At 35.2% G+C, this 138,242-nt stretch overlaps 6 protein-coding genes across 10 annotated transcripts; 2 read left to right on the forward strand and 4 right to left on the reverse strand.

Moving 5' to 3' along the window:
• Nucleotides 1-10,678: 10,678 nt before the first annotated feature.
• LOC147069084 (histone-lysine N-methyltransferase SETMAR) lies at nucleotides 10,679-14,549 on the forward strand. The gene has a single exon (XM_085951177.1). The coding sequence runs from the start codon at nucleotides 10,955-10,957 to the stop codon at nucleotides 11,822-11,824; it is 870 nt and encodes a 289-aa protein (XP_085807303.1). The 5' UTR covers nucleotides 10,679-10,954; the 3' UTR covers nucleotides 11,825-14,549.
• Nucleotides 14,550-19,435: 4,886 nt separating this feature from the next.
• Serinc (serine incorporator TMS1) lies at nucleotides 19,436-39,075 on the reverse strand. 2 transcript variants are annotated; one of them, XM_085951289.1, is made up of 12 exons: nucleotides 38,929-39,075; nucleotides 37,284-37,448; nucleotides 35,569-35,669; nucleotides 31,500-31,595; nucleotides 30,826-31,004; nucleotides 29,016-29,131; nucleotides 27,637-27,817; nucleotides 26,392-26,456; nucleotides 25,953-26,088; nucleotides 24,669-24,701; nucleotides 21,873-22,026; nucleotides 19,809-21,288 (listed from the first exon to the last, which is right to left on the reverse strand). In XM_085951289.1, exons 1-12 carry the CDS (start codon nucleotides 38,962-38,964, stop codon nucleotides 21,150-21,152), a joined length of 1,401 nt encoding a protein of 466 aa, XP_085807415.1. In that variant the 5' UTR covers nucleotides 38,965-39,075; the 3' UTR covers nucleotides 19,809-21,149. The 2 variants fall into 2 exon arrangements, with proteins under 2 accessions (XP_085807416.1, XP_085807415.1); XM_085951290.1 differs by lacking the exon at nucleotides 24,669-24,701 and having other exon boundaries at nucleotides 19,436-21,288.
• A 263-nt stretch (nucleotides 39,076-39,338) lies between these two features.
• On the forward strand, nucleotides 39,339-64,313 carry Csp (Cysteine string protein). 3 transcript variants are annotated; one of them, XR_015071249.1, is made up of 3 exons: nucleotides 39,339-40,090; nucleotides 56,801-56,881; nucleotides 62,553-64,313. XR_015071249.1 is itself a non-coding variant. In XM_085951291.1 (2 exons), exons 1-2 carry the CDS (start codon nucleotides 39,505-39,507, stop codon nucleotides 62,573-62,575), a joined length of 609 nt encoding a protein of 202 aa, XP_085807417.1. In that variant the 5' UTR covers nucleotides 39,339-39,504; the 3' UTR covers nucleotides 62,576-64,313. The 3 variants fall into 3 exon arrangements, 1 of the variants encoding a protein (XP_085807417.1); XR_015071250.1 differs by having other exon boundaries at nucleotides 56,801-56,873; XM_085951291.1 differs by lacking the exon at nucleotides 56,801-56,881.
• A 17,022-nt stretch (nucleotides 64,314-81,335) lies between these two features.
• On the reverse strand, nucleotides 81,336-87,863 carry LOC147069087 (uncharacterized). The gene has a single exon (XM_085951123.1). It carries the CDS (start codon nucleotides 85,163-85,165, stop codon nucleotides 83,420-83,422), a length of 1,746 nt encoding a protein of 581 aa, XP_085807249.1. The 5' UTR covers nucleotides 85,166-87,863; the 3' UTR covers nucleotides 81,336-83,419.
• LOC147069088 (uncharacterized) lies at nucleotides 86,059-87,567 on the reverse strand. The gene has a single exon (XM_085951603.1). It carries the CDS (start codon nucleotides 87,565-87,567, stop codon nucleotides 86,059-86,061), a length of 1,509 nt encoding a protein of 502 aa, XP_085807729.1.
• Nucleotides 87,864-90,890: 3,027 nt separating the features above from the next.
• On the reverse strand, nucleotides 90,891-134,069 carry LOC147069089 (MFS-type transporter SLC18B1-like). 2 transcript variants are annotated; one of them, XM_085951494.1, is made up of 13 exons: nucleotides 133,585-134,069; nucleotides 114,840-115,705; nucleotides 113,385-113,625; nucleotides 106,347-106,420; nucleotides 105,201-105,417; nucleotides 104,642-104,732; nucleotides 103,612-103,846; nucleotides 102,693-102,791; nucleotides 101,054-101,149; nucleotides 99,686-99,857; nucleotides 98,297-98,561; nucleotides 94,893-95,503; nucleotides 90,891-92,174 (listed from the first exon to the last, which is right to left on the reverse strand). In XM_085951494.1, exons 2-13 carry the CDS (start codon nucleotides 115,397-115,399, stop codon nucleotides 92,094-92,096), a joined length of 2,742 nt encoding a protein of 913 aa, XP_085807620.1. In that variant the 5' UTR covers nucleotides 115,400-115,705; nucleotides 133,585-134,069; the 3' UTR covers nucleotides 90,891-92,093. The 2 variants fall into 2 exon arrangements, with proteins under 2 accessions (XP_085807620.1, XP_085807621.1); XM_085951495.1 differs by lacking the exon at nucleotides 90,891-92,174 and adding an exon at nucleotides 97,536-97,586 and having other exon boundaries at nucleotides 95,452-95,503.
• Between the last annotated feature and the right edge of the window lie 4,173 nt (nucleotides 134,070-138,242).

Below are 138,242 nucleotides of genomic sequence, written 5' to 3' on the forward strand. Positions count from 1 at the left end.
AAATACTATAATTTTGAGAAATCGGAAAAAAGGTTGCCAATAGAAAAAAAACAACGCCAAAATAATCTGTGAGAAGCAAAAAAAAAATAATCCCCATGTCTAAAAAAGATGACGTTATTTACTTAAGACATCGATTTTCAAATTGGGAGGCGCGGAGTGTTGCAAAGGGAGGCGCGAAAAGTTTTACCAGTGTTGCCAACCGTACTATAATTATAGTATTTGTACTATATTTTTCGTCTGCGTACTATGTACGATATAAAACAGGTATAGTACGTCCAAAATACTATAATTTTGAGAAATCTGAAAAAAAAGTTGCCAATAGAAGAAAAACAACGTCAAAATAATACGTGACAAGCAAAATAAAAATAATCCGCATGTCTAAAAAAGGTGACGATAATTACTTAACACAGCGATTTCTAAACTGGGAGGCGCTAAAAGTTTACCACAATTAATGTTGCCACAGGTTTGCAGTTTGCAAATGCAGTTTATAAAACGGCCGCTAGTTATAAACTATACAAAAAACAGTCCTATAAAAGGTTGTTTGCAAACCTTTCTGCAAAAATGGAGACTAATTTTATAATCCCTCACTTCTATACTGTTGTGAAGCGCAATGACTATCTAGTAAAAAAAATGAAATAAAAGGGTCAAATTAATCAAAATGTTGAAATTTGAGGCAAATTTGTTTAGGAACGATAATTTTGTTAAACTTGTCTATTTGGTTGAAATTAAAAAAAATGAATGAATAAATCAATCCAAAGACCACTAATGCATTCACTGATTTAAAACGACAAAGTGAAAGCATTAAAAAAAATGGAGCTTAGGAAATCAAAATGACAAAAAAAGGTCGCCGTGTCTCCACTTTTAAATGATTTCTATGCCAAATATATTGAAGCAAATAAAAATCTATTTACTGAGTTCTTGGTTAGTTTGCTAATGCACTTTTCACATTATTTTATTAATACCAAAAAAAAGTCGCCGGCGGCGCTGCTTCATTTCGGAACTATCAAATATTTTAACTATGTGGTTGAAAAATCCCGGGGGTCCACTTCAGGATGTGGGGTCCATGATAGAATCCATTTATCAATGAACGAAGAGGAATTTGGATTGACTACTATTGAAATTGATTGAGCTAATAAATAAACACATTCGTCGAAAATTAATGTAATATAAGTAGTAAAACCTTGTTTATTTTTTTTTTCATTTTTGTGTTCGTAAGAAGTTACATTGTTTTTTTAAAAAGGTGTCAGTATTATTTATTGAAATAAGGGGGGGAAGAGCCTAGATTAGATTTTTTTTAAAGGGAGGCGTAATAACATACAGTTTGGAAACCACTGACTTAACATTTGAATTTTGTCTAAATAAAAAAACAAGACGTTAATTACCCCACGTAAAATTTTTTGAAAATGCAGAAAATTATTGGTCACTCAACGCGTACTATATTTTTTGCCGAAATACTATAATTTTGAAGGCACTGTACTATAATTCCACTTTCAAAATATGGCAACACTGAGTTTAACAGAATTTATGTAGCCACAGGTTTGCAGTTTGCAAATGCATAGTTTATAAAACGGCTGCTAGTTATAAACTACACAAAAAAACAGTCCTATAAAAGGTTGTATGCAAACCTTAATGCAAATATGGAGACTAATTTTACAATCCCTCACTTTTATACTATTGTGCAACGCAATGGGTATCTCGTAAAAAATGAAATAAAAGGGTCAAATTAATCAAAATGTTGAAATTCGAGGCAAATTTGTTTAAGAACGATAGTTTTGTTGTTAAACTTGTTTATTTGGTTGAAATTAAAAAAAAATGAGTAAATAAATCAATCCAAAGACCACTAATGCATTCACTGATTTAAAACGACAAAGTGAAGGCATTCATAAAAAAAATTGGAGCTTAGGAAATCAAAATGACAAAAAAAAAATAGTTCGCCATGTCTCCACTTTTAAATGATTTCTACGCCAGATATATTGAAGCAAACAAAAATCTATTTACTGAGTTCTTGGCTAGTTTGCTAATGCAATGTTCACATCATTATTTTATAAATAGCAAAAAAAGTCGCCTACGGGGCTGCTTTGTTTCGGAGCTAATAAATATTTAAAAAAATGTGGTTGAAAAATCCTTACCCGGGGGGTCCGCTTCGGGATGTGGGGTCCATGATAGAATCCATTATTGTGAATGAACGAAGGTGCATTTGGATTGACTACTATTGAATTTGATTGTGCTAATAAACAAGCACATTCGTCAAAAAATAATGTAATATAAGTAGTAAAACCTTGTTTTTTTTTTCATTTCATTTTTGTATTCAGAAGTAGGTACATTGTTTATTTAAAAAGGTGTCTGTATTATTTAATGAAATAAAGGGAGGAGAGGCGCCTAGATTAGATTTTTTTAAAAGGGAGGCGTAGTAACATACATTTTGGAAACCACTGACTTAACATTTGAATTTTGTCTAAGAAAACAAGACGTTATTTACTTACCCCACGTTTAATTTATTGAAAATGCAGAAAATTATTGGTCACTCAACGCGTACTATACTTTTTGCCGAAATACTATAATTTTGAAGGCACTGTACTATAATTCCACTTTCAAAATATGGCAACACTGTGCCGTAATAAAATGTATAGTACTAGCCTGGCATCGTGTCCTTCCCACCCACGTTTCTTCCTATACTGCGCGCGTATCTCGTTCGCCACGAACGACAAATTCAGTTCACCGGGCAGCGTATCCTTCGCACCCACGTTTCTTCCTATACTGCGCGCGCACTCTCGCGTATCTCGTTCGCCGCGAACGACAAATTCAGTTCGCCGGGCAGCGTATCCTTCGCACCCACGTTTCTTCCTATACTGCGCGCGCACTCTCGCGTATCTCGTTCGCCGCGAACGACAAATTCAGTTCGCCGGGCAGCGTATCCTTCGCACCCACGTTTCTTCCTATACTGCGCGTGCACTCTCGCAAATCTCGTTCGCCTCGAACGACAAAAGCGCCAGGTGACACGGGACCGATTTGTTCGCTGGTTATAGATTAGTTTTAAAAGATACGTTCGTTCAAGAACGACGCATGTCTAGCTCAAGATGTGGGCGTCACTTGCCGACTGCGGACTGACACTCGCCGAGTGAACATCACCTTCACCACCCTCCTGTCTGCTGCTATACCAACCCGAAGACTTCACTGCCTCGCCGCTATCATCGCCGTATCAGAAGACTCTTGGCAGAAATCCACCATCGTTGATAAATATTTATCAAGATAATTGAAGACGGCCGACTACCCCAGGAATCCACTGCAAGCCAGTGCTTGAAATGGAAAATTTCACGAACAGGAACGCTCTATAATTTTCCGAAAAAACGGTATGCTTAATTTTTTTTCTTTACATACGTACGTACGTTGGATGTATAAATGCAACAATAAACTTTGAACTTCTTACGTGGATGTACGAGGGTGGGTCAATAATTCCTTAGAAAAAAGCATTAAAACAGTTTTGATTTTTGTATTTTTTTTTTATTTCTCAACATAATCTCCTTGGAGCTCAATACACTTAGTTAGACGTTTCTCAATTTTTTTTAAACCGTCAGAAAAATAAGTTTTCGGAAGGTCCTCAAAATAAGCATTTGTCCGATCGATGACTTCTTCATTTGAAAAAAAACGTTGTCCACTTAGCCGTTTTTTTAAGTTTGGGAAAAGGAAAAAGTCACTGGGGGCTAAATCTGGCGAATACGGTGGGTGGTCGACCAATTCGAACTTCAATTCTTCAATTTTAGCCATTGATCGTAAACATGTGTGAACACGGGCATTGTCCTGATGAAAGAGGATTTTTTTCCTGTTTAAATGAGGCCGTTTTTCTTCAATTTTGTTTTTTAGCTGGTCCAATAAAGATGCATAATAATCCCCTGTTATTGTTTTTCCTTTTTCCAAATAGTCAACGAAAATAATTTCACGTGCATCCCAAAATACAGTAGCCACAACCTTACCAGCTGATTTTACGGTTTTCGCCTTCTTTGGACATGGTTTGCCTTCGCAATCCACTGCTTTGACTGTTCTTTCGTCTCGGGAGTATAGTGGTGTATCCATGTTTCATCTACAGTCACAAAGCGACGAAAAAATTTATCCGGATTGCGTTGCATGAGCGACAACAGGGCTTTAGAGGCCACCACCCTATTGCGTTTATTGTCGACTGTGAGCAAACGCGGCACCCATCTTGCAGAAATATTTTTCATGCCCAATTTGTCATGTAAAATAGAAATGACGATACCTTTTGAGATCCCTGTAACCTCAATTATCTCACTCAACTTTAATCTTCGGTCACTTAACACCATATCGTGGATTTTATTGATCATTTCTGGTGTAGTCACCTCTACAGGACGTCCTGAGCGTGGTTCATCCTTTGTTGATGTACGACCACGTTTAAATTCATTTAACCAGTTATAAATAGTTGCAAGTGAAGGAGCAGATGTGCCGTGAACTAAATCCAACTCATTTTTTATTTCCTTTGCTGTTAACCCTTTTATATTAAAATGTTTAATAACAGCTCTAAACTCAATTTTCTCCATTTTCCATTTTTCCATTTTCCACAAGCAAAATTTTTTTTAAATGTACGAGAAACACACAACAACCCGACCAATCTGATTGAAACTTCGCAGCATACTGAATCGGTAGTGCCGCTGCATGAAAACAAACCGCTTACAGTACTAGTCGCGCCACCTGTCGGCTTTTCTAAGGACTTATTGACCCACCCTCGTATATTGAGCAAGTGGGCAAGGATTGTCAGCGCCGCAGGCGAAAGAACCTCGTCTCAACAAAGTATACCGTCAAGAATTGTATTATTCTTTACTCTTACTTTATTTACCACCCATAATTAGCAGGCATGTTACTTCTACCACCACTCGACACTGCTTATAACTTATATTACTGTCTCATTTGGGATAGTTCAGTTTGTTAATTAATTAAACTTAAAAAACAACATATCCACATACCTACCATAAAGATTCAAATTAAAAATTAATTTACATATAACAAATTTTACAGATTATAGATTCAAGACGAGCACAGAATATTTTTCAAAAAATCAAAGAAATAGTATTAAAATAGTGTTTAAAAATAAAGAAATAGATGCAGCAACTATTAGAAAAAATAGTAAGTACCTATACAGAGACGAGTAAATACAAAATTTATACAGTACATATCTGTACACCGATAGAGCTAACTACGTCATTTAATTATTTAAGACGTTATAAAACAAAGAATTTATAAATCGTTCACATAAACTCGTTCTCGCGCAAGAGGAATATACCAATATCCGACGCGATTTGGTTGAACACAGTGTGTAAGCGTTCTTAAGATAAATCAATCGGATAAAGCCATGGATGGCATCCACACAGCTTCAAACAAAGGATCCTCAAAGATTTCTTTTGTACCTTCTCCACCATAAGGGCCATTAGGCCATACCTACTTCTAAGAAAAGCTTCAAGCCATCATCACCAAACTACGTAATTATAGCATTTTAAATTACCAATGGTGTATCATTAATTATTGGCTTTTGAACTTTGAGAATCGATGTCTCCGCCGAATCTTAGGGGTACATTGGTACGAACGCGTTACAAATACCCGAGTTCGTGAGCACAGCAGCCTTCGGTGATTGAAGTTATCACGAAGAGACGATTTACGTGGCTGGGACACGTATTTCGGATCCGATAGAGCTAACTACGTCATTTAATTATTTAAGACGTTATAAAACAAAGAATTTATAAATCGTTCACATAAACTCGTTCTCGCGCAAGAGGAATATACCAATATCCGACGCGATTTGGTTGAACACAGTGTGTAAGCGTTCTTAAGATAAATCAATCGGATAAAGCCATGGATGGCATCCACACAGCTTCAAACAAAGGATCCTCAAAGATTTCTTTTGTACCTTCTCCACCATAAGGGCCATTAGGCCATACCTACTTCTAAGAAAAGCTTCAAGCCATCATCACCAAACTACGTAATTATAGCATTTTAAATTACCAATGGTGTATCATTAATTATTGGCTTTTGAACTTTGAGAATCGATGTCTCCGCCGAATCTTAGGGGTACATTGGTACGAACGCGTTACAAATACCCGAGTTCGTGAGCACAGCAGCCTTCGGTGATTGAAGTTATCACGAAGAGACGATTTACGTGGCTGGGACACGTATTTCGGATGCCGCCAAAGAGTGCGGCACTTCGTACCCTTGTGGCACAGCCTCAAGGGTTCCATCGCCGTGGCCGCCTCTCCCTCACCCTGCAGCGGTGCTACAAAAGCGACCTATTTGCTGCAGGTCTGACATGGCGGGAGGCGCATGGCGATGGACCGAGGGAAGTGGCGCCAATGCTTGCCCTATGCCCCAATATTAGGACATGACAGGGTAGAAGAAGAAGTATCATTAATTATATAAGATAAAACATGACGGAAGGTGCAACTCGAGTTGCTAAACACGATTCCTATAGAATAATATAAAATTGTCATTAATCAGTAGGTACCTACCTATATTCAACATTATAAGGACTAATATTGTAGTGTATGTATATACCTATACCATAGGCCCCACATCGTGAAGCTGGCCCCCAGGCTAGGATCTTTGGTGGGGCCCCCTTCTTATCGCTAAGAATAAAGGCAGTATGTACGGGGTAACAATAATCTGTATATTTAGTGTTTTATTGTATATTTTAAAACATCCATACGAATTATGGAGATGTCGAGTATTGATAAACAATTAAGAATTGTTTCGTATAACCACATAACTATAAATAATAGTATTGTAAGAAAATTCTTTTTTTTACTATTAAAGCAAATTTGTGATGTGTGTTTATCTCACTTATCTGGTCGATTCGCCTCGCCGGGCTCCTCCTGAGCACGGGCTCCCAGGCTAGAGCCCTTTCAGCCCTTCGTTGTGGAGACCATGACCTATATGTTACAATGATGATGCTTTGGTTACCATTATTGTAATATACGTACACTTACCACCTCAGATTAAAGAACTTACCACCGTATTTATTTAATCTATGACTACCATCTAAAATTATTTGTTGTCCGCACTGAACACGTACCTACCTAATTTGTGAGTGTATTTTAAACTAAACGATTCAATTTGTGATGTTTGTCCTTACCTAGTCTCATTATAGTCATTATTATTGCCACGGTGATGAATAATGATAATACAGAACAATAATTTATTATTATGATAGTAATAAAATTTTATTGGACGATATTCCTTTTTTTTAAACAAATTTACAAACAAAAATTAACTAAAAGTTCTCTACATAGTAGGTATCTATTATTTCTATTATTTTTAAAGTAGCAAGTTAAAACGTATGTAATTATAACACAATAGAAACGTCCCTTAAAAATAAACTAATTACGGTAGGCTATTCAATAGTTTCATACCAAAAACATTTTTGTAGGAAAATGGCATAATGGTGCATTTATTTATTATTCATTGTAAAAATAAGGGTTTACGACACGTCATAAATATTTTTTAACACGTCGAGTCAATTGTCGAAATGACATTGAATCAGAAAACTCTGTTTCAACTGTATTGTCGATCTTAAATGCTTATCGGAGTAAATTCTTAATTTTTTAGCAGATTTACACGAAGTACCTACTACTTAATTAAACCTTCATAAAATTTATAAATATCCACTCATATTTATCATTTTCAAAACGAAAAAATTCTGCTTGTGGCCACTGGTCAACAGCATTATATTATGTTAAATCAGTTTGGATACCGACGACAAAAAATATACTTATATGTAATATATAGAAAGGTATCGCCTGCTGAGATGTTTAACCAAATTTTAAGAGAACAAATTTAAATAATACAAAATGTTTTAAAAAAACAATCGATTATCACTAATAAGTAGATTTTAGCGGAATTGTACGATTTAAATTACCAAACTTTATCATATTAATTTTACCACCGAAAATTTTGCCCGCAAAAATAGACGTGGGTATAAAATTAACACGGCGATTAGATGGCGATGAAAATAAATAAGTTTTATCACTCACAATAAAATATAAGTAATAAATTAGTAGGTAAGTAAATTCGCAATGCATACCAGTCAAAGGTAAAAGCGAGACTGTACTGAGATATTTCATACTTTAGAAATTATTATACAAATATGTAGGTGCCGACTTTATTTTTTATTGAATTTAAGTTATTTAAGTACAAAAGGTTTTCAAACAATGTCAGCAAAGGCACAATTCTTTTGTAGCTTGCAGCTGTAGTTACTTTTTTATGTAAGTATGCAATTATTTGGAGTGTTTAGACAATGCATTTAGACACGGATGTATCGACACAAAAAAGAAAATTGAAAGAAATTTAGGGATGTCATAAATTTTATTTTTAACCCTTGCACGCCCGGCATGACATAACTTCGTTAATTTTTAATTTTGAGAAAAACTTTAAAAGATACATTCACACATAAATATCTCAATCTAACGAACCGCAACGCAATTTTAAATGAATCCACGAGCCGGAACGGTATATTTGTAACGGCGCTCCGGTGCGTTCCTGTCCATTTCGAGCGCTGCTGCAAGCCATCATAGCGGAGACGCCTGCCAACACCAAAATCAACCAAAATGAGCAAAATACCATCGCTCGCTGGTTTATTGGTACCGGAGTGCCACAAGCAAGTAGACGACAATATCAAAGTGGACCTGCTGAATCTCCATGGACTCAAGAGGAAGCTGAGGGCGGCGGACTTCGCCTATATCTACGGCTTCCTCACGCTAGCCTATGGAATTCAGCCCCACGAGACCCTCCCAGACCTACAGCGACAAAGAGATACTCAGGACAAGAAGAGAAAGAACAAGAACATATCCAATTATCAAAGGGTCCTGGACGAGATCAATGCAATAGACTCAGGACTCAAGCCTACCTCAGAGGAGAAAGACGACGAAGAGTACGAGGACTTAGATTTTGACGACTCGGACTACTTTCTTGACGACGATTCCGACGATGCCGATAATATCAACGGCAAACCATCACAATCCAAGAAAGCTGCCAAACCCGCCCAGGCTCCCGCCGCGGTCACTGTCAAGGCTCCTGCCGCGGCCATAGCCATGGTACCGGCCTTGAGCGGCAAGCCAGCTTCCACCGCCCAGTACGAACAGATGGACACCACTCCGGCGGCTACATCTGTACCGTCAAAACCAGATCACCGCGCAGCCGCACCGGAGAAGCCCGCTTTAACCGGCAAGCCTGATCCCTGCGCCGTCGCGACCGAAAAACCTGCCATAACCAATAAGCGCCGCGTCGGAGAAACCCGCCACTTCCGGCAAGCCAGACCCCCGTGCTACCGCACCGAAGAAACCTGCTGTAGAAAGCAGACCCCCCCCTGAAGTCGTACGCAGCTGCAGCCAAGTCCTTGACTGGAAAGGATGAAGCGTACGCTGGAACGAAAGCAGGAAAAAAGGCGACAAAACGGCAAGCATCCGACCAAAACGCAGCCAAGAAACCTGCCACGGTTGCGCCTAAAAAGCCAGACATGCCACTCATTGACGAGCTGGCACAAGCAAAGAAGACCATCCCACAAAAACACTACAAACGATATCCAACACGTAACTAAACCCGTTACATGGAGCAGATTTCCACCAAACGACAAAATTCAGATGAAAGGGATATGGGGCAGAGGCCCGGGACCCTATAAGCCAACCATACCACATCATCAGATATGGGCGTTTGGAATAAGCGAGTGTACTTGTTCACCCGACGTAGGGGTACCGTGGTTTTAATGCGGTTCAGTGTTGCCAACCGTACTATAATTATAGTATTTGTACTATAATTTTCGTCTGCGTCGGTGTTGCCAACCGTACTATAATTATAGTATGTATACTATAATTTTGGTCCGCCGTACGTCCGCGTACTATGTACGATATAAAACAGGTATAGTACGCCCAAAATACTATAATTTTGAATACCGGAAAAAATATGTAAAAAGTACTAAAATTTCGATATTTCCGTTCAATAAATTGGTGCAAAGTACTAGAATTTTGCAATATAAGAAGATTTGGAGAACTTGGAAAAAATAGCTCCAAAAACGTAAAAAAATCCCTTGACTTTGTTTAAAATAAAATTTCTTGAATTCTTCGGTAAGCATTTTTAGTCGGAAGAGGTACCGTTATTTTTTTCTGAGAAACAAAAAACCTATACATTTTCAACAACTGATGACAACGCGTACTATATTTTTTCCCCAAATACTATAATTTTGGAGGCTATGTACTATAATTCCACTTTGAAAAGATGGCAACACTGGCAGGTTCCCAAATTTTTCGTCGCGGGCCGCAGGTTCCCAAATTTTCACGGTCGGCTTGTTTTTTTTAGGAAAAATATTTCGTCGCGGGCCGCAAGTTCCCGATTTTTCGTGGTCGGCTTGTTTTTTTTGGGAAAAATTTCGCCGCGGGCCGCAGATTTCCAAATTTTCGAAGACCACTCGATTGCGAAATGGCAAATGCAGAATTATAGTACTTTTATATAAAATTATAGTACGATTTTCAAAATTATAGTATTTTGGGCGTACTATACCTATTTTATATCGTACATAGTACGCGGACCAAAATTATAGTACAAATACTATAATTATAGTACGGTTGGCAACACTTGAACCTGCGGCCCGCGACGAAATATTTTTCCTAAAAAAAACGAGCCGACCATGAAAATTTGGGAACCTGCGGCCCGCGGCGAAATATTTTTCCTAATAAAAACGAGCCGACTATGAAAAATTGGGAAAATTTTCATTTTCAACAGATGACAACGCGTACTATATTTTATCTCCAAATACTATAATTTTGGAGGCTCTGTACTATAATTCCACTTTTAAAATATGGCAACACTGTATTGGTTTGACATTTCATTTGACATTTGACAGTTCTCATACAAAATACTGTCGCTGTTCGACGCGTTAACAGTCTGGTAATTCTTTTTATTTGAAAGAATGGACTTCAACGATGATTATTGTCACTTAGATCCGAATATTTACTATATCTGCGAAAATATTCCGAGCGAATTCCGACCCGAGGACTCAGATAGTGTCTTTATATCAAATGAATATAATTCCCAGCAAACGTTACATTGTCGATGTACAGTGAACACTAGCAACACTGGCTTGTGCGAAACCAACTTGTGCGAATGCATTTCAAAATCGAATTCGAACAACTATTTTAAAAATCGTGATTCAATTGTTTTAGCCCTTCCAGATACAATAACAAGTGACAAGCCGATATTCGAATGTAACAGTCAATGCTCTTGCAGTGACAAATGTCAAAACAGACTGGTACAATTTGGCCCCAGAAAACATCTAACAATCGTGAATTATGACAATAAAAACTCTTCTGAACATAATAATTCGAAAACCAAAGGAATGGGCCTGAAGACAGATGCAACTATACCTAAAGGCGGATTTATATGTGAATATGCAGGAGAAATAATCACAAAATCACAGGCTATCGAACGTAATCTTTACAATGAATCAAAAAAATTAATGAATTATATCATCTGTTTAAATGAATTTTCGAATTGTGGCAATACCCAAACTTTTATAGATCCGAGTAAATTTGGTAACATCGGTAGATATTTGAATCACAGCTGTGAACCGAACTGTATTATGCTTCCTATAAGGATTGATTGTCCCATCCCGAAGCTGTGTTTATTTGCCTTGCATGATATCAGCGAAGGATCCGAACTGACTTTCGATTATGGTGCCGTAAAGAATAAAAATCAAAGTTTTAATTTAAAAAATAGAATAGAATGTTTATGTTTTACCGCCAAATGTACAAAATTTTTGCCTTGTTTTGAATATGGATAGCGCAATACTTAGAAGTTAAGAATAGCATGGCAAAAGGTACGCATTCCAGAGACACAATTGTATAAGAAAAAACACACCCCGGTAATTGAGACTGACGACAGTGAATCAAATTGACCAGATGGAGAGGGTGATCAAAAAAGATTTCGAAGCCATTTGCATCAAAAGGAATAGCGAGATAACGCGACAGACAACTACACAGCCGTCCCAATGATGACAAACTAGAAAATCTACTCTCAAATAGCGGTGGCTTTAGGTACTTGGAGGTCTGAAATGCTGACTAGTTTAGAGGCCCCCTTATGATTTTTTAAAACTAAGATGCCGGATGAAGTGACCATATCTCCGCTTCATGGAAAACAGCCAGTGCTTTGAAAAGTTGGAATGATCATATTCATTTGCCGACCTTTATAATTTGCTGCCCCTAAGCAATGCATGACCTGCCTGCCATCACAGGACATCACTGCTCGCAATGTTTCTCGTCAATGATATTAAGTTTTTCATTTGTAACGAGTTCATGCCCTTCCCTGTGTTTTTTTTTAGTACAATCATGTGTGTACTGCATTAATAAAGGCGCAAGGCTGTTATGGTTAAGCCGTAGCACTAAATTAGGTTTTCTTGATGGTAGTGCTGGTCATTGCTTAACTTTGAATGCAATGTGGTAACATGTTCGCAGTAAATGAAAATTTTCCATTACATATTTCATTTATAATTGTTATTAATTTTTTTTTCAATTTGAAAGAATCATTACTAGGGCCTGGATTTATATGCTAGTGCATGTTTTGTTATGGTGTATGCAGAGCTATGAGAGTTGCACAGAAATCCATTTTGAAAGACGCAGAATCCAAAAATAAAATTTTATTGTACATATAAATGCATATTTGAGACGTTAGAGCATATTTGAGATATTAGTCATATTTCATAAATAAATGCATATTTTAGCGCTTTGCATTCATAATTTTATATAATATTACTAAATTAAGTAGGTAGATAGTTTAGATGCACTTGCATTTTTAATGGCATCCCCGAGCTGTGGATTTATCAGAAAAAGTCAACTAGGGCACCTTTATTTAAATTTTGCGCAATCACCTCTGTGGACGTTGTGAGGTCGTTTTCCGCATATAAATAAAATACTGACAGATATGCGGAAAATTTTAATGCCAAAGCACAATATTGAAAAAAATCTTGTAACTTTTTTTCGGACAAAAAAACAGCACTTAAATAATAGTATTTAGGAATAGTTAAGTGTGGCGTTTTTGTTTTTTAAAGTTGTGTATAGTTTATATTGCATTTCTTATTCAATTATTGGTACTTGTAAACAAAATATTTGGAAATTGTAATTGATTAACTTTATATTGATTATTTGCGGTTTTTTGTTACATATTGTATTATATTGATTTAGATTATTAATTTGTTAATCGAATTTTTATCGGTAATATTGGGTGAAACGGGTATCTACAATTTTTTTCCATAAAAATGAAAATTTTTAACTGCATATGTCTTTGGTTTTAGTACATATTTTAATGATTTTAAGTGCATATGTGCATGCATATAATCATGTTTTTTGTTGCATATAAATCTGCTCCCTAATCATTTCATACAAAGTTATGTGCTACAGCCTGAAGGCAGAGGCCATCTAAAAGAAACTATTTTATAAATATACTAAAAAAATATTGAATACTTAATTATTTTGCAAAAAAATGGAGGTTTTGTTTTTTTATAGCAGGATTAACGTCCCCAACCTCATACTTATATATTATTATATACTATTAGATAATTGCCAAATCTTATTAAATAAATACATATTGAAAATCAGTCTGTTTTTATGTAAGTATCCCTTTTTTTACGTCCAATTCTAAGATCATAATATGGGCCTCCACAGAGTGAAGGTTTGTTTGAAAAACAACGCCGCCAATTAGTTAATTAGTGGAATAAATAACGTAAGAATTGGTGTAATAAACGTAAGTATTGGTGTAATTAACATAAGAATTGGTGTAATTATGGCCACATAAACACGTTTTCGGCAAGTAAACTGTAAACAGATTTCTGTTTTTACGAGAAATGGATGTTAGCCACATACTTAACCTATTTGATTCATAATCCCGACTCCAAACACACATTGAAAAATAATGTGTATTTGCCAGACCCAGGATTTGAACCTGGGACCCATATAAGCCGACGCATTAGCCGCTCGGCTATCGTGAGCATCCCTCCTATGGTGTCCCACACCGACAGTAAAATGTGCACCAAAAATACAATTAACAATATTCGGTAGGTATAATTTTGACTATAGCAATAGTTACCGGTACCTACTTAAAGATTGAGCAGCCTTAACTTATCCACCCTATTTAACAGTTACTACTGGTATTGTATCGGTCAATATTTGCAAGTATTGGTTACTTCTCTTCTTTGACCATCGCCACCCCTCAGTTGGAGTATGTAAACACCACACGCCACCTCCAAGAATTCCTGTTGTCCACCAGTCTTGTGTTTTCATTATTGTAGTCTCCACTAATACATTTTTCATAATAAAAAAAAAACTTCGCTTTTGCTGGTGGCATCTTACCAGTTTTAAAATGTTCATTTAGTTTACCTTCAAGACGTTATGAATTACTGCTATCTGAGCTGTCTTATCGGAAAGAGGTGGCCGTATACCATTGAGATCAAAAAATCACAAATTACGTGGAGCATTGCATTGCAGACAGAATGTTCTAATTTTATTGAATTCAATAAAAACATCAATTGATAGTGATTAGTATCAAATATCTGATAATAATGTCATACTTATGAGCAAGATCCTATTATAATTTGAATATTATAATGTATTAAAATTAAATTAGAATGTAAATAAAATTATACTATAATATAGTATTTCTTTTTTTGTCTTTCCCTTATATTCTGGTGATTTTTAAACGTATTTTGTTGGTGTTTTAGACATGAATTTGATGTCAATATTATATGGCCATCTATTTCTGACACAGCTTCTCACCTGTGCTACGGCCAACTGCATATGTACAAATTTCCGGACACGCAGGAATTAGACAGCGCAAATATAATTATTGTTATGGTTTCCATTCCATCATTGAATATACAGTCGAACTTGGTTATTACGAGGAAGATGGGACCGACTGAATTTGCTCGTTATAAGCATTACTCGTTATATCAGAGAATGGGTATTTGTCAATGAGCGGTCACAACACAAAAAGTCGCAATTCAAACAAAAATACACAATTAGAATTTTTCCCCAAAACAAGCATGGCATTCATAAACTACAAAAGAAGTTGTTTATTGTAATATTTGCTCGGTGTATCCGATAAGTAGCTCGTTATTAAAGTGAATAAATGTTTGGAGAAAATCATAAACTAAAATGTCAACGAATGTTTTTTAAATCCGAGATCTCGCTATGTCCGTGATCGTAATAACCGAGTTCAACTGTACTTATTGTATTGTATTGCATTGCTTTCTTTTACTACCGTAACCATTGAACTTCACAATAATGTGTTATTTGTATGTTTAAAATTTGATTGAAATTTACTGGTAGGTATAAAATGTTATATAATTTTTAATTTTCTGATTTTTATCGAACATTGTCAGTCGGTACTTTGTGTAATTTTAATATGACGGATTTAATTTTCCATCAACCCTTCGCAGTGGTATAAGACCGCTGTAGATCCCTAGAGGCAACCCTCGATAAACGTAATTTGTTTTCACTCATTGAGTTAATTGTTAAGGTTGTACCTCAGTTGAGGCACGGTCTAAAAAGATCGTGGCTAGGCGATGCGCGGATTGCGGGTCGCGGGTGCAAATGACGCAATTCAAACGAAATATAATTTGTCATATAAATCCAACATACGTCCATTTTATGTTCTGTTTATTGTTTTATTAGTAACAATAATAATATATTCATTGACATGTTGTCTTTTTAAAGTAAATGGGTAACGTTTTTAGTCATCTTTACACGATTTAAGAATTAACACGCCTGTCGCCATCACGAAACAAAGTGACGTGTTTCCAGCTCGACGTTCTCACTCAGAATGCGAGCGAGTCCAAAATTTCGTCGCGCCTATGGTTGAAAATTATTTGCCGTTTCACTGATGTATCACCTTAACACTAGCATTATAAACAAGAGTGAAATAATTGCCAATGTACATTAAATCAGTGACGAAGGGTGGAGGTAGGCTATTAAGATCCGCTATAAATAGTGCACACTACGCTTTGTCAGTCATAAATACTTGTTTTCATTGAAATAAGACTATAATTATTTACAGACGGTGTTGGTTAGTTTTTAAAATTCAATTAAACCCTGCAAACCAAGCCATAATAAATGATAGTCAAAAAATACTTGTCTATCTATAAAATATCTAAAATTATGCAATTTATTAAATCATACATAACTTTGGATATTTTATAGATAGAATAATATTTTTTATCTATTATAGTTTGGTTTAGACATCAATGAATTATTTAAAAAAATGAACCAACAAGTCCAACATGACGTGTAATAGGTATTCTTAATCCAACGAAAACAAATAAGTATGAATGAAAAAATGTGTACAATTTTTTCATATCGCCCAATGTATACCTACCAAAACTATTATGGTTTGGTTAGGTAGGTTTTAATAGATTTTTAAAAACTATCTAAGACTATCTATAAATAATAATTGTAGTCTTAGTTCAAGTTCTAAGTTCAATACTCCAAAGTGCGAACGAATTGACGTTGAGAAGCTCCGACGCCGAAGAATTCGGACCGACTTCGAAACTGCTGTACGAGATAGTGTAGATCGTATCTACGAGCGGCACAAATCTGAATCCGACCTCATTGAGGCGGACTGGAGCCTCATAAAGAGTGCGATTGTGTCGTCGGCTCGTACCGTCCTTGGTACCAGAAGGAGTGAGCAGCCAAAGTGGATGTCTGACGAAACGTGGGTTGAAATTGGTGAACGAGCCAGGCTGAAAGCCCTGAGAGACGAGGAGAGAGACCCCGACCGAACCGAGGACCGCCGGACTGACTACCAGACCCAAGACAGGGTAGTCAAACGATCCGTGCGGTTGGACAAGCGCAATTTTATGAACCGGCAAATTGAAGCGGCAGAGGAGGCAGCAAGCAGAAATGACACCAGGAAACTCTTCCGAATCACCCGTGAAGTCTGCGGCAGGCGACCACCGACTCCCGGAGCCATTCGTGGTCCCAGTGGAGCAATAGAGTCTGACGCAGAATGCGTCAAGAAGATTTGGAAGAATCATTTCTGCGGAGTGCTGAACCGCCCACCCCCCTTGGATCCCTTTGACATATCTGCGGAAGCTTTACTTTTGGACATTCCCCGAGCAACCGACATTTCCGATTGCCCGCCCACGCACACCGAGATAAAATCGGCTGTGAAAAGGCTCAAGAACGGAAAGGCACCGGGGGGAGACGGGATTCATCCTGAATTCCTCAAGTACAGCTTGAGCGCAATCCTGCACCCTATGTTTCATCTGATGACAAAGGTGTGGGAAGAAGAGCGCTGCCCAAGGGACTGGGTGAACGGTGAAATCATCACACTTCTTAAAAAAGGTGACCCTCTAAGCTGCGACAATTACCGAGGCATTACGCTACTCAGTGTTCCGGAGAAGATTTTGGCAAACATCATTTTGATGAGAATAAGGGACCCAATAATGCACGTCCTCAGGAAAAACCAAGCCGGGTTTCTACCTGGTCGAGCGTGTGCAGACCAAATCCACAACCTTCGATGTCTTCTCCAGCAGAGCCATGAGTTGAACAGTCCGATGGCCTGCTGTTTTGTGGATTATGAGAAGGCTTTCGACAGTCCGCACCGCCCCTCCCTCTGGATGATACTGGGAGCATACGGGATCCCTCCCAAGATCATTGCCATAATCAAAAGCCTGCACGAGAATAGCGAATGCTGTGTCAGAATTGGAGACACTGTCACGGAATGGTTCGGGGTCACGACCGGAGTCAGACAGGGTTGTGTCCTTGCACCGTTTCTCTTTATCATTCTCTTTGACTTCATACTACGGAAGTCAATACCACCCGACCGAGGCATACCTGTTACCCCCACGGTGAAGCTATGCGACCTGGAATACGCCGATGATGCTGTCCTATTCGACAACTCAATCGAGGGCATTCAAGAGACAATCGACAGGTTGCATAACAACTCCTCTCGCGTTGGTTTGAAAATCAACGCGAAGAAAACCAACGTCTTGTGCAATAGCACCTGTCCTGATCCAGATTTCCCTCTGATTAGCGATGGACAGAGCATCGAGAGCGTCGACAGCTTCAAGTACCTGGGGGTACACATCACGGGAGATGGCATTTTGCAGAAAGAGCTCGCTATCCGAATGGGAATGGCTGGAGCAACATTCAACTCGATGCGAAATGTCTGAGACTCACGATTGTACTTGGTCAAAACCAAATGCCGCCTATTCGACGCTTGCATTCTGACGGTGCTGCTTTACGGTAGCGAATCATGGCACCTTACGAAGGCTCAGAGCAACCGTATACTGAGCTTCGAAAACAGATGTTTGCGACGAATACTGGGTGTGCGGTGGTATGACTTTAGGAGCAACGAGGAGATAAGAGAACGTACCAAGCAGCCTCTCATCACGCTGAAAGTGAAGAGGCGACGTTGGACCTGGCTCGGCCACGTGCTGCGGATGCCAGAAGAGAACTTTAACCTGGCTTGCCTGTTCTTCAAGCCGACCGGATTCCGGCGTCCTGGAAGGCCGCTAAATACAATCTACAGAGTGTATACGGCGGAGCTACGGGATGCTGGTTTGACCTGGAACGAAGCAAGAAGACTGGCGAGCGACAGGGATTCTTGGAGGCGCCGCGTGGTGTCCATATGCTCCAGTTAAGGGGCGGATATGGGCAAAGAGAAGAAGAAGATCAAAGTTTATTGTGCATTATTTATGACGGATCTTATAACAGCCTACCTCCACCCTTCGCAACTACATTACATTGATAACTTACTTCCTTCCTCCGACAATGTAAACTTCCACCAGTGGGTTAGTATTTTGTTTTGTCAATTCTGTAACCACAATTACTCGACTTAATTATATCACTCACCAATAGACTTTTGCTAGTAACAATATCCAAAATCTGTCCAAAGTATTTTTCAAATGGCACCATGTTGGAAATACCTGTTGAGAAGCTGAAATTGGTCAATTTAAAAGATTACTCTCAAAAGAATTTGGACTCGAGATAGGAGTCTTATATGCATTACATATTAGGATTCTATGTGTGGTTGTATAATTGGTAACGAGGTCATTGGCAGCCCTGAAAACAAATTGGTGGCCTGCTTTGTTTACATTTCTGTGTTTTACATAATTCATCTTAAAAACAATGGTGAATGTATTGGTTTTGACTGACTACGTAAAATTGACAAGTATGGTGTTTTATGCCTGAGGGCGTCAAACAAATGTCATAATAGTGTGAAGTTCTCTTTAAATGAATCTGCAATGCCAAGACACGAGAGGTCCCTTTTTTGCTTCAATTTCATACATTTAGACTCAATATTTATAAAAAAAGATTTTTCAACATCTTTGGTGACTATTATAGGATTTTTACAGGAAAGATATTACATAGATGGTGTAAAGATTAAATAAAAAATCACACAGAATTCTTTCAAGGTAAATATTTATTTTGCAAGTAACAACCAGAAAATTGATAACAGATACAGAAAATTTATTTAATATGTATTATGAGCGCAATGCACAATCCATAGTTGCGAACCTTATCTTAAGTAACAGAAAAGGATACCATAAACATAGACAAAGTAAAACAGATTTGTGATGTGTTTATCTCACTTATCTAGTTGACTCGCCACGCCGGGCCCCTCCTGAGCCCAGGCCCACAGGCTAGAGCCCTGTCAGCCCCCCCTTGTGGGGGCCATGATCCCGGCATTCTAATTTAAATACATGGTAAGCTATCCACAATCTCTACGGCGCTGCTCCACGGTAATCAGTCGAAATAAAACAAACTTGTTTTTTTACTTAATATTTATTTAACACATTTAAATACATGGGGTAAAAGAAATTGATAAATACATTATTAATGGCTTCCAAGCCAAGGTCTACAGCAACACAGCAGACCATACTATTTCATTGGCCGCCCACCACAATTCAATTCAGTCACAAAATCAATAAAATGTAGCAAAGAGTAGGTGTACATGATATATGTATTGTTTTGATTTACAAGCAAAAGTACATACATAAGCACATAGGCAAATCTAATATTAGCAATCAAATGACACACTCTTCCGGGATTTTTTAAAACACATTTTTACTTAAAATTTTCAAATAACCACACGAAATAAAAAATTCGATATGTAAGAGAAAAAAATATCATTTACATGACGTTTAACAACCTGGTTTCATTTCTGAAATACAATATGTAAAGTTACTCCGTCTTCAAGGAATAGACAACGAAGTAACAAGAAATTCTATGAATCAGCGGCGTAGAGTGGAGTAGGCTGTGGAGATCTGACATAAATAGTGCACACTAAAGTTATGTATGATTGAATGGCATAATTTTAGATATTTTATTGATAAATAATTTTATCCATTATCTTTTATGGGTTGATTTAGGCAGGTTTTAATTGAATTTTAAAAATTAACCAACACCATTTGCAATTTGTATTCTTAGTTCAATGAAAACAAATAAGTACATCTGACAAAGTGTGCACTATTTTTGCCGCATCTCCATCCTTCGCCACCGCTATGAAGATATGAATTCCACAATCTGGAGGGACGAGGAGGTCTTTTTACGAGGATTACTTCAACGTCATTCATCCGACGACCGTAGGAGTAAGACATGGAAGGTCATCGAAAAGAATCACAAACACCCAATGTTCTGGATCAATGCACTTAATATGCACATAGATAAAATTAAACAATACAGTAAAACCTCGTTAATATGAATTCCACGGGACCAAAAATCTAAATTTTTCGTGAAAATTTCTAATTACGGCGAATTTCGAATTATCTGTGTTCTTATTAATGAGGTTTTGCTGTAATAATTATGGCTAAAAACACAAAGTTTTATTAATTCTACAGCTATTTCAGGCTAAGGACGCATCATCAGAACATAATATGCAAGTTTATTTCTCACCACTATGATCACATTTAAACGCCAGTTCGATCAATATACAAATAAAGAGGTAGTATTTTTGATCTGGTTGGGATTCAAACCCATGACTGACACGCAACTACTCAGCTACTGCAGCCAACATCAAGTAAATGCTACGAGAATTAATACATAGATAAGTAATAGGAATTTTACTACTAGCGATGTATAGTAAGTATATTAAAATTATTACAAGATATTGGTAATTCAATTAAAGACGCGATCGGGCAGTATGATGGGGGCCACGAGGGTCCAGATGTAGATAGCGCTGCACAGCCACGAGGAGATGATCTTCACCCACATGGATGCCACGTTTGCGTTCAACGTTTGCAGAGTAGAGTTAGGCCTGAAACAAGACATTGAAATTTTTAATAAGATAAAGCTATCATCATTGAGATGCGGCTGTATAAATAGATGTATCCTGAAAAATCCTTGGACTAAAAGGGTGACAAATGTTTAGGTACTCAAAAGAATGGGAAGGGACTGAAATTTCTGTGTAGTATCAAAACCAGAAAACTAAATACCTCGGTTACATTATGAGAGGACGAGATTACGGTATTCTCTCGACCATGTCCGATCCTAATACGATATGTGCCTCCACAGAGTGGAGGTTTATATTAACAGATTTTTTGTTTTTACGAGAAATGGATGTCAGTTGTTTCATAAACTGAGAGATTCCAGTCTTGCCATGAGCGAACCCCTATTGAAATACATTAGCTAGATACTGGCTGGAATTTTAGTTTCAGTATCGCCTTTTTTGAGTATTCTCATGAGCGGAAGGCCGTATGGTTCATTCATATAATAGTTTTTAATGAATTTTAGCAAATGTTTCAATTTATGACGAATTTTGAATTAACCGTGTTCATATTAACAAGGTTTCACTCTATAAATAAAATAATAAATTGAGATTGATAATGGTTCTGTACTCACTTGTACCAGTTGGTGAGCGTCATCATGACGTAGAGTGTGGAAAGGGCGAAGATGGCATGGAAAAAGGACCACGAATAAGCCACCGTCTCCTCCTCATTGTCCCACACCTTTCCACTGTTGCCGCCTGATTCTCTGCCATCCACGCTAGCGGCCTCTGCACACCCACAACAATTTATTATACAGTCCACTATCGATAATCAATAAAAATAATCAGCCGGCCTTGGATATTATTTATATGCCATTAATCACTTAGCAACACTTAATGTTTTTATTAGGTTTTGGTTGAGTTAATAAGAAAACACCTCTGCATACACCTAAATATCACAGCAAGTAGTATGCATGTGCCCGGCTAATTGTTCTTACATTATGAACTGATGCAAGTGTGGTCTCTGTATGTAGCAGTCATCAAGGTCTAAAAGCTACCTTTGCACAATAGATCTACACAAAAACACTACACGACAACATCAGAATCAGGTTTTCTGACATTTATATATACCTGATCGTCACAGCGTTAGTTTTAAATGATGTTTGACCGAATTGCTAAACATTTTAACTTGTTGACCGCGGAGCATTTAATTACTACATTTAGATAACATGCTAATTGTATCGAATGGCCAAGTAATGAGGGCACAACAGGTGTGCCGTTCGCGTTGAAAGTATTAATCTTCATAACATAGAGTCTGTAAAGCTACCTGTCGACCTTTTTTTACTATATTAAAAATAACATAATATTTCAATAGGATAATATTATATCAAAGCATGCACACTACAAAATGAATATATGGGTACCCTGCACAGTGAAACATCGGTGATTTTTATTAGTAACAAATTACGAATTATGTATTTATAGCGCCTGTACAAGTGCATGGATTTATTTGCAGCAATAGTGAGTATTTTAAACAATCGTGAGAATAACTGTTTACATGTCAAAGTGCTGACTGTCTCTTCAATCTCATTCTTCAAGAGTAAGCGAGACATTGTATGGTACAGTTTGACAGGTCGTAAAAATCGGTTAACCCCAAAATGAGTCTCTACTAGTAGTTCAATTTTTTTGCCGGCAGGTTCGCCACTATCGTTCTAATGCGCAGGCGCAGATCGTAAAAGTCCCAACTGTCGTATGAAAATTCAGAAGCTTCCGAACTTTTTTGAATCATGCACGCAATCGTGTTTACATTACGTTTGCAATACGTGTTTACATGTGCATTTTCTTATTATGGCCGCGACAGTACGTATTATCAGCAGGAAATCCATGCACGTGTAAACGGGGTATTAAAGCGGTCTAGGTATGCATGAAAACAAAATGAGTGATGCAATGCGAAAGCAAAATAAAATCGATCCACGGAGGAACTGCATTACTAAGACAACTGATTCATAGCAAAAACAAAACTGAATACCATCAAACATACAATGAAATCAAAATTTGATAAGAGTAAAACATTAAATTCAAACTTTCAAATTGTTTTTCTATTGTATTGTTACCAAAGCGGTTTGATTCCAGTGAAAAATCAAATACGGTTCGACACTTACCTATTTGGTCATAAGTGTATTATGATTATTTTATTTTAATATCAAAACTCAAAATTTAAGTGTCTATACTAGTTTTTCAAGATATCCCGACCAGATGGAGCATATGGACACCGCAATTTGTAGGTATTTGGAATAACTGGCTCCAGCTGGGAACAAAAAAAAACGGAAAGTGGATGGCCTTCTGGATGAGGCTGTAAGAAGTTTTAATCCGAAAGTGTGGGGAAATATGGGATAAGCTCAAGTATGCGTCAAAGAATATGTTATTTTCAATAGTTACATCTGTATCATAATATGCATTGTCATGTAAACGAAACGCGAATTCAATATTGATAATATTTGAGGATACTCAGTGCGGTTTGTGTTTCTTGCGTTTTATGGCATGAGGGTCAGAAAATAATAAACTGAATCCTGCGTCAAAGCCTTGGTCTATGGCGATTGGCTTTCACATTAATATCTTATTAACCTGTTCTGCGGATTCCAGGATGTAATTGATGACCGAAAATGATATCACCGGAATCATGTAAATTTTAAGGGGTTCCGTTTGGGGTTTTAAGATTCGGAATCAAGGGTTCCGGCTGAAAAAAAAATAAAGAAGGGGTTCTCAGGGTTCCAATTCCATTTCTGGATGTTATTGAATTATTGAAAAGAATAGGTGACTACTAGTCATAATCTCTAATCAAACTCAACTATCTCGAGCACCATATTTTTAAACACTGGAACAGACCACAAGGCAACCAATTACAGTAGTAAAACCCATCGCAGAAACACACTAACTTGTGACCTCACCGGGAATCGAACCCGGAACCTTCAGTATAAGTAGACAAAGCCCTATGCATTGGATTACGAGGGTCGAATAATATATTTTTTCTTAAAAAATTGTTTAACAAGACAATAAAGTTTGTTTACAGGATGTATATTATATAATACTCAGTATAGTTACGAGAAATACTTACTATAAACATGACCCAAAACCATTACTTTTTTATGTCAAAAAAAAAACAATATGAAAATTATGAATTAAAAATTAGTATGCGTTTCAATGACTTAAAACAAGTTATGATTTAAATGTAAATGCAGTTCTATTGAAAGTACTGTATAATTCTCCTGACGCATGTAAAAAGGGGTGCAGTTTCTGACAAGGTGTCCAAAAAGCCAAGCAAGTTTAGTCACAGATAGTATGAATGATGGCAAAAACAATTAAGCGAGTCAGGAATAAGATGGAAGTCTAGCGAGATATTGCGATTCTGTTTCCGTTTGTAGTGTGCATACCTTCATTATCGACCAACCCACCGGATCCGCGCACTGGGGAGTTCCCATTTCGGATCGGCACATCAATTTCATTGGTCAATTGGTTGTCCAATCAATGGAGGTACATAAAAAATAATTGATAAAATTGTTAGTACCTATTAATAAGTATTAGATTATTGGTGGAAATCGATTAAACAATCTGTCACGAGTCTGCAAGTAGACGTCGCGTATCCTGATCATTATAAGATTATGTGTATCAAATACCACTTACATATCGACAGAGATCCGTGTCTAGAAATTTGTACCTATGCAGTTGGTCGTGAACTGTTGTATCGAAAATAGATGCATAGTATTGAGATCGAATTCATGTCTAAATAAAACGCTTAAAAAATATGTTAATAAAAATCAGAATACAAGGAAAAGACAAGAAAGTAAATTAGAAATACGATCATATTGTATATATTTATGTAAAATTCTGCATGACTCAAAAATATCAATTAATAATGACAGCGTTATCAACAGACGCTTGATACCAATCAATATCAAATTAATGTTCTTATTGAATCTAATAACAATACTGCCTGCAATGCTCCACGAACAATGTGTCATTTTTTGATCTCAATACTATACGGCCATCTCTTTCCGGTACGACAGCTCACGGTGAACTGTGGTATGGCATAGTGTTATATGTACAATTTACATGACATCATCACCAATGTCGGCTAACTTGGATTTTAACAAAACAGTATTTTTAACGCCATCTGATAGAATAGCTAGCTACATTAAGTGTGGCGTTTATTCATAATTTTGTGTCAACGATGATAATTTAACATCCCGTGACAAGTCCCACACTCATCCTGTTTTATTATTTTTATTTTCATCTCTATGTCTATTGTCTTTCTCTTATTTATATCACTCTTACTAGCCATTTTGGTAATAAAATAATTAATTATGTACAAAGTAGAACTCCAAATTTTACCCGCGAGTAAACCACCCTCCACAAGCGCAAACAAAGGGTGACTAACTGTACATTCTTTAAAAAAATTATAGATGACGCAATCGATTGCATTACGCCAGCAGCGAACGCGGGGTGACAAAAACGGATTCTTTACAATTTTTCTGTTCATCGTAAGTGCGAATGGTCGTAAGTCGAGGTGGTCGTAAATCAAGAACTAACGTTGCCGCTGTTAGTCTGTTACCGATATAATATAATAACTATACCTAGCTTCATCATTAGTGGTGATTAACATTTAGTGTCAATTGGTTTAGTATGGCAGGTGTTTGAGTAGATAGCGATTGAATTACCGGCTCCCGTATCCTTGACGAGCACGTGATCCGATCCTGACATCTTGGAGCTACTGGAGGCGGTCTTGAGAGTGGAGTAAAGCATGCAACATATCCAGATGATCAAGCCGATGATCGACTCCTTGTCGAAAGACACCTGCAAAAAAATCTTGTTATAGAAGTAAAATTATTTTACAATTATACTGTATTGCATCGATTATAAGACACGTGTCTTATTCTACTGTAGTGTCTCTGTATTTTTACGGTTTACGGTTTTCATGATTTATTTTATTATAAGTATTTAAAAATAAGGTTTCGTCTTTTTATTGGGGCCGCCTAATAATCAATAAAATACGGAATGTTTTTTTTATTTTCAATATTTTTTTCAATTTACTATTGAGTAGTTGGCGACTTCCCTGGGTTGGAAACCTGTGAATGAGTATTGTAGTTATTATCTCACCTGGCTCTGCGTCTTCACGTCGTTCCTGTTGATCTCTCCGAGGAAGTTAGTATTGCATTCGCTTCCTATAACAAAATTCAATCAAAATTAATTGGAAACTTCAGAAAAGCAAATATGTAATGGGAATGGGAAGATTCAGCGGTGACGTCTAGCCATATGTGTACCCAATGTGAAAACATACCATCGACACGAGTACGCAACTACCATAAACATTGCTACATTAAAGATAGATATTTTATTTTACATGCATGTCCAACTTCAAAACTGACAGTGATATGCCACATTTGTGTGGCTGAACTGGTAGCCATGGAATAATTGATATTTTGTATGTTGGTACACTGAAAATTGGCAGCTGCAAATCGTTTACAGTAAAACCTCGTTAGTAAGAACACGGATAATTCGAAATCTGTCGTAAATCGAAATTTTCCTGATATAAAAACATTCAATAAATTGTAATAAATATTATTCATGAGCCAGTCATTGAAAATTATGACAGACTTTTTTAAAACATCATAAATTGCTTATTTTATGAAGGTAATAAAAATAATCCTAACATTTTATGACCCATTAACACATCAGTGGCACAGCTTTACTGCACTCCACTCGGAGGAAAAACAATAACTCACATGTTTTAGGGCTGTAGGTACTTAATTGTTGATTGTTTATTGGATTTTAACAAAGTTTTACTAGAGTACCAATGCCAAACAATTGTGTTTAAGAATAAAAAATATTTTGTATTTTTTTATAATTCTAGCTCGACACATGGTGGTAAATACCTCCCGTACATTATTACTTCATGGTGGTAACTTCAATTAATGGATTAATGACGCATGGTATTTGCACAGATTTTAATTTGAAAGAATTGTATCGGGAATTTGGTAGGCACATCTATGGAGCGTAAACAAAATTAATGAAAATCAAAAAAAAAAAAAAAATTTCCCCCCGCCCCCATATATTTCAAATTTCGTAATTCGAATTTTTTTTCGACTTTCGGTCCCGTGGAATTCGTATTAACGAGGTTCTACTATAATAGGACTTGTTAGTTCTCGATTTTGAGAAAATCCGCAATGCAAAGGGATAAAGTAGTGCTGTCTTATCCATAAAGTTTAAAGTATGTATAGTACATGGAACCTACATCTACATACAGCCCCCAGTAAAACCCTCTCCACATACTTCAACTGATGCAGGACCCAAACAATCGATCAACTCTCTGCTTCGCACTAAGGGATTATAAAGAAATCTTACCGGAATTGGTGAGTGATGACCACGTAAGGTAGACAATGTAGAGGCTGACCACGGATGACTGCAGCAGGCCGCTGCGGCCTTGGTTTTCCTGTACAGACGGCAAGATGGAGATGCCGCTCAGGATGACACACATTATCAGGTTAATTGAAATGAAGAATTTGCTCAGATCGCATCCATCAGACTGTAAACAAAATATTATTTTTATATAAAACTTACATTTAGGTACTTAGTGCTCGTGGTGTTAGACTTTCGCGTTATTTACATTTGTTCACAGTGCTTCACGCCTACTTCTACTGGAGCAGTGAATGATACATCGTTTGAAAGCTGAAGGATCTGCTGACACGCTTGAACGCAAAATGATGGTTATGTCTAAATCAACTTTCTTTCACCCTTCTCTCACTCAAGCAGCAACCGGAGCAAAAAAAATGCCCACCATTCAACTTGTTGGCATGAGGTTAAACATAAAATTTGCAGTTCAATCGTAGTTTGAACTTTGGTATCATGTTCTACTGTCACCCAAATAGTCCTTATAAAATGTATTACCGAAATCACTGAATGGCACTTCTTTAAAAAATTCAGTATAGGTATGTAGTAGATTTGTTAGAGAAAACTTAATATTTGAAAATTTACGTCTGTATTTTCATTTTTTGATACGGATGACATACGTGTGCATTAATTTTTGTTTCACTATTTAGAACACCTGCAGAACGATTCCTACATAACCCTTAACTCTCGATTAGGATAAAATGCTACGACATATTCCAAGACTTACATATCTCAAGACATTAAATGTAAACAGCTTTTCTTATGACGACATTAATCTAGATAAGTTCGCGAGCTGTCGTTTTATGCAAAATATTTCTTCTTTATCTTTAATCACATCCACTCATTAGTTAGAGCATATGTTGCCTCGAAGAATCCCTGTCGGTCACCATTCTTCTTGCCTCTTCCCAGGTTATGCCAGCATTTCGTAGCTCCATCGTATACACTCTGTGGAAAGGTCTTCCAGGACGCCGGAAACTGGTTGTCTTGAAGAACAAGCAAGAATGGTTGAAATTCTCTTGAGGCATCTGCAGTATGTGTCTGAGACAGATCTTTACTCTCGGTGTGATGCGACGCTGCTTGGTCCGTTCTCTTATTTCATCGTTACTCCTAAAGTCATAACATCGAGTATCTGCTGCAAACATCTGTTCTCAAAGCTCAGAATATGGTTACTCGGAGGCTTCATAAGGTGCCTCGACGGTTACCGTAAAGCATCACTGTTAGAATGCAAGCGTCGAATAAACAAACTGCCATCTCCCATGAATTACGCTACTAGATGTTGATTCCTAAGGCGCTAAGACCGGATTTGTACACTTCCAAATCACAAGAAAACTTACCCTTGTGAAGTAGACAAAGAGTAGAACAACCCCTGTGATGGATAGAGCATAGTTGATAAAAGTGGCGGAGAGAAGGGCGCAATACCAGCCTCTGGACTCTGTATCTTCGTAATTACCTGCAACAACAAATATTATGACAAACGTTTCAACACTATTATGTACAGTCACCGTCGTAAAGAATTACACGAAATGAACATTACAAAATATAAGTTTGCTACATTCACAGCAAGACAGCCTCACCATAGATATGAGATAATTTAGGTGATCAATTTTACTCTTAATTGTCTACAAAGAATTTGGTTTCTATAAAGAAGGATTCCATATTAGGAATTTCAAAGGCAGTTCAATTTTTGAATCTAACGATTATACGTGTGGTTGTATTGGTGGCAAGTTCATTATTATCTTCTTCTATAGGCAGCCCCAAAAACAAAGTTCTGATTTGAAATCTGTTGTTTTATTTACATAACCTATGTACACATTTCTCGGTATTTTACGTATCAATGTATTGCTTTTGGCTGTGTAGGAAGTATTGGTCCACAGGTATTTCTATATTATAGCTAAATTTTATATTCAAATGTTTGCTTTAACACGACAATCATCAAATTTAAGTCAAATTAAATCATACACTAACCGATCCTATGAATTTAAAGATTCATGGCTTATTTTGGCAATACATATCTCCAAATAGAATCATGTATGTCAGTGTTTCCCAAAGTGTGGTACGCGTACCCCCTGGGGTACGGGAAGAGTTTGGTGGGAGTACGCGCAAGCATTAATACAACATCCATACTAGAAGGTTTATCGCATGCGGAAGAAGAGCAATTGTTGGAATTAACATCAGATGGATTCTTGATGAATAAATATAAGGAATGTACTTTAACATCATTCTGGTTGCAAATGCAACATGAGTATCCAGTTTTAACAGAAAAAAGTCCTGAAATACATCTTGCCTTTTCCAACTTCATATCTATGTGAAGTTGCTTTTTCAGCATTTGTAGACATTAAGTCAAGAAAAGGAACAGGCTTTTGGATGTGGAACCGCATCTCAGATTAAAATTAATAACCAGGGAACCAAATTACGATGATCTGTCGTCTCAACATAAACAATCTCATCCTTCTCATTAATTATAATCAATGTTATTTATAATATAACTTTCATTTCTTTTATTTATATTTTATTATGAATGAGTTTTATTTTTCGTTTATTATTATTTTGTTTATGTAGATAACTACTAAAAAAGGAAAAAAAATATAATATTTTGATTGTTATTAAAGTATATGCAACTTTTTTTTGACGAGGGGTACTCAGTGTTACGAAAATTATAGAAGGGGTACACAGATGTCGAAATTTTGGGAAACACTATATTATATACATTGTATGTAATTAACTGAATGGGTGAATTTGAAATTATAGTGGAATGTCATAGTACAGGTGTAAAGTTCTCTTCAAATGAACCTGAACTTCGTTACTTGTAGCTAACTAAAATCAGTCGACCAGGGGTTTTGGAGAGTTGGATTGGGCAGGGTTTAATTGAATTTTAAAAACTAACAAACTCTATCTACACATTGTAGACTTAGTTCAATGAAAACAAATATGTTTGACTAACAAAGTTTAGTGTGCACTATTTATGTCGGATCTTAATAGCCAACCCCCACCCTTCGCTACTGTTATCAAGAGATATAATACCAGCCGTCTATATGATCCGTCCGAAAAACATGAACTACAGGACCGGATTGACTACAAAAAAAATTGCTCAAGATCAATTTGATCGGTCTGAAGCGGGCATGGTGAAAACTAAAAAGATCTTACCAATCCAAGCTTCTGCCCAGGAGTGCGCAAAGTCAATGATGAGCACCAGCTGAATGATGATGAAAAGGAAGCCACCAATCATACCGAAGTACATCCAAGTGACGCCAAACTCGCCCTCCGGGATGAAGAAGGCTCCGATCACACCCCCAATTACGATCAAGTATTTGATACCCCAAAATCTACAGAGTAAATCATAGCAGTTAAAAGCAAGCATTATTATATAAAAGTCCATATATGTAGGTAATGAATTTATGACTACATTAAATCTAGATCAGGGGTTTCCAATTGGTTTTTTTATCAAAAGCACATTTATAATCGGAGTAGCAGGCTGATCTTTTTAATTTTTTAAAAAAAGTCGTGTCACAATTATTTTCAATGATTGCCTAATGAAATAGTGTACTTTATTACGATTTATTCAGGACTATGAAATCATTTCGTATTACGAAATTCGAATTAAAGGTATGGTTTTATATGAAAATAATATTCGAGGAACTATTTTTTCGATTTACGGTGAATTTCGAATTATCCGTGTTCTTATTAACGAGGTTTTACTGTAATTATAAACGTTTAGGCAATTAATTTTTAATACTTTTCACTTTCAAATATTAAGGCTATCTAGTAAATATGGTTTTATTCAATGTTTATAGAAAGATCAGGAGTCAGTGCATAATTACCCGTTCTGAATAGCCGCTCTGGGATCCTTGGACGTCCTCACTCCTATAGTTATCAACGCCATCAGACAGAAGAAGAGAAACAGGATCAGGTAGATTCTGAAAACAACCAAAAGAATAAAGTACACGTTGATAAACATATAATTTGAAAAAGTTCTATATACCCCGGACATCTGATCTACTAAAAATGGCATTCTTCTCAATGGACATTACAAATTATAAGTTTAAGACGTACACAACATGACATGAAACATTATTATAAAGAAGGAAGAAAAACAAAAGTAATAAAAGGGATAAAAATTAAAATATAAAAAGAGAACTTAACACTTTACGGTCCGGGAACGCCACATTGGCGTCCTTATCGAGCCGAACGTTACGATCCGGGGACGCCAACGTGGTGTTTTGACTTACGCATATCTTTACTGTGAAAAATAAATATGAAATTTAATATTTGGTTGCAAGATCTATCGACAGATGGTTGAATGACATGTGCAAGAAGTAAAATCACGATGGAAAAAAAAATATTTCGGGGTTTTTACAGAGATGGCGGACGTAATACCATTCAGTATTTTTTTGTACCTATACCATTTTTTTAATTAGTTACAAGCCCGTTTCTAGGCGGGTGAATCACGAGACATAAACAAAAAAGGTAATAAACACTCAATGTTATATTCCAGTGTCGTCACTTCAACTTCGAAATTTAATTGTGGACCCTTTTCAGTGGCAGTCAACCATTTATGAACCTGCATTCTTTTTTTAAAAAATGAACGCGATTTTTAGCTATGAAATTGCGTGCTATTTGATATTTTGTCTTTAATGGTTTACTACCCATGAAACGTCCACCATGCTTCATCATCCATGATAGAAATTTTAACTTGAAAATGAGAACAGTTATAAATGTGAACTTGTATCGCGTTGTCATTTTCGTTCGCTTTTTTCGGGAGATTATTGCTTGTGTAACAGCATAAATAATAGCTATTATTATTTATATTTGTTGCACTAATTTCATTGAAAAAATAATTAACCTAAGTATATTTTAGTTAGGATATATATTTTTTATTAGTTTTATCTCCAAAAAAACTTTTTAAAATGGAGGACCAATCGTTTTTAGAGGAAAACTATGCGGATTGTATGTCAGATATTCCTAGTGACTGTGAAGATATCGGAGATTTTAGTGATATTGAAACAGACTCATGTGCTCCTTTGAGAACACGCACACGTACAACATATTTCGCGAGTGATTCTGAGGATTCAGAAACTGAGGCCGACAATGATGGAACGATGATGATCCGCCGAGAGAGAACAAGCCATTTGAAGGATTATCAGGAGTAACATTTGACACTGATAATTTAAGTCCAGAAGCTAAATCTAAAAAATGAGTGGACATAACCATGTCGGAGTTAAAAAAGTGGTTCGGTTTGTTGATAATAATGGGCATTGTCAGAAAAGCGACTCAGTCTTATTGATCGACAAATCCAATTATTCCACGTAAGCGGTTTTTCAAATATTGCGTTATTTACATTTCACTAATAATGAAAAATGAAATTTCACGATTTTTTGTTGAACATAAAGTTTGGATCGAGGATATACAGACATCTGAATCAATTGATGTTGCGGAAACGCATGCACCTTCTACATCTTCTGATACAGATTCAACCCATAAAACCAGTTCACCTACTTCATTACAAAGACTCTCTGGCAGTATAAAACAACATCAAATATCTCCGCAATTTTCAGTCACAATCAAATATTTCCGGGGATTTCCGCAACTAATAAACGTTTAAGAAGAAAGTGTAAAGTGTGTTCCTCACATAAACTTCGAAAAGAACCTATTTACATGTCCAAAGAGTGTAAAGTACCTCTACATCTACATATTGGTAATTGCTTTTCTTATCATTTAAAAAAGTGTATTAGTTGTTAGTTCATTTTACATTCATAGTTTTATAAACTATTTCAAATAATTTTAGTTTTAGTGTTTAATTTGTTTTAAATCTACTCGTACACTATATTATTATGTGCCAATAATTATTTCGTGCCTAGCCAGTTATCTAAAGGTATTATCCATAAGATTGAGTGTTCATTCAAATATTTTTGTGGAATATAAGTAGATGTTTGTTTTACAATTTATTGCTCATAGATTTTGTTATATGATTTTTTTACGCATGCCTCTGCACTGTTATTGGATTGTCTCGATTCTTACAAAAATACCAAATTGTAATAAGCGGTGGGAATGTATATGCGTGCATTTTATTTAATTGAATTTACTCGAAAATATGCACGCCACTGCACTGCCTCTATCGGCTAGGCCTCAGCCATAAAACTCATAAAACCAATAAATCAGTCATTAGTGTTCTTTCGGGAATGAATGTGCATTTATTTTTAAACACTTCACAGTTTGTGTGAAGTCTTTGTTATTTTATTATATTTGATAATCAGAGATATGAGTAGCTAGCGCTAAAAATGAATTGATACGTATTCTATAGCGGTGTAAAACATTTTGTATTTGAATATTTTATTACATTTTTTAATTAAAAACTAATATATTGTGATTGCTTTATATCAATAGGCTGTTTCCTTTACATTATATTTAACAAATTGAACTAATCTAATAACATATAATAAACAATTTACGAAAATTTACAAATTATATACTTTACCTTTATGGAACGCGGGCCAGAGGTTGACAAGTGTTGAATAAATGACACAATTTGATGCATTGATATATTTTAAGTATTTTCTGAAAATTTTATTGAAATATATCAATAGGTTCAAAAGTTATATAATTTTTAACTTCGCGATCGAAATTTGTTGATTTTCATTTAAAAATACCGGATATTGGTGCAGGTATGTCGCGAAAATTCGCGGATTGTATAGTGTTAATATAAACACACGACAGCATTGAAAATACAATTATACATATATGAGTAGTTTAGTGTCAAAGTGGGACATAAGCCATTTACAAAATTTTACAGGAGACTCACAAACATGTGTGAAAAGTGTCCGTTTTTCATATAACATACCAACTTTAAACTCAAAAATCTCTATGAAAACTACCGTTTTCGATACTTTTGGTGGATTTTTTTGAAAAGAGCATCACTTGCACTACCATAAGCAATTAAAACATGAATTTAGTTCGAGGTGGCGTTTGTCCCACTTTGATACCAAGGTACTTTTATATAAGTTCAAAGAAAAACACCGAGTGTACTAAGGTGACCCTATATTAAGAATTTATAAAATAGCGTCCACCTAAGCACACTCTCACGCAAGTGGAATATATCAAGTCATATTCTTATATTGTATTAAAATATTAGCTGAAGTGCCTACTCGGCATTGCACGAGGTCAAGTCATTGTTCGATATACATTTATTTATATTACTTAACAAAATAATAATAATTAAGTACATTTTTAAATACTAAACTATCTGTATCTAGGCATACAATACATCAAAATGAAAATAATTCCGACAGCCAAATCAAACGAAGAAAATTAAAATCGAATCCAAAATATGTAAACTTTATATTCATCTGTGGTGAAAATTTTATATTGGAATTGACAGAAAAGGTAATTTGAACAAGCATATTTTGACTTTTATATTATATAGATAGATGTACGTATCGCTGCAGTATGCTCCGGCAATAAGTTTCTGGTTGTTGTTTACGTGAATACTCACAAGTCGTAACTGACACAACATGTCACCTACCACTAGTCCGATGCAGACATTCTTACATCCCCTTATATTTTTTTCTTCGCTATCCGTTAAACAACCGATAAACGGCAAAATAGCATTCATGACATTCCATGCATCTTGGCCTAAAAGATTAATAACAGCACATCATTTTTGGGTTGCTACAACATTTTTTTTCCATGTTGCAAACCTACATTAATAATTCAATTTTATTCAATAACTTCATTCTGCTTGAATTCAAATTGATGACGTTCTGCTGTCAAAAATAGGAAACTGTTTGCAGCGACACCTTGATTATGGAAGATTTAAAAATCTTCTACGTAGCAATATCCATATATTTTTACTTCGAATTACAGTTTCATAATGCGATGATGATTTATGGTCACCTGTACACCGCCAAGTATCCGACGGCATCTTGACAGTTGAACGTAACCGCGTTGGGAACGAGAGCGGATATAGATTTTGTAGAATTGGTACAGAACGGCAACTGAAACAAAAAAATATAAGTTTATTACTAGGTTTTTATAATTATGATATTGTTGTTCTTACAAAATAACCTCCAGGATAGGATGCGTGAGCTTGCAAATTAGAGCTGGGAAGTATGTCTATGGACCTTTGACCAAAAAGAGATCCTGATTGAAGGTATTCAAAACGAACAGATCAACAAGTATGTCTATTTCGGGCAATAGATGACTATTGACGGAGGATGTATGACTAGATTGCTCGTAGAACCAAACTGGCATGGAGCGCATACGGATGTCTGAATAGTATCTTTAAAAGTGAATTCTCATTACGCCTAAAACGTAAATTGTTCATCCAATGTGTGCTACTAGTGTTGACGTATGTTGAATATTCTCAAATATGCCAGCATTATTTGGAGTCTTCACAGGCCCGTCCGCATAATGAAGTTGGATTGAGTCCGCAATAGATTCAGTTCGATTTTTTCACTTAAGAACATACGGATTCTTTCTTTATGATAACGATAATCAAAAAAATTTTCTTCTGGGTATGGTATCAATGCAATCCCTCTCCACTTGAAGAGTGATTGTTCTTTTAACTCTTTTTAATTCCTCGTGGGTTCATTTACAATCCGTCTACACTGGCAAGTATTAATTTTCTTATTCCCACTGTCTGTTATCATTTGTAATTCTGTGATCTTATCATGGTAGCCCATCGTAGGACGAATGTGATATTTCATGATGCCGTGTATCGTGTGATTAGCCTATTCAATGGCACCATAAAGGTTGATATATTTTATAATTAATTAAATGATTAATTACTTTTTTTATTCACAAGATTTAAGAATGCAACATTCTAATTATTAAACATACTTACATAATTTTGAAAAAATACATTATAACCAATATAAAAAAGAAATTTGAAAAAAGTAAGACCCCGCAGGATCGAACCTGTATCTCTCGGATTTCACGCCCACGCACATAGACCACTATGTTAAAGGTACCATACTTAATTATGACAAATTTTAACTAATGTCTCTTAAGCCTCAATTACATTGAGCTTCTTTACGAGCTGTTTATTGGCGAATTTAAAAGCGGGCAATTCAGCTACTGCGATTTGATGATTACACACAAAACTTTCCATTCACTGAGAAGCCACAAGCCAGTGACTATTTTGACAGAACCAAGTTCGTTTTTTTACCGGGAGGTTGGTACTGCACTCTACTGCGCAGACGCAGTAGGCCCACACGCCGGCGTGTAGCGTGTAAAGTTGACCGGCTTTCAACTTTTCTCGGTAGAGTGTTTACAACCTGCTTATTAGCTTATTCGATGATTACACTGGGCGACTTTACGGGCAGATTGTAAATTCGCCAATAAACAGCTCGTAAAGGAGCTCAATGTAATTGAGGCTTTATAGTACTCTCTGAAGTGCTTTCTAATTTGAGCTACTATTGGCTATCGGCTTTTGTATTTTAAATCAATGTAGGTATTACTTTAATTACTAACCGACGTCACGGATCACTCCAAGATATTTTAGTGTTGTAGCTTCCTTTGGTTAGTGGGCATTGGCCAATATCTCAAATGCCATAATAATTGCGAATAATGTGAGCAATCATAAAACATAATCTCCCACGGGTGCTTACCTTGTGTAGAGTGTCTTGCAGGCCGGGTGAGAGGGTGACGCAGGCGACGGCCGTGGCGATCAGCAGCATAATGGCGTACATGAGGCGGGACGACGTGGAGTTGCGGCAGGAGGGGCACGCCTGGCAGCATAGTGAGCATGCCGCGCTGCCACAGCAGCACGCCAGCTAAACAATACATCCCGATAAAATTAGATAACGATACGCGTTGGGATTTTATATTGTTCATTAGTTGCAAAAAGATCCATAAGGCCAGGCCTATGCTGGCACGCAGTTCAAGCAGCGTAGGGCTGCTTGTTGTACTGCCGGCACAGTTTGATGCGCGACGCGTGCACATTTACATGATATTTTTATTTCCATTGCCACGCATGGCATCTAATGTGCTACTGTGATGCGCAGAGATTTAACCTTTTCTATGCCTCACGATATTACCATGGCATATCTGACAGGCCACAGATTTTTAATGACACTATACGTTGAATGTAGAGCAAAGCTCTTACTAAAATTGATTTAATACCGATAATTTGTGGCTTAGTATTTCATAATTATTCAAACAGATGTCACTGTGTGTTTAAGTTTTTAGACTATGCAAATCAATCGACGGTGTCACGTAATTCAAGTTTAAAGTCGGACGAGATAACTCGCGAAATTTGTATGTACGGCCTGTCGATCACGGCCTCATAGAGCAAGAAAACTCGCTGAAGGCATAGAACTGGAACTTAAACAATTCAGTGCATTAGTCTGAAAATATGCATGAATGGTAATGTGTCCTCTTATGAAGTTATATATTTCAGGTTCGAATCTCGGGACTGGTAAATTCACATGTTGTTCTTCAATGTGTGTTTGGAGCCAGAGCATGAACTTAGTAGGTTGAGCAAGTGGGTAAAATCTATTTCTCGCAAAAATAAACTGTTAAGAAACCTCTTCGTGAGGCAGCCAAGATCTACATTGAATTGTTGAACCAAAGAAAAAGAGTGAAAAATGTGATGTACCTAAGTATTAATGTAGTGAACGTCTTTGCAATGATTTTTTGACAGATCCAATGCAAGGATCCGGAAAAGTATTAAGTTGCATAGAAAAGTCGATTTTCAAAATGCAATAGGTATCTTTGAGTGTCGCCATCTATATTTCTAATTACCTAACCGAAAGATCTTGTGGGTGTGAATATAACGAAGTGAAAGTGTAGACAATCATGAAAAGTGGTGGCTACGCGTTACATCTGTGCAATAGAATTAAGATGTACAATTGAATGCAGCTCAATAGTTGAAGCCATACGAATATGTCATCGTCATAGATTACGGATGTTTCTTTACGCATTGCATTAGTGTCCATTGAATATAATGTAAGCTCGTGCCATTTTTATTCAATTTAGATTTTATCAAAAATTAATTCTGGCGTCCTTCAAAACATTTTCTTTCAAGAGTCGCAACTATTTGTAAAACATGAATAGTAGTCATATGACGCATTTATGCATGCGAATATATTCTGTCGATTGGCAAAATGAATCATTTTAGTCGAACTCCTACCGATAATAAATAGAAAAGTCGATAATAATGGCGTGAGTCACGCATCTGCAATATGACAGAAGGGGTAAACAAAGGTTTAATAATTTGATCAGAACGTGCTGAAAATATGTTGATATAATTACCTGTGCAGCCGAACATACGCCTAGGACTGCTCCCATTGTTTTGTCGGTATTTTTATGACAATGGAATACGCAATTATTCTAGAATATGAACCGAGATGTCAAAATAGATAGACAAGACGTACTCGACAGTAGACAATGGCGGCCATTAAATTATTTATTGACAAAAATGACAAGGAAAAATATCAGTACTGCCAATCTATCAGAAATATATTATTGTCTATTAAAATTGGTGTAAATTTGGACAAGCATCCGATTTTCGGTCAATAGTCTTTTGGGAATCGTGATTTTTTAATAATTTCTTGTTTATATTTGAATATTTTGTATATAAGAATGTTTTGAACGAATCTTGAAAGCCATACAATTTTTTTAGTGCCGTTACGTTGGCATTTATAGCGACGTACAAACGATATTTTGCGAACAACTTCAGTTATTTCAGTTCGCTGTTTCGATATTGCTTTTTTCGAAGAAACTGTGTCGTCTTTCGTTACGCCCGCACTAACGGGCCGTTAACGATACCATATTTTTCGCTGATAATCCGAGTCACGCCCAAAAAAGCCGCCGTCGCCGTATCCGGAGATGGATAAAAGAAAACTATCGACCGCGGGCGACAGCCTGTATCAGATTTTGGCCCTACCGAAGACGGCGAATCAGGACGACGTCAAAAAGACATATAGGAAACTGGCATTGAAATATCATCCCGACAAGAACCCAAATAACCCGGAGGCGGCCGATAAGTTCAAAGATATCAACAGAGCTCACACGATCCTGAGCGATCCCACGAAGCGCAATATCTACGATAATTACGGGTCCTTGGGGCTGTACATCGCAGAACAGTTTGGCGAAGAAAATGTAAACGCCTATTTCGTGGTGACATCGACCTGGTGCAAGGCCTTGTTTATATGCTGCGGCATAATAACAGGTTGCTATTTCTGCTGCTGTCTGTGCTGCTGTTTCAACTGCTGTTGCGGAAAGTGCAAGCCGCGCACGCCCGAGGACTCGGGAGACTACCACACTCTGGAGAGAGACGATTCCGACGGACTGGCCGTCACCTCACAGCCCGGAGGAGAGGGCAGGCCCGCGCCGCCGCCCGGCTCCGCCGTGAACGCCCCCATCGCCATGCCGCCGCCGGCCGCGGCCTCAGAGAACTCCAACCTCAACACAGGTGGGGTCAACTATGGTATATCTCAGTAATTCGGCGGCTCCCCCATCGATATACATAAGTAATTCTCCCTTAGCTTGTTTCACTTTTTAATAATACCCCTCAATGTGGACAGACATTTCGTTATTTGGCCCCTGTTTACATTTGAGTGACACATTTTTAAAAGTGATTGTGCGTTACTGTTTCTAGTTAAGGAACCTTTTAGCTATTTCCTGTTGGCTGTTTGCAATGATTAGAAAAAAATAAGGGGATAAGAACATTAGTTGTCATGGTAACTTGACCGGTTTATTTAGTTTAAATATTGTCCAAAAATGGCCAGTGAATAAATATACTGGTGCGGCAACAAGTTTTACAAATTACTCATATCTTATCTCTACGTATGACATATGACTCATTTTGTTTACAACACTTCATAGTATCCTCCTATTTTGTTCAATCATTGAGTATATAAGCGAATGATTATATTATTGTATATTTAGACTTCCATTTCTACTTATGCCCTCTGCCGGCCTATTCTCCGTTAACTGTTAATACTAGAAACAACACTTTCGCACATACAATATTAACATGTTTACGTATAATAAGTACTTAACGTTGGCATTTGCCAAACACAGAAAAGTGACACATGCATCTCAATATCTATTTTTCTGTGAGAATTTTATATCATAAGACAAAATATAAGACAGAGAGAGAAAGTAAAACTATTTAAGTATGTATGTAGGTAATGATGCTGTTTTATTAAAACACATAGCCGTGGTGAAGACTCCTCGTTTTAAATAAATTTCAGTATTACCTAAGTACCTACCCACTAACAAATTTTCCACGAATTGCGCAAATTGATCCATCTGTAAAAGTAATGAAATTACAACGTGAGAATCTACCGCCACCTTTATGTAATTGACATGTTGCAATCTGTATAGTTTGGATGTGCACCGCAATATTACAGTATTAACATTATTTGTCAGCAGGTTTCTGTTGTATCGGTTGAGTTGACAAACAATTTCAACACTGCCATCTCACAATGTATATCCAAAGTATACAAATGGCATAATGTCAATTACATTTTATTTTCGTTCAGATGTCACTCCAAATACTATGAAATTATTGCATCCGTAATTGTAACTAGTTCCATTTTGGATAAATCAGATACCTAGATTAGTAGAAACTGAAATATAAATTTTATATGGAAATATTAAAATGAACTGAATATAATCCATTATTTCTGAAATTTTCTAGTTAACCTGGTTTTTAGACCATATCCGCCCCCTAGTTGTTGCATACGGACACCGTAAGGCGCCATGATTCCATGTCGCCTTACGGTGATCCCAGACATACCCCATTATGTTAAATGTTGCTCCATCCATTCCCATTCGGATAGTAAGCTTCCTTTAGACCTGTAGCAAAAGGGTGTTCCTCAGCGAAGGAATACGCACAAGTATACCCCAAAAGTGCAGAGTGTTCCAGCCGCATGAAACATCTCTTTGTGATGACACCTATCACCTAGGACTGATCTGTTACTTCACGAACTCGTGCGTTATTAACTTAGACTAGTCATCCATACTACAATTTTTCAAACTGGCAATGTGCATGCATAATTTACTACAAAAGCAGAGGGCGAAAGATGAAATGGTTCTCGGTTAAGTTAGGTTAGGCTCTCGGTGAGGTGATGCGGCAGAGATAAGCCATTTGATCTATGTGTAATTACACTTAATAATTTTATTCTAAAACCCACCAAAATTATACGCATAAAACTATTGATTATTTAAAACAATACAAATTTATGTCGATATTTCCAATTTTTCTTTATTTGTATTCATTGGAAAAAAAGTGTTTATTGGCTAATAAAAATAGGAATATTGTTCTAATTTAAAACTACAATACGATGAAAACAAGAAACTGATGTTAAAACTAACCTTGTTACACTTGACACACGAAAACGTCTTTTACTGGAGATTTTGAATTGTGGATATGTGACAATTGAAAATATACACCTCATATTTCTATGAGGAATGGTGACCAAGTAGATACGGTGCCATTACTTTGCCTCCGCTTCTCGCCGCGTTTCTAACCTGCAAAAAACAAGTCTTTTAGCTTACGAACAATGTATAAATTATTATTAGTGTTAGGCATTCTTATTAATAACTATTATGCATTTGAAAATATTCAACACGGCACGTGACGCACTGTTGTAGGTGTGAAGTTGTATTTTTTATCCTAAAGTTGTATTTTAATTTTAAAAGCTTTAATAATATACTTCCTTTACTATTGTGAATGATTTTTATAATTATTAAGTATTATTACAGTATAATAGATTTATATTTAAAGCCAACTGTTGTCTGCATAATCCAGGAGCGTATTAACCTATTGGTTGCGACCTAACAATATTTAATAATCGATTTAGTACATTTCCTGAAGAATTTACAAACGCTATTTAATTTTGAAGTAAATGACTTACTTGCGTGGAGATTTTCTCAATATTAATAATTTATTAATTATAATTAAATTTTAATCACGAATCTGACTGCAGCCTGAAGTCAAAATATGTTTGTTCAAATTACTTTCCTGCCAATTCCAATTTTGAATCTTCAGGTCAGGATAAAATTTGCATAATATTTTGGATTCGATTTTAATTTGTTATTCTTTTGTTTAACTTAGCTGTCAGAATTATTTTCATTCTGACGTGTTGTATGCCTAGGTGTAGATATTTTAATATTGAACAATGTAATTATTTTTGTTTTGTTAAGTTAAGATAAATGTATATCGATCAATGAAGCGACCTCAAGTTCTTCATCTGGTAATAAATAATACATAATATAACACCAATATTTGCTTTAAAAACTTCATAATTGAAAGCCAAGGGTCACGGTCACGTAAATATTAGTGATATAGATAGGAATATAACCACATACTTATGTACATAGTTTTGTATTATTAAAATGCATTTAAAATTTGTTGTTATCTGCTTGTGTTATTGGGTCGCGGCTCAAGAAGGTTAAGAAACCCTGGTACAATCAAACATCCGTATGATGGCAGGGGCTGTGGAACATTTTTGTTATTTAAAAAATTGTTTAGCAGTCAAAACAAATATATTCTTAAGTATATTATGTGCCCGTCATGGTGACAAGGTTGCCAATTTTAAAGACAGATCTTTACATAATGATTCATCTCATCTATAATGTTGGTTATCTTTTTTTTTTAATTACACTCCATAAATATTTTTTTTGTTACAATTAATTAAATTATAATTAAATAACTATTACAAATGTCCACTCGCTTGTGACAACTTTCTTTCAAATTTAATTATTCAAACAAGTCATAACAGTCTCTGTATTGGATTTGTCATCAGCTGGTAAAAAATAATGCTATTCCTGCATAGGCGTTTCAATTGTTCTATTATGTTTTAATCCACCTCTATGCGGCGCCTCCAAGAATCAAAGTTACCTGCCAGTCTTACCGTCATCTACCTTAAACACACAGGATGGCATTTAAACCTTTCAGAATCTGGTTAACTAGAAAAAAGGCAGGCGAAGCTGAGACTGTTTTTTGGCATACATACCATGTGGATTATCTCCTCATTTCTGATACTCAGTATTCCATCATAGTGTACGTGAATTAGCAACATCAAATGAAAACGTTAAGCGGGCGGCATTTAATTCAGACTAAAATGTTCTGTATTTGAGTTTAATGCTGTCCCAGCCACTTCTTTTCGGATAATGAGCTCTCTTTGCGTAACGCCATCACCCATGATATGCAGCGCCAGGTAACTATCAAATCCTCGGCCTCATATAAAATGTGAATCAAAAATTTGTCAGATTAACATAATTTTTTGTAAACAATTGTCAAAGATATATATTATATTTATATATATTACGTATTATTAGTGTACGGTCAGTATGACTGTGTGACCTAATGAAAAACCATCATTATGACGTGTTCATGTGATATGTCTGCAGATGTGACACATGGGGATTTTGGCAGCTTTTTTTGTCCATTTGGATGCACCCAAAAGAATGAGCTATGAATGACTCTAATTATGTGAGCAGACTCAATGACGCACCGAACATCATGTGCAATCGCCAATCTTAAGGTCCTTTTAGATGTCAGTTCTGTTGTCCGTTCAGTCGAGGTGTCCATTTTGCTATGTTAAGTTTTGAAACGGCGGTGTATTTATACTTTCAGTTTAGTTATCCGTTCAGTCTTAGTTGATGGTTCAGCTGGGAAATGGCTATGTATATTTACATATTTTTTATCCACTAAAAATGAACATTATCTAATAACTTTCTAAAAATATTGGTTGGTATAGTGCAGTACCTATATTTGAAGAAATAATAATATCGAGGGTATACTGACAGAAAGCATTAACTCATTAAAACAAGTTCTGAGATAATCGCAAAAAGGACTTTAATTTTTTTTTCAAAGCGTTCTCCCACGCAGATTTTTTTATGATTTAAAAACATTTTTTCTACATTATAAAGACTAACCTTTATGGCAAACACAATATACGACATGTTACAAGTCCTGTATTTTGTATACGCAGAACGCATTAAGTCATTATTATGCTTTCTATCAGAATAAAAAAATAACAATATGATTTAATAATGTTTCTATTTTCTCACCATTATATCCTATGCCTTTGTGCGTTTTACCAGGACGTAGAGCGTAAAATTGTATACATTTTGGCATTTAAAACAGAAAAACAGCAAAAACTGAATTAATGCGTTCTGTCAGTATACCCTTGATATTTCAATCGAAATTAGAAAAGTAGTATGAAAAATACGGCAACATTGTAATTTACACGTCTATTTAACTGGCAATTCTAAAAACAGATACGATAAATAATAGTCGGCAGCTTCAGTTTTGCATTTACACGTCAGTTTAACTGACAGCTCAAACGATCGGATAGCAAAACTGATAGTTTAAAAGCATCTTTAAATAACAATTACACGTGAGTCAGGTACCAATTTGATCGTCCTGATGAATGTTTTGATTGGTTCCTAACAATATTATATTGCTAATGATAAAAATTATAAGTAAACCAAAATATAACCATTGGTCAGCTTGATGTCTGCATTACGTCAGTTTTCCTCATATTTTCCACTTCATATGTCAGCGCAAACTATCAAATATTGTATTCGGATGTTATAGTTGTTGATTAAAATTTACATACTAGTATAGGTACTATTTTCATTTTATATTGCAAGTTAAGGCGACTATAATTATTGTAAAACCAAACGTCAACCCGATGAGAGGATGTAGAACCTAACGCCTTTGAGCTAAACTATGACCACAATTGTCAATTGAATAGCGCTAAAATAAATGTTTTCGGTCACGATTCAGCGAAATAATTCAAAATGACATTTGTCAGTTGATGGGAGTTAGCTAGTCTGCTTCTGTAATTTGGGTATTAGAAAAATCAATCAAATCGACAAACAATTTTACTTTGAGAGAATGTTCTGCCGAGTGTCATATTTCTTTAAAGAGTCTTAAGTCTAAAATAAAAAGTCTCAAGTCTCTGTTAAATTAATTTACACTTTGTGGTGGTCTATATGCTCTGCGTTAGAGCGTAAATGATGATTTACCATTCTAACTATTCTATTCATTTACTTATATATATAAATATATATGGTAAAAAAAACACTTCAAAGTTTACAATATTGGATCCATTCTTTGGATCAGAAATAAAAAAAACAACATATTATGATTAAAACTGGCCGCATTATTCGAATTCCCTTTGGTGACAGGTGTTCTGCCACTACTCCTCTGCGGGTGCACTTAAATCTGACTATAATCCCAAAGTGAAATGAGAGTGATTCATTATTGACGATTTTTTATCATTCGCCTTCCGTTACCACAGGCCGCGCCTGAGGTAATGGTATCTATGAAATTGGTGACGATCACTAACAATAATTATTTATTGTTGTGTATAGGCCATGCCGCTCTTGTAGTTTTTGTTGGGTCATTAAAACCCTCATTCACTTTTTGATACTAAGCATAGATGAACTCAATAAAATATCTGGATTCTGCAATGAGATGTTTAAATTGTTCGTTTTGTTAATTTGTTAGTATTATTTTCTTGTATAATGATATTATTTTTATTATTTATTTAATTATCCCATTTATAATATTTTTTTATTTTTTTTATATGTCTGTAATACCGATGAATTGTTTAAATTAAAATTACAAAACTTCATTTGAAATTCATTTTCTTTTTATTCCTCCGCCCCATAACACTTATTTATTATTTTCACCTCATCCCTGCTGCCAGCCAGAGCATACGGCAAACCACACTTTAAATGTATCCTCAAAGATATTTATTTATACATACGCAACACCGCACCATACAGCGATACCATTAGGGACTATTTTCCGGGAAGTTTATTTCAAAATGATCGTATCGATATCTGATTTGTCAAGTCAAAACATCCCAAAATTTCTTCTATGTTTCTTGAGATGTAGCATTTCAACATTAAGCCGGGTCACACATTTAAACTCGTCTCGACTGTAACACATTGAATATGTCAATATGATTTTAAAATTCATAAAACACATGTAACTTATGTATGCACACACCTTGCATACGACATATTAGTTTGAATAAAAACAGCTGGAGTCGCAAGCAACAAATTTTACATGACACGTGCAGGAGTTGCTTTTTCATTAATTTCTGCTAGCCGCGGTCATCACTGTCCTGGCATGGCCGTTTGCACATGGAAGTTGCAATGTTGCGCGCAGTGACTACATCCCATACGAGACGATTACCAATGCGCGACCGGGCTAAATGAAATTCGTTTCAGTATCACGTAATTAAATTTCATGTCGTAATACTGAAGGTGTATTTCTAGATAACATGATAAAAGTGTAAAATTTCAATACTCATACGATGAAATTTGATTCAGTTTCATATTATCATGGAATTTCGTGTGCGTAGCCTTTTTAAAATGTAGACCAACAGACAATGTTTAAGGTAGTGGGTAAAAACCGAAATTCAATTAACTACGGCTGTACTTAAATGTAACGCGAGGTCAATTCGATAAAATGGTGGGTCGCAACATTCTTAATTATTAATTCATTGGTCATATTTTATTTCAAATCAAACTATGATTTCCTCTTGGTGACAGGATTAAATTAAGATTTTTTTTGTTTGCGTTTTGGCAAAACTCCAATAAGCATTATTCCACATATTATGTGTAAGTACTTACATATGCAAAATGCATGCTTATTTAAATATGTAGATATATTATTAATCTATAACGAAGTATGTCCTGTTATTTTAACGAAATAAATGTACTAGAAAAGAATACATACAAATGATTGTAGTTATTGTTATTAAAATATACAAAAATAAATCTTCTAAAATGTAACATCTCTTCCATATTATGTAATCATCTAACTTTATATAGTATAATGTATTATATTTATATATATATGTATTAAAACTATTTTAAAATCCAATTAAAATAATTGTTTCATATACAAATTGGATAAAATTGGAACATTATGTGTTTATAGATGGAAGGAGATATCCGAAGAGAATACAATTAATAACAACAGCCAATAATATTGATTCATTGATAGAGTTTTAAAATAAGTGCCATTGCTGGGATTGGCTACATACATTTATTATAATTACAGTAAGAGGTAATTTTCAAAAACTCTGCGAGTACTTGACAATATGTAATCTTCAGAACTCACCGAATTCAACTAACTTTCGATATTTCGACAAATACAGCAGGTTTATTTTCAAACGGCATAAAAATCATTTCAACCAATTACATCATTGCAAAGTCAGATGCCAATTATTGCTGAATGCCAGAAGGAGGATTGAAACACTCTGTCAAAAAGTGGATTTGACCAAGTTTCAAAACTACCTCCTGATATATGATCTCGGCTTGTTGTTTTATCAGTTTTTTTTTATACAAACCCCCCTCTTCATTCTCACATTGGCCACAAATTTTTACCCCATGTCTACATTACTACATTACTTAAAATTTTGAACTGCCCATTGCGTTAAAAAATTAATGTCATCTCAGAATATTTTATTCTAAAAATGTCACATTTTCTACAAGCCTCCCCCCTCTACAACCTTTGTTGCAAATCACGTTATATCAGACATTCAATATGACATGACAATGTCATATATGGCTTTCCCTTAAATGTCTATTCTCGGTAAGGAGATTAAATTAAATGATTATTCCACATGGAACGATCGGGGCCGGTTTCATTCCTGTCAATAAGACATTCTCAACTGATACGTGAATGAATCTTATACCTAGTCCAGACCAAGAATATCTGTATGTGAACAATGTTTTCCATTCGCAGCAAAACACTTTTTTTTAGGTGTTCGTAGTTTGAACAATTTATATACTATGTCCATTCATTCATGCACATATTATGTATCTTGGTTTGAACAAAGCATAAGTTAAGACAAGACTTTTTATGCGTTTATCTCGGTTTCATGGAAATGTTGGTAGATCTGTAAGCACATAACGTCTTCCAGTTGGTCTTGGTTGGTTGTATTTTTTTTTTTGAAAAATTTCTTCTCCAAATGATATATTTATACTATAACAATATGTAATTATACAAGTAAGTATGTTTATATTATAATAATACGTATAGTAAATGATTTTTAGCACATTCACATTTATAAAATCAAAAAAAAAAACCTTATCTATATGGACAGAAACTATGAAAATGAAACTGAAAAAAAATGTTGATGGTTAAATTAGCTTTATTTATCAAGTCAAATTATCTAAGTATCTGACGGTTACGCACTACATGCGTTATTTAGACATAAGAACTGTACAACTAGTAAATGACATTCAATACAATATTAACTTGATTTCTGTTTACATAGCAGTGGCAAACGGTATAAGTAGGCTGTGGAGATCCGACAAAAATAGTGCACACTAAACTTTGTCGGTCATACTTATTTGTTTTCATTGAACTAAGAATACAAATTTCAGATGGGGTTGGTTAGTTATTAGTTCAATGAAAATAATGATACGAAGTACGACTGACAATGTTTAGTGTGCACTATTTTTGTTGGATTTCTACTGCTTACCTCCGCCCTTTGCCACTGTTACATAGCATTTTAGTTTGACAGCAGCTGTCACTTTTGATTCAGTTTCATCATCTGCGGAGCCACTCGTTTGACTCATTATATGCCAGAGAATCGGCTACATTACGCATAAGACTACGTATTTATAGTATGATGACCATAAGACATAAAAACTCCACAATATTAATAACAGTACATATATATATTAGATTATAAATTGATTTGTTATGGCCAGAGATGTTAAAGAAAATGTTTTCTATGTAGACGGAGCCTAAATATATGAATCTGAACTTAGAACAAGGTTTACTAATACTCCCACTGTAGTCGAGTTATTAGAGCGGCTGTCTATGGAACCGTGGGTCGCTTATTCGATCTTGTGCCTGGTTAAAAAAATGTATTTGATCCAGTGAAAGGACCCAATGGATTGGACGAATGGCTAACTGCCTAAATTTCTTTTAATATAACCTTCACTGTGGGGGCTTGTATCCTCCGCTTAGGAGTGGAAATAGTAATTTACTTTTTTTAAATTCTAATAATTTAATTGGCTGCAACTCATTTCGCATTGCATATTCAATTGTAGCAAACTTTACACTGCACTCACCTGCATCTGTGAAAAACTGCAATTATTTTAACACGATTTATTATGTATTATTAAATGTACAAATTTTGCCAAGATACACCCTGAAAAATGAACGCTCGAGTCCCACAGCATCCTTGAATTTATCAGATCATTGTGTATCGGTTGACTCTCAATATATTTGCTGTCTGAGTCTATCCAAATCACGGTTTTCTGACTATGTGGCCAAGGGAACTCTTTCGGTGACAGATTTTAGAGAGCAAGTCTTTCACGTTTATTTCTTGAAGAATGGAGATATTCATTTCTTTGCCTTTCATTGAATTTTTAACATGCACCACCAAGGCAATATTTAGTCAGGCCGCAGTGCAACCACGCCATCAAACAAAACCATTGATTTACAAATGTCTCCTCGAACGTTCTATCGATCCTTGGGAGAAAACGGTCAATGATTTGAACGGCTTGGGACACATTAGCGAGTGGTTGCGGGTAAACCATCAAGTCTTATAATACAAAAGGTTGATATCCTATATATCCTTCTAGTTATAGTTTGAGCTTCTTGGTCTTAGATATCGACAGTGTTCAGGAAAAAGGACGTAACCCTCACTGAACAAAGTTTATAGGAGAGGCAAAAAACTTTTTTGAGAGTTTTTTGTTTAATAATTTAAAAAAAAAAATAGACACAGACTTGGGTGCATGATGATTGATGATTTGGTTTAATATATTTTCGATCTAATAATAATTAAAGAAGTTATTACAGAAAAATCATTAAAATTGAGGATAAATACTTTTTTCCATAAATTAAAAATTAATTAATCTCAATTAAAACCTAAATTTAGATAATAATTCGGCATTTGTGGCTTACTTCCTTTTCATAGAATGTGTATTTAGTTGTATACATTGTTAATACCTAATAAAAGCACTTTTCGAAAAATCGAGGGTTACGCCCTTTTTCCTAAACACTAAACACAAACATATGTTGATGTATAATACAGTCTAGTCATCTAGTCATAGGCTACTGATATAATATAATATTTAATTTAAAATCTTCTCTGCCAGATGGAGTCTGAATATATGAAAATGAAGCTGATAAAGTACTCATTAATAACGTTTTACTTAGCTGCAAGTCACTTCATATTGCGGACACATTTATAGCAAAAATTACACTATTCCTGCCGTATGTGGCTTTTGTTGGGAATAGATATTACTGTTTTATTAATTGTTACATCTGTGTATCATTTCGAATACTGAATACATTTGACTCGTACCGGAATTAAATCATTCACATTATAAAACAATTGTAGCTTTGTGAAAGGACTGACCGTGTCAATTATTGTACATAGATAAGCAGGGAAATATACCGAATCATCAATATTTAAATTAACAATCATAATATGTCATACGTTCCAAACATAGACTGCCGCCGATGCATAATACGTCAAGATTCACAGTTTTTTTTTCTATTCAATTTCCCAATTCAACCACACTTAACTTTTATTAAAAACTTATAAGGCTCCCTCTAACATAGTCCAAACTCTTTGTTTCAATGTATATGATTAATATTATTAACAGTGTTCCAGAAAACAAAATTTACTATTGTATAATGTTAAAATGAAAGCAAATAAATATTGTGTTGAAATACTGATTTTTTTATCTTATTGACATATTTTTTTTTTTTTTTTTGAAAATAATTTATTTTTATGGCAATTTTTAGTTATTTTTCAATATTGCTTTGTACATAATGGATAACATATATGTATTAAGTATATGAATATTATATTTCACGCTAAACGCTATGGATGTCATTTCAAAATCTGCTAAAATTATCTAAATATACAAAAATTCAAGACGTTTTAAATATGCTCGTTTTAAAAATTTGCAACCGGTTCTATGCTTTTAGCGAATTATGAGGCCATGATCGACAGGCCGCACATACAAATTTCACAAGTTATCTCGTCCGACTTTCAACTCAAATTACTAGCCACTGTCGATTGATTTGCATAATCTAAAATATTAATCACACAGTGACATCTGTTTGAATAATTGTGAAATACTAAGCCACAAATTATCGGTATTACACCGATTTTAGTAAGAGCTTTGCTCTACATTCAACGTGTGCCGTTACAAATCTGCGGCCTGTCAGTTACAGCCATAGTAATACCGTGAGGCATAGAAAAGGTTAAATGGTCTTATGCATGAAAGACATGTTAAAAATTTGTATTTCAAAATGACATTCATACTAAATATAAAATGAACAATTTCACACATTGTTAGTGAATGTCAATGATTTGATGGAATCTCATATACAGATTGTTTTAGATATTTTATAATTATAATAGCAATGAGGTGCTTAATTTCAAAATCTGCTAAAATTATCATATTATACAATGTCAAGAAAGGCATGAAAAACCCTATCAAAAAATCATGTTTTAAACCGGTATTGAATAGAATAAAAATAAACATTATTCAACAACATTGTGATCTAGAGTGGAATTAGAAACTCGCATATTGATCATTTTAGCAGATTTTGAAAAGATGTAAATTTTTTGAACAGGTGATTTCTTTGGATGTAGTTAGTTACGCCAACGATCGCGTAATATGAGTATTCGATAAATATATGATTTTAGGTAATAAACATCGGGCAATTACGGGCAAAACTGGTCTAGATAACGATACACAAAATTATTTGTATATATTATGTTAATTTGTTGAAATATGTCTTGCTATATGAATGGTTTTTGTAAGCATTGACCGTAATCGGCCAATATTATCATAAAAATATTCACCTCCGGAAACTTGTACGTATGCAGTTCGTCATATCACACGCCATATGTTGTATCGGAAATATATGGCCGTATATTAAAAGACCGTCCAACCTCTTTGGGTCGTATAGTACTGACATAAAATTCATGTCTAAATAAAACACGGTTCTTGTCGGTGGTTTACACTTTACAAGAAGCCAGCAGCAAAGAAATTTTGAAAATAGCTGTTATACTGGATTATTTGTTAGGTTAGGTTTTCATTTTTGAATTTATGAATTTTGCCAAAATCAGCTATGAAAATTGAATTAATGTTCATATTGAATCTAATAAAATTGGAGACCGTATGGTATACAGTCATCTCTTTCCGATAAGAAAGCTCACGGCGAAATGTTTTACGTACAATTTACATGTAACCAAAAAATAGATAGTCTAAGCAAAATATGCAATTATAAATCAGTCTGTTGTGCAATGCGGTTTTACTTGCGAGAATGATCACTTCTATATCAAATTGTCCAATCTCGGATTATAATATGGACATTTTCAACTACATTTTTGCGTTTTTTTCCACGTTAATTTATATATTATATTCTATATTGTTGATACTTACTGCAATAGGTTGTATATAAAAAAGAAATAATTAAGTATAATATATTATTTAGCATATTGTCTCAAAGGGTTATAATTGTTATGTCAGTTTATAGTTTGAACACAGCAAAACATCTTATATTCGACATATATTTGAAACTGACCTATACAACGGATATTAATTCAAGTTGTCGTATGTCATACGTCAAAATACAAAGTGCAATCGTGTCGGTGCTTATGAGCATTTTAAGATGTTATGAATATAATACAGGGTAAGTTGTAACTTTTTTCTTACTAATTTATCAACTTTTCAATATTTATAACTGAGGATTTAATGAAAACAAGTGCGCAGGTGACGACGTTGAAAAGTCAAGTATGCAAGTGTAAATGTCGACATTCTGTAAATAAGTACTTGTAGACTAGCCAAGATTGGACCCATATTCGTCGTCCAAGGTAAAGAACTGAAATTTTAAAAAATTTTAAAAATAATTATGAAAATTTATTGTGTTTTTTAATTACTTTTAGAATTTTTTGTAGAAAAAAGAAATATTCTGTATGTGTCATTCTTTCCTATTTGAAAAATTCTAAAGTTAAATTTAAAATATCAATTTATATTACAAAAAAGATTAGACTTAGCTTTGATAGATACTTATTTGTTAGTAGGTAGATTCTTATTTGTTCTTATTGGTATACTGTTAATCTACTTCTACTACCTTAATATTCAATGAAATCATTCTACATTTCAGTAGAAGGTGATGGAAAGTCCATATTATTCTAGGCGAGCCCATGATCTGATATACACCCCGTACAATCAAATAATTGGAGATGCTGCAGACTCCCAAGAGATGAATGCAACGGAAGAAGAAATACTGCTCTTAATAATAATACACAAAAGCTAAAGATCAGATGCGCGAAGAAAGCTCAGACTCCGATTATTTACCGTTGGATGCTAGCATTTTAGAAGAAGTTGAAGATCTTCATCCAGATATTACAATGAAGTTCTGTGTCTGAAAATGTATCTGAAACGTCCAATGATACAAATAGAAGTCAAGGTGTACAAAAAAATCTTTCCGAAAATACAATGTCAAAAATTAAACATAAAAAGTCAAAATTGTTATGAAACGACCGCGGATCAAAATTATTAAGCTTTTCACTACGAGGTGATACTGTGGCGTAACCAGCTCAGGCAGCCCGCTGCAGGCCTCGGCACCAACAACACGCAAACTTCCAAATCATACAAAGTTGTCCTGCATTGTTGCTTACGTGTATTCAAAGATTTGACTTCAACTGATATATTGTGATAACTTCTCCATCTGCAATACTACAATAACCTTTATTGTTTGCTTTAATTTGTATTTATATTATACCTATACATATTATTATATATTTTTATTGACTCAACACAGTGTTTAATTTCAGATAGTTATTATTCATCATGTCATTTTTGTCCTGAAGTGTGAACTAATAATAATTATATTTTAAGAAATCACAAATAACCAGCTATAAAACAATCGGTTGTATTTAGCAAATTAGTGACAACTGTAACTATTTGTAATCCATAAAATATCGAAAATAATTATTCTGATTGGTAAAAAATGATTTAATATTACAGTGTTTGTGTTCTTCTTAAAATTTTTATGTTTCTTGGCAATACAACTTATTACAGTACACCAACAATATGTTATAAAATGATTGAATACAATTCATACAATGATATTTTAAGGTCAATTTAGTAGTATTTCAGTGTCAGTGATGGTTTGTTGACGTGTGTCAGTAACGCACTGACAATGACTGAAGGTAAATTACCATTTCTGCTTGAAGCTGCAGCAGAATGGTTGTTAATCATTCAAACCCGCGACCCACAAACTTTTAGGCAGGTTTTCTGTTCACTCTTACACAGTAGCTGCGATAGTACAGAATAGTAAAGTATGTTATATATTCATATCAGTAGCGAAGGATCGAGGTAGGCTGTTAAGATCCACCATAAATAGTGTACGTTAAACTTTGTTAGTATTTTTGTATTTGTTTTTATTGAACTAAGACTAAGGTGTTGGTTAGTTTTTAAAAATTAATTTAACACCTAAACCGAACCATAATAGTTTTTCATTCATATTTGTTTGTTTACACATATTGGCTAATTTTTTTTAATTCATTTTAAAATATCCAAAGCTATGTATGATTTAATTGCATAATTTTAGATATATTATAGACAGACGAGTATTTTTTTTAATATTATCTATTATGGCTTGGTTTTCGCAGTGTTTAATTGAATTTTAAAAAACTAACCAGCACCATCCGTAAATCGTAGTCTTATTTCAATGAAAACAAATACGTATGACTGACAAAGTTTAGTGTGCACTAATTATGGCAGATCTTAGCAGCCTACCTCCACCCTTCGCCACTGATTCATATACATATTATATTATGCATAACACTACAATATTGTAACCTCACTGGTAATCTAACCCATAGACCCATAGCCCCTGGCGACTCTCGTGGTGCAGTGGGTAAGGCGCTCGCCTTCCACCCGAGAGTTCCTGGGTTCGATTCCCGGTCATGACAAAAACCTTTATGTGTTTTTCTCAAAGCCTGGGTGTTTGTGATTGTTCAAAATTACTAACAACCACCTTGTACGAAAAAGCAAGGACATGGTTATTAATAATTCTAAAAAAAAAAAAAAACCCATAGCCCCTGGATGAAAGGCCAGTGCCCTATGCGCTGGACTACAAGGGGCCCTGTTAAATTCAAGTGTATTGGCTCCACAAAGCTAAAATTGATTAAATATGACTTGCTACATCCCTCTCTTCCAACCTTTTAATAAGGTTTATATATTATATTATGAATCATAAAATTAACAATAAAATACATGGATGTCTTATTTTTATTTATTTTTTCTTTTATGGCCAAAATCTCTCTTATTGGCATTGTTTTCGTGCATGATGTGTATACTGAAAAAAAATTATCATAATGACGTGTGAAAAGGGGGAATATTTATATGCCTAATTTCCATATAAATAGGGATGCGTTGAACGTAATAGTGTATTGTGACTTTTTATGTGTAAATAAATTGTCAATTAGTGATTTATGCAAACAAGCTTCGCTTTGCGTAATGTTAATTAATGTCTCGGTGCCGCAATCGAACTGCGTTATGTATCAACAGATCAAGTGATAAACAAATGGAAAATGAAATATGAATAACGCAGAATAATCCATTGTTGAAGGTTGCTTGAGTGTTATAATTTTGTAACATGGAAGTTTTTTTATAACGTAATTGTTGTATTTTAACTGTACAGTCAGTTAAACACCTCGGAAGAGAAGTAATTAAATATTGAATTTAATTGAATAAATTATTACAGACATCTGTTGTATTTTCAAAATTCTCTTTAGTATTTATAACTGGTTATTGATATCTAGTGTATCAATAGGTGGCACTGTATGTATTTAATTTTGTTATCAATATAAACATAATATATATTAATTTAATACGCACATGTGAAGCCTTCAATTTAAACAAAAATGAATTATAAAAATATAAATCCATGTTCCTTTGGGAAAGTTTTGAATTAACTGGCATTGCACAAATTTCATGTATATTATGCAAAGTGTTAATGTCGCTTGATCTAATAAATACTTAACGTTGTCCGATTTGTCTGTGGAAGGGTGGCAATATGTTATACGCTATACGACCTATATCACATATATATATGCTTCATGCACATGTTTGTCTGTTATAGGTCGGGCATGAAGGGAAATATAATCAAACATATTTATCAACACATTCACGCTTCACATCTCGGGGTTAACTAAGTACGCAAGTGAGCTTATGTCATTATTTTTTATTTCACCGCTCTATTTTCCCCTATCTCACCTAAAATATTTCAATATTCGGAGTGCAGAACTGATATGTCCGTTTAATCTCACGCGTCTTTAACAGAATTCGTATAATACAAACTAAATTATTGAAGCTGTAAAGAACACGGAAAAGCGTGTTACAACCGCTGACGAACCTGTAAATTATGGATTGACTGTTTTTTTGAACAAAAAATGGAAAAGGTGTAATTTGACAGCATCGACACTTCACCGTATAAATTGTCTGTCACTTTGACATTCCTAGTCACCTGAAAGCGGTCTGAACCGATCATGCGTAGTTTCCTACTGTCGGGCTGGCAGCAACAGAGCTTAAACAAAAGTAGTAACTTTAAAACTAGCTGGAAAAAACCTTATATAATATGACTCGGTTTCTTCACTGTTTATAGCTAAAAGAAGAACAGATTTGTGTTTCATCTCCGTCTCCGGTCATTCAATTAAACATATTTATCGTAAACATCAAAATGGACATATCAATATTGCACTCTTAAGGGATCATACATCCGTGTTACCTGAGCTAAGCATGATATATTATTTTATTTTTCTATTCTTACTATGGCTGTTGGACCGAGATACGCATTTATAAGTGTGGGAACAAACTATACTTTATATCCATATTGCTTGATAGATTTTTTAACTAAGCACAATTATTGTGTCACTTTCATGAATGTTTTAAGATAAAACCAAACTTTTCAGTTTTTTCAGATTTTTTACAACGGCATCTTACCTATAAATGCATAACGCAGTCCATTGTGATCATCAAAATAATAAACAGTATAATGAGACAGATATAAAATGTTTTATACGTAGGTTCAAAGTGATTTGAATTGAGTATATTATCGAGTGGGTGTACATAATCTATTGCAGTTTAGAACGGATATAGAAAATTGTAATATTCTCTTTGTAGAGAAAGAGCCTAGCGTTTTTTCAACATTCGATTGTTGTTTCAAATCTATTAAATGAAATATCGATTTTGGATTCTAAATTTGCACATCTTATTATTACTAAATATAAACACTTCAAAAAATATACAAGGAATACACAATTTTTTTAGAATCCAAACCAATGTTATTGCGCCATCTCAGAAACATATTAATAGGAAAAATCCTCAAATTGAGTAAGGTTCAAACATGTCTCTTGCTTGCCGGGCTCACCCACTGATAGGGAATATTTTGCATGTAACTAAGAGGCCATCCATAGACTGAAACCGTATGCGGTTTAGAACCGTGTGCCATACTGAACTTGTGATTTTTGTTCATGAAAATATATTTTCACTAAGTGTGTAAGTGTATGGTATAAACGGATACAATCAGTTGCTTATAATATACTTTGTGAAAATATATTTCTATAATCAGAAATCATTAGTCAATATGGCACACGGTTCTAAACCGCATATGATTTCAGTCTACGGATGGCCTGCTAATCACACTGCATTAAAACAACTTCAATTACATTCGCTTCAAACAGTACATTGTTTTATAAAATTCTAATTTATGTTCAAACTAACTTTTGAATTAATGGAAATTTCTATTCATCAATAAGGCATTACTTAATGCTCTAACCCAGGGGTAGTCATCCTTTTTATACCTACCGCCCACCGGTTCCACAGTAATGGTGATTTATAAAGTAGGGAAGTAACTTTACTTAACCACTAAGCCACCAACTCGAATATCTTTCTTGCAGACATTTCCTAATTTCCACGATTTAAAAATTAAATTAAATTCTGTCGACAGAAGACCACCGAGCTAAAAAGGCGTAGTCACAAATTTTGGTGCGTTTTTTTACATATTTTTCCTAATAGCTGAGGTGTATCTAAGTTAGTTATTAGGTATTCCTATATATAATTTTTCTGTTATGATTTGCATGACCATCATTTCGTAGAGATAACATTGTTCATGTACGTATTCACCGTGTATGCGATTTGTGACTGTACTTGTGTCATGTGTATGCTTAAATGTGTGTGATTTTATCCTAATATTTTTATCATAAGAATTTTAAAATGAATAGATGAATTAAGTAGACATCAACATTGTCAGGCATCTTGTTAGCCTTTTTTACAGGTAATGGTTGTCAGCTGCTCACCAAACTTGTTGGGTCGATTGGATACATTAATACAGCAATATATAAATTTGACAAAATCAATTGTCCTACTACGAAATTGCCTAGGTCAAAATTGAGTCCCTCGATGAAAAACTAGCATTGTCCTGAATTTATCATTTTGAAATAATAGCGCTTAAACATGATGTGCCAGTTCAAAATTCATGTGATTTGTGTGTCACATATCTCGAGATTATTAATGTTATCTGCTGTCGAGTAAAGAATGATTTTTGACTAATATTGTGCGTATAATATAAGAGCAAGCTTTAAAAATCATAAGTCTAATTTTCATTGAATAAAATCGTTGATTTTTGTACATCAGTCCACTGATTTTTTTAAATTTCATTTGGCAACACTATAGTTAGATACCATAGACTAATCTTTGTGTAAAAGACAATGTCATGTTATTACCTTTTTTAAAAGATATTTTATAAAATAATATGTTTGTCAATGATTTTTTATAGTCTTAATAACTACCCACAAGTCTTTTACTATCTGTTATTTAAATAAATCAAATTATTCACAGATTCCTACACAAAAAAAGTCTTTATAGAGCAGTTTTTTGTCTTTTATTTAAATTTTATCATATACAATGTTTTACAGCTCAACAATGATTTGTACCTAATTGCACAGTCTCACTTATCGATTTTTGTCATTCAACTGCCTGTTGAATTGTATTAATTCAAGTTGAATCAAAAGTTCTAATCAAGATAGCGTTAGTTTGTGTGTCTTCGTAAATTTTGATAGTTTATGTGACGAAGTAATGAAAATATTGCTAAAAGGGCATTCAAAAAACGTCATTTATAAACTGAACTGCCGTCAAACAATCTGTGCAAGTCGAGACGAGTTTGACGTGCCGATGCGATTTGTTATCACCTTGGTTAACTCGCCTAAGCAACGACTTAAAGTAGAATATTTCGTTCAATTCATTCCCATTTATCAATTAATTGATGATCAACTCTCAAAAAATCGCCACGTGAGAACACTGGTATAAAACATATAGACGTTCAATTGTCATTCAACATACTATTGAACAACAAAAATCGCCACGTGAAAACTCAGCATACGGGAGAGTTAGCTGGATAAAAAATTGGATAGTATTCCTACCGCCTCAAGTATTTGTTACAGTGCTTATTATGGGTGATTGGGTTTTCTACACTTTCTTTTAGTGTACCTATCTTTGTTCTTCCCTTTTGACATTAATTATTGATTCTTTGTTGTAAATCATTGTTAAATGCGAATGCCTTTCATTATCATATATATATTTATAGATCCACCACTTACTAATGAAGATATGTAGAAATCACTCGGTTTGTATACTCATCGTTGGAAGCAGAGCTAGCTGGTGTTGTCATTGCCAAAGTTCGTTTTACATTTCACACATTAATTGGATCCAGTTTGACCGCATGCGTGAATCGAACGCATTTTTTTATATGTAAATTAATATGAATGATTCGTGTTTTACCAAAACACACGAAAATACGTTAATTTGATATCGTTTACACTGACACTCATTTCTGTGTTATCTCATATCACATCCAATCGATATCACACAACTATTACAATTGGTCGTTGAATTTAAGTGTTCAAAATAATCGAATTCATGTCCTATTACGCAGAACAAATTTGTCTATCAGAACACACAAATTTCAACAATAAAATTTGCCTGTCCGCATTTTAAATCATAAAAACAACCTTTTAGCGTTTTCTTCTTCTTTGGCACCACAGCCTGGGATGGACCTTGGCGACCTCGAGCAGATTCTTCGCTCTCCTTCTCCAATCGATTGCAAGAGATAAGAAAATGAGACGTCTTGGGTTTTGAAGGGAAAAAATTCTTCTTTCAAAAAGACTACCCATCTTTACAAGTATTTTTTGATTTCACTCAGACATTCCTGCGTTGAATTGAATGGTTGATTAATCCCAGAAAGAGTTATTCAAATTTACGCTAAACCTTTAAGGGGGGACATGCTCGTCGAAGGTCAAAATTGAGTTTTTATTGTATTTTCAAACCATGATCCTGGACACTCCTTAAACGTTGTAGATAATCTATTTATACAATTTTGAAGCCTTATTATCCTTTATAGTTATTTTAAACATTTGATGACTGCATGAAGTATTTTTGTTACATAAAATAGTATTCTTTTAAACCTCTCGCTCTAATGTTTTAGAATATAGTCATATTTCGGTACATAACTGTGCAATGTTGTTAAGATTTTTTACATTTATTAATTTTTAAACGCATTTATAAAACCATTAGCATAATTTATTACGAGATAATTTTTGTAAAATATTCACGATAAAAAATTATATTGATAATCTCTGTGATCCCAAATTTGACAAGAATTAGGCATTTTATTATTCAAAAAATCGGCAAGATTAACACATTTGAAGATGATTCTAAAGATATTTATTATAAGCTATGTCTTTGACCATTCAAGTGTGATAAACTACTTATGAATAATGATTTCTTTATAATAATTATTGACCTAAGAATAAGGTAGTGTTTTTTTGAAATACGCCATTTCTTTTGTCATTCCCCAGTGGTTAAGCTATAACATACGGCCGTAGCCATAAATTGACAAACTATAATTGAAGTAGGGAGTCAAATGATATTGACGCGCGTGTTTGAACATGTACCGCTTAAAAAAAAATTAAAAAAAATTCAGTTAGGTACATGTTCAAACACACGCGTTAACATAATTTTACTCCCTACTTTAATTATAGTTTGTCAATTTATGGCTACGGCCTTATGTTGTAGCTTAACTACTAGGGAATGACAAAAGAAATGGCGTATTTCAAAAAAACACTACCTTATTCTTAGGTCAATAATTATTATAAAGCAATCATTATTCATAAGATGTTTATCACACTTGAATGGTCAAAGACATAGCTTATAATAAGTATCTTTAGAATCATCTTCAAATGTGTTAATATTGCCGATTTTTTGAATAATAAAATGTCTAATTCTTGTCAAATTTGGGATCACAGAGATTATCAATATAATTTTTTATCGTGAATATTTTACAAAAATTATCTCGTAATAAATTATGCTAATGGTTTTATAAATGCGTTTAAAAATTAATAAATGTAAAAAATCTTAACACCACTGCACAGTTATGTACTGAAATATGACTATATTCTAAAACATTAGAGCGAGAGGTTTAAAAGAATACTATTTTATGTAACAAAAATACTTTATGCAGTCATCAAATGTTTAAAATAACTATAAAGGATAATAAGGCTTCAAAATTATATAAATAGATAATCTACAACGTTTAAGGAGTGTCCAGGATCATGGTTTGAAAATACAATAAAAACTCAATTTTGACCTTCGACGAGCACGTCCCCCCTTAAGCTTTGAGTTTTTTCTAAGAAGAACTAAGGTATCGAATTATCATACAAATATGATAAATTTTCAGGACAGACTGGCAACACAGTTCAAATATTATGTTATTCCATTGAATATTCTGACTTCTTTTATTTCTTTTATTTGTTTATCTTTTATTTCTGTTTTGTTTCCAGGAGGGGGCCTAAAGTACACATAACAACAATGCTAGGTTATAACGAAAACATAATTCAAATCAAGTTTATTCAACTAAGATTTATGATAGGTTGTAAGTAATTAATTGTATTATTATATAATAACATCCGAGCACGGTGTGAACATATTGAAAATTGTCAAAGTTCTGGATTATTAGTACATTATTTAAGACTCGTGTTTAAATCATGTTTGTTATTTTATTAGTACAACGGCTGTATTTCATCAAATATAAGACGCATGTTTTTTCCTATTTCGTTGGCGTCTTACGTTTGCTGTCGACCAACCAAAGCGCCGACTGATTGCCACCCATTCCATCTGAAGAATCAAACATTGAAAAACAAATACTTTAATAGCAACACCGGCATGGATTTGAACTACGAGAAGACCAGTAGCGAAGGGTGGAGGTAGGCTGTTAAGATCTGACATAAATAGTGCATACTAAAATTTGTCAGTCAAACGCACTTTGTTTTCATTGAACGAAAACTATAATATGTACATAGTGTTTGTTAGTTTTTAAAATTCAATTAAACCCTACCCAATCCAAACACCATCTGTAATAATATGTATTCTTAATTCAACGAAAACAAATAAGTATTACTTGAAAAGTGTGCACTATTTTGTCGGAATGCCCATAGCATACCTAAACTATTATGATTTGGTTTCGGCAGGGTTTGATTGAATTTTAAAAACTAACCAGCAACATCAGTAAATTGTATTCTTCGTTCAATGAAAACAAATAATTATGACTAACAAAGTTTAGTGTGCAGTAGTTATGTCGAATCTTAACAGTTTACCTCCGCCCCTCGCCCTTGGAAGGTACTATTCAATTGAAAGCAGGAAACTTCAGTTTTAACAGATACCAACCACTTTTGCGTCTCATAATTCATGGAATACGATATATACATGTTAAAATATCTAATTTATCATTTCACCATGTCGCATTGTGAATTTCAATGAATTGAATCAATAATGAAACTCGGTGTATGTTATCTTAAGGAGGATCATCCGATTTGTTCGCTGTCTTGATGAAAACATGTATTTTTGTAATACTTGATAAACGGTAAGTACTCTTTTCTTAAGAGGACTTGTATTTTTAATTTACGAATTTGCCCAAACCCATTTTATTAAAGTCAGCGTAGATTGACTATGTTTGAATGATTTTTTTTATTCGTGCTTGTAAGATACATGTTATTGTCAAGACAGTGAATAAATTACATGATCCCTTAAAGAATGAAGATTGCCGATCTTTGACCGCCGTGCACGATATTAGCCAGTGATATTTAGTTTTATCTCATGAGTCGATTAATTTATGTGATAGTTTGCAGTCTGCCGATTGTGTGTTATCGATTCAATTACGGTGTGATGTTTCACACGCAGGTATTTTCCATTAGTTATTGTTAGAATCTATCCGATTGAAGTTATTATATCGGGGCTAAGAATGACACAGAGGCGACACTGTTGAGAAACACTGGACAACACGTCAAGCACTCCAAGACGACAACGTTTTACAATTCGATGCTTCAATAATACAAGGTTATGTGCAGTGTTTTTTTTTCTGGGGATATTCCGTATCCCCACCTTTTTTGTGGCAAATAAAATTTTAGTCTAGTCAACTATTTAAATATTTTACGATTGATGCTAAATAATATATAAACATATATATTTTTAAAAAAGCAGGATATTGTCTTCTCGAAAAAAAGCGTTGTTTAATAAAGGTGTCCCTTTCCAATTACCGATATTTCCAAAATTCAATAATACGCAGGTATTTTCCATTAGTTATTGTTAGAATCTATCCGATTGAAGTTATTATATCGGGGCTAAGAATGACACAGAGGCGACACTGTTGAGAAACACTGGACAACACGTCAAGCACTCCAAGACGACAACGTTTTACAATTCGATGCTTCAATAATACAAGGTTATGTGCAGTGTTTTTTTTTCTGGGGATATTCCGTATCCCCACCTTTTTTGTGGCAAATAAAATTTTAGTCTAGTCAACTATTTAAATATTTTACGATTGATGCTAAATAATATATAAACATATATATTTTTAAAAAAGCAGGATATTGTCTTCTCGAAAAAAAGCGTTGTTTAATAAAGGTGTCCCTTTCCAATTACCGATATTTCCAAAATTCAATAATAATTGTTGCTTTTTAATTAACTAATTTTTTTATTGAACGAATGATTCACAAGATTTAAGAGTGTAACATTCTAATTATTGAACATACAATATCGTTTAGAAAACACTTCTGAGAAAATATATTACAACCAATAGAAAAAATCTTTTTGAAGAATTATTAGCAAGTTCAAGTAAGTTACAACAAAAAATTTTGGAGTGATCCGTGACATCGGTTAGTAATTAAAGTAATACCTACTTTGATTTAAAATACAAAAGCCGATCGCCAATAGTAGCTCAATTCGGAAAACGCTACAGAGAGTATTAAAAGCCATTAGTTAAAATCTGTCGCAATTAAGTAAGGTGCCTATGGCATAGTCGTCTATGTGCATGGGTGCTAAAGCCGAGAGATGCAGGTTCGATTCCTGCTGGGTGTCTTACTTTTTTCAAAAAGATTTTAGTGTTAAAATTGTTTATGTTCAATAATTGTTGCAGTCAAAATTTTTGGTTTTCAAGGTTAAATGATTGGTTTTAATGTGAGTTTCTTTTTTGCCATCATAATATTATATCTTCAAATTAAACAATATGCCAATTTTTTTAGGGGTTACCTCTTAATTCCATTAAACATAAGCAAAATAAAATTGGACGTAACGCGTTTTATTTGTATCTTTTTAATTTATCAGTTTCTGTAAGTTATTAAATGTATGCAAACATATTTTTTCATATGCAATTGGCAGGTGTTGGAAGTTATAGGTAATATCATGTAAAATTACATCTAATTCTCTGAATACCTTTCCATCATATGTATATCCGTAAACTATACAATCCACCTTCAATTGTTAGTACTTAATGTAATAGTATTAAACCGTAGTCTGATATTCGGTTATATCTATCAGCCACCTTCTTTATATTTTTCGACCAACATGGTTTTTGATTAATTTTAATAACTTTTCGGTTATTAAACCTTGCTATTTACTTTTTTCAATTATTTACTATATTCAATTATAATATATTTTGCAATTATCTCAAAATGACTGAATATAGTAGTAACCAACTTTGAAACCAATAGCCCTCATACCGAGTTCTGTTTTTGGAAATAGACATTTAATTATCTAACATTTTTTTTAGATTACAGGTATTGTGTATTAATTATCAGTGGCAAGGGGTGGGGGTAGGCTGTTAAGATTCAATAGAAATAGTGCACACTAAACTTTGTCAGCCATACCTATCTGTCTTCATTGAACTAAGAATACAATTTGCAGATGGTGCTGGTTAGTTTTTAAAACTCAACTCCTGCCTAAACCAAACCATAATGGTTAAAGTATGCTATGGGCGATCTGACAATAATAGTGCACACTTTTTCAGTCATACTTATTTGTTTTCGTTGAATTAAGAATACATATTTACAGATGGTGATGGTTAGTTTTTTGAAATTCATTAAGCTAAGGGTGGAGGTGGACTGTAATGATCTGACATGAATTGTGCAAGCTAAATTGATCAGTCATACGTATTTGGTTTCATTGAACTAACACTTCAAATTGCTGATAGTTTTTAAAATTCAATTGAACCCTGCATTAACCAAGCCATAATAGATAATAGTCAAAAAATATTCATCTATATCTAAAATTATGCCATCAAATCATAGTACTTACATCTATTATGGCTTGGTTTAGTCAGGACTTAATGAATTTAAAAAAAAGCTCACCAACACCATCTGTAATATGTATTCTTAATTCAACGAAAAGAAATGTGTATAACCGATAAAGTTTAGTGTGCAGTATTTATGTCGGATCTTAACAACCTATGTCCAACCCTCGCTACTGGGTGTCACATATGCTTGAGACTTTATTACTAATTCAAAAATTTTCAATATTTTAAAAGATAAAAGTTGTAACCTTGTAATATTAGTGAATAAACTTAAATTACATTAGGGAGACGTTTATTTTACCGATATTGGTTTCAGACATGTCTTAAATTCATGTTCCGCCATGTTAAAATTGCACGGTGGATATCTTCGCCTCTCAACAGTGTTTCTCTTTCTGATAATCAATGGTATGACATTAATATTTTACATGACATGTATAGTATCGTACCATGAAATTTAGAATTATAAAATGTTGCTAAAAAGAAATTTAGCATAATAAAATGTTGCTAAAATGAAATTTAGCATAATAAAATATGTTGCTAAAGAGTATCAATAATGATTCTTTTTGTATTTAATTAGTATGTATTGGATTCTACATAAATATTGTTAAATAATAACCTAATATCGAGCCATATAATTGAGCTGCGCTATGCATTTACAGACCAAACGAGCATTATTTTTTTTAACCATGCCCGATCGAAACACCAGTTGAAATGAACATACCTAAAAATATAGCTATAAATCAGTGACAGCAGCTTATATTAGCCGCATTTGGTCAACCTAATGGGTTTTGGTTTCAAAAACACATTGAAAAACAACATGTGAATTTTTCAGACACAGAACTCAAACGTGAAACGCATATGACTTCGTAAACCAGAAAAAATCTAGGTCCTAAAAGGATTTTTAGTTATTCGCACGCCAGGCAAGTGATTTACGTCAAAACTACAATTTGGAGATATCCTGACAGCATCTTTTTAACAGTGTTTTTACAAATTATGGCTACCATTATTGATGGAATTTGAAAACACTTTCGTTAAAGAGTTGTGAAATATCATAGCTTGTGTTCTTGTGTCGGCAGCTTATTTTGGGTGATCCACTCGCCTGGCATGCAATAGATATGGGTTCAAATCCCACTTGGTTTTTGATTATTCTAATAGGAATATCGTGTCTGACCCTATTCCAATGTGTCTATTTAAGTTATCAAGAATGTTACATTCTTAAGCCGCATTTAGACCAAGCGAACGAATGTTTGTTCTTCCCCCACTACAGCTAAATTCTCACGCATTTTGTTAAGAATTTCCCTGGAGTGGGGGAAGAACAAACATTCGCCCGCTTGGTCTAAATGCGGCTTTAAATGTTGTACAAGTAATTGTGCTACTTTCGTTGTTAAAATGTTGTTTGGTTTATAAATGCATACCACCGTCCAATTATTAATATACCATAAACAATAAATGATGAAAAATAATTATTTGGTGTTGCCATGATTATGTTTTATTTAATGTAGAGGCAGCCTTATTCTTTCAATGCATTGAGTGATACATGAATATTAAAACATATTAAATTATTTTTTAAGTGAATATGTGAGAATTTCTGTTGAATGAATTGCCATAATATAATGTTGTATTAGAAAGTTAATTTGATTTTTTTGTGTCTTAAACTAGTCTAAATTTGTAATACATTATTTCACATGAAGTGTTGTATGTGTTTGTGTGAAAATATACAATAATAATTAATACTGTCGATCCGCATTAACGATTAAAGAAAATTCGAGGATATCGACTTTTTAAAATCAAAACCACACGAGTGATTATTACTATGTATTATATTTCTCAATGCAAACATTTTTCAATGTATTGATTTGTCCAGCTATAATGGGGTACCGTTGTTACGCAAGTCAGACGACTTAGAACGATACTAAGCTAAATTAAAAACCATGACTGCCAAACTAGGCCATCATGATAGCGTACTGTAAAGCAGAGGTCAGCAAGATTTCCACGTGGAATACGTCTCTTGTATGACTTGCATATCAATGGATCAGAGGGGAAAAGTGTGATACAAAAAATCACTTGGCAAAAGATGGCAACCTGTCATTCTCATTTTACATTTATAATCTAGTCTAGTCCAGGCTATCTGGTACATGAATAAAGTTCTTCATTCACATCGGAATACAAAAATACATGGACATTTCGTGAGCCTAATACTACAGGTTCTAAGTGTTTAATTTTGACAAAACAAACCTTAAATGAAGTAGTATTATAAGCTGCCTCGTTCTTACTTTTGTTTCTCCAAAAATAAACACATAGAACCTTGTAGTTCTGCACTCGCGATTTGTATCAGAACACTTAGAAACAGTTTCGAAACAACTTTCGAACATTTGTACACAACGTTCATCACTTAAGAAAAGCAAATATATCGTTGTCTGAACTGGACATGATCCACGTGATTATAAAGTTAATACAATAGTAACCATGGTGACTGTTTCTGTTGTTAAACCTCTTATTTTTTCTAATCGTTGACAGACAACAAAAAAAATACAATTTTGTGATTTATATTATATCGTACAATATTAGTGTGTTCTTAATACATACTATCGTTGTTTCAAACGTAAAACTCGCTAAGTGACATCATGAAGTAATATAGTTCTATTATTATCTTTAGTTTTACAAAAAATATTGATGAGTACATCATTCTAGTCACAAATAACAGTGCATATAGGTACCGCAAGACAATCATTTTTTGTTGTACTGTTTAAAGCCTGTTGTTTTGTTTACATTACCTATGTCCCATTTTCCGGCGTTTTACGTGATTATTCAGTTTAAAAATAATGGACAATATGTTGCTTTTAGATATACAAAGTTAATGAGGATATGTCTTTCCACAGATATTTGCAGCTAAATTGTATGATCAAATGATATGGCAATATGTTATATGCATGACATATCAAATTGAAGTCGAATTTGATTATACCTACTCTCTCCAATCCTGGTATTCAAGGATTGTTTTGGCAAAATCTGCACATAGATTCATGTATTTTGTTATCTAATTGGGTGAATCTGAAATTATAGTGCAATGTCATAGTAGAAGTGTGAAGTTCTCTTCAAATGAACCTTTAATTCGAAGTCAATAATTGCGGCTAAATTAATCGGTAGACTAGAGTTCTTTTTGTTCATTTCTATAGAAGGTTTTTTTGACATCTTTAATATTGTAGGTAGTGTGTTTTACTTTTGAAACAATGATATCACACACTGGTAAATGTAAGGCCATCTTCATCATTCTTTCTTCTCATCATTTCTTTTCATCAGTCTTTTGACGGCTATATAACCTGATCTCTAGATCACTTCCATGTGGGTAAAATAAACAGTTAGCGCCATATGAATTTATATGTATTATGGAACAATTTACAACTATAAGGCCACATCTGCAATGCGTGGTATACCTAATAATTGAAATTAATCTGAATGGGGCGTGGTCGTTTTCTTAAACGATTGCAATTAATAGCCATTCGATAAAAAATCATAATTTTTTTTAATTCACGTTTTACCGTCAAATGACGATTTCTCCTAATATAGAAACTTGCAGTTCCGGCCCTATAGTCATCAATATATGAGTGATTTTAATGTTTGCTATGTTGAATTAAATTATATTACATACTATGTTTTTGTTTTTATTAAGACGGCAACATTACAGCTGTGTAAATCGGACCACGATATGCGATTATAGATCAAGGGACATATTAAAAATATTGTTTTAATGACCAAGCGTTACAAATTATAAGTTTTACACATTCAATACAGAATGACAGAAACGTACAAAGTAAAACAAGTGACATCATTAAACCACAATTGATGGAAAATTATGTAATTAATAGTACAAAGAAGTATTGAGAATTTATAATATAAAATCTACAATTTTATTGAAGACAGTTATTACCCTCCCAGTTGGCAACACCAATGGCTAGTCCAGACCAAGAACATCTGTATATGAACTATTTTCCATCCGCATCAGAAAACAAAAAATACATGAGAAAGTTGTATCAGAATATAATGTTAGGAAACAGTTCGTATACAACGTTTGAACCAATGTATCTTGGTTTTGACCTGGCATGTGATGTTATCAGAGAGACTGATCAACACTAATAATTTTTTGTGATTGCTCATTTAAATATAAACTTTACTTCTGGTGAAATGTGAATGTACCTTACATAATATTATGTATTAATAAAACAATTTGTGTTGAAATGCTTGTGGTTTTTGATAGTATAGAGTGATAATAGTGTGAAGCTTGCTACAGATGGATGAATCTTTAATGCAAATGACTTGCAGCTAATTTAATCATATACCATTCACTTACATAATACATTACTTGGGCTCCGTCTATGTAGTGAAGGTTTTTTTCAACATCTTTAGATTAGTTGCGTAATAAAATCATCATATCTGCGAAAGTGTTTGATCCATAAATGCATAACGAGATCTGATTGAAATATTGTAATGTGTGTGTTTACCTTAGCCTCTATCGAGTTTTTAACTATAGCAACGTTTAAATAATGAATTGTAATATTTATGTAAATCTTATATGTAAGTTTTTCAAATGTTATAATATTTTTAATAATAATGTTGTTTAGAACTCCGGTATTGCTTTTTATTTTACTTTCCTCCATATTATAATAATGATTCGGGTAACAATCAGGGACGGCTCTAGTAAAGGAGCAAAGTGTGCAGTGCACTCCCGTCATAGATTAAATAAAAATATATAGGTAATATAAAACCCCCATGTATTCAGAAAAATGCGATATCGAAAACTTATGCGAAATCACTCATTTTAAATTCCGCGCGTTTTCGAACAATGGTGACGCAAGCGTTTCAACACTTCGCCTCAGCCACCCATACACACAAATGTCAAAAAAACAATGTCGATGAGACGCGACCAATACACACGTAATAATTCCATCGATGCAGGAGCATTATTCGAAGTGTTCCTTGAATTTACGTACATTTTTCACGCATACATTTATAGCGGACAACCACAGCGACAAAAGAAATGAAGCTTGTAGAATCAAAATCACCAAAGTTCTATAAGACTACATGAGTCTTCGTTGGAAACGATGTTTTTCATATTCTTTTCATTTCAAGTACAGTGCACCGGCCGAAAGCACACACACATAAGCTAGTCATTTGGACTTTATACACAAACCTCACAAACCAATATGAATATTCCTACATATAACTCAGGCGACGCGTCGAGGTACAGTTGGAAGCCTAATTATTATAATGAAATGACGAACTTCATGTCGATGCATATTGTGTCAAAAATATAATCATATTCACGACTGTTAGTTTGGTTGATATAGTCTATGGGTTGATTGTTTGACAGTTGGGTTTATAATATAGATTTAATAGTATTTACAATGAGTACCGTGTATTCAGTTGCATATATTAAGGACAATCGTCACGATTTTTCCAAACGAATTGATATTAAAGTGGCAGGCCGTCCTTTGCCATGTATAAATTTAATTCAAAAGTGTACAGTGAAATCGAAGATTGTTAATCGGAAATTTAATGTGCAAATGTACTCAAAAACACAATGGCTTTGCGGATGTAATATTCTTAATACCCTATTTTGTTTTCCGTGTCTGTTGTTCGGCGGAGATGTTAACTGGACGGTCCATGGGATTCAAGACTTGGTCCACCTGTCAGTAAAAATCAAAAAACACAGTGGTTCAGAAAAACATATTTTAAATGAAATGCAACTTGCAGTCTTGGGAGAAATAGATATACGTTCACAATTGGATGCAGGGTACCGTTTATCTGTGAAACAATTTAACGAACGTGTTGACAAAAATCGTTATATTTTATCCAGATTGATTGACTGTGTGAAGTTCTGTGGTGCATTTGAATTAGCTCTTAGAGGACATGATGAATCTGCAGATTCAAATAATCCAGGTGTTTACCGAGGGCTTATTGACTTTGTCTCGGAAATTGACATAGCCATGAAACAGCATTTGGAGAGCAATAGTGTTTTTAAGGGTACGTCAAAAACGATTCAAAATGACATTTTAGATTCGATTCTAGAGGTGTGCCGTAACGAAATTAAAAATGAAATATCACAAAGCAAGTTTGTAGCTATACAAGCAGATGAAACAACGGACATATCTACTACAGAACAACTTGTTTTGGTCATAAGGTATGAACTACGCGGACAGATACATGAACGATTCTGGAAATTTATGACGCCGAAAAACCACACTGCGGCAGGTATTGCATCTGAAATTTTGAAAGAACTAGAAGTTCTCGACATTAAACAAGCACAACTAATTGGCCAGAGTTATGACGGCGCATCCGTGATGAGTGGCCGATTAGGTGGTGTACAGGCTTTGATAAAAGCTTCGTATCCACACGCACACTTCATACATTGTTATGCACACCAATTGAATTTGATAATGGAAAGAAGTGTTTCAGCTAACACCATAGTCCGAAACTTTTTTGGTAATTTACGAGCGTTTCCAATTTTTTTTTCGAGGTCTGCGAAGCGAACTGATATCTTGAAAGAAATAGTTCATAGAAAAATACCAGCAGCACCAACAACGAGGTGGAATTTCAATATAAGAACAGTTACTGTTGTGCATACTTATCGCGATCAGTTAAAAGAGTGCATGGAACACATTTTAGAATCTGAAAATTTAGATGCCGATACCATTAATCAAGCTGGAATGTTGTTACGGTATTTAAACGAAGACAATTTTAACTATTGGTTAGATTTCTTTGCCAAAATTATGCCAAACTGTGATATACTTTTTAAACAACTTCAATCGAGGTCAAAGGACGTGTTGGAGATAAATATGGACATTGAACACTTTACGCGTGCTATACAATGTATTCGTCAAAATAATCATATGTCACAAATTCAACCATCGAAAAAACGTCGTCCCAATGATTTACCTCATTCTGTAATATGCAATGAAGTATGCGACATTATAGTGAACCAAGCGAAAGATCGTTTCGAATATAAAGGTCATTTAGTAATAGCCAAATTGTTTTTTAGTGAAAAGTTCCGGGATTATCATACAAATTTTCCAACTACAGATTTTAATACGGTAACCACATTATACGACATTATTGACAAATTTAAACTTAAAAATGAACTAATAGTCTTATACAGTAGAGAAGATTTCTACGTTACTGATGGAGCATTGTCGATACTTCAACTTTTCACTAATAATAATTTACTGGAAGTATTTAGTGAAAGTGTTACCCTATTAAAAATAATTTGTACAATTCCGATGACTTCAGTGGAAAGTGAGCGTTGTTTCTCAACTTTAAAGAGGGTTAAGTCATTTTTGAGAAATACCATGTCTCAAGGCAGGCTAAATGCTCTTGCGATGCTTAGTATAGAAAAACAATTGATATCGTCAATACCAGACTTTAATATTCGTGTTATTGACGTGTTTTCAAAATCCAAGGATCGGAGGATGGACTTCTTGCATAAATAGGTGAGTCTTTTTTGCACTCCCTCATATTCTTGTCACCGGCCGCCACTGGTAACAATACTGTTCTAAATAGTGAATAATATAATTGTCAGCCGTTTCACTGCTGGTTGAAAGCCTCCGCTAGATCATTTCACTCTACTCGGCAGGCCCGCCTTAACCATAAGGCAATGCCAAGGGCCTACAAACCTATCAGGGGCTTAAAATATTTCACCGGAAAATAAAACTAAAATATAAAATAGGTAAGTAGATGAAGGAGAGATTCTTTTGGCATTTCAGTATAAATAAAACACGTATATAAAAATGTAGATGTTGTCATGTAAAAGGATTTAATGGGGGTTAAGGAAGGATGGGATCAGGAACGGGATATAGGATAGGGATAGGTTTGGGGATATAGGAATAAGCATGAGACTCGGGGAAATGGGATGCAGGGTCGTGGGTGGTTTGACTTATTACCTCTAAGACCTCAGTTACCTGTCCGGTTACTATACTCATTCGTGTAGGTTCCTAGATTAATAAAAGGCATAATGAATATGGAATAAATATAAATATCTCGGATTTGAGCGCCACTCTATGATGATGCATAGAGACAATAGTGAAGGATAATTAAATGAAAAGCAAGTAGAGAAATTGCAACAATTGTATATTAATAAATAAGATAACTTGCGGGCTACAGTGTATAAAAATGTATAATTACTTAAGTGAATCACGAGCACCTAAAGCGATACAATATTTAGATAAATTAGAACAAAAACCCAAAAGCTAATTCGGTCGGTGGACCGTAACATAAAATGACAATAAATACCGATTACACAAAAGGCTCTCCAGCCTTTTCGCTGCCCTCGATTCCTTCCAGGACGGAATCGAGGAGTGCGTCTTCAAACGTGTGGGGAACGTGGAGTTCCTCCGATCTCCTGGCGTGGGGGGGACGTCCTTCAGATGGCCATCGTCCACGTCTCCAAAACGTCAGGAAATCGAAAGCCCTGTGCCCAGGGTCCGAGGCGCGGAACTGGCCAAGACGTCTGCTTCCTTCGAACGATCAGGACTGAGAGATCGACTCCTGCTTCGCCTTCGTGTAAAAAGCCCGCTAGCTCCGATAGCGCCGGAAATAGTGTCACGAACTCCGTACAAACTATCCCGTGCGCAGGCGCGATCCGGTCGTACTTTTGCGTAGTGTTGCCCTCGTAAAGACTTCCTTGACTTAGTGTGTTATGTTATAAAATAACATGACATTACCTCCAACCTCGGTAAGAGAAGGACAAGCCATAGCGAGGACTTCGACTGTCAACTTCTCGGGGGGGGTCTTCTGATAGCATCAATCCTCCCAGGGGTTGGGCATCATGGACGGCATGCTTAGAGATAGCGCGGCTACAGGCGAAGCGAAGGAGACATATAGATGAAATTTCCACTCTGTTATTTGGTGACAGAGGGAGAGGCTTATGAAGAATCCAAAAAACGAAGAAGATTATTTGCTGAAGAGTGAAGAGCTGGGAGAGGTCTCGTAGATTTACCCTACCTAACCGGTCCACCAATAATTTATAAATTTTGAAAAAGATCTAATAAATATAAAAACACCTAAGCTCGTGTATATAGAAATATATAAAATATTATAATTTATCACAGATAATTCACATCAAAACAAATAGTGGGGATTCAACCCAGCAGTGTAAAACTGCAATATTTAGAATATATAAAAATTGATTTAGATAAAGCTTCCAAAAAGATAGGAAGAGTTGTATAATAATTATTAGTTTGAAAAGATTTGATATCAGTATAAAAAATTGAAATAATAGCCAAAAAATTTACATAAATGCACCTCAGATAATAATAATATATGAAATGGTATAATAAATTAATATATTGTATATAAATGAATTAATATTTTGGTTCAAGAAATTTAATTCAATTCATTAAATTGGTAAAGTTGCAGAGATAGTATAATATAATAAAGTAATTAATAGAAATTAAAATTGCTTCCATAATTTGAGTAATAATATAAGCATTGAGTAATTAAGTTGAAAATAATAATAGATCAATGAATGATTTAGTAAATTGATTTCAAATGATATTAAGTTATTGAAAAAAAGATGAACCTTTAATAGTTGGCAAAAGTTATAAAGTGCACAAAGCAAAAAATATAAATTCTCAATCGTATATGCCGTGGTTTTTGGCAAGTATACATAATAAAAAATAATAATAAATACAATAAATTCACCAACTTGGTTCGAACAAATAACATATTAATTAATAAACAATGAGTGCCAGTTTGCTTTTGCGTGAGGGCGTATCTGTCGGAAAGTAATAAATACTGTGCGTCAAGCACCGTCCGAATATTTAAAAAGAGCATTACTAAAATATACTACTTTCAGATGTCTAATCTGAATAAAAATAACAGTGTGGCTAACAACCAACAGCTGTGATGTGGATTCTCTGTTAAGCCTGAAAGAACAAATGACGTGTGATGGAATTCCAAGCCACGGTCCGGATTCCAAGCAGCGCTCCAACAAATAAAATGACGCGAACAAGGAGAAAACTAAGCTAGAAAGAAATTCCTAGTACAAAATGTAAAAATTAATTAAATAAATTAATTCATTAAATATTAATCGACGACTTTAGTATACTAATTTAAGATCTACAATTGCTTTGCGAGACGTCGCAAACCCCAACAAACAAGGTTCGTACTTCGAGACTACCCTAGGATGATGAACTAACCTAACCACACCCTAAATGCTAGAATCCGCTAAACCCCGCAAAGCAAGAGACCTCCGGTGACGTACGTTCCTTTCCGGTTGCAAATGTTCCAGCCCCAGGCTTTGCGAACTCTGAGTCCGGAACCCATCAGAAACGGACCTCCCAGATACAGAAAAAAACAAAACAATTCTACGGAGCACCACAAGAAAGCGAACAAAGGCAAAGAACCCATGATCACATCGGAAGCTAAATGTAATTAAAGAACAACATGGTTCGCAACTGGTCCGACATTCAAGTTGGGGCTGCAAAAATAAAAAATGAAAGGCTAAAGAGATCGTATAATAACGTCCACTTTCTTCCCTCAAGGAATTTTGATAAGTAGGTTGATTTCCTTCATACAGTCCAGGCCGCTGCACAACATCATCAGTGTTGACAGACGATCGCTTCTATTATTTGCATCACGCCTGCCAACTCACCACCATAAACATCAGAGTGCGGTGGAATCCACACAATCAGCGGCAGATTCCAACGCCAAAAAGAGAGGGGACTAACGGGACCGTCTTCAGCACCGATAGTTCAACCCAAATACCAAGAGGGTTGACTGCTAGAGAAAAAAAATCAGACGCGTCCGAGGAACATCTTCGGCACCCCGGATCACTAAAACACACCGGACAGTAGTGAGACACCTTCAGTTCCCACGACTTCCAAGGAGCTAGCAGCCAACAAATAATAATAAAATCTCCCCGCAACCTGTACCGACAAAGATACATTGAACAGAACAAGTATAACCAATCACTACAATCAATAAAAAAAAAATATGAAAAATAGCAAACAAAACCGTCACGCAAAAACAAGTACAAAGGCAACTGGTATAAATAAAGATCACACGATCACCAGCGCGATGTACTTAATTAGACAATTGTAGGTAATTTTAAATATAGGTATTTTATCACTAGGTAGCTAAACTGACAGGCCCTTCGAAACGCTAAGACAGCGGTTGCGTCTTCCGGGAACACCATAACTCTCATCCTGGCACTATGGTAGTATTTAGAACTATGCTTGTTTACCAAAAGTTGGTCCAGATGCTGTTTGTGTGGTATGAGTTGAGTAGGCCTCCTTCCCGAAAGGTCTGCAACCACCACCTTTGCGATGGACGTTCACCGGAACAAGGGTGTATTGCCATGTGCAGGAAAGAAGTCAGTAACTGAAATAGTTTACCATAGGTGAGTAAAAATTCACAAAGAAATTGAAATAAAGAAATATAGAATTTTATAATAGAAAATATTACTCAATGACATAATATATGTATAAAATTTGCGATAATTAATTCGATAAAAAGAAAATCAATCCAAAAAAGAAGCTTGTAAAAGAGCAAAAATAATAATTATAATTTATAAATATCTGAGGTGTGTAATAGACAAAAGACAAAACAGTACAAAATTCCTTCACGACAAAATTGAATATTAATAAATAGGCATTATTAAAATGCGGCCCTGACAAAATTCAAAATAATTGGTTGAGTGTCATTAGCACGGAAACACACCTTTCCATAATAATAAAAGAAAAAATATTTGACAGAGTGTGTGTCATAATGAATGAAGGTTTGATAACTCCTAAAGGTTTCAAACATAGTTGATAATAAATTAAATATCAGCATTGTAAAATATTGCCCAGTGAAATAAGCATGCTAAACAAGCAAAAAAAAAAAAAATAATCAATTATTAAATTCAAGTTAAATTGAAAGAAAAAATAATTTAGTTATTTCAAATGGAAATGTAGTTAAATATCAAATTCCAGATTGTATTTGAAAGAAAAATATTTTAATACTCAAAGAAAATTTTTAAATCTCATTGAAAGAGAATATTCAAAATTAAAATGTACTCTAAATGCATATAAAGAAGTTTTAAATAATAATTATTTATTTATATAAAAAAATTGCAAAATCAAAAAGAATGTAATTAATAATTTTAGTGAAAGTAAATTGAATGTTTATGAATAATAAATAGCGGATGCTAGGATTTGAAAAGAGAAAAAAAGAATTTAAAAATATTAATTAATGTTAGCTTATATGCTTTTAAAAAAATTAGGAGAGGACGGAAAGTTGCATATAGTTGAGTGAAAGCATCTAGAATGAAATCAAAAAGCTTTAAAAAAAATATGTCTTTAAATTAGAAAGGATTGACAGGAGAGAAAAAATTAAATTGATTCAAAAAAATATGTAGACGGAAGTTTTTATATAGGAATTAAGAAGGAAAATTTTATTAAAAATATTCACCTGTAAAAATAATTATTTATGTATAATAAATAATCATTCTTACGAAAGAACAGAATCTTGAAATTAAATATTTCAAATAAATTCTACGAAGGTGTCATCTATCGACTGCAAATGTAAGCGCGCTTGACGTTTAAAGTTTTACCCAGAAATCAATTTGGAATATGAATAATTGAATAGGAATTAAAAATGACTAAATTTATTTCAATGAACGAAAGGTTATTTCAATTTTATCAATAATGGACGCGAAATTAATAATTTCAATTGTCTACATTATAAAAAGAACAGATTTGAAAAAACTAATATCGAACTGTCAAACAAGTAAGAAAAAACAATGTAAAAACATATTATCCGAAATAAATGTATTCTACCGACGCAAATAATTAATTGTAATAGCAAAATAAAATGAATAGAAAGTTAATAATTAAGAAGAAATGAATTCAGAATAATTTAGTGTCAAATTTTAACAAGAATGAAAATAAATCACTCAAATAATCGATGACAGCGCGACTGCCGACTAAAATGAAAGACCCGATAATGATTTTATTCGAGGTATAGAAATTATTAATTATTCACAATATAGAAATGGAACGAAAGGACCTTTTGTAAACTCCATTCCATAATAAGGTTCATCCAGCTGTCCAATTGATTTGATGTTACATCCACATAGTATGTTTCAATCCAATGGTTCTATCAAATTTGAGGTTAATAATTCATGTCATCCAGTAGGTATATAAATGTTCATGTCGATATCGTCCTAGTTTAACATCCTTCCTTCTCCTTTGGAACTTTATTAAATCACTTATAGCACCATACTAAACATTAAACAAACTTTTTGCTGAAACAATCAATGGTTAACACAAATTCCGATGCCCAAATATTGACATTTCCATACCAATAATGTGGGTATCACATAAATTATAGAAGAAGTATGTATTGATGATAAATGTGCAAATTGTATTTCAAAATTAGGTGTAAACCATATATAACACTCTTAATATTAATTTGCGAAGGAATAATTGTAACTTACAACACAAAATTAAATAAATTCCACAAGGACAATGATAAAATTGACGTATTGATCTCTATCATTTAGATCGCCATTCTGCGCATACCGCATAGACTAGTCCGACGTCTCTTGCAAGTACCGCGTAAGTCAATAAAAGACTATATAAATATATGAAAAATATAACACACATAGTTACGACCACCGAACCAGAAAAATTTAAGAAAAATATAACGCAAATAATACGTTTTAATTTGTCATTAATTAATTTACAAGTTATAAGAAATAGAATAATTATCAAAGTGCGTCTAAAATCACGCCCGATACGGATTCGTTTGCAACTCCACGACGGTAAACCAAAAAATTCCAAAAGTGAGCCGGCAAAAATCAGTGTAATTAGAACTAATGACTCTGAAAACAAAATACCGTTACGGTAACAATTATTGTATGAAATCGTGATTAGCAAAATTTAAAGTTTTATTAACGGAACAAATAAAATTTAGAATATTAGGACAAAATAACGAACGAGTTCACAATCCGAAACAAATAACTGTAGTCTTTGGGAGGTAAGTCATCGTGTTTTGGAAAAGAAATATTCAAAAAGAAACACGATGCTTGTTGGGTGCCAATGGCATGGAAAAGGATTTAATGGGGGTTAAGGAAGGATGGGATCAGGAACGGGATATAGGATAGGGATAGGTTTGGGGATATAGGAATAAGCATGAGACTCGGGGAAATGGGATGCAGGGTCGTGGGTGGTTTGACTTATTACCTCTAAGACCTCAGTTACCTGTCCGGTTACTATACTCATTCGTGTAGGTTCCTAGATTAATAAAAGGCATAATGAATATGGAATAAATATAAATATCTCGGATTTGAGCGCCACTCTATGATGATGCATAGAGACAATAGTGAAGGATAATTAAATGAAAAGCAAGTAGAGAAATTGCAACAATTGTATATTAATAAATAAGATAACTTGCGGGCTACAGTGTATAAAAATGTATAATTACTTAAGTGAATCACGAGCACCTAAAGCGATACAATATTTAGATAAATTAGAACAAAAACCCAAAAGCTAATTCGGTCGGTGGACCGTAACATAAAATGACAATAAATACCGATTACACAAAAGGCTCTCCAGCCTTTTCGCTGCCCTCGATTCCTTCCAGGACGGAATCGAGGAGTGCGTCTTCAAACGTGTGGGGAACGTGGAGTTCCTCCGATCTCCTGGCGTGGGGGGGACGTCCTTCAGATGGCCATCGTCCACGTCTCCAAAACGTCAGGAAATCGAAAGCCCTGTGCCCAGGGTCCGAGGCGCGGAACTGGCCAAGACGTCTGCTTCCTTCGAACGATCAGGACTGAGAGATCGACTCCTGCTTCGCCTTCGTGTAAAAAGCCCGCTAGCTCCGATAGCGCCGGAAATAGTGTCACGAACTCCGTACAAACTATCCCGTGCGCAGGCGCGATCCGGTCGTACTTTTGCGTAGTGTTGCCCTCGTAAAGACTTCCTTGACTTAGTGTGTTATGTTATAAAATAACATGACAATGTTGAATAATTTATTTAAACATTATTACATATTAATTATGTCTATTTTCTATACAGTACTCTCTCAGTATTCCGCCACCCCAAAAACCAGACTAGTGTCCAATTAGTGAAAGCGGCGGATTATAGTGCATACATACAAAATATGGTTAAAATTGAAACAGGTATTTCATAAAAATAGTTTTTTTTTTGAGAAATTTGTACTAGCAAATTACAGTTTGATTTATAATCAAAATCAAGTATTTACTAAATTATACATATTTATAAACTTAAGTTTATTACTAAATATAAATAAACAGTAAATCACTTGACACAACCAGTTGTTCAGTGAGGCAATTCTTGAATGGCTTAGAATTCTTGGCTTTCCCTATGACTAAAAGCTTCAGTTTGTGTGTCCCGGTAGCATTGGAGCACAACATAATTGTGATGCGGTCCTTGGGCACTTTCCTCCCAGGTACATTACTTTCTTCGTGATGAACGTACGTGTTACGAAGGAGAAGTTTCCAAAATAAACCCGTCTCATCTGCGTTGTATACTTGTACGTGGCGGACTACTGAATTTGACAATCGAATACCGGCAAATTATAGAGCTTGATTTTGTGTTTTCAACTAGTAAAGATAACGGCGGATTATAGTAGTTGTCCGATAATCGAGCGGCGGATTACTGAGAGTATAAGAAAAATATTATTCTTTGTCTAATGCAGATTGAAGATAGGCCACTCCTCCCGGTCTTGTACTGCCATCTCTCTCGGCAAAAATCCGAAAAATAATCTAAACTCATCCACCCATCTTATAGATTTCCACTTCATCACAGGGCTGGCCCACCATATCGCCTGCCATCCTTGCGATGTGGTATTGACACCGGCATTTCTTTGTCTAAGAGAATGGTGAAGGCCGTATCACTAACAGGCCAAGAAGCGGGGTGGAATAGAAACGCACGTTGTAGCTTAGCAGGTGTTTATTATATGTTGAAAGTTATTTATTTGCAGGGTATTTTAGTATTCGAGCCATAGGTAATGGCGTTTTGGCGGGCTGCAGACGCGGTGTGGCTGGCTGGAGGTAATGGCGGTGTGGTTTTCTGGTACCCACGCAGGAGGTCGTCTCTGACTTTTTAGACGAGGGAGATGTTAGCGGTTCGACGTCCGAGGCGAGAAGGAAAAAATGGCGCGCAAATAAAAGTGTGGCCTACGCAGCGTCACTCAGCGAATGTCTGCGCTACTTGCTGCGGAGACATCCTTTCGGGGCGGCAGTCGGCCGTCGGGATGAGAAGGAAAAAACGGTAATGGCAGCTGCTTGGTTTTCTGGTGTCGGTCTATGGGTAGCGACCTCTCTGTTTTCCTGTCGGGTCTCGTGGCGGCGCTATCTCGAGCGGCCGTTTTCGGCAGTTTCGCGTCTGTGTATGTCTGAATTTTGGCGGGGAACGCGAACGAATTTAAAAGATTGAAAAATTTCTGTTGGCAGAGGGTTGCGAAGGATGGACGCAAGCTGCGGTGCTTCCAACTTTCCGGGTAGAAGTAGGCTGTGATGCTTTTGACAAGTAGGCTGTGGTGCAAAATTAAAGTGGAAATAGACTGTTATTATGCAAGTGTGCAGAAGTAGGCTGTGGGTTCTGGGGAAGTTGATGGTTCGGTCCGCCACTTGAGGTGGTCTCCTGTGGGAGACCTTCATCTGGTATCAATGTGAAGTTGCTTTTTCAGCATTTGTAGACATTAAGTCACAAAAAAGGAACAATATGCTTTTGGATGTGGAACCGCATCACAGATTAAAATTAACAACCAGGGAACCAAATTATGATGATCTGTCTCAACATAAACAATTTCAACCTTCTCATTAGTTATAATGAATGTTATTTAAAATATAACTTTTATTAAATTTATATTTTATTATGATTGAATTTTATTTTTCGTTTATTATTATTTTGTTTATGTACTAAAAATGGAAAAAATAAATATATTTTGATTTGTAATAAAGTATATGCTATTTTTTTTTTTGACGAGGGGTACTCACTGTTACGAAAATTATGGAAGTGGTACACAGATGTCGAAAGTTTGGGAAACACTGCACTATAGGTATTCAATATTGCACATTGTTACCTATCTGCCACTCCCGCAAATAGTCTGGTTTCGTAGCTGATGCCAACGTCGAAGTATGATGAACGGAAGAGGCGACCTATCACAAACCGATTCATCTGCATCTATACAAACAGGAGTTCTTCCATCAGTAAAGTGCTCTCGAACGTAGTTAGCACCGGAAGCTTCTATCTCGTTAGACATCTCCCGGAAGCATCCGCAAGTCCACGGATTTCCCCTGAGATCCATAGTTAACTTGGAAAGATTTACGGCGAACGTATCGGACGGCAATGAGTTAATATAATTGCATTGTAAATAAAGTGTAGTTAAACTTGGATAACGGAATATGTCAGATGAAACGGTCTCGATGAGGTTGAAAGACAAATCGAGACTTTCAATATAAGGCAATGGACCAAAGGCGATAGTGTTCAAACTGTTGTGAGCCAGATTCAACGAACGTAGTTCTTGCGGAAAAGTAGAAGAATTGAGTTCTGGTAAGCGATTACTAGAAAGGTCTATTAACTGCATAGATGTCAATTGGCTTTGTGAAGAGATGTCTCCAGATAATACCGTCAATAAATTGTGAGAAAGATCTAAATCATTTAACTTTATATTTTTGGAGAAAATACTGACAGATAAAGCCGATATGCGATTATTTGAAAGATTTATATACGTTAACTCTATGTTTTTTGAGAAAGTGTTGTCAGATAAAGCTGACAATAGATTGTTTGAAAGAAATAGTTCATTTAAGATTTTGTTATTGAAGAAAGAATCGCCAGGTAAACTTGTCAGTCGATTATATGGAAGACTAATGCATTTTAATTTTATGTTATTGGAGAAAGTGTTCACTGCTAATGTGTCCAAATAATTATGGCCTGCATAAATTTCCTCCAAAACAATATTTGAATGGAAGAAGTCTTCTGAAAAATGTGTTAATTTATTATGTGACAAATTTATTTCACGTAGATTAGTTGCGCAGGAAAAAGCAGCTTTCGAAATATATCTCAAATTGTTATTCAAAATATATAATGACGCAGTGTCGGGACACACTTCACATGTGAGGTCCGAAGCTGCACTGGACTCGTTGGGCATATACAGATTTGTACTTATTACTGAGAAACTCCGGGCGCAAGGCAAACTATTGAGCCTGACGGCCATATTGACATTCAAATATATTAATTGAAATTTTGTGCCATTGAAATGTTGTTTTAAATTTGTTCCAGACTTTTCATTTAAATTCAAAAAGTTGTTTTGTAAATATAACGTCAAAGGGTAGTCCGTATTTCCTTGATAAACCCCCCTAAACGATGTCAACATATTGTTAGATAAATCTAAACGATTTATCAATGTGGAAATATTTGAAAAAGAAAAATAACGGAGATTGTTTCCGGAAAGATCCAAACTCGTAATGGACGTTAGAGGTGAAAATGCATCTTCTTCGATACCATGCAGCCTGCAGTTGGAGGCAGTGAGACTTGTTATAGATTCTAAATTTGATATGTCGAGAAGGTTCTCCGTTGTAAACGTATTATACCCCTCCTTTATGTTGGTCTTGCACACCAGTGCTGTACTTGTCCAGGTGTAACCTTTATCACGCACACACGTGATTTCAGCTGAGAGGTCAGGCAGAATTAGTGCCGTTATAAGAAACGCTTGAAAAACTATACAAAAACAAGACATTTCAATAACTCTCTGTTCACTTGTTAAAGGTAATTTAGACGTGTTCTTCGACCAACCGATTGTCTTGAAACTGGAATTATTTTTATTCATATTATGTAATCATTTCTTGTGATAAGAAATACTCCATGGATAGACACTCCGCAAAACACTGCATTTTATTATTATATTTAAGTAATAATTATCGCGTAGCGTAGTTCAGAGGTCAGCAACGATTTGATTTTTAAATGGCAGCTATACTTATGAGTTAGATCTCTATCTAAATGCCAGTGCGCATGTCCAAAAATAGCACTCCGGGAAACGCCATTTATGATTTTTCAATCACACGATGTCCGCTTTTTGGAGTAACGGATATCGGGTTTTTTATTAACATTTTTCATTGATTATGTATGAAAAGGCTTCTTACAAAAAGACCAAAAATAATCCTCAATAAATAGACGACACCCAAAGACTTTCTAGCCCACACACTGAAATTGGTTTGGAGCTCGGAGGTTCATTTTGAAAAAAAAAACCATGGTATTTTTATTGATTTTAATTTCTGACGAATTTAACTAGGTACCTATATTATATTTATTTGGTAAACTATGTCATAATTTTTGCTATAAGTACTATATTTTATTTTTTTTTGTTTGGGGCTTGGGGCGGAAATTTTGAGCTGGAATTCGGGTGGCAACCACCCAGCGCGGCCTAGTTGAATCTCTTGAGAAAAGAAACAATAATAATTGATGCTTTCAATTTTTTAGATAGTTGGAAACGTCAAACAGGTGCAGAATAGCAAGAATTTTAGGGTTTAATATATAAATATACTCATTAACAGGCCTAGATACCCAATGACAGTAGTGTATTTAGTAATAGAAGTGAAACAATCATAAACACCCGGGCTTTGAGAAAATCACATAAATATATTGTGTCCTCACCGGGTCGAACCCGGAGCTACCGGATGAAAGGCCAGCGCATTACGCACTGCACCACTGGTATATTGTTGCCTATCTGCCACTCCCGCAAATAGTTCGGTTTAGTAGCTGATGCCAACGTCGAAATATGACGAAAGGAAGAGGCGACCTATCACATATCAATTCATCTGTCACTATACAAACCGGAGTTCTTCCGTCAGTAAAGTGCTCTCGAACGTAGTTGGCACCGGAAGCTTCTACTTCGTTGGACATCTCCCGGAAGCATCCGCAAGTCCACGGATTTCCTCTGAGATCCATATTTAACTTGGTAAGATTTGCAACGAACGTGTCAGGTGGCAATGAGCTTAGAGAATTGCATTGTAAATAAAGTCTGGTTAGACTTGGAAAGCGGAATATGTCAGATGAAATGCTCTCAAAAATGTTGAAAGACAAATCGAGGTGTTCAATTAAAGGCAATGGACTGAGGACGATAGTGTTCAAACGGTTGTAAGACAAATCCAAAAGCTGCAATGATTGCGGGAATATAGAATAATGAAGATGTTCCAGGTGGTTATTGGAAAGGTATAGCTTTGTTAACATTGTCATTCCAGAAAAGATGGTACTTTGCAATCCCGGAATAGAATTGTTCGCTAAAGATAAACTCTCCAACTGAGTTTGTGCGGAAAACGTTTCGGCAAATAAACCCGACAGTCGATTTTGCGTAAGATATAAGAAATGTAAACGTATATTAGTGGAGAATGTGTTGGCATGTAAAGCTAACAGTCGATTTTTTGAGAGACTTAAGAAACGTAAGTGCACATTACTGGAGAATGTGTTGGCAGGTAACACCGACAGTTGATTGCTACCAAGATCTATCACTGTTAAGTTTACGTTATTGGAGAATAAATTGGCAGATACAGCCGACAATCGATTGTTTGAAAGATCTAGGTTGCGTAAGTATATGTTCTGGGAGAAAATGTTCGCTGTTAATGACTCCAAATGATTATTTCTTGCAACAATTGTTTCCAAAAAAGTATGTGAATGGAAGAACTTTTCTGAAAATTGTGATAGTTTATTGTTTGACAGATTTATTTGTTTTAGACGACTGGCGCACGAAAAAGCGGTATTAGAAATGAATCCAAGATTACATTCCGAAATATCCAATTCTTCAGTATCAGCACACACTTCGCATGTTCGGTCCAAAGATGCACCGATCTCATTTGATAAATAGAGATTTGTACCGGATACAAACACTTTCCGAGAGCTAGGCCAACCATTCAATCTCACGAGAATATTTTCGGACAGATATAAACGTTTAAGTGTTATATTATTGAAATATTCTTTAAAATTTATTTCAGACTTATCAATATATTCAAAAACGTTGTTGTGTAAAAATATCGACAGCGTATAATTCGTTTTTGTTTTTAATGTTCCCTTAATTGATATTAGCAAGTTTGAAGATAAATTTAAAACCAATATCGACGCGGGAAGATTTGAAAATGAGAAAACTCGAAGATAATTTTTTGAAAGATCCAAAACACTAAGGGAGGTCAGAGTTTCAAAGGCGCCTATACACCTTGCAGTATGAGGCGTTAAGTACATCAACGGATTCTAAATCAGATAATCCAAGAAGGCTCTCTGCTTTAAACATATTATATTCCTTTGGCATGTTGGTCGTGCACACAACAGTTCTCCAGTTTCTAACCATTTCATTGACACAGGTTATTTCAGCGGACATAAAGCACGTTAAATCAGACAGCATTAATGCTGCCATGAGAAGCGTTTGAAGAACTGCACATAAACGAGACATTTCGATAACTTTTTGTTCACTTGGTAAATTTACGACGTTTTTCCACCAACCGATTGTCTTGAAACTCGAATTATTTTTCTCGGCGTAGGAATGTGTTTTTATTCGTTTTGATATCATTATTCTAGTGGAGTGATTCCCAAAGTGGGCGATATCGCCCCCTTTAGGATTCAGGGGGACGGCAGTAGCCTCGATTTTGAGATTATCGAGATTTTCGAGATTGAGCGTCGCTTGGGGGCGGCAGTTACTCGAAGGGCGGCAAATCGAGGAGAAATAGCCACCTAAACTTAGTAATAACGAAAATATTTCCATTAAACATTCAGCTTACTGGTCGGAAACATAATGTATTAATTAACATAAAAGGTTAAACATGACTTTATTTTTTGTTTATGCGATGTCTAGTTTACTGCCGTTGCCCTTCGACGTCTTTGGTGACCAGAAACACACGTGCAAATTTGCGAATAATTAGTCTGATATTATGTTGGTAATGTATCCATACAATACATTTCTTAGATATTGGACTCATGAAAGGATGATAAACAAAATGTGTAAAAAATGAGGCGGCATTTTGGCGTTGCCTAGGGGCGGCATTTCATCTAGGGACGTCACTGGCAAAAATAAAGCACAGGAAAATTTCAAAAAAATATTTTTACTTGTTTCATGTATTTTTAACATTACAAAAGATGCCAACCAGCTGCTAAAAATCAGGAACTGGAAAAGACGTGTGGAGGACCGTTCCGGCTGGAGGACGGCGGTGGAGCAGGCCAGGGCTCGACTTGAGCTGTAGCGCCATCGAAGAAGAAGAAGTTTCATGTATTGTGTAAATTACAGTTAATTCCTTGTGATTTTTATATTTTCCAAATTACACAAAATTATAACATTGACGTTTTATTTTCTAAATTATAGGTACCTACCCCGTCCCGTTTACACATGCATGGATTTACTCCTGACAGTACGTATTATCGCGGCCATAACAAAATAAAATGCACGTGTAAACACGTATTATCGTGAAAATTCCGAAATTGCATGCATGTATCAAAAAAGTTCGGAAGCTTCTGAATTTTCACCGACAAATTAGACCGTTCAATATCTGTGCCTGCAGAGTAGAACGATAGTAGCGAACCTGTCGGTAAAAAACGAACTACATTGCTACTTTAGTATGTAAGTAAGTTCCGTTGTTAAAAATATAGATATTTATACAAAGGTAGGTACACAAATTTTCCATAGTATTTTACTGTTTTTTTGCAAAGAAGATATTTCAATGGGGGCGTCGAGTTTTTCTTGTCTGAAAGGAGGCAGTGGGCCAAAAAAGTTTGGGAAACTATGAAAGTCTAAAAATAAGAAATACTTAATCCATTAACAGGCATTCCGCAATACACTAACATTATTATGAGTTATCGCGAAGTTCAGAGGTCAGCAGACGCGCACAAAATGATTTGGGCGGTCAATTTTGAAAAAATATCAATAATATTTTTAAGGCGATGGGAGGGTCCCCCTCCGCACTTCTCCGGGTACATTCCCTTCACCCAGAAACCAGATACAAGTAGGTATAACCAGTGGCGCATCCAGGATTTAATATTGGGGGGGCCCAAGAAGGAGAATGTAAATTAGTCCCATAGGCTCTTTTTCTTCTTCACAGCCTGATTTCTCGTTTATCGCCCTTTTGTCTATTGCACTCGGTGTACCTACACCATGGTCCCCACATCCTAAAGCGGGCCCTCAGGCTAGGATATTTGGCGGGCCCCCTACCTACCGCTAAGATTAAAGGCAGTGTGAAACACTACATTAATGTTTTTCAAATTGTGTTTTGGTTCAAATTAAGGGTACTTATACAGTGAATTATCGGCGATTTTTAATACATCTACTTTAATAATGGAGCTGTCAAGTATCGACACATAATAATCAAAAAATATATTGCACAATTATATAATTGAAAATGTTCATGGTCATGAAGTATAATAGCGCCGCAGGCGATTTTTTTACTATTAAAGCTAATTTACGATGTGTGTTTATTTCACTTATATGGTCAACACCCCACAGCCCGGGCCCCCAGGCTAGAGCCCTGTCAGCCGTCCCCAGCCATGACCTACACCACTCCGGAATTCAGGTGGACACCGAGAATTTTTTGACAGTTCCATTAGGAATTGGGTTTCTAAAAAAACCTGACATTAGTGTTTCGAAATTTTTGAAGAAATTTTTCTAAAAAGGGTGCTGGAGAATTACAAATCATTTTTTTGCCGTGCCCCCCCTGGGTGCGCCACTGGGTATAACTAAAGGTGTTGTCGTATTAGTTATTTCGATCTGGCCCATCCACAAGTGGCTATGAAACAGAGCGTTGGAGCGGACCCTTTTTTAAGTTGCTCCGCTCCGGGACCTAATACTTGCTCCAGCTCCGCTCCATGGTCTGCTCCGCTACGGGTAAATAGTTTTAATAAGTATTATGTAAGTACTTATATGTATACAAATCTTAAAAAAAAAATTCATCTTTCATTTTTTTTCTCTTCAAAATAAAACATTCACGTCCCATGTAAAATCATCTCGCGTCCCCCTGTGTATCACTGATATAGATATGTGTAGTGTTTCTCTCTCTCTCACACAGTCTCAAACAACATTGATAGGTATTTACGTTTCATTCCATTCTTGGTGGTGTTGGCTTGTGTGTCTCTGATAATTACCTTAGGAATCGAGGGCATCCGTTGTTTGTTCTCCCAAGGTGCAGAACTAACCTGCCATTAGTGATGCCAATTGGGAGGGCAATAACCTTGTTTAATGAAATCGCTTCGGATATTGATATATTCCACTTACGTGAGGGTGAATTTAGGTGGACGTTGTTTTATAAGTTTTTAAGATAGGGACTATCGATAGTTCACCCTGTGTGCCTCCATCTACTTTTATTTTTGTTGCTTTATTTTATTTCTATTATTATTTTGTTGTCACATCTCTCTGTATTTTTATTTTAAAAATTGTTAACACTTATTTTATGTCATGTCGTGAACGCTTTGAATTTGTAATATGTTATGTTCATTATATGTAAAATAAATAAATTTGATTTGTATCTAAATAAAATGAAACAACCATAACATATTATATTTTTTATTACAGTTTATTAATCACTAATAGTTTCTTTTTAATTTCTATAACAAAATCTATAGAATATGCAAAGAGAATATGTTATTCCATAACACTTTCCATAGTTTTCATAGAATATGATAATACATTACAGTCATTGTTCATCTGGACCTCACAACTGATGATAGTGACCGGAAGATTTGGCTGTCTGACAGGCTTCACGACGGCTTGCCTCCACTTGTTCTCTGCATTCTGTGGCGCGCAACTCCAGCTGTCAGTGGAAAACTCGTGGCATTCTTGATTTGGTCTGTCAATCAGTGGCGAAGGGTGGAGGTAGGCGGTTTAGATCCACCATAAATAGTGCACATTACACTTTGTCATTCATACGTATTTGTTTCCATTGAAATAAGACTACAATTTACAGATGGTGTTGGTTAATTTTTAAAATAAAATTAAACCCTGAGAATACCAAGCCATAAATAGATATAGTCAAAAAATATCCGTCTATCTATAAAATGACTAAAATTATGTCATAAAATCATATTAATTTTGGATATTTTGTAAATAGAATAATATTTTTTATCTATCATAGGTTGGTTTAGGCAGGGACGTATTCTTAATCCAACTAAAACAAATAAGTATGAATGAAAAAGTGTGCACAATTTTGTTATATCGCCCAAAATATACCAAAACTATTATGGTTTGATTAGGCAGGGCTTAATTGATTTTTAAAAACTAACCAAAACCATTTGTAAATTGTAGTCGTAGTTCAATAAAAACAAATACGTATGACTAACAAAGTTTAATGTGCACTACTTATGGCGGATCTTAACAGCCTACCTCCACCCTTCGATACTGCTGTCAATCTAAATAGAGGAAGCGATCTTTCCGTCCTTTGAACTAAATACCACGAGATTTTTCCAGGTTGTCGTGCTTCCAGCGGGCTACAATATGCTTTTAAAAAATGGAGAGTAAGGCGCAGGCAAGCCGAAGAGTTTGTGTCGAATCATTTGTTATATATAATACATCACTTAACATTAAACAGCTGACAAAATTTATTCAGTAGTTCTATTTTAGCAAAGACTTTACTGTCAAAACAGAATTTAGAACTTGTACGCGATCATAAAATAGTGTATACCAATTATGTATTTATATTATATGGCAATAGTGTGCGCGCGTAGCTGCTAAATTTCGTGTGAACAGGAAACACAACTGGTAGAATAGGTAGAATAGAACAGGAATGTGTAGCTATTTACACCTCGCATGCCCCGCTAGATGTTAAGTTGACAGTTCCCCTCACGTCCGTCACTTGGTCTCTGTCCAAAACCAGATCCTGAAAATAATAAAAACCAATATTAAATAAGGACTCTAAATATTTTGTAGGAACGTTTTTGTCCACATCTAATTTCATGTTGCAATTATAAACGAAACTTGCGAGGCACCTCTATAAGAAAACCTGTATTTAGTAAGTAACAGTCATAACATAATATACGTAACAAAAACCTTCATAAAAACACACTCACCAAATTCATTCTAAGCTATCAATAAACAATAATAAAATACTAAAAAACCTATAGAGGTGTATCCGTAGTAGTACTGACTGTAAATTTACATTTAGTGACCACATCCCAACCATGTATAAAAAGGTCGCTATAATGTTGGGCTTCATATTACATACTTCTCTGCTCGGACGTTATTCTTTCTTTTCTTTCGACCATGTCCGATCCTAATAGGATCATATGGGCCTCCACAGAGTAGAGGTTTGTATCAACAGATTTTTTTTACGAGAAATGGATGTCAGCCACTTGCTCAACCTATTAGGTCCATACCCTGACTCACACACATATTGAAAAAAAATATGTGTACTTGCCAGACCCAGGATTTGAACCTGGGACCCACGGCATGATAGTCCAACGCTTATGCCGCGCGGCCACCGTGACATTATAGTATTCAATTTTTTATAATTTTTTAATTCGAAGCAGGGTTAAGAGTATTGTTATGGAACGGCGGGATAATTTTCATATAAACACCTTTTATATTTAAACTGATTTTATTAGAAGGTAATTAATATAATATATATAGCAGATTATATTTTATAGTTACAGTATGGTTTAATACAGTGAATGCAGTCGATGCGTCTTTCTCTAAGGTTGAATTTAAACTGAGCTATTTTGATTAAGTTTATTATAAAACAAACATTGATATTACGTATAGCATTCTCAGACGACAATATCTGTTAGAAGGAAGTTTGAATCAATAAGCGATAAATCAAATCTTTATCAAACGCATTGCCAGACATTCATTACACTGCTTATTAATACTCAATAGGAATAATATAAAGATATGTTCAAATTGCGGGACTATAAAAGTATGTCTATTGTTTGGGCCACGCATCAGTTGACGTATGGCCTTATGACGTAAAGGGTTCAGAATAAATTCTTGAAACTGTATGGATACTATCCATGGCTTTATCCAACGGACTTTCTCTTAAGTATGCTCACATATCTACTGTTGTCTAAAAGTCAGAAGAAATCTATATTTGGCTACGTACTTTTTCCGACTTATAAAAGGGTGTAAATGTCAACTCTGCCATTCTTGGTAGTGTTGACCTATGTATCCCTGATAACTATCATAGAAATCGGGAACAACAGTTGTTTGTTCTTCTGAGGTGCAGAATTAACCTGTTATGGTAATGCCAATTGGGCAGTCAATAAGTGTCTTCAACCGAATCACTTTCGAAATTGATATATTCCGTGTCAGGAAACTTGTACGTTAAAATTAAAGCCAGTCCAACCTCTTTGGGTCGTATAGTACTGAGATAAAATCCATGTCTAAATAAAACACGGTTCTTGTCGGTTTACACTTTACAGGAAGCCAGCAGCAAAACAAAATAGCTGATATAGCTACTGGATTATTTGTTAGACTAGGTTAGGTTAGGTTTTTATTCTTGCATGAATTCTGATAAAATCAGCTATGAAAATTGAATTAATGTTCATACTTAATCTAATAAAATTGGAGACCGTATGGTATACGGCCATCTCTTTCCGATAAGAAAGCTCACGGCGAACTGTGCTACGGCGAAATGTTTTACATACAATTTACATGTAACCGATATATTCAACCTATGTGGGGAGGATTTTTATTATAGATTGTTAAAATATGGTCTATTTCATTTGGCGTTCTTTATAATTCATGTATTTACTCTTTATACTCGTTATTCTAATACTGAATCAATTTTTTTGTTTTTTCATGTCATGTGAACTTTTTGAACATTTGTAATTTACAAAGTTCACTACTTACATGTACTTAAATAAATTAATTTTAATTATTTTTTTAAATAAATTGGCTTCATTAATCCGCAGATATTTGGAGAACTATCTAAGAACTAATATCTGCCTGAAGCAATGACATATTTAAAATGTAGCCCATCGTCCCTATTAATACTCGTATTGTCAGTTTTCCGGTGTGAATTTGTCAGTCATACTCATTCGTTTTCACTGAACTAAAAATACAAACTACATAATGTGGTGCTGGTTAGTTTTTAAAATCCAATTCGGGGCTATGTATGACTTGATACCAAAAATCTTTAAAAACAGTAGGAAATGGCAGTTTTTGTCTTTGCCCACGGCTTTAGATATATTGTGGACTGGACCTTAATATATATCGGTCAAGTAGGGGTGGTTCCTTCAATTTTCTCAAAAATATCCCAAGGGTTCCGCCAAACAAAAAACAGAGTAGAGGATCCAACCCGAAATTCAATCGATCTGTTGCTAAATAACTAAAATAAAAGGCCAGGATGCACTGTTAAATGCACCAGCAATGTCCAGGAATACTCCCAGGACATACTTATTTATGCTCAAAATTTTCAGCAACCGTAAGCACTTTTCTTATGGCAAATTGAATACAAATTGATTGTCTGAAAGTGGTATTATTTCTGCCAGGTGGGTCTCAATTCTGGTGCACAAAAGCTTCCCCAATACTTTAGGGTGTTAGAGAGCGATAGACTTTTGAATCCAAAGGAGCTAGACTGACTAACTAAATGAACATTTACCTCACAATCATCCTTCCGGCTCTGGCCATAATATTTGATCTTGTCGAGGTTGTGCTTCAGCATATCTAGCGAGTCCTTCCGAGAATGGGTACCCTCGTTCATATGTTTGCTGAGCAGGGTGTCGCAGAACTTGGGCAGGAGACCCTTGTCGTCTTTCTTGTACAGCACTCCCCCGGGGTTTCCACAGTCGTCCGCCAATCCATAGCTCTTCTTTGGGAAATTTTTCCGTTTGAACGGCAACAGCTTGCCGATGAGGCCGTCCGAAGACTTCCGGTCGTCTGTCCTCAGCCGATGATTTACCGGACTCGATTTGTCCGAATTTTCTCGTCGATTCAATTCTACTATTTGACTCGTTCCGTCCAGATTCTTCCAATTATCTATTCCTACTTGATAATTTATCTGTTCTATTGAATTCGACTCATCCAAATATTTTTGATAGTCTTTTTTTATTTTACTATTTAAACGGTCTATCGTGATGACTTCTAATGGATTTTTTCCCGTGTCATTGGCACTGAGCAAATTTCTCAATTTAAACGAATCCTTCATTGAATTATTACTATCGGAATGTTGTTTACTATGATTAATTTCGTTACCTAGTTTTTTAATTGAATCTGAAAAAATAAATAAAACATGATATTTATTTTTGGTAGGCAAATAATTCCTAACAAGATACGAAAAGCAAAGAGCATTCATTAAATTATCTATCTCAAAAGTTTACTTTAATTTAAGTAGCAGACTCGATGAATCACACCAATCATCGTGACCAACTTTCAACCTAAAATGGCAATTATACGCAACGATTAAATTACCAATTCGATCGTCTAAACGTCTATTTTCATTGATTCATAATATGCATTGTTATAAATTATAAGTGAACCAAAAAATATCCATTGGTGCTGACCACACTATGTGTTTGCGTCCACTAGAACGTCTAGAAACTGCAATTTTACCCCCCATCACACTCTGCACTTACCTCCCGCACAGTAAGTGTGAGAGGCAGACGGTGTAAAAGGCCTGCTTGGGGAATAGATGAGATCACAACACAACGTCTTGTGGTTATGTCAGTTCAAGATTTTCATAGTTCAAATGCCACCGCAAATTATTGGCGACTATATTCAATTTGTACAAGTATTAGCAAGTTGCTGATTGTATTTATTAGTCGTGCATCTAAAGAGTACGCCTTCTTATTTTACACACCTTGGATTCTGTCCTTGCAGTCTATTGGATAAGAAGTTGACTAATGAGGTCGTAAAATTTTTAGCGCAAACTCGATTTGCAGTTGGGTACCATTTTTTTTCCTATATCTATTTTAGTGCATGTTGTCTTTTTTTAGTAAAATATCTATTATAAAAAAGAAAATATACTATTTTATGTTTAGTAAGCCGGTACTCTCACATATAAACTCGCCTTGTCTGCCGCACAGCCATAAATCAAACCTTCTAGGAATGTCGCTCTGAAGGCACATAGGCACCTAGCAACAGTTAAGCGTAACCTCTCTAAACGTGGATATATTGGGATGCGGCTTATGGTATAGGAATGACCAATTCGTAGGTGTGTGCATGCCTTCTGGCGACTTCGATCGCAGCCCGAGATGAATGCGATTTGTTGCTAGCAGCACTAAATGCTTTTTTTTAAACAAAAAAGTCGCATTCTACCAATGTGTGGAGCTTCATTTGGCAAAGTGCATTTTGTGAATAACGATGACGTCACATCGACGTATTCGACACGTTGCAGACGAGACGAGTTTTGATGTGCGAGTCAGCTAAATCGTACATACGTGTCATAATGCACCGCATTAATTTTAAAAAATATACATTTTATTTATTTTTTATGAGTGCATTCAATTGACTGGCTGGCCTGCAATTTATGGTCTATCTGTATTACAAAAATATAACCTGACTACTTTATCATTAGTATAAAAATCAATTCATGCATCTATATAAATACTTGGGTTCCTGCGTTATGCAGTGGCGAGGGGTGGAAGTAGGCAGCTAAGATTCAACATAAATAGTCCACACAAAACTTTGTAAGTCATACTTATTTGTTTTCATTGAACTAAAAATACAATTTACAGATGGTGCTGGTTAGTTTTTTAAATTCAACTAAACCCTGCCTAAACTAAATCATGGGGGTTCCTACAACATAGTGCACACTTTTTCAGTAATACTTATTTGTTTTCATTTAATTAAGAATAGGTACATGATATTTAATTTTAAAATCCATTAAGCCCTGCCTACTATATTCCATAGACAAACGAATATTTTTTTGTCAATTATCTATAATGGCTTGGATTAGACTGGGTTTAATTGAATTTGAAAAACTAACAAATACTATCTACACATTGTAGCCTTAGTTCAATGAAAACAAATACGTATTTATGTCGGATCTTAACAGCCTACCTCTACCCTTCGCCACTGATGTCATGTCATTTGCATGCATAAAAGTGTTGGCAAAACCTTTCTTAATAATGAATAATTCAAAATAATTTCAGTACATCCATGCATCGATTCAATGGTACGAATTACTTGTTAATAATGTAATTGTTACTAAATATGGTTAGGTTAGACCAAAATGGAATTGTGATGGGATTCGCACTCACTATGTCCACAAAAATGCAATTAATAACAATAGACATGTTATTACCTATTTGTGTTGCGTTAAATTTAACGGTTACACTGTTTCACTTGCTTTAAACTGTAACAAATAAAACAACAAAAAAATGCAATAAACATTGATAATTTGTATCTATGGTCTCACTTGACTGCTCTGGGTTTAATATTGGGGTTAAAGCTATCGATCGCTAATAATATGTATTTCTCTTGCGTCAGCCTTGGGAAGAAAAAAGACAGAAAATAACAACATGTCTTCAGTATATTCTGTAACAAAATCCATATAACACTAACAAATGTATGTCATAACTTAGAAGCGACATCTCATATGAAACTATCTAAAATGTCTTTATTGCAAAAGGTATAATACGCTCCAACGTGCATCAATTTTAAAGCTCAGTTTTTATAACAGTCACCGTGAAAGATTCATCTGACATAATAGGTAATATTAAAAATGAAATTATTTCATTCTAATAACAAATCTAAATTATCCTCAAATTAGCAGGAGCAAGACATGGCTGTGATGTTCAAATACGGAACACATCGTGGAATCACACAGGAGTTTAGCCATCCACTGAGCCGAACCAGAGGAATAGCATGTATTGATTCTATACCGGTTCTGTTGTGAATTTTTATGATGTATCTTACCAAATTTTTTTATCAGCAAAAACTACATGTATAATATAATAATATATTTTGGTTGTCAAGTCAACCATACGAATATAATGCAAGTGTAAAATTTGACAGGCTCTCTTTTTGGTAATACAACTCTTTGGGACCGGTAATAACACACACCTGTGCCTCCGTAATCACGGCTGATCCCCTTGCGAGAGGAAGCTGGCTTAGAGTCATCAGGTCCGCTGCTGAGAAGGGGTTTTCGCTCATCTCGGTCGCCATCAGAATCGTTTCCCGACATGAAGCGGGTAACAGAGCCGTCATCTGAGGCGTGTCCAGACGAGGTCCAGGCGTCCGAGGGGTTGTTGGTGTCGCTGACCGTATCAGAGTGAGAAGCCAGCTTGGCTGATTCTTTCAACGCGAAGAAAGACAATGTGACGATGGCCTGAAAACAACCAGTTCATAATAAACATAAATATTTTCACTCTTCCAAAAACTATGATTATGACAAATATGTAATAAAATTAAATATGGTATTGGGCTGAATTGAATGATTCGAAGAGGTGAGGTGATAAAATCGCCAGACAAATCTAGTCATCCATTAGTACCCAAGAGATAAAAAACTTCTGACAGGTAGACTCAGAGGTCGCTGGATTGTTGGGATAGTTAAGTTATCGCAACGCAACACACAGGACAAAGAGTAGTTGAATGAGCTTGAAGAAATCATCAAGCAGTGGGTAGATTCAGGCTGATGATGATTATTTATAATGTTATTTTTTTTATTAACACTACAACAGGCTATGTAGCGAAACAGTAGTGTATTTAGTAATAGAAGAGAAACAATCACAAACACCCAGAGTTTGAGAAAATCACGTAATTATATATTATTGTGACCTCACTGAGGATCGAACACGGGGTCCCCGGATGAAAGGCCACCGCCTTAAGCACTGGACTACGAGAGCTGCTATGATAAGTTTCTAAAACGAATCTAGTCCATCTCTTTAAAATTCTAAGTTAGTAATATGCCATCTGTAAACCTTGATGGCCGCGTGGCTTAAGCGCCGGCCTATAGTGTCGAGGGTCCCAGGTTCGAATCCTGGATCTGGCAAGTACACATATTGTTTTTCAATTTGTGTAAGAGTATGGACCTAATTAATAGGTTGAGCAAGTGGCTGACGTCCATTTCTCGTAAAAATAAAACCTGTTAATACAAACCTCCACTCTGTGGAGGCCCATAATGGTCTTATTAGGGTCGAACATGGTCGGAAAAAAAAATAATAATCAATAAATAATTAATGGTCCCAATGATGCTAATTATTGTTTCAATTTAAATGTGTACATGCCAAATACTACAGGGTGTTTTTAACTCATCAATAATTATGGTAATAAAAGTCGTGATTCCATTGAGATTATATTTATAGATGTCACTTTCAGTGATTTAAATATACTGACAAATTAAAGTAGATTACAAAATACATTTTTTGCTGCCAGTCTTTGCTGCAGGTATTTTTAATGGTAGGTGCTAAACCGCTTCGCTCGGTAAGAAGTCTCCGCCACTGCTAAACATACCAATATAAATGTGAGTGCCGCCATGACAGTTGAACACATGGGAAACCCGTAGTGCTTGAGCAGGAGGCCTCCCAGGGAGGGACCGATGACTTCACCGAGGGAGTACATGCAGCTCCACACGCCTGCCACCACGGAGTATGTGGCCAGATTGTCGCTGCAACCACCCTCCTCGCTGAAAAATTACACAAATCCCAATAATCAAGAAGTTTTTATTTGAAAATATGTAATAATTTTGACATACATAATAGAAAAAAATCATAGAAAGAAAGGTTAGACTAAGTGGGACTCAAACCATACACTGTCCGGTTGACGGCTCTGTCCCTCGAGTAATTGGTCTGAATATGATACATGTGAAGCAGATGACTTTATAATTAAATCAATGCTAACGACGAAGGCCATAATCCGCTTGGCTTGAAGAATAGACATACTACGATCCGTAGCACGTGGCCGAGCCAGGTCCAAAGATACTTCTCCACTCTCAGTGTGATGAGAGGCTGCATTATCCGCTCTCTTATCTCCACATTACTCCTAAAATTATACCGCTTTACACTCAATATCCACCATAAATATCTGTTCGCGAAGCTCAGTATACAATTACTCTGAAGTAAGACTTCGTAAGGTACCATGACTCACTACCATACAGCGCCACCGTCGTGAGTCCCAGATATTTTGCATCGAGTTGAATGTTGCTCCAACCATTCCCATTCCCATTCCGATAGCGAACTCTCTTTGGAAAGTGACTTCTTCTGTGATATGAACCTCCGGGTATTTAAAACTGTCAACTTCAATGTTTATCTGTTGCTGACCTGGGGGAAATCTGAATCAGAACAGGTTCTAATGCACGAAATGTTGGTTTTCTTCACGTTAATTTTCAATCAGACGCGAGACGAATTGTTAAACAGCTGGTCATTTATTTATGACATCTTTATAGCGACTGTACACGTGCATGGATTTACTGGCAACGATAATGTATAAATCAAACTATCACGACAATAACTGTTTACACGCAAAAGTATTGACTGTCTCGCCAATCTCATTCTTCAAGTGTAAGTGAACGCATTGTTGTCATTGTGTGGTGATATTTGACAGATTGTAAAAATTGGTAAACGTCAAAATGCTCTGCGTGGTGTAGTTCATATTTTTTCCGGCAGGTTCGCCACTATTGTTCTACTGAGGTACTATCACATGAAAATTCTGAAGCTGTTAAACATTTTTATCCATGCATGCAGTCTTGTAACTTGTACGATAATACGAGTATACATTGGCATTTTATTGTCGCGACAATATGTACTGCCGCCAGTAAATCCATGCACATGTAAACGGGCTATTATAAATGTAGACTATTATTAAATTAAAAAATATACTTACATTGAGCTGGTTAGAACTCCTTGAAACGTTGGAAGAAGCGTAAGGGCCACAGACACTCCTATTATCGATAGAGCCACCAAGTTCAACCATAAAGAACTAAAAAATAAAATAAAATGAATCAAATATCAATGAAATGAAAATCACAGCACGCCAAAGATGTTGAAGAAAATCTTTATATTTATTTATATACAAGATGGTGTTTAAAAAAGTGATGGCAAAAATATGACTAGGTACCAATTTCTTACGAATTAAAATGACACTTATGTGAAAAAACGTGGATTCCTTATAAAATAAGCAATTTCAGGTTTAATCTGGACGATGATTCACCATCTTTGCAGCATGCAAAATACAACCATGCGATACCGCCTAAACCATGGCATCCTCAGAGGATCCAAGGCCATGAGGCCTGAATCATCATTGGGCTGATTCATGCAAACATGAACAGATCGACTGCGAGGCAAATTTCTAGCCCGTAAGCAAATAGTAATTATTAATATAATTTTTTTAATATTATTACCTACATTTCATCCAATTTTGACCAATATTGGAAGCAAAGTTCCCAGCCATACAATGTACCTAGCACCTAGAATATCTGATTTGAGATTACTTTGAAAAAATATGTATTTGTACCTAGTTCAAATATTTTAAAATATGTAGCTAACAAGCAAAGAAATGCAGAAGGTAGTAATGATTCCAAGAAATTCACAGCCCCTTTCCAAAGCATGTACCTAGAAAAGGTCTGAAATATGAGACCTGAGGTACATACTTACAAGCCAGGTACATATGCCAGAGGCTGTTTTTGTCATTTTTCAGAGATAGAATAATTGTGAATTGTTTGTTGGGTATTATTACTACCTACTCTGCCCTACCAGCCCCTATTAGGGTCATTCAGTTTTCGGACTCTCGAGGAGCGTGACGTCGGCTGTGGCGCCGCGCTCGCCGGCGTCACCGCCATTTTAAATTTATTTATTTTTTTTTAAATATTTTGTACGCTGTACTTTACTGTATTTATATTCCGAACAATAAACGCCCTGTTTTCGCCTGTACTTCCGCGTTGTCAATCAACATAAGCATGTCCCCGAAAGAAGAAGCAGACGATACCACCATGACTTGACGATGACATTACATCATCAGGGGGGTCCAGCGCTAATACCTACCCCCCCAGTTCGGAGGTGACACATGTTAACCGGATAAAAATATTTTAAAATATTGACATGTAACCATTGCAAAATAATTATTGTGACTTGCAATTAATTGACTACCTACCTGAGGATTAAAGTGATCCAAGTGAAATAGAAACTAAGTTAAAATATCATCATTGATAAAGCCATAATGCAAGTATGTAAAGAATAATTTTTAAAAGCTATTGTACCAAAATATAGATTAATGTTGATTTGTAGGATGAGAAATGATAGCACATGTTAATGACATATATAATTCTTCAGACTTAACCCTCAAACATCCCTCAAATTATTAATTTACATGACACTTTAACGCCTAGGCATATCACAGGGTATATTTTGTGTTCAGTTTGATGAAAAAGTTTGAACATCACATCCAAATATTCTCTCATAGTGGCTTTCTTCCTCGTGTAAAGTATCCCTTAACAACAATACTTATTAAATAAGTAAACACCAACCTTTCGAGGAAGGGGAGCAGCGGCGACGGGCCAAGTAGCAACAGTCCAACGGTACAGAGCAGCAACCCCCATACCATCATGCACCAGTGCCGGTTTATCCTGGAATGGATTTCAATTTAATAATAAAGCAAACATTACAAATTATAAATTCAACTTATAAACAAATAGACTTTTAACCGTTAATGTAGTGTATGAAAAATATAAGGGACCTCATAAACAACAATGCCTATATAATCATAGTCTGACCAAGTCTATACATAACTCTTTTACAAACAGATAAGTGGTTTAAAAATTAACTCTCCCTTCATTGTAATAAAGGTGAATTTGCAAATCTGCATTTGAATCTATACGGTATAGGGATATCATAACAATAATTTTAATATTCTGCTAATACGTCTACACCTGTACCGCCAAATTTAATTATAAAAATACAAACTTGACATATAGTTCAAAATTAACTGTATCTATATTGGAAAAAGGGTGAGTATTACAGATTTTCGGAGATGTCCTTGACTTATTCTGCAAAACGTTTTCACTTTAGTGTTGAGATTTTGTATGTGAGGGTTTATCCTGTACATCAATATTAACTGTAACACCAATATCATCATCAACATCATCAGGGATCAATCCACTACTAGACAACAGACTCTCATAGCTTCCTGGTCTCTAGTACTTCGCTTCACTGACATCTACATCCACCGTGCACCACTGTAAAACTGCTTTCGAAGCGATATGTCTTGCCTTTTTGCCATTTCATCAGCTTGGCGTACCGCTTACTCTTGTTTGCCTCCTTATCCATTAGTTTCTTTTGTAGTGTTTCAATTTTATACCCAACATGCACTTAATGCAACTTATAATTTTTGGATTTCTCTTGTATAATACAAACATGCATGATGTTCTTATATCAGATGCGGTTTACCTATCAGCCAGCCATCCGAACATCGGACTGGAGAGACCGTAGAGTCCAGAGAAGAGCAGGAAGATGAGGCCGACCTGCTCTGGCGATAGGCCAAATTGACGGAGGTGAGGCTCCAGGGTGGGGTCGAGGAACGCCCACGTGTTGGACACTACCACAATGACTAAGCCGGTTATCACCACTGCCGGTACCTTCACCAACTCAAGCAGGGAGCCACTCTTCGTCGCCAGTGCACATTCTGGAATCGAAAATGTACATTGTCACCTTATCACAATAATAAATATAACTTTGTAAAGTATCTTTAAGATAATACTGGAGTGTCATCCATATTACATTCCGGATTGTTTGAAACCGAACACTACGAGAAAAAATCGTCATTCATTAAAGTCAATTAATAAATCTTCATATCTCTAATAACAATTAAGTACCATTTTTAACAAAAACAGCACCATTTACATATCCTCTTTTAGATTTATTCTGTTCTTCAATTACTGATGTTCAAATAAATTGAATTCCATTATCTTTCCTATATTTTAATATATTGGTTTCCACAGAGTAGAAGGTACATTAAAAGACCTTTCGCGAGGAATAGTTATCACCCATTTCACCAATCCATTAACTTCTTGTCTCATTGAAAAACAAAATGAATATTTTTTACTGCAATGTACATAAAACTAAAAATGACAAATCAGCGAACAAAAAAGCGAGATCATCGAAAACTGTCATAAAAGCGAAATTCCACCTCAAAGGAACAACTATGGTGCTATCTCAAATATTATATAAAAGTCAAAGACCCCAAGACTTTTTATTCACAACTATGTGGTTAGCACACCAAGCTGAATCCAATGTGTAGCAAGACAGCTGGCCGTATCCGGCTGGTTCCGCTAGTTGTATTTCATTGTAAGTTATCACACTGCCCCCCCCCCCCCCCCAAGGGATTTTACAAAATATTTTAAGAGATTCGACTACTAAGAAAGATTACATCACTGTGCAATAACTGCCCATTTAAAATATTATCCCAATGGGCACATACCTTCTTGAGGAGGCAGCAGGTAGTAGTTGATAGGCATCGTGATGACCATGGCCACTCCGAGGACGTAAAATGGTAGACCGAAGCCCCCTATCTTCCTGAACACAACAGCACATATCAGGCAAATCCACAAAATTAATACAATAATTGCTTTTTAGATTTATATTATCAATTGTAAACACGCCATGTCATTCTGCATTGTGGATTATATCATCAGATATTAAGTCAACACTGCTGGAAAGACCAAGTAAAAGTCCTCATCTACGATGATTATGAATAATTTACGAAGTATGTACCTATCGTTGTTTTACATTTAAAATGTATCGTAACCACGATGAAATAAGCCCACGATAACTGAGGGGTAGCGTGTCGGCTTATAATGTCTTGGGAACATGCCAAAAAAGTTTGTTTTTCATTGTGTGTATGAACCCAGAATATGGACATGTGGCTTACATTCATTTCTCGTAAAAACTAAAAATCTCTAAATACAACTTCCACACTGTAGAATTCGATATGATCAAATGAGGATCGATCATCGTGATATGTGAAATTGATGACTCACGGAATAAAGAAGTCCCCCGATGGCTGGTCCCACAGACATCCCCAGGCCCACAAACGTCTCCAGGATCCCCAGCACGGAGCCAATATTGTTTGGGAAGGTGTTCACCACGTACACGTAGCTGGCGGTGGAGTAAGCGCTCGCCCCCAGGGCCTCCAGACCTCGTATCAGGAAGCAGAAGACAGTGAAGCGTTCATAGTCGTATATGTATTCGAGGACCCTGCAGAAACCGCGTATTTTAAGTTATGGGATAATAACGTCTTCGATTATAATATTGAGTTTACTATGCCAAAGGATATCGTTATGGTGAAAATCAGTTGCTTTTGGGAATGTAATCTTCAACGTATCAAAAGTGCGTCAGTAAGGGTTATTCCGCGGCGAAGTTGCAATGGGGTAGTTAGTGAAACATATATTATGCCGAAATCAATAAAAATATCTTTCTAAATTTGCCTCCAAAACATTTCAAATTGTCACTAACGACCCTGTGGGTCAGCAGAGTCGATATATAAGGATGTTTCATGTGGAAACTTTCCTTAAAATTAAATATAGTTTAGACAAAATGCATCAGACAAATTTGCGTGCTTTAATAAAAACAACAACACAAAAATACGCGTAGCTACTTCCGATGTAACAGTATTTTTCCATCAAATTTAATATAGCCACCGCAGAACAGATTAATAATATAGAAATGCAAAAGTCAGTAGATAGACTTAGACTTTGAAGATGGATTATAATAAAGTATTAATGAGAGGGAAGCCATTAAACGTAAGAAATACAAAGCCCCAAAATGTCTTCAAATATTACCAATATCGAATATGTTTAAGTGACAAATTGCAGACGTAAATATTGACCCGTGACATATTCTTTAACACGTCTTTAAATTTATTTCACATATCTCCACAATCAAGAATCGTACCTTTTTACAACCACACCCAGGAGGTGACGCGCTTCCCAATAGTGTTGTGTGCCCTGGTGGCCATACTTTCTTATTTGTAATATATTCGCACGTGTTCGATTAAAAAACATGTAGTTAGTGTTTTTATACAAATATTTTTAAAAAAACTCAATTCTACATTTAGTGGTCTATCGAATGGTCTATCTATATGCTCCGTCTGAGACGGGTTAATGGTAAATATATGGCACACTCACCCAAATAATAAATTGCACGAGCCCGCTACAAACATCCCCGACATGAAGAGAAACTTTGCTCCAACGATCGGCAGCTGGAAATCAAATACACAGTCATTATCATAAGAGCAAGGACTCAACAATAAACTAACCATAAGTGCGAGTGAGAAAGCATTCGGCACGCGTATAATCTCCGCAATATGCGTTAGAGTAAGATAGAAGACATATGAATAATCGATTTAGTGAAGCTAGGGTGAAACCGGTAAATATAATTTATTGTGCTATGGGCAACCTCGGGCAGTTACATGTTGCTGAAATATATAGTTATTTGTTACGCGAAATATTAAGTTACCGGGAAATATTTTGACTTAATTTAGTAGATAATATTATGGTTAACGATGTTGTGTTTAAATTTGGTAGCCGTGCTAGATCATGTGATGGATTTTGGTCGATCGCATTGTAGTAATTGAATATTTTAATATGGTTTTATTGAGATTTTAAAGGAAAAGCATTAAATATTCTTATTTTTATTACAGCTTAGTCATTTTCGAATTAACCATGAAGAAGTCAATCATTTGATTCGTATCGCATAAATCACGGTCGGTCGCATGAGTAAGAGAAAGAGAATGTGTGAATCCCCGCACTTTAAACAGATGCGTAGTCTTCTCTATCCTCTTACCGTCGCACAGTAGGCTCTTTTAACGGTAGTGAATGTTGTTTATTATTATTAATAATACCTTTTTGAAGCAAACGGCAGATGAGTATCTACGCTCAGTTATAAAATGAAGAGTGGGTATTTCAGTGGCCGAATTTGGTTAAGGAGTTCGAAAAGAGATTTAGTGCTTCTAAAAAGGTGAATCAATTGTACGAGTACATGTTATTTCCATTCTTATATGAAAATAGCAGTCACTAGGTATTAATGACAATATTACATGTCTTTTGTATGATGATCATTACTAACTGTCAACTTCATTCCTTAAGATCTATTTTTTCATTCTTTGCTGTTGCAAATACCGTAACTAGGGCTGCAAATGGACCGGAGCTCCGTTCCGGTTCGTGTAATCGATAAAATTATCGCTCCGTCTAGTGGAAAAAATATGTTGACCGTCTGAGCTAAATAAGCTATATAATAGAAAATCTAAAATACTTATTTTTATAAAATACACATAAAATTTGATAACTATGTAAATATCTTCAGAAAATTATCGGGCGCTCCGATTCGTAAACTTTTCCATTTCTAGCGCTGGCTGTAGCATAACACTCTCTCAACTGCTGTAATATTATAATAATAATTAATATAAAATGAAACAATTTTTCGGAACCTAGTTGGGTTGGGCATGGCCCCCACATCCTGAACCGGGCAAAGGCAGTGTGACGCACTACAGTAGCGTTTTCCATGGTGTACGCGGTAAAATTAAGGTGTATTTTAGCGATTTTTTGTATTTTTAATATGGACATCTATTTGAATTATGGAGTCGTCGAGTATCGGCACACGGTTAAAAATTGCATCGTACAATCAAATATTTTAATTATTAATAATAACTTAATTAAAATAGCGCCGGTCTAGCGTTGGTCTGTGTTTATCTCACTTATCGGTCGACTCATCACGCCGGGCCCCTAAGCTAGAGCCATGTCAGCCCCCCCCCCCCTTGTGGGGGCCATGGGGTTGGGTGTCACCCTAGTAGAGGATGGTCAAACAAACTAATATCATTTCCCCGGGGCGTGAAAGAGTCCAAGGCTGGCCCTGTCTCAGTCTGTATTTACTTAAACTATTGGAAAACGCTAATCTGTCATCAGATCGAGGGAAACCACGCAACAAGGCATTTAATTGTGAAACATTTGAGTAATTCAAAAGCAAAACAAATTAACATAATATGATCTCATGATATCATAAGCACTAGTTAGAAAAGATAAAACTGCAAATAATATGTAATACGCACGTGATTTGATTTGATGATTCAATAGTCATAAATTTGACGCTATTCTGGATTACCGCTAGTAATTTAATTCAATGCAATTTATATATTATTAAGTAATTGTATTTTATTTAGAGTTTCCCAAACCTTTTAAAACAAAAATGTAAATACGAGTACCTCGAAGAATAACGTAATGATGAATAAAACTCAATTTATTATAAGGACACTCCAAGCCGATTGCCCCCGATTGTAAAATGTAAGGTAACGTGTAAGTTGTACGTAAAACATTTCACCGTGGCACAGCTCGCCGTGAGCTTTCTTATCGGAAAGAAATGACGGTATACTATACGATCTCCAATGTTAATAGATTCAATATAAACATTAATTCAATTTTCATAACTGATTCTAGCAAAATTTATGTATTATTCAAGAATGAAAACCTAAGCTAACCTAACAAATTACCCAGTATATCGGCTATTTTCAAAATTTGTCTGCTGCTGGCTTCCTGTAAAGTGTAAACCGACAAGAACCGTGTTTTATTTAGACATGAATTTTATGTCAGTACTATAATACGACCCAGAGAGATTAGACGGTCTTTAATATTATACGGCTATATATTTAATATATTTCCGACACAACATTTCACGGTGAAGTGTGATAAGGCGAACTGCATACGTACCTACAAGTTTCCGGACACGGAAATGTAATTTTGAAGGGGTCCCTAGAGCCGTGGCCAAAACAGAAAAATCATAATATTTTTCGTGCAAAATACAGTCGATGATCGGTCACAGTTAGGGACTCCAATACCGGGATCCCGAGCTATTTTCGATACCTATGAATCCCGGGATTGGTAAACATAATCCCGAAGAAGAAGAGAGAAAAAATACTTTTAATAACAAATAACTAAATTAGAAATAAACTGAGTTTAAATGAAGTTTGATTTTTATACCCATATATTATGTAAGTTGCCGATTCATTTTATTTTTTCACATAAATTAATAAAAATGAGAAAGGTTGGAAAAAAACAATGCTTCGTACTTTTAACAAAGTAATTCCACCATGATCTCATACGTTTTACGGCAGTTTCATATTTGGCTGACTAATTAGATTTATGAAGCGGAAAGGCCATACACCACGATTTGCTTTACTATTTTAAATCTCGCTAACCCATTCATTAAGTCTTTACTGTCAGAAACAGCAATCTCATATTAAATTCACATTATTATTTATATTACAATATTATTTACTCCATTAAAATTATGTATTTGCAAGATTGAACGTACACAATATTAACAATAAAAATGTCTTAAATAGTATAAATTATACTAGATTTATTTTTGACAGATGTTATCAATGCTATTTGTGAATATAAAAAAATTGTATTAACTGGCTTTTGGCTCTTGATTGGATTCCCTAGTCACAGTAGTGGCATAACAGGGAGTTAATTAACATTTTCGGTTATTGTTTATCGATCGTTTAGCACTTTTAAATGAATTATACAATATACTTATTCAATATCGAAAATTCATTGTTTTTCGTTTATCTGTTATTTTTATAATAACACGCCAAAACCACCACACGTCAAAACACCTTGTTACAACCCTAGATCTACGATTACCGAGAACACACGACAATCGCAGATCCGACTGTCACCGATCTTTGATTGAGCAAACAATATGAACGGGAGGGGGGGGGGGACAATCGACGTGAAAATCTGCCAGTGTAATTTGACCTAACATGTACCTAACCGAACTTTTTTTTTAAACGGAACATGTTCAAACACGCGCGTTAACATCATTTTACTCCCTACTTCAATTATAGTTTGTCAATTTATGGCTACGGCCGTATGTTGTAGCTTAACCACTGGGAAATGCCAATAGAAATGTCGTATTTCAAAAAAATACTGTCAATAATTATTATAAAGCAATCATTATTCGTAGGATGTGTATCACATTTGAATGGTCAAAGACATAGCTTATAATGAGTATCTTTAGAATTATCTTCAAATGTGTTCATCGCGCCCATTTTTGAATAATAAAATGCTTAATTCTTGTCAAATTTAGGATCAAAAAGATTATGAAATATAATTTTGTATCGTAAAGATGTCACTATATAATGTTAACATTAATTTTTTTAATGTTTTTGTAAATGCGTATAAAAAATTAAAAAATCTAAAAAATCTTAACACCACTGCACATGGACGTACCGAAATATTACTATATTCTAAGGCATTAGAGCGAGAGGTTTAAAAGAATACTATTTTATGTAATAAAAATACCTACTTAATGCATTCATCAAATGTTTAAAATAAATATAAAGGATAATAACGCTCCAAAATTATATAAATAGATTATCTACAACGATTAAGGAATGTCCAGGGTTATGCTCTGAAAATATCATAAAAGCTCCATTTTGACCTACGCTAAACATGTGGGCCCTTCAGAGCGTAGAAGATTACTTATATAAAATAAAATTTCACTTTTCACAGTCAGTGGCTGATTGAGGCATATTATTTATTTTGTAATCCGGATTAGTAATAAAATGTATTCTTGAGTCAAGGTATGAGTGGTCGCACAATATTGCGGTAATTAATGAGTAACAAACAGCACCTAGTGGGTGTATCTAACCTATCTGTTATTTATTATTTAGCTAATTATCAAAAAAATGCATTCTATGAATGTCGCTGAAGCAAATTATGAGAAATAAATACCTAATGTTAATGTGACGAATTGAGGCATGATCGGATTCAAATCATGTGTCATAAACAGGTCAGCGGTCACTGAGTGTTCCGCAGCCGCACTTTTCAGAATTCTCCGCACATAATTTTTACAAAACAATTAAAGATTTTAACATTCGCAATTTACAAGATAAAAAGAACTTTTTATATACAACGTTTTTAAATTTTCTGTTGAACCATATAAACTTGACTTGACTAGCTTAAACGATCAAAAAAATTTGTACTTGACATGTCATATTGATTTCCATAGTAACGCACGTATATATTAATAATTTAGTTGCTAGGACCCCAGACCCCTAGCAACCAATAATGGTGTCGAAATAACTTTTCATACATAAAACAGAATTAACTCAAAATGAATTCAATTCTACTTAAAGATGACTAAAAGTATTAAAAAAATGCATTGGCATCGTGTTCTGATATATTCTAAAAGTTTCAAATGTCTAGCTAGTCGGGAAGATTGCAAGATTTGTACCGAACCTAACCAGCGGACAAATAAGAATACGAGCTAAGAAAAACGTTGTAATAAACGATTTGTTGTTGAATGAGTGCCTTGACCCTAGACCATAATATTAATAATAAATATTACTTAGGTATATCACCATATCCATGTGTTTGGGACTAGGCATTGTGCAATATTTTAGGGGTTCAAAACTTAATAATGTATATCAGGGTTAGCGAACCTTTTTACGTACGCGTGCCGAAATTTCCCAAATATTATTTTTCGACTGTCTGACGTGCCGAGCAGTTTTTCATGGAGAACAAAATAGTTTTCATGCTATTAATTGACAACCAAATTTTTGTTTCTTATTTGGTACAGCTATTTTGTGGGTGGTAATTAAATTGTTTGCTACTGTATTAGGTACTTAGTTTAGTTCTTTACGCACAAATCGACACCAGAATTGCTGCGATCGGATGAGACATGCTCTCGCTACAGTGGTCTCAAGCATTGTAAATCGATCAAAATTAGAGATTCGCGGCAAGACATTCCCCGCCGCAATATGATGAGGTTAGTGCGATAATATATTATGTGAGCGATCTATGCAATTATATGTTTTATACAATGCGATCTGTCATTTATTATATTATGTATATTTTTTCTCCCCAAAATAAAACATTCGCGTGCCATGCAAAATCATGTCATAGGTGGTTCGCCACCACTGATGTATATATTGGATATACAATCTGAAAATCAGCGTAGGCAAGAAAAAAGGTACATTATGTCTTAAACGTTTTAAAAAAAATAGTAAAATATGCCTAATTAATATAATTCACATACCATCATACATGCGTAAATGATAAAAGGAGCGAGTAGAATCAACACCTCGGAATTACTAAATTTCAATAATTAAGTATTGTTAATTTATAATTTGAAATTTTCATACATTTCGATGCATCATTATCACACACTAAGATTATATTAGATTGGGGTAGGTTAGATTAGTAACACCAACATAACGATAGGCCATAATATCTATAGTAAAATAAATATATTTGCTGGCCCAAGCATTGTCACCTAATCTTTACCAGATCGGCTTCACAAACCACGTGACCAAAAGTCCTTGGACAATCGTTAAATTTCTCTGATTACAGCATTATCTACAAAAATATTAGTAAGTAAAAGTGTGCGAGATGAAGAAAATATAAATCTAAATTCAATTAACAAAATAAATTTTTATTTAATAACCCGCCCCATTTCGACTGAGCTGAGCTATTGGAGAAATCACACCGTCTCCAAGCGAACATCTACATAAGCGAGAGGGTAATTAACCCTCTCTGAAGGGGTGTGGTGTATTATTAGGTTAGGTTAGGTTGGGTTTGGTCTAAAAAGAATGTTATAAAAACGCCATACTTACCATATTATGGGCATCCACAGAGTATAGGTTTGAATTAACAGATTTTTGTTTTTACAAGAAATGGATGTTAGCCACTTGCTCAACTTATTAGGCCCATACTCTGACTCCAAACACAAATTGCAAAACAGTATGTGTATTTTCCAGACCCATGATTCGAGCCTGGGACCCACGACATTATCATGCATGGCCATCGTGTGCGTTATAAATGAAATACCTATTATCAAATTACCTAGCACTTCATCTCCTCGAAACGAAATCATGACAAATAGTTTTCTACCGTTCACTGTAAAGCTGCTTACGTAGCATAATTTTAAAGTGCCGACTACTAACAGGAAAAAGAATTATTTTTAATACGTCATTCTATTAACCTTAAATCTTCTAATTATGTCAAAAAGATACAATGCCTTACAACTTTCTTATAAATATAAATTACAAACAAAATTAGTAATAAAATAGTTCAACATAAAGTCGCCAATTTGCCGACCACTGATCTAGTGCATGTATTTGTCATACATTTATTAGATATCTACTTATAAGAATCTTTACTCACGATTTTCCCAAAGACAGGCGACGTGATGAACATCACCAGCGCGTAGAAGCTGAAGACGAAGCCGGAGACGGCCTCCGTCATACCCTTCTCGCCAGCCTCGCGGGGGAAGAATGGCGCCATAATCGACATGGAGCAGAAACTCATGAAGTCCACCAGGGCAAGGGAGACCAGCGTCAAGCGCTGCTTCCTAGAGAAGTTCTTGATGGCCGCCGGCTTTGGCAAAGCTTGTGTCCGCAGCAACCTAAAGTAATTTGTTTATTCAGAAAAAAATATTGTGACATATCTTCAGACCAAATAATATAATATAGACCAAAAATATTGCCACAGGGCTTGACGTGGATCTGGGCGGGCCGGTTCACAGTTCCGGTTCGTGAAATCATCGAGTCTATCGCTCTATCACGTCGAAAATTATAAATTGGATTCTGGTTCGTGAATTATTAAAATATTAAAATTAAATTCACTTACATACGTCGGGCGCATGATAAAAAAAATATTTATGACATGTTGTGAACCTTTAATTCTACATACAAGCAAAAATGAGCCTATGTGTATTTTGCCATTTTAGGCGTTTTCAATATCGGCCACCAGTTTTATTAGGTATGAGATGTTTCTATTAATCGAGCTTTGTTTTGTTTATATTGTTTGATTTAAAAAAAATTAATGAATAATGAAACACGTGTGAATTTAATATATATAATATGTAATAGGTATAGGTTCACGTTTGTATCGATACAGGCATTTCATCCCTGAAAATGTTGAAGACTCTATATTGAAGGTTCAAGTACAAAATGAGCAGATTACAAGATCAGCACAAATTATTGTTAGCAGTGACGTCCCTAGACAAAATGCCGCCCCTAGGCAGTGCCAAAATGCCGCCACATTCTTATTTACACAGTACTTTTTTATCATCCTTTCATGACTCCAATATCTAAGAAATGTGTTGTATGGATACATTACTAACAGGATATTATATACCACTAAATCTAATTTAAATGCCATGCCATCTCTGGTTTAATAGGCAATATTGCGAGTCTACGGTTTCAGATAGGTACATTTAAAAATATACTCGACAACTTCCAAAACTCGCGAGTGCCTGGAAAATATATTTGGATACATTTTAAATTAGGTATGCACGTGTCATTGCTGTTCAACAAGTAGGTGACGTCCAATGACAACGGAAGTTAGCTAGACATCTCGAACCCGACAATAAAAGTCCTGTTAAAATTTGTATAGTATCTACATAATTAATACATTTTGTTTCCAACAAGTGAGTTGAATTTTTTAACGGAAAGTTACCTAATGATTATCGTCGAATTGCCGCCCTTTGGGTAACTGCCGCCCCCAAGCGACGCTCAATCTGCCTACCCCCACGGGACGTCACTGATTGTTAGCGGTCGCTGTCAATCAACTGGACGTGTCCATTCTACAAACTAAATATATTCGTTAACTAGGTACCTTTCTCTTAGAAGTCTTATATCGGCTCCAGTAATGCTGTCATCCCCTTGTCTCTGCGCGCACCAGCTTCTACTCCTGGCATTCTTCCTGCTCTTGAATCTGGTGCCCGAGGTGCCGGGCACGTTCCACGACGCGGCCAACTCGTCGCCATTTTTCACAACGCTGTCGCGGTCGCCGTTCGAATGATTGCCGCCATTTGCGCCGAACCCGCGCACTTTCACATTAACATTATGCACTTGATTAGTGAGCGAATCTAAAACGCGCGTTTTTTTACCCTTTGAAACGTTTCCAGATTCTCCATTCGCGTTTATTACGCTGTTTTCTGACTCCTCGTCGTCACTATCCTCATACAAAGTATGGCCGGCCGGTAGACTCTGTGACACATTCATATTATATTTGAATTCGGAACCATTTTCGACCGTTTCCATATTCGCATCGTGTGCAGCAATCACAATTCCAGCAATATTTACATTTTCAGTTCCCGTGGGTAAATGCTGCGTTGTTTCTAATAAATTCTTATTTTCATTACTTAAATCGAATGTATCTTTCTTATCGGCCATTTTGATTGACTATTAAAAATTAAACGATACAATATAAACAATTTGATCGATATACAAGTTTTTATTATTATCTTATCACAGGTAATAATTAAATAATTTATTAAAAATATATAGTTATTATTATGTAGGTAGGTAGGTATTATTATTTTACAGTGTCAATAATTGAACTAGAAATTGGCCGGTAACTAGCGGCTTGATTTCTTTTTGTTCACCATATTATTACAAAAATAATTAAAAACTACAGTTTATAAACTTTGCGTAATCTTGATTCCATTCGTAAACTTAGCGCGATCTTGATTCACCTCACTGAAACAAAAGAAAAAATGCGTTAAAAAATAGTAAAGTATTATTAGGTATCTGTGGGTCCTATTCTGTACTTATCGACCGCTAAAGTGATAAAGTGATAAATATTATCAAACTTAGGGTAGGTTTGTATCAAAGTATTAGCACTTATTGTAACAATTACAATACGTTGGTTGAAATTGTTGCAAGTGCTACATTTTAACAGCGCCTTTCTTGCTGCTCTCAAAATATAGCACTTATTGCAACAATTACAATACATTCGTTATAATTGTTGCAATAAGTAGGTACTAATACTTTAGTACAAACCTACCCTAAGTTTGATAATATCTATCACTTTATCACTTTAGCGGTCGATAAGTATAGAATAGACCGACTGAATGTATTAAAAATACCACGCCATCTTTATATACGGTAGATATATTAAATCGACAATAGTGCAATATTATTTCAATTTCATTTTTTTTTTAACATATTGTGGACATTACAAATTATAAGTTTAAGACGTTCACAACATGACATTTAGAAACAAAGATAAGTATATAAATATAAGAGTATTACATAAAAAATAGATAGATCAGTAGATATATTAGATAGGTTCAAGGAAGTACACCGGATGAGTTAAGCAGACCCTATTTTAAGAATTTATAAAACAACGTCCACCTAAACTCATTCTCACGTAGGTGGAATATGTCAACACCCGAAGCAATTTCGTTGAACATAGTTATCGCCCTCCCAATTGGCATTACCAGTGGCAGGTTGGTTCTGCTCCTTGGGAGAATAAACAACTGATGGTCTCTATTTCTAAGATAGTTATCAGGGACACACATCAGGTCAACACTGCCCATAATGCCAGAGCTCTCTTTTATACCTCGTATAAGTCGAAAAAAATACGTAGCTAAATAAAGATTTCTTCTAAATTTCAGACTGCAGTATGTAAGCATGCCTAAGAGAAAGACAGTTGGATAAAGCCACGGATAGTATCCATACAACCTCAAGTAAAGGAGTCTCAAGAATTTCTTCTGTACCCTCTCCACCATAAGGCCATACTTCAACTGATGCGGTGCCCAAACAATAGACCCACTCTCAAGTCTGCTTCGAACTAAAGAATTAAATAAAAGTTTTAATAATTATCAAAGTTCATTCCGCATATATGACGATGATGTATTTAAGTTTAAGAAGTCACTGGGTAGGTACGACATAGAGAATGGATGACATGTAATATAGGTAAATCATTCTACAGTGGCACCATAGGCGATTCGCGCGTGTATTGAATTGCTTGCGGCAATGCCTTTTTCAATGCTAGCAAACAATACCACTACAACTGCAAGCCGCATTTGCCGTACCCATGGTGCCACTGTAAAACGATTTACCTATACCTACCTAACAAACCATTTTTTACAAATATATTTATCGAAAATCAGATAATTCTGCTGAAAGTGAGAACAGTTTAAAATTATTATAATTGCAATGAATAATAATATGTCCGCATACATAGCAGTTAGTTACATGACGTGGAAAGATACAAATTAGTTTTGCAGAGATTAGATAAAAAATATAGGTATTGTTTGACTGTAAGTAAACAAAGTCTAGTAAAGCGAATAAAAAAATGTGGGCAGTATAAAAATAGTAAAATGAAAAAATGACGGTTGTATTTTACGAATATTTTTAATATTATGGTTTCTATAATTTGAAATTTTTATGCAAATGCGGGGTCGCAGGTTATTTGGTAAAACGGTGTCGCGGGCTCGCGACTTGAAAATTGTTGGGAACCTGTGTGAGGAATCTTTATAATAATATTATAGGAACGGTGTAGGTACAGATATTTCCATGACAAACTCTGAAACTCAAATTTATTGTGAATGGATAGTACTTATTGTTTTATTGATCACAATGCGAAAAGTGTTCGACTTGTACCGAAACTAAATCAATCGCATTATTCTACAAATCCGATAGTAGGCAAGTACTATTACCAATGTAATAATACAACGGTAAGACATGTGTTATGAACTAATTTATTATTGTAATTGTGATTAATTATTGACCAAAACAGCGCCAGTTTGATTGTTGTTTGAAATTCACGCCATACAGTGCGCCCCGTGCTCTAGGACTCTAGGACAAGACGAAAGCAGTCAGCCGCTCATAACTGCTTTTGGCCATTTTTTCTAGTGATTTTTTTCTGATGATAAGAAGCAAAGAGGCTTTTCTCCATTTACTAAATGCACAACAGTCACATGATCAAATTATACCGAATAACTTAATTATTAAACAATGGTGGCTCAGTACACAGTGTCATCTAGGTACCTAAAAAACTCAAAACGAAACAAAACTGGGTCGTTATTTTTATCCGCATTTCCTAATGTGAAGGTGATGGAGATAAGCCATTCTGCTATTATTGTCATTTGGCCGTGTTGCAAGCTTACGATTCAAAATATAACGTCCTCGGGCTTGTTTTGGGGCAAATGTTACATGTTGTAATCTCGAGCTCCTTTCAACAGGTACGTATAAAATATTCCATAATCTTGTATAACTATCATAATATAATTAACAATGTGCATTGTCGAATGTGTCGATAAATTAGTATCAAAATAAAATGTACTGGGTTGGAACCGATCGCAAATGGAGTAGATACCTATTATCGATTAGCTACTTCTTCACCTCTTCGAGTTTTCTGCCGTTCACCGTAAAGCACCATAAGTCCTAGTGTGACATCATGTAATTTTTACTATATTATGTAATTTGTCCGCAGTAGAAGCAATCACAATCTGCACACTGTCAAGGTTAGGTTGTTCTACTAATAGTAGGCAGTGGCGAAGAATGGAGGTAAGCTGTTAAGATTTTACATTAATAGTGCACACTACACCTTTTCAGTCGTACTTATTTGTTTTCATTTAACTAAGAATACAATTTGCAGATGGTGTTGGTTAGTTTTTAAAATTCAATTGAACCCTGTCTAATCCAAACCATAATTGTTTAGGTATACTATGGGCAATCCGACAAAAATAGTGCCCACCTTTTCGGTCATACTTATTTGTTTTCGTTGAATTGAGAATAGGTACAACCAAAAACCAAACCATAATCGATAAAAAATATTCTCTTATTACAAAAATATATTGGTTTAATGGCATAATTTTAAATATTTTATAGATAAATGTATATGCTTTTTACCATTATCTATTATCGATTGGATTATGCAGGGTTTAATTGATCTTTTAAAACTAACTAACACTGTCTACACCAGGGTTTCCCAAACTATGTTCCGCTGAACCTGAATAGGTGTTCCGCGACCATTTGGAAAGGTTTTATACACTGCAACACATTTAAAGATCTTCCACTAAGTAGAAGTAAAATAAGTAAAACTAAAATAATTAAAGGATCTACTTCATACTGAAAGGCGAGTGATGATCAATCTACACTGATGTTTATGACGTCAAGTATCTAGATAGGTCATGGCTCCCAAAAGGGGGGGGGCTAACAGGCCTCTAGCCTGGGCGCATGGACTTGAGACGTGAGAGATCGACCAGCTAAGTGAGATAAACAAACTTCACAAACATGCACTAATAGTAAAAAAATATCGCCTGCGGCGCTATTTCACCTCAAACATACTAAAATTTAATAATATGTGGTTTTACCATACTTACAATTTTTGATTATTATCGATATTTGACATGTCCATATCAACATAAAAGTGGGTGTATTAAAAATACTAAAAATCGCTAAAAAAAATACCCTTGATTTTACATCGAATACCAGTGACGTCCCTAGATAAAATGCTGCCCCATTTTTTATACAGTATTTTTATCATCCTTTCATGAGTGCAGTATCTAAGAAATGTGCTGTATGGATCTATTACTAACAAAATATCAGACTAATTATTCGCAAATCTGCCCGTGTCGTTTCTGGTCATCAAGGACGTCGAAGGGCAACGGCAGTAAACCAGATATCGCGAACCCGAAAAAACCAGTGAGCTGAATTTGTTAATGAAACGATATTTTTGTTATTACAAAGTTAATACATTTACTGCTGACCATATAATTACTAATTAATTTCCACATTTAAATATCATGTTAATTATATCTAATGGCCAACTAATAAATGCAAACGCGCCGGTCGCGTTGTCAGCACTAAATATTCCAAATGATTCTCCTCGATTTGCCGCCCTTCGAGTAACTGCCGCCCCCAAGCGACGATCAATCTGCCTACCCCCACGGGACGTCGCTGTCGAACACCATTTGTAATATGCAACTGTAGATTGTCACATTGCCTTTAACCTTAGCGGTAAGTAGGGGGCCCGCCAAACATTCTAGCCTGGGGGGCCGCTTCGGGATTTGGGGGCCATGATCTAGGTACAGACGGAGGACCATTTTTTCTCACACCGTGCGCATGAAAGAGATGGGGTATATTATTTTTAACTGACCGGCTGACAAGACTTGTCAGTTTAACGACAGTTGCCAAAATTGGCCAGAACGGTTAATAAATCCGTTAAAATTTCCGGCTTTGCGAAGTGTTCCATTGCAGAAAAGTTTGGAAAACCCTGGTCTACAATGTAGTCTTAGTTCAATGAAAACAAATACGTTTGTCCGACAAAGTTTAGTGTGCCGGTCGGATCTTAACAGCCTACCTCCATACTTCGCCACTGATAGTAGGTACCTGTAATTTAACTCCACAAAACAAAAATTTAACAATGTTATGCAATTTTTCAAATGCATACGTTTTAAAAGGCTAGTAAGAAAAAAATAAGGATACCTATACGTAATCATTTTATATGAAACTTTGTAGGCATCACAACAGCCGAGATACGCCAGCCGCAAAACACAGTAATTTTAATACAATCTATTCTGACTTTGCGGTTTTTATTCAATGTTATATCATCGGTACAATAAACTCAAGTCTACAGAACTTATTGAAAAAAAACCAATATGACTAAACATGACGTCTATCGTCTTGAAAAAACCCTCAGATAGTACTATCTCTACAATGACCTTATCATAGAATAAACAATCTTCAACGAGAAGCAATGGTTCCATTGATTACAAAATAATACGTAATATAAGTGCACATTATGCATTAATTGTGTTTAAAAACACGTGGAAACCCAAGAGTCTGAACCACTAGCGGGTCTAAACAAGGGCATTAATTAATTAGGCGCATACAGAATATTAGTTAAGAATGTGCGATTTTAAAGTATCAATTATGAATAATTATCAGCGACAATTTTCTTTGACGCAGATGACGCAATAGATTCGTCACAAAATTGAAAAGGGGGCCTCGAAACAGTTTAAATCAATCGTACAATTATACCGGAATCTTTATCAAAAGGGTGCGTATTTTTCATAAATTGAATTTAAATATAACAAAATCCCTACAACTCGCATCAAAGGAGCTTATACCATAACCTCTTATAGGGCTATCGACGGTAGTTTATCATATGTTATGTATTGAGGTGGTTAATTGTTATAATAAGTTAACCGTCTAAACTGTCAAAAAGTGCCAGTTTTAAAAGTCCCTCTTTTGGCTGTAGAGCGAGATAGCTTAGAGCGAGATAGACAGTTTTGACAGTGTAGACCAGTGCTCCGCAACCGGTGTGCCGTGAGACGATGCAAGGTGTGCCGCAGTGCAATAGCCAAATTTGCGTACATGGCTGGCAATATATTTTAGCACCTGTGTGAACTAATAAAGCAATGCAAGGTCAGAATGAAAATATATTGACGTGCTCTGATAAATTATAAGAATTCAAAAATAAACTCGAACTTTCGAGTCAAAAAACTATTAAGTTATTTTACTACTTTAGTATTAATATTTTAAAACATCTCATTGTAGGATACAATTTATTACTATTGTGTCAATACTCGACTAATAATTATTCCTAACCCGACAGCAGTCTCTTCAGCAGCGACAGCATTAATATAATATAACCATACGAAAAATCGCTAGACATAAAATCAATACCATTAATTTTACCTGGAACAATATTTGAAAAACACTATTTTAGAGTATCACGCTGTCTTTAACCTTAGCGACAGGTAGGGGGGCCCGCCAAAGATCTTGGTCTGGGGCCCCCCTTCAGGATGTGGGGTCCATGATTTAGTGTATAAATTGTTTTACGTGTGGTATGCCGCGGAATTCTGGAAAGACCTTTGGTGTGCCGTGGGTGTAAAAAGGTTGCGGAGCACTGGTGTAGACGGCTAATTTATTGTAACAATTATAATACTTTAATATGATAAAGTGATAATATTTATCACTTTAGCCGTCGATAGCCGCCTTGTGTATAGAATAGACTAACAGATTCAAGATCACTCGAGGTTATCGCTCCGTCTCGTGGACGAATTCATTTGACTATCTAAACTAGGTAGGCCATATAACAAAAGATTTAACACGCTCATTTTTATAAAATATACTTAAAATTAGGTGAATATGTTACAATATTTTTGGAAAATTGGGCGCTCCGGTTCGTATTTTTTTTTCATTTCGAGCGCTGAATATGCGTACCTATATCATAATAGTATGTGAGTGGGCGCAGTATCTTTCAAATACCATGTTATAAGGGTCGGATAAGTCGGATCAATGGCCACTTCCGGAGGTGGTACCATAACTTGCAGTGACGTCCCTGGATAAAATGCCGCCCCTAGGCAACGCCAAAATGCCGCCCCATTTTTTATCATACTTTCATGACTCCAATATCTAAAAAAGGTGTTACTTTACTAACAAAATATATAGGTACCACCTAAACATTTTTTTCCCCCCGATCATGTCCAATCCTAATAGGATCATATGGGCCTCCACAGATTTTGTTTATTACGAGAAATGGATGTCAGCCACTTGCTCAACCTATTAGGTCCATACCCTGACTCACACACAAATTGAAAAACAATACGTGTACTTGGCAGACCCAGGATTCGAACCTGGGACCCACGGCGTTATAGCCCAATTCTTAAACCGCGCGGCCACCGTGGGTTTTAAAAACATACAAAATTAAATTTATAAATAATAATCACGTTTTCCCCAAAAGTGGGGATTTTTTGACGCTGGTAATATAGTGCTTTCTTACATATCCTTTTTAAGATACTTACATTAATTTGCTTCGTCTTCAGAAATTAAGGGCGATCTGTGTCGTTTTCTTCTTCACAAAATTTGGCAATATTTGTAATGATATTTTTAGTCTGAGATCGCAAAGGTTTATTAAAAAGGCATTATTAAATCGATATAATGACGGCGAAACGCTTCGATACAGATTAACATCGAAATAAACAGAACAAACTAGACATCGCGAATCTGACAAAAAAATACAGCCCTGTTAAACCTTTTATGTAAATTAATACATTTTGTTTCCAACTAGTGAGCTGATTTTTGTAATGGAGAAATATATTCGTTATTACTAAGTGTATGTAGCTATTTCTATATATTGGTACCAAATTAATGATCTCGATTTGCCGACCTTCGAGTAACTGCCGCCCCCAAGCGACGCTCAATCTGCCTACCCCCACGGGACGTCACTGATAACTTGCCATGTATATTATCGTTTCAGGTAGATGAATCAGAAAAGCACCTTTGTCCCTCATAATATTCATACTCTTGTCTCCGTCCGATTTCCATGGACCAACACAGTAAGTCAATAAGGTCATCAGGTGCAAAAAATACATACTTAATTTATAAATCTTCTTTGTGATGTGGCATAAACACCTATTACCTTTTTAAAATAATGTGAATTCACAAGATTCCCAGACTGTTAATATAATTATAATAAAAATAAAAAATGCATTCTAGAAATGCACCTTTAAGAATTAAATTAACATGTTTTTACCTGAGCGAATCTACTTCGTAAATATTGATTTCCAGTTTCTACTTGATGCAATTTTGTGAACAAATAGGTAATAAACAAATCCAGACAAGGCCATTCATTTGCCATAATAGAAAAACGATCTTAGCTAAATTCGCACATGTTTGACACGGAAGTACATAGTTTTAATACTTAATGATAAACATACTTTTAACCAAGGAACACAGAATTAATGGGAACTGAAATACTTAACGGGTGTGTAGTAACAGGTAACCGATCTCAAGAATATGGGATAAACGTAAACACGTGTCAAGAATACTTCATTCTAAGCTTGCCCTTCGTTCTGACAACTGCTCATGGTTTATGTATTGACGCTCATTCAATATTGGTGTATTTGAAGGTTCCAACACACTATTGCACGTCTATAATGTGTCTCATTTTCGTAGGACACTCACATAATCAAAACCCTGCTTCAAATGTAGTGGGTATAGCCTATCGGAATTATATTTTAATAATCTGTTCTATGCTTTTAATCAACGGCAACACGGTTATTTTTGTGGCTTTTATAATCGTGTAAATGCCAAAATTGCCATCGACTCGACCTTGTGTTAAGCCACTGGATAGAAATAATTCATTCATCTGTTTTCATAGTCATTTGCCAAGGCACTGTCTCCTCTTCCCGGTGAGGTCACAAAATGCCAGTGGCGAAGGGTGGAGGTAGGCGGTTAAGATCCCACATAAATAGTGCACATTAAACTTTGTCAGTCATTCTTATTTGTTTTTATTAAACTAAGACTACAATTTACAGATGGTGTTGGTTAGTTTTTAACAATCAATTATACCATAATCGTTTTGGTACCTATGTTATGGATGATTCAACAAAATAGTGCACACTTTTTCATTCATACTCATTTGTTTTTGATAAATTAATAATACATATTCATATTACACATGTTGTTGGTTAGTTTATTAAAACTCATTAAGCCGTGACCAAACCATAGTAGATAAACATTATTACTCGATCAATAAAATATCCAAATGTATGTATAATTTAATGGCATGATTTTAGATATTTTGTAGATAAACGATTATTTTTTGACTATTATCTATTATGGCTTGGTTTTCGCAGTGTTTAATTGAACTGAACAAATCTAACCAACGCCATCTGTAAGTTGCAGGTTTAGTTCAATGAAAACAAATACGTGTGACTGATAAAGTTTATTGTGCACTATTTATATTAGATCTTAACAGCCTACCTCCACCCTTCGCCGCTGCAAAATACATAATATACTGCTTGCACCGTGTTACTATCCAGTATCGGAGCAAATGGCAAGTACAATATCGCGCCACTTCCCTCGATCATCAAATCAAATTCATCGTTAAACTGCCTAACTATACCTATGGATTCCTACTAAGTACCTACAGGCCTTAAAATGTTTCAAATCCTACACCACTTTCACAAATTTTCGTTTCCTGTTTCCCGGCAAGCTACCGTTTGACTACCGCTTCATTAATACGTATGTATGTTGTATCTAGTTTATATTATAATATGTGTATATTCTCAAAGTGCAATATATTTTACGTTCTCCTAATATCAAATTACATAGAGTAAAAATCAGTAACATTGAAGCATGTAATATGTTTCATACAGGTTCTAATGCGATACTCACTATGCGATAATGAATAAGGGAAAGGCTTCATTAACCCTGGAATAACGTCGCAAAATGAAATAGGGTGATTTCTGTAATATTAAATTATTTGAAACTTTCGAAGGTTTTTTGAGGTAGGTATCTTACTGTTCTGTTTTTAGTGAGAATCTTATTGTGGAAGATTTCAATAAATACTTTTATAAGTTAATCACAAGTTAATAAGTTTGGGAATCTTTGGTCTCTAAACTGTCAAAAATTGCTGTTTTACAATATTAACAGCCCCTTTCTTAGCTGTGTTAACTTTTAGAGCGAGATAGACAGTTTTGACAGTTTAGACGGCTAACTTATTGTAACAATAATTATAATAGTATAATAGTAAAATAGTAACACCCACGGTGGTCGCGCGGCTTGAGCGTTGGACTATCACGCCGTGGGTCTCAGGTTCGAATCCTGGGTCTGGCAAGTACACATATTGTTTTTCAATTTGTGTGTGAGTCAGGGTATGGACCTAATAGGTTGAGCAAGTGGCTGACATCCATTTCTCGTAAAAAACAAAATCTGTTAATACAAACCTCTACTCTGTGGAGGCCCATATGATCCTATTAGGATCGGACATGGTCGAAAAAAAAATTATAATAGGTACATCAATACATAAATATGATAAAGTGACTGATAATATTATTATTTATCACCATCACATTTAGCCGTCGATAGCCGCCTTGTCTATAGAATAGACCCTCAGATACACAAAAATAGACCAGTAATATTATTATATTAATTTCATCACTGTCAACTTCAAAAATAAATATTTTTAGTTACAGGATGTGATTCTAGGAAAGAGATACATTGTCATTTTTAATAGGTACCTATGCTAAGTTTTATTATATTATGATAGACAAATCCATAGACTACCAATTTTAATGTAAAACGGTGTTTTTGTCATGTTTATAAATAGGTATTTATATATAACCACTAAAACGGGGTTTGTATTCAAACTTGCAAGTGAAGCCACTAAGGAACAATATTATTCTCGAGTGTGGGGAAATATGTGATAACACTGATAACTTAAACACGTGTTAATACAACGAAATTATTTGAATACGTAAAGCCATACCATTTGTTTTTGCTGTTCCGTGACTGGGAGAAATATTTATATCTATATACTTCTAGCCCCCCGCCTTTTTTAATTAAGTTTAAATAACACTACTTATTCTATCTTGTGTATTTTGTTGTATTATTAGAGTCCTTGTATAAAAAGTCAATTAGCGTACTTATACAAAATGACTCAACCCTTTGCAATGAGATCGCAGCTCCATAGCTTCCTGCTGACCATTGAAAGTAACCATAAGTCATTAATTAAACAAAAAACATTTAAAATCATATCGAAACCTCGGTTCTCTAGACTAGAATGCTGTCCATCTATCCACAAGTTTTAAAAACTCGTAGGTCTCGTGCTTTCAAACATGAAATTAAAACCTCATATTGCACAACCAGTGTTAGCAGATTCATCGATTAGTGAGGTGTTTAAAATGTTATTTTTTTTACGTTTTTTCCTTCCCCTCAACTATCTTCTCAAATAGACTTACGAGGTTTTAATAGTAAGGTGACGATATACTGGTTAAAAAAATATCTGACTTCGCACTTTTAGAGGAAATCACAATGGTTATTGTTGTTAAATGGCGGTCTATCTATTTGGGGGGTTGTAGTACCCCAGCGCTGCCTGTTATTTTAAGTAGATGTCTACTAATGCTTCGGTCGCTTGACTGGCTGTCTCAGCACATACAAATAATTATCTGCATATTATACACATATTTACAACCAAGGAACACACATTAATCTGTTCGATGTATATAACAAATCGGTCACCAGGATAGCATCGTCAAAAGTGACCTCCCGTTGTGCCTATCGCATAAAGTGTTCAAACAATATTATATTATGTTAGCAGTACTCACACCATCATCACCAACCTGGGTGAGTCCACTGCAGGATAAAGGACTCATCTCGGTCCCTAGTTCATCGCTGCCACGGACATCCACCGAACTTTATGATTTCGTCTATTCGGTGGATTTTAGCCAGCTCTCACATCAAAACTCGTCCGTGAGCCGCACAGCCATAAAACAAACCTTCCGAGAACTGACATCCAGTGTTGCTTGTGAAGACCGCGCATATCTACCTAGCGACAGTCGCGCGTAACCTTCGAAACCGATATTTGAATGCAGTGATCGGCGAGCCGGCATAGGAATGACCAATTCGTTGGTGTTTGTATGTGACTCCGACTCTTCGACTCGGAGCCCGGGAAGGATGCAACTTGTCGATTGCAACCGCAGATTTTTTTTTCAAACGAAGCAGTCGCATTCGACCAATCTGCGGAGCTCCATTTGGCAGTGTGTTTCAGAAATAACGATGACGTCACATCGACGTATTCGACACGTTTTATGCGAGACGAGTTTTGATGTGAGAGCCGGCTTTTGGGGTCTCGTTGCGTCGTTTAGTGCCCCTTGACGGCATTTGTCCAGCGGTTGTCCACTCGCCGAGCCCATTGTTATTCCATCCGCTTAAAAATCTATATCACATCGCGCACTCGTGTCTGCTTCCTTATCGATTGGTTTATTTTGTTGCCTAACCGCGTTATGCCCAAAATACACCTTTCCATGACACATTGTGCTACTCGTATTTTTTGGATTTCTCTTATATTAAGAATCAATGTGTCCAATTAGAGGTACATATAAAAGATGGACCCTTAATGTAATGAAAACCAATAACTAAGAGTAACGCTCAAAATTGTAAGAGCCTATCACAGGTAACTACTACATCCATGACCAGATCAAAGACAACCAAAATAGTGGGAAAGGCATTATGCTTTAAGAATTGTCTCAGACACCATGTTGGAAAATATCTCTTCTATATTCGATGTCTATCAAACACGTCTATATGCCCCATCCTGCCATAAATGGATTCCATCACAAATGGTAATCCAGGGCAATAAAATACCAGATGATCTATTAAAAGAAACTTCTGCTTGAAGAATGCTTGAACTGAAATGACTTCATACAGGAAATACATGAATAATATATTCCCATCACAATGCAACCATAGACATATTGGGGAAATGGAGTGCCGATGTCTATTCTACGTTGCCCATGCCCGGTCGGTGTCTTGGCGTTTTAAAGTCAGGTCTGAGCAGAGATGAGCTCAAATGGGCTTGGCATTAGAGATGAAAAAGAGGAATCAATGCTGCGGAGCTATTTTATTTAGCACTACACTGCTGGGGTTATACCACCAGGAGCAGCGGCGCGTTCCTTTGACGCAGATGACGCAATAGATCCGTCAGAAGATTTATAAGGAGGCCTCGAAACGGTTCAAACTAGTCACACAATTATTAAATTATACCAAAATCTTATAAATATGCGTTATACAAATTGCGTACAAAATAATACTCAAAGCATAAAATACCTGCAACTGACGTCACCTTGTCACTAAGGAAGAGATCCATTGCTATTTTTACTAGGTACGTTGGTAGTTAGAATAAAATTTAGGTATGGTGTTTATTTTATATTTGATCATAGGGGGAAGAATAATTTCTAAGCCCGCCAGTGATCGGGAACTTTTAAAAATCTGTGTTTTGGATTAACCCGTTGTTGTGAAAACTGCTTTCAAATTATCGATATCATAATAATTTTAAATCAGCCGTATGTAATACCCACAATATAATTAATTTTAAATAATAACTAATAAAATAAATACTATCACATTGTACTAACAAATTGAACTCCCCTAGTTTTGACCATCACCATTACCAAAAAAAATACATAAAACAAGAAACGACGGTTTTCGGACACCTTTATTGTCAAATTACTGCTGGGGAGATAGAAACAATCCAAAATAGCAATATTAGCATATTAACTAATTTATTTGTTTTTTTTTTATATTCTAATAAAATGTAGGCAGGTACCTACTACATCTTTATGTGAATCTTAATTTGTACAAAAAACGTTGACATTTTGTTTGTTCTATTGACTTGCCATGCAACTTTTATGAACATTTTAAATTTAGAACCAAAATAGCAGTTTCCACTAACAACAGCTGATAAAATTCAAAATTATTTATTACGTATGTACCTACGTCTTCATGGTCCGGACAATATCCTGACTGATGGCCGTGATACCTTTTAATTAGTTTACTGTAATCCTGGCAGCATTTCAGACCAATATCTAACTACCTACACCTACTCTTCGTCAACTGCTTTGGCAAAGATTTTAGAACTTTATTTGGCAAGACAACCTCGAAAGCCGTAACACGGCAGTCAACATTTTTTGCCCGCATCTAATGCGCGCGTCAACGGAGAGGTTGATATGTTAGCCATTCTCCGCCCACCTTCATCTGGGTGGAGAGTGCACATAGCCGTCACCCTCGCGGGTCCGTCAGTCGCCCTTGTGACGTTGTTAAAACGATAGTCTCGACTAGAGATGGGTATTTCCCGAGAAAATCTCAATCTCGAGATTCGGGATTTCCCGAAATGGTGAAATTTTGAATTCTCGAGATATCGGGAAATTTAAAAAAAAACCTGTAAAAATCCTAAAATCAGTGGAAAAACAGACAAATTCCAAAAAAATATGATTTTTTTATTTATGTAAGAAGACAAACACAATAGAAGTAGGAAAACAAAAATAATTAAAAACATTGCCTACTTATTAAAATGGAATTTCAAAACACAGACTGTCAATCGCTGCGCCTGACAATCGCATACGATTTTGAGATACAAAATTCCCTGATGTTGCAAAAATTGCGCTCATTTTGAGTCGACGTTGGCTTAATTGTGTTAAATGCCCCGATCAGTCTTTGAACTTTTTGTGTTTTCTGTCGACTTTTACATATAGAAAATCGTTTTTTAATTAATATTAGATAATAAAGAAATCCCGAATCCCGAGAAAAGATTCTCGAGATTCGGGATTGAAAATTTCGAAAATTTCTCGAGAATTCCCGAAACCCAACTCTAGTCTCGACGAATAACAATAAAATAATTGATTTATATCGTTTTATCACATGGTCGTCAACGATGAGTTTCGCCCAATAGTAAACCACCGTTCTTCTACCATTGTCACCTTATACCAAAGATATTGTGCTATCTGAAATTTCATAAGCATTTATGGCGCTAACAGAGACGCGACTGAATAACGACGAACGCGTCGATTTAGCCTGCACACCCACGTCTGTGGTTGCGTTTGCATGCATGGATTCCCTTTCAATACCCCGCGCAGGCTTGCCGCGCCGACTGGCTTCTACATTTACTACGTCAGAAGGATCGACAGTCGAGCGGGGGGTGCAGACGCGTGACTCAATTTAAACACGAACATGTTAAAGCAGGCCGGGTTGCTATTGTCGAATAGCAACTTCTTATCCACGTATTAAAACTGTGAACTAACAATCCCTCCAGTGCAGTTAATCCTACTTCCGTTCAGGGCTCGAAATGTACCAAAGCGCACCGTTCCGGTTCGTGGAATCTGTAAAGTTATCGCTCCGTCTCGTGCTTAAAATATTTTGACCGTCTGAGCTAGATAATGCCATATAACAAAAAAACTAGCACACTTATGTTTATAAAATACCCATAAAATTTGATAACCATGTTAATATCCTCAGAAAATTTTCGAGCGCTCCGGTTCGTAAACTTTTCCATTTCGAGCGCTGCTTCCGTTTTAAAATGAGGAACGCCTCCAAGTATATCATTTTATTTTACGCTCCCGCGGTGTACGGATCTATCAATTTACGTAATGTGAAGCTTTTTATAATAACAATATGTCTAAAACGATCAGGAGTGATGTTAGAAAGAAGAAAAAGAGTCGCATCCGAAAGGAGAGTCGATACATTATTTAAACACGCGTTGCTGCCATGACAGATACGTCACTGAGAAGTCTTCTATATGCGACTACATGGACTTCCTGTTATCGCCGATATCTTGTTGTCGGACAATATTAATATGAAAAACTCGATTCAGATTATGAAAAATAAACCTATGTATCGTTATCATGAAAATTTTTATACTTTCATTGTTTAGGCTCCATAGAAGACATCTTTTACTGCAGACAGTAATAATTTCTTAGATGAGTAGTGTCTATAAATATTAGAAATCAATTAATTAATTAGAAATTATATATACCTACCTACGAAGCAATCACGGATACTAATTATTATTATATTACTTTGCCGCGGCAGTCACTGATAAAATGATAACATGATAAGTGATAAGAATGATAAGTAATAAGGATAAGATAAGTTTGGTGAAGGTGATAAGAAAACTGCCTAGAGATACGGAATCAATCACTGACTCGATATGCTGGGCTTATTTGATCGTTTCAATAAATAAACCTAAGTCCAAAGACATTGAAGAGACGTCGTCTAAAATAAATATTATATTTATTTGATTTGTTCAGAAAAACCCCTCCTTCCTGTGTCAGTGGAAAACCCGCGACATAATAGATTTTGTCCGTTTATCTGAGAGAGCTCTCCTCGCCCCATCTAAGCTTTAACTGATCTTCTTCTTCAATGGCGATACAGCTCAAGTCCAGCCCTGGCCTCCTCGACCACCGTCCTCCAACCGGAACGGTCCACCGCACGTTCCTGATTTTTAGCAGCTGGTTGGCATCTTTTGTAATATTATCACCCCATCGTGTGCGTGGCTTTCCCACTGGCCTTTTCCCCCCTGGGTTTCCTTCGAGGATCTTCTTCGGTATCCGTGACTCAGGCATGCGCTGGACATGGCTTACCCAGTTTAGCCTCTGAAGTTTTATGAAGGACGTGGAGAGTTTTGAATCTTGGTATAAGCGGTATAGTTTCGTGCTGTACCTAATTCTCCACTGCGCACCATCATCCATGGGTCCGTATATCCGCCTCAGGATCTTTCTCTCAAAGCAGTCCACCGTTTCAGCCGCTTTCATATTTAGCGTCCATGTCTCGCACCCGTATGCAACGACTGTGCGTATGACGGTTTTATAGAGCCGGGTCTTAGTTTTTCTGCGGACATTTCTGAATTTGAATATGGGCACCAATGAGAAGTTTTTAACTCTTTTTAAGTCTTTAACTGATCAAATAACACAAATTTTCCAGGTTGTTTGGGAGTTGTTAAATTCGTCGGTTTGACCGTCTATGAGATTCTCAGTATCCAGTACAGTAGAACTTCGATATAGCGGACTAATGCGGGTGAGGTGCTGTCCATTAAAGCCGAAAGTCCGTTATATAAAAACACAAACAAAATTCTGTTTATTCGTCTTCGAATGATATATCCAGTCACCCGTTGTAGAGTGACGTTAATGTTCGATGTCGACGCGCTTGCTTTCGGTAATCCTGTTTTGAAAATCAAGTTTTATTTTCTCATTTGAAGTCTGCTGTTTTTTATAATCAATTCTCTAAAATTACGAAAATGTGTGTAATACTTGAATTTCGTTATCTGACAAATAATAGTCAATAAATTTTATTAGATTATCATGCGCAGAACATCATTTATACACGGTTTAAACATTTGTATGTATAACATTAACAGGGTGTTTCCAATAATTTTCAACATTTGATTGGATATTTTGTCTGTTATATTATCCTAAGTCCGCTATATCAAGGTTCGTTATATCGAGGTTCTACTGTACTACAGATCAAATGCGTATAGCACATGAATGATTAAAGTAGCTGAAATTTGTATCACATTGCAAATCCAATTGAACTAAGTAAACTTAACACTATTGTCACCCACCCGTATTGCATCTTTGGAGTCAAACATAGGCATTGTCAAGTCGCGCCTTGTTCATGAATGAACTACTGGGGAAAAAATCAATAACTTTAAAAGACGAATGTACCTAATATATTCATAGGTAAACTGGGCGTAAAAAGACAAGAAAATCGATTAGTCAGTCCAATTCCGAAGTAATCATAATATTGTTTTAAATTTAAAACGGCGGTTAAATTAAAAAAAATCCGGTACCTAAACATGGAAATATTAAAGAATAATATGGGTCCGAGTTTTTTTTAAACCAGCGATCCGGCAGTCACTATTTTATTTAGGATTACCCACAGACCTTAATAGTTCAGAATAAGCTTTAAGCATCATCATCAGCCAGGGTCGATCTACTGCTGGATGAAAACCTCGCCTATTTTTTTTCACTCTTCGCGGTCCTTAATTATTCAATAGGTACCACAGACTTTTTCCGAACGGGATTAGTTCGTAAAGCCCTGTTCTCGTTCAGTGACCCTATATGACCCTGTATTTTGTCAAGTAGGTATATTTTTGTGGTCATTTCTGGATCCGCTATAAGTGCTATTAACCAATGTTTTAACCAAGATTATCCGAGATATCACAAAGGTAGTACTTCACACAAAAAGTTTCTTTAAATCACTAGTCTCGATTCATTCGTGGGGTCAAACATTATACACTATATAGGTACAAAATAACATAATTAATTAAAAATTCAACTCACCATTGGGTAGGTATAAGGTGCCTACGTAAAATTAATAACAATATGAAACGTATGAAATCCTTTATGCACTTAAAGTTAACACCAATGCCAAACGATACACAAGTTTACTGACAAATTATTGCATTTAAATGATGCTCTATAAATAAACACAATACATTATGCACTTCTTCAATGATTTCGTGAACTTGAGCTAAAAACTGCATTCACCACAATATCGTAATATACTACTATATGACATTACTATTATGAAAACAACGCAATGCGGTACATTACGAAATCGACAATATAAATAACCCAGATTCAAAATAACTTCAAGGAGATAAATTACTTATGTTAGTTAATGATTTAATAAGGTATGTAAGAATTTGCAGCGACGTTTTTTGTATTATTGCGCGACGCGACCGCACGGATATCGGATTGCGTTTGACAGCGGAAAATAATATCGTGCAGTAAGAGATAGAAAATGTACATAATTATTATTACTATGTCCCGTCATGTGACCTTGTACTTCAAAAACGTAATGACGGAAAATCGTTGACGTATGTTGCGCGCATACGCAAACAATTTTCCGGAAATCATTTTTCTGCGACGTTCGCATTTGTTGAGTGTTTGAACTTTGGCTCTTCGTGTTGTAAAAAAGCTCCATGCGACCAAACTTTTTATAATATTCATTATATGATTGCGTTGGATGTATTTAAATAAATTGCAACATTTGTTTTGGTTCATTAATTAATTACTGTCTCTTTAATTATTAATCTCTAATTTTTTTATTAAAGTCAAAGATAAACTTACAATTAAGGGGGATCCTTATACCAACAGAGGCACACAGCGGATTATTTTTTTTAAGTCAAAGATAAACTTATAATTGTAAAAAAATGTGAATTTGTTACATATTTATGTCCTAAGTTACGTTATTATTACATTATATTGTATGGTCATATTTATTATTAAAATTTAGTTTATTAAGTTTTCAATTTTTCGTCATGTAGATTTTCGACTAATTCCCCGTTTTAATATTTTTTATATTTATTTTAAAAAACATCGATTTTTACAAATATTAATGTGTATAACTTGAAATCCTTTTTATTTATATCAAATCGAGCTTCAATATTGGGACCATACCTAAATAAAATTTGATATAAATAAAAAGGATTTCAAATTATACATATTTATATTTTTATAAAAATCGATGTTTCTTAAAATAAATATAAAAAATATTAAAACTATAAATTAGTCAAAAATCTCTTAGGCGATGCTTAGAAAACTTATTAAACTTAATTTTAATAATAAATATGACCCTAAAATATAATATGTAATAATAAGATGGGGTCCGATTCCATCACATTTTATTACATTTTTACAATGGTAAGTTTATCTTTAACTTAAATAAAAAATATTTTTCTTTTTAATGTTTTATATTTTATTAATTAACACATTATTGTAAATTACCAAAAAATGTCTCAAATTCCAAGCTTCGTATTTTTCCGCTAGGTGGCTCTGGTAGGTAAAGAGATTGCCTTAAATTGTAATTTATTATGTTTAACCTATGTAGAAAAAATATTTTTGACTAATTCATATTTTGAATGGAATTTATATTTAATTTAAAAAACATTGATGAAAAAAAACCTCGAAAACATACATATAATCTAGAAAAAAAGGTTGGACTGAGTGGGACTTACTCATGTCTTTTACTTTCCGGGAGAATGCTTTTGCCCGCTACCAATCTGCCTCGGAAATCACTAGTATAATCATTGTATATTGTGTGAAATGACATATAATATGTATATATGTACTTTTTGCTTAATTTCAACCATACAAGGATTTTTAGATAGACACCGACATATTATATTGTAAAAATGAAGATAAAAAACGGTTATTAAAGCTTGTAACTGAAGTAGCTGCAAGTCGTTTCGCAGCATAGGTTCAATTGGATCAGACTTCAGATTTGTGCTCTGAGATTTGCAGTTACTTGTACTACTTTGGAAAACGCTGAACTCAGCGCCAGTCCTAGCAAGTGCGAGACCCAACTGGAATGTGTATATTATTTTTCCCTCCAAAAACGATTGAGAGTGCTTCTCAGTATGAATTTTACATGGAAAAACTATTCAAAAAATTCTTCATTATTTATACCTATATAATAGCATATTATTGAACATTTTGATATTATAAGAAAACGACTCGAGTACCTACATATCTAAGTAAGATGATTATATATACATAATATACATTTATTTCCATGCGCTGGATCCCGTCCCGTTGTCCTGAGGTATAAGTGTCCAACTCATGATAACACAATTTTTCTAGATCGAGTTTGAATTGCGGTTAAAATGGTTGGGCAATACTTTAGCGTCTTTAGTAGTCTGTTTTTCATATACCTTCGTGGCGCTTTCCAACTTTGTTGCAAGTGAAAACAGCCGTTCTTCCAATGCACAATGTTGTGTAGACTCTCACCCTCACCAGTGCATTAAGCAGTGGCGAAGGGTGGAGGTAGGCTGTTAAGATCCGCCATAAACAGTGCACATTAAACTTTTTCAGACATACATATTTGTTTTCATTGAAATAAGACTACAATTTACAGATAGTGTTGGTTAGTTTTTAAAATTCAATTAAACCCTGAGAAACCAAGCCATAATAGATAATAGTCAAAAAATACATGTCTATCTATAAAATATCTAAAATTATGCAATTAAATCATACATAACTTTGAATATTTTATAAATAGAATAATATTTTTTATTTATTATAGTTTGGTTTAGGCAGGGCTTAATGAATTTAAAAAAATAACAAACAATATGTGTAATATGTATTTTTAATACAACGAAAACAAATAACTATGAATGAAAAAGTGTGCACAATTTTGTCGTATTGCCCAAATTGGACCAAAACTATTATGGTTTCGTTTAGGCAGGGTGTAATTGATTTGTAAAAACTAACACCATCTGTAAATTGTAGTCTTAGTTCAATAAAAACAAATACATATGACTAAAAAAGTTTAGTGGTTACTATTTATAGCGAATCTTAACAGCCTACCTCCACTCTTCGCCACTGGCATTAAGTCACATGTATTTTGTGAATGCCAACTATACAACATAGACAAAATCAATGAGTTGTACTTGCACTAAATTTGTATGTGTAAGGTCACTAATTACTGTATACACGCGCCCTGTCTTGTCTCGATTGTAAGCATTGTGTCTTGGCCCTATGACAAAATGTCTACAAAATTCTTCATGAATTTATATAGATTTACAACGAAATAAATTATAAATTGATGTTTCAAAAAAAAAGAATGAACATTATTTACACTGATATCAAAAGTTGTAACATTTATATTCATTCCTTCATCCGCCGCCCCAATGCAATGCATGACCTATGTACCCCTAAGAGACGTTTGAACCAGAGCATTGGAGCAGACCTATTTTTGTGTTGCTCCGCTCCGGGACCTAATACTTGCTCCGGCTCCGCTTAAAAACATTTTCGACCCTAAGCAATAAAATCTGACCGGGCAGTTAACTAAATCGATGCCGCCGGGATCGGATTACGTTTATGACACTAGTCAAGTATCGAAGTAGGTACCTAATTGGTGTTTTCGCCGACGACATTGAAAAAGTATCCACGCATATGGTTGAAATTGCATGTAAAAAATCCAAGCTTTGTGAAGTCAGTAGGTACCTACCAGCGCCGGCGGCTCAGTTTCAGGGATTTTTACGATGGTTTTCAAATTTTATAATATGTTCTATGCTTAAATAGAATGAGGAGCGAAAAATCTTATATAATGATATAGGTAACGAGCAAATTCAGTCGGTCCCAGCTTCCTCGTAATAACCAAGTTCGACTGTATTATGTATTCACCCTTGACTCGCTCTCTCCTACACATTTACATGTTTTCTCTCATGTGTTACAGATAAATCAGGGCAAATGAATATAAGGTAATATTCTATGTTTCTGAACATATTGGTTCAACTTTAAGAATTGTAAAATGCAACGGCTACCTGCCGTGACAAAATGTTGACATTTTGTCATACATACTGTCAGTTAGCCCCACAGGTGAAAATTTTGTCATCTCGGAATTCACTGACAAAAGTTGTATTATTTGCATTCCTATTTTAATTTTTCATCCACTCGAATGTGCCACCCATAGGCAAGGTATAACAAGCCTACCCATACATGAAATAACTGACAAAAAGATAGAAAAATGGTAATTAACTAACACTTTTTAAAACAAATGAGGCGCTTAATTACAAAATCTTCCACAATTCGACATTAGTGGTAAATGACGTGTTGTGCATCACGCATAATTGGTTGGCTTTATGATAGTTTCTTGGGTTCCCCATTTGGAAATCACTGAGTTGATGTCAGCTTTTATTCATTTTTATCAATAACTCGGCGGAAAGCTTATCTAAGGACCCATGAAAAAATATCTGGTTTTGTTAATTATTGGGAACTTAATGCTGGCATCTATAATTACGAAAAATGCCTCATCTAAAATAACAAAAAGGGATTGCCTAGTCTCATTATCAAATTAGTACCTAATCCCACTTATTATATGCTAAAGTATTAACATAACATTAATTGAGGCGGCCAATTACAAAAAGCGACATGTCCACAATTCGATATTTGCGGGAAACAACATTTTTATGTTTCAAGCTTCAATCATTTGT

This window comes from Rhyacophila brunnea, unplaced genomic scaffold, assembly GCF_057557595.1.
Source record: "Rhyacophila brunnea isolate RB1 unplaced genomic scaffold, BYU_Rbru_1.0 scaffold_24, whole genome shotgun sequence".
NCBI lineage: Eukaryota > Metazoa > Arthropoda > Insecta > Trichoptera > Rhyacophilidae > Rhyacophila > Rhyacophila brunnea.

Bases quoted from the DNA above. Each gene is read 5' to 3' on its own strand.
- LOC147069089 (XM_085951494.1), bottom strand. From the start codon at position 115,399: ATGGCCGATAAGAAAGATACATTCGATTTAAGTAATGAAAATAAGAAT. The intron at 106,421-113,384 runs GTGAGTAAAGAT...TTTGATTTCCAG, and splicing joins CGCCTGTCTTTGGGAAAATC to CTGCCGATCGTTGGAGCAAA. The intron at 105,418-106,346 runs GTGAGTGTGCCA...CGGTTTCTGCAG, and splicing joins TCGTGCAATTTATTATTTGG to GGTCCTCGAATACATATACG.
- Csp (XM_085951291.1), top strand. From the start codon at position 39,505: ATGGATAAAAGAAAACTATCGACCGCGGGCGACAGCCTGTATCAGATT. The intron at 40,091-62,552 runs GTGGGGTCAACT...TTTTGTTTCCAG, and splicing joins GAACTCCAACCTCAACACAG to GAGGGGGCCTAAAGTACACA.
- LOC147069088 (XM_085951603.1), bottom strand. From the start codon at position 87,567: ATGTACTTAACGCCTCATACTGCAAGGTGTATAGGCGCCTTTGAAACT.
- LOC147069084 (XM_085951177.1), top strand. From the start codon at position 10,955: ATGGACTTCAACGATGATTATTGTCACTTAGATCCGAATATTTACTAT.
- Serinc (XM_085951289.1), bottom strand. From the start codon at position 38,964: ATGGGAGCAGTCCTAGGCGTATGTTCGGCTGCACAG. The intron at 22,027-24,668 runs GTATGCACACTA...GTGGGTGTGCAG, and splicing joins TGGGTTGGTCGATAATGAAG to AGGCCGCTAGCGTGGATGGC. The intron at 21,289-21,872 runs GTGAGTACAGAA...GTCTTGTTTCAG, and splicing joins ACGCTCACCAACTGGTACAA to GCCTAACTCTACTCTGCAAA.
- LOC147069087 (XM_085951123.1), bottom strand. From the start codon at position 85,165: ATGAATAAAAATAATTCCAGTTTCAAGACAATCGGTTGGTCGAAGAAC.